Genomic DNA, 144,179 nt, shown 5'->3' on the forward strand with positions numbered 1-144,179 from the left:
ACAGAGTCCAAGCTGCCGGGCAGAGCACAATGTGTTGAGACGCTGCTGCTGCTGCTGCTGCTGCTGCACTATGATTAAAAACGACCTGCTTTATCCCTGTGAGGCTGAGAGAGAGAGAGAGAGAGAGACCTGCAGATGGTTCCTTTGCACAGCAGAGGCTTTTGGTCATAAAATATTGACAGTTTCTGGTTATTTTGTGAGGAAAACATTCCAAATGTTGCTGATTTCAAAGGGTTTGTGGTTTGTTTTATTCATTTTCTGAAACTTTGAGGGTTGTGGAGGGCTGGGTACACCCTGGACCGTTTGGACAGTCCATCACAGCGTGAACATACAGCGACAAACAACCATTCACATCTACAGTGTTCAGAGTGTCCAATTAATCTAATCTGCATATTTTTGAACTGTAGGAAGAAGTACTTCCTACAGAAAGACTCTCGGTCGAACCGGGATACAAACCGGTGACCTTCTTGCTGTGAGGCAACAGACTAATGCACAACACAAACATATTATTATAAAATACAGACTAATGCACAACACAAACATATTATTATAAAATACAGACTAATGCACAACACAAACATATTATTATAAAATACAGACTAATGCACAACAAAAACAAAACTGATGTGCACTAAACTTATGTAGAAATAGTCGTTCAAAAGAAAGTTTGATATTGTGATGAAATCTGACTTTGATCTGAATTTTGACTTTTATCTCAGAAATCTGACTTTTTTCCTTTGAATTTTGACTTTTTTCCCCCTTTGAATCTCAGAATTCAGCTGTTTTATTTAGTTTTGTTTTTTTTTACCTTTTTTTCAAAAACATGTTTTACATGTGGCCCTAATCCCCTAATTTGTATTCCATGTGTATCAATAAAGCCTGAAAATATTCTTCTGTGTCATCAAGCTCCATGGTCTTAAAAAGTATTTAAAAATACACCAGTGAATCACACTGTTGTTGCACACAGTGATATTTAATAGTTTACTATGACTCACACCCCACTGTAAACACTGAGCTATAACTGAACACAGTCCCATAGAAACACAACTTTCTGACAAATCTGAGGGGTGGAGTGGCTCAGTGGTCAAGACCAGTACCCTGTGTGTGACAGACATCATGGTCACAATGGTCGCAAGAGCAACTCCACCCCTGACTGATTGTACTCAATTCCATTGTAAGTCGCTTTGGGTAAAAGCATCTGCTAAATGACATGTAATGTGATGTAAATCAATGTATATAAACTTAAACTGTGTAACATGGTACTAATGCTACAGCTTCACTCGTTTGTTTAGATCACTGAGACGAAAAATTACAAAAATATTGGTAAAATGATTCCTCAGTCAGGAACTCTTCATCTGTGGCACACGTACGACCATATGAAACACACGTTGTGACTAAGAGATACATTTTTATCTGTATAAGATGCTGCTGAACGTATATATATATATACATATATATATATATACGTGTTTAACATCACAACCACGTTAAAAACATGGACGATTCAGAATGTTCCTCACAAGATTAAATGATAAATGATGGAGGTTTGTTTTATGATAATTTTACTTCCTTCAATGTCTGTTAGTGTTAATGTTTAAAGTGCTTTATGAATAAAGTTAAATTGGATTGGATGATCACATTTTTATATTCAAATTTTATTTTCAATTAGGGTTGACACCTTAGTTTTGGTTTTTATTTTTGAAGTTAGTTTTACTTAGTTTTTAGAATGGTTTTGCTAGTTATTATTAGTTATTTTTTTGTAAATGTTTAGTTTTAATTAGTTTAAGTGTTAGTTTCGATTGGTTTGACGCCACGACCACATTAAACACATGGAAGATTAAGAAAGATTGTCACAGGATTAAATGATGGAGGTTTGTTTTATGGACAAAATTCATTGTCAAATTTTGGACCATATACTTAAGTGTGACTTTTTTGTCAAATTTTGGACCACATACTAACCTATGACATTTTTGTCACATTTTCGACGACATACTAACCTATGACTTTTTTGTCAAATTTTGGACGACATACTAACCTATGACATTTTTGTCACATTTTGGACGACATACTAACCTATGAGTTTTTTGTCTAATTTTGGACAACATATTAAAGTATGACCTTTTTGTGACATTTTGGACGACATACTAAACTATGACTTTTTTGTCACATTTTGGACGACATACTAACCTATGACTTCTTTGTCACATTTTAGACGACATACTAACCTATGACCTTTTTGTGACATTTTGGACGACATACTAACCTATGACTTTTTTGTCTCATTTTGGACGACATACTAACCTATGACTTTTTTGTCACATTTTGGACGACATACTAACCTATGACTTTTTTGTCTCATTTTGGACGACATACTAACCTATGACTTTTTTGTCTCATTTTGGACGACATACTAACCTATGACTTTTTTGTCAAATTTTGGACGACATACTAACCTATGACTTTTTTGTCACATTTTGGACGACATACTAACCTATGACTTTGTTGTCACATTTTGGACGACATATTAAAGTATGACTTTTTTGTCAAATTTTGGGCGACATACTAACCTATGACTTTTTTGTCACATTTTGGACGACATACTAACCTATGACTTTTTTGTGATATTTTGGACTACATACTAACCTATGACTTTTTTGTCTCATTTTGGACGACATACTAACCTATGACTTTTTTGTCACATTTGGGACGACATACTAACCTATGACTTTTTTGTCTAATTTTGGACGACATGCTAACCTATGACTTTTTTGTCACATTTTGGACGACATACTAACCTATGACTTTTTTGTCAAATTTTGGACGACATACTAAAGTATGACATTTTTGTCACATTTTGGACGACCTACTAACCTATGACTTTTTTGTCACATTTTGGACCACATACTAACCTATGACTTTTACGTCAAATTTTGGACAACATGCTAACCTATGACTTTTTTGTCACATTTTGGACGACATACTAACCTATGACTTTTTTGTCAAATTTTGGACCACATACTAAAGTATGACATTTTTGTCACATTTTGGACGACATACTAACCTATGACTTTTTTTGTCACATTTTGGACTACATACTAACCTATGACTTTTTTGTCTCATTTTGGACGACATACTAACCTATGACTTTTTTGTCACATTTTGGACGACATACTAACCTATGACTTTTTTGTCTCATTTTGGACGACATACTTACCTATGACTTTTTTGTCACATTTTGGACGACATACTAACCTATGACTTTTTTGTGACATTTTGGACTACATACTAACCTATGACTTTTTTGTCTCATTTTGGACGACATACTAACCTATGACTTTTTTGTCACATTTGGGACGACATACTAACCTATGACTTTTTTGTCTAATTTTGGACGACATGCTAACCTATGACTTTTTTGTCACATTTTGGACGACATACTAACCTATGACTTTTTTGTCAAATTTTGGACGACATACTAAAGTATGACATTTTTGTCACATTTTGGACGACCTACTAACCTATGACTTTTTTGTCACATTTTGGACCACATACTAACCTATGACTTTTACGTCAAATTTTGGAGGACATGCTAACCTATGACTTTTTTGTCACATTTTGGACGACATACTAACCTATGACTTTTTTTGTCACATTTTGGACTACATACTAACCTATGACTTTTTTGTCTCATTTTGGACGACATACTAACCTATGACTTTTTTGTCACATTTTGGACGACATACTAACCTATGACTTTTTTGTCTCATTTTGGACGACATACTTACCTATGACTTTTTTGTCAAATTTAGGACCACATACTAACCTATGACTTTTTTGTCACATTTTGGACGACATACTAAAGTATGACATTTTGTCACATTTTAGACGACATACTAACCTATGACTTTTTTGTCTAATTTTGGACGACATACTAACCTATGACTTTTTTGTCACATTTTGGACGACATACTAACCTATGACTTTTTTGTCACATTTTGGATGACATACTAACCTATGACTTTTTTGTCACATTTTGGACGACATACTAACCTATGACTTTTTTGTCTAATTTTGGACCACATACACAAGGCAATCAGAGATGGCACACTTCACCCCATTCACGCTACAAGCCTCTGCTGACCTACGTGCAACAGACTCTGTGGTGCAATGGTAGTGCTTTTGACTCCAGATCAGAAGGTTGTGTGTTCAAATCCTGTCAGTTGCAGAAGTTCTTGGGCAACATACATTACACTACATGGCATTTAGCAGATGCTTTTATCCAAAGCGACCTACAATAAGTGCAATTAAACATTTGTGTACAAATAAGAGCTAGAGCTACATGTGCCTGGTTTGTGACCATCACAAGCTCTGTTGTCCTGTTGCTCATATATGCAAGTGCAGAAGCACATACACACAAAGCTGACAAAAAATACTTCACTCCCACTATGTGGGGTGAAGTAGCTTTGAATTTTTCTCAAATTTTGGACGACATACTAAAGTATGACATTTTGTCACATTTTAGACGAAATACTAATGTATGACATTTTTGTCACATTTTGGACGACATACTAACCTATGACTTTTTTGTCTCATTTTGGAAGACATACTAACCTATGACTTTTTTGTCACATTTTGGACGACATGCTAACCTATGACTTTTTTGTCACATTTTGGACGACATACTAACCTATGACTTTTTTGTCAAGTTTTGGACGACATACTAACCTATGACTTTTTTGTCTAATTTTGGACGTCATACTAACCTATGACTTTTTTGTCACATTTAAGACGACATACTAAAGTATGACTTTTTTGTCACATTTTGGACGACATACTAACCTATGACTTTTTTGTCACATTTTGGACCACATACTAACCTATGACTTTTTTGTCACATTTTGGACGACATACTAACCTATGACTTTTTTGTCAAATTTTGGACCACATACTAACCTATGACTTTTTTGTCTAATTTTGGACGACATACTAACCTATGACTTCTTTGTCACATTTTGGACGACATACTAACCTATGACTTCTTTGTCACATTTAGGACGACATACTAAAGTATGACATTTTGTCACATTTTGGACGACATACTAACCTATGACTTTTTTGTCACATTTTGGACCACATACTAACCTATGACTTTTTGTCACATTTTAGACGACATACTAACCTATGACTTTTTTGTCACATTTTGGACCACATACTAACCTATGACTTTTTTGTCAAATTTTGGACCACATACTAACCTATGACTTTTTTGTCACATTTTGGACGACATACTTACCTATGACTTTTTTGTCTCATTTTGGACGACATACTAACCTATGACTTTTTTGTCACATTTTGGACGACATACTTACCTATGACTTTTTTGTCTCATTTTGGACGACATACTAACCTATGACTTTTTTGTCTAATTTTGGACGACGTACTAAAGTATGACATTTTTGTCACATTTTGGACGACATACTAACCTATGACTTTTTTATCAAATTTTGGACGACATACTAACCTATTACTTTTTTGTCTAATTTTGGACCACATACACAAGGCAATCAGAGATGGCACACTTCACCCCATTCAAGCTACAAGCCTCTGTCGACCTACGTTCAACAGACTCTGTGGTGCAATGGTAGTGCTTTTGACTCCAGATCAGAAGGTTGTGTGTTCAAATACTGTCAGTTGCAGAAATTCTTGTCCAACATACATGTGCCTGGTTTGTGTCCATCGCAAGCACAGTTGTCCTGTTGCTCATATATGCAAGTGAAGAAGCACATACACACAAAGCTGACAAAAAAATACTTTGAACCTTTTAATTAACCTATGATTTTTTTTGTCACATTTTGGACCACATACTAAAGTATGACATTTTTGTCACATTTTGGACGACATACTAAAGTATGACATTTTGTCACATTTTAGACGACATACTAACCTATGAGTTTTTTGTCTAATTTTGATGACATACTAAAGTATGACATTTTGTCACATTTTAGACGACATACTAACCTATGACTTTTTTGTCTAATTTTGGACGACATACTAACCTATGACTTTTTTGTCACATTTTGGACGACATACTAACCTATGACTTTTTTGTCACATTTAGGACGACATACTAAAGTATGACTTTTTTGTCACATTTTGGATGACCTACTAACCTATGACTTTTTTGTCACATTTTGGACCACATACTAACCTATGACTTTTTTGTCAAATTTTGGATGACATACTAACCTATGACTTTTTTGTCACATTTTGGACCACATACACAAGGCAATCAGAGATGGCACACTTCACCCTATTCACGCTACAAGCCTCTGCTGACCTACGTATAACAGACTCTGTGGTGCAATGGTAGTGCTTTTGACTCCAGATCAGAAGGTTGTGTGTTCAAATCCTGTCAGTTGCAGAAGTTCTTGGGCAACATACATTACATTACATGTCATTTAGCAGATGCTTTTATCCAAAGCGACCTACAATAAGTGCAATTAAACATTTGGGTACAAATAAGAGCTAGAGCTACATGTGCCTGGTTTGTGACCATCACAAGCTCTGTTGTCCTGTTGCTCATATATGCAAGTGCAGAAGCACATACACACAAAGCTGACAAAAAAAATACTTCACTCCCACTATGTGGGGTGAAGTAGCTTTGAATTTTTCTCAAATTTTGGACGACATACTAAAGTATGACATTTTGTCACATTTTAGACGAAATACTAATGTATGACATTTTTGTCACATTTTGGACGACATACTAACCTATGACTTTTTTGTCTAATTTTGGACGTCATACTAACCTATGACTTTTTTGTCACATTTAAGACGACATACTAAAGTATGACTTTTTTGTCACATTTTGGACGACATACTAACCTATGACTTTTTTGTCACATTTTGGACGTCATACTAACCTATGACTTTTTTGTCACATTTAGGACGACATACTAACCTATGACTTTTTTGTCACATTTTGGACCACATACTAACCTATGACTTTTTTGTCACATTTTGGACGTCATACTAACCTATGACTTTTTTGTCACATTTTGGACCACATACTAACCTATGACTTTTTTGTCACATTTTGGACCACATACTAACCTATGACTTTTTTGTCACATTTTGGACGACATACTAACCTATGACTTTTTTGTCTCATTTTGGACGACATACTAACCTATGACTTTTTTGTCAAATTTTGGACCACATACTAACCTATGACTTTTTTGTCTAATTTTGGACGACATACTAACCTATGACTTTTTGTCACATTTTGGAAGACATACTAACCTATGACTTTTTTGTCACATTTAGGACGACATACTAAAGTATGACTTTTTTGTCACATTTTGGACGACATACTAAAGTATGACATTTTGTCACATTTTAGACGACATACTAACCTATGACTTTTTTGTCACATTTTGGACCACATACTAACCTATGACTTTTTTGTCACATTTTGGACCACATACTAACCTATGACTTTTTTGTCACATTTTAGACGACATACTAACCTATGACTTTTTTGTCACATTTAGGACGACATACTAAAGTATGACATTTTGTCACATTTTGGACGACATACTAAAGTATGACATTTTGTCACATTTTAGACGACATACTAACCTATGACTTTTTTGTCACATTTTGGACCACATACTAACCCATGACTTTTTTGTCACATTTTGGACCACATACTAACCTATGACTTTTTTGTCACATTTTGGACGACATACCAACCTATGACTTTTTTGTCACATTTTGGACGACATACTAACCTATGACTTTTTTGTCACATTCTGGACGACATACTAACCTATGACTTTTTTGTCTCATTTTGGACGACATACTAACCTATGACTTTTTTGTCACATTTTGGACCTATGACTTTTTTGTCACATTTTGGACGACGTACTAAAGTATGACATTTTTGTCACATTTTGGACGACATACTAAAGTATGACATTTTTGTCACATTTTGGACGACATACTAACCTATGACTTTTTTGTCACATTTAGGACCACATACGAAAGTATGACATTTTTGTCAAATTTTGGACGACATACTAACCTATGACTTTTTTGTCTAATTTCGGATGACGTACTAAAGTATGACTTTTTTGTCACATTTTGGACGACGTACTTAAGTATGACATTTTTGTCACATTTTGGACGACATACTAACCTATGACTTTTTTGTCACATTTTGGACCACATACTAAAGTATGACATTTTTGTCACATTTTAGACGACATACTAACCTATGACTTTTTTGTCTAATTTTGGAAGACATACTAACCTATGACTTTTTTGTCACATTTAGGACGACATACTAAAGTATGACTTTTTTGTCACATTTTGGACGACATACTGAAGTATGACATTTTGTCACATTTTAGACAACATATTAAGCTATTACTTTTTTGTCACATTTTGGACCACATACTAAAGTATGACATTTTTGTCACATTTTGGACCACATACTAACCTATGACTTTTTTGTCAAATTTTGGACCACATACTAACCTATGACTTTTTTGTCTAATTTTGGAAGACATACTAACCTATGACTTTTTTGTCACATTTTGGACCACATACTAAAGTATGACATTTTTGTCACATTTTAGACGACATACTAACCTATGACTTTTTTGTCTAATTTTGGAAGACATACTAACCTATGACTTTTTTGTCACATTTAGGACGACATACTAAAGTATGACTTTTTTGTCACATTTTGGACGACATACTGAAGTATGACATTTTGTCACATTTTAGACAACATATTAAGCTATTACTTTTTTGTCACATTTTGGACCACATACTAAAGTATGACATTTTTGTCACATTTTGGACCACATACTAACCTATGACTTTTTTGTCAAATTTTGGACCACATACTAACCTATGACTTTTTTGTCTAATTTTGGAAGACATACTAACCTATGACTTTTTTTGTCACATTTCGGACGACATACTAAAGTATGACATTTTGTCACATTTTAGACGACATACTAACCTATTACTTTTTTGTCACATTTTGGACGACATACCAACCTATGACTTTTTTGTCACATTTTGGACGACATACTAACCTATGACTTTTTTGTCACATTTTGGACGACATACTAACCTATGACTTTTTTGTCAAATTTTGGACCACATACTAACCTATGACTTTTTTGTCTAATTTTGGACGACATACTAACCTTTGACTTTTTTGTCACATTTTGGACGACATAATAAAGTATGACATTTTTGTCACATTTTGGACGACATACTAACCTATGACTTTTTTGTCACATTTTGGACGACATACTAACCTATGACTTTTTTGTCACATTTTGGACGACATACTAAAGTATGACTTTTTTGTCAAATTTTGGACCACATACTAACCTATGACTTTTTTGTCTAATTTTGGACGACATACTAACCTTTGACTTTTTTGTCACATTTTGGACGACATAATAAAGTATGACATTTTTGTCACATTTTGGACGACATACCAACCTATGATTTTTTTGTCACATTTTGGACGACATACTAACCTATGATTTTTTTGTCACATTTTGGACGACATACTAACCTATGACTTTTTTGTCACATTTTGGACGACATACTAAAGTATGACTTTTTTGTCAAATTTTGGACCACATACTAACCTATGACTTTTTTGTCTAATTTTGGACGACATACTAACCTTTGACTTTTTTGTCACATTTTGGACGACATAATAAAGTATGACATTTTTGTCACATTTTGGACGACATACTAACCTATGACTTTTTTGTCACATTTAGGACCACATACTAAAGTATGACTTTTTTGTCAAATTTTGGACCACATACTAACCTATGACTTTTTTGTCTAATTTTGGAAGACATACTAACCTATGACTTTTTTGTCAAATTTTGGACAACATATGACTTTTTTGTCACATTTTGGACGACGTACTAAAGTATGACATTTTTGTCACATTTTGGACGACATACTAAAGTATGACATTTTTGTCACATTTTGGACGACATACTAACCTATGACTTTTTTATCAAATTTTGGACGTACTAAAGTATGACATTTTTGTCACATTTTGCACCACATACTAACCTATGACTTTTTTGTCAAATTTTGGACCACATACTAACCTATGACTTTTTTGTCTAATTTTGGACGACATACTAACCTTTGACTTTTTTGTCACATTTTGGACGACATAATAAAGTATGACATTTTTGTCACATTTTGGACGACATAGTAACCTATGACTTTTTTGTCAAATTTTGGACCACATACTAACCTATGACTTTTTTGTCTAATTTTGGATGACATACTAACCTTTGACTTTTTTGTCACATTTTGGACGACATAATAAAGTATGACATTTTTGGCACATTTTGGACGACATACTAACCTATGACTTTTTTGTCACATTTAGGACCACATACTAAAGTATGACATTTTTGTCAAATTTTGGACGACATACTAACCTATGACTTTTTTGTCAAATTTTGGACCACATACTAACCTATGACTTTTTTGTCTAATTTTGGAAGACATACTAACCTATGACTTTTTTGTCAAATTTTGGACGACATACTAACCTATGACTTTTTTGTCACATTTTGGACGACGTACTAAAGTATGACATTTTTGTCACATTTTGGACCACATACTAAAGTATGACATTTTTGTCACATTTTGGACGACATACTAAAGTATGACATTTTTGTCACATTTTGGACGACATACTAAAGTATGACAGTGTTGTCACATTTTGGACGACATACTAACCTATGACTTTTTTGTCACATTTTGGACGACATACTAAAGTATGACTTTTTTGTCAAATTTTGGACGACATACTAAAGTATGACTTTTTTGTCACATTTTGGACGACATACTAACCTTTGACTTTTTTGTCACATTTTGGACGACATAATAAAGTATGACATTTTTGTCACATTTTGGACGACATACTAACCTATGATTTTTTTGTCACATTTTGGACGACATACTAACCTATGACTTTTTTGTCACATTTTGGACGACATACTAAAGTATGACTTTTTTGTCAAATTTTGGACCACATACTAAAGTATGACTTTTTTGTCAAATTTTGGACCACATACTAACCTATGACTTTTTTGTCTAATTTTGGAAGACATACTAACCTATGACTTTTTTGTCAAATTTTGGACGACATATGACTTTTTTGTCACATTTTGGACGACATACTAAAGTATGACATTTTTGTCACATTTTGGACGACATACTAACCTATGACTTTTTTATCAAATTTTGGACGTACTAAAGTATGACATTTTTGTCACATTTTGCACCACATACTAACCTATGACTTTTTTGTCAAATTTTGGACCACATACTAACCTATGACTTTTTTGTCTAATTTTGGACGACATACTAACCTTTGACTTTTTTGTCACATTTTGGACGACATAATAAAGTATGACATTTTTGTCACATTTTGGACGACATACTAACCTATGACTTTTTTGTCACATTTTGGACGACATACTTACCTATGACTTTTTTGTCTCATTTTGGACGACATACTAACCTATGACTTTTTTGTCACATTTTGGACGACATACTTACCTATGACTTTTTTGTCTCATTTTGGACGACATACTAACCTATGACTTTTTTGTCTAATTTTGGACGACGTACTAAAGTATGACATTTTTGTCACATTTTGGACGACATACTAACCTATGACTTTTTTATCAAATTTTGGACGACATACTAACCTATTACTTTTTTGTCTAATTTTGGACCACATACACAAGGCAATCAGAGATGGCACACTTCACCCCATTCAAGCTACAAGCCTCTGTCGACCTACGTTCAACAGACTCTGTGGTGCAATGGTAGTGCTTTTGACTCCAGATCAGAAGGTTGTGTGTTCAAATACTGTCAGTTGCAGAAATTCTTGTCCAACATATATGTGCCTGGTTTGTGTCCATCGCAAGCACAGTTGTCCTGTTGCTCATATATGCAAGTGAAGAAGCACATACACACAAAGCTGACAAAAAAATACTTTGAACATTTTAATTAACCTATGATTTTTTTTGTCACATTTTGGACCACATACTAAAGTATGACATTTTTGTCACATTTTGGACGACATACTAAAGTATGACATTTTGTCACATTTTAGACGACATACTAACCTATGAGTTTTTTGTCTAATTTTGATGACATACTAAAGTATGACATTTTGTCACATTTTAGACGACATACTAACCTATGACTTTTTTGTCTAATTTTGGACGACATACTAACCTATGACTTTTTTGTCACATTTTGGACGACATACTAACCTATGACTTTTTTGTCACATTTAGGACGACATACTAAAGTATGACTTTTTTGTCACATTTTGGATGACCTACTAACCTATGACTTTTTTGTCACATTTTGGACCACATACTAACCTATGACTTTTTTGTCAAATTTTGGATGACATACTAACCTATGACTTTTTTGTCACATTTTGGACCACATACACAAGGCAATCAGAGATGGCACACTTCACCCTATTCACGCTACAAGCCTCTGCTGACCTACGTATAACAGACTCTGTGGTGCAATGGTAGTGCTTTTGACTCCAGATCAGAAGGTTGTGTGTTCAAATCCTGTCAGTTGCAGAAGTTCTTGGGCAACATACATTACATTACATGTCATTTAGCAGATGCTTTTATCCAAAGCGACCTACAATAAGTGCAATTAAACATTTGGGTACAAATAAGAGCTAGAGCTACATGTGCCTGGTTTGTGACCATCACAAGCTCTGTTGTCCTGTTGCTCATATATGCAAGTGCAGAAGCACATACACACAAAGCTGACAAAAAAAATACTTCACTCCCACTATGTGGGGTGAAGTAGCTTTGAATTTTTCTCAAATTTTGGACGACATACTAAAGTATGACATTTTGTCACATTTTAGACGAAATACTAATGTATGACATTTTTGTCACATTTTGGACGACATACTAACCTATGACTTTTTTGTCTAATTTTGGACGTCATACTAACCTATGACTTTTTTGTCACATTTAAGACGACATACTAAAGTATGACTTTTTTGTCACATTTTGGACGACATACTAACCTATGACTTTTTTGTCACATTTTGGACGTCATACTAACCTATGACTTTTTTGTCACATTTAGGACGACATACTAACCTATGACTTTTTTGTCACATTTTGGACCACATACTAACCTATGACTTTTTTGTCACATTTTGGACGTCATACTAACCTATGACTTTTTTGTCACATTTTGGACCACATACTAACCTATGACTTTTTTGTCACATTTTGGACCACATACTAACCTATGACTTTTTTGTCACATTTTGGACGACATACTAACCTATGACTTTTTTGTCTCATTTTGGACGACATACTAACCTATGACTTTTTTGTCAAATTTTGGACCACATACTAACCTATGACTTTTTTGTCTAATTTTGGACGACATACTAACCTATGACTTTTTGTCACATTTTGGAAGACATACTAACCTATGACTTTTTTGTCACATTTAGGACGACATACTAAAGTATGACTTTTTTGTCACATTTTGGACGACATACTAAAGTATGACATTTTGTCACATTTTAGACGACATACTCACCTATGACTTTTTTGTCACATTTTGGACCACATACTAACCCATGACTTTTTTGTCACATTTTGGACCACATACTAACCTATGACTTTTTTGTCACATTTTGGACGACATACCAACCTATGACTTTTTTGTCACATTTTGGACGACATACTAACCTATGACTTTTTTGTCACATTCTGGACGACATACTAACCTATGACTTTTTTGTCTCATTTTGGACGACATACTAACCTATGACTTTTTTGTCACATTTTGGACCTATGACTTTTTTGTCACATTTTGGACGACGTACTAAAGTATGACATTTTTGTCACATTTTGGACGACATACTAAAGTATGACATTTTTGTCACATTTTGGACGACATACTAACCTATGACTTTTTTGTCACATTTAGGACCACATACGAAAGTATGACATTTTTGTCAAATTTTGGACGACATACTAACCTATGACTTTTTTGTCTAATTTCGGATGACGTACTAAAGTATGACTTTTTTGTCACATTTTGGACGACGTACTTAAGTATGACATTTTTGTCACATTTTGGACGACATACTAACCTATGACTTTTTTGTCACATTTTGGACCACATACTAAAGGATGACATTTTTGTCACATTTTAGACGACATACTAACCTATGACTTTTTTGTCTAATTTTGGAAGACATACTAACCTATGACTTTTTTGTCACATTTAGGACGACATACTAAAGTATGACTTTTTTGTCACATTTTGGACGACATACTGAAGTATGACATTTTGTCACATTTTAGACAACATATTAAGCTATTACTTTTTTGTCACATTTTGGACCACATACTAAAGTATGACATTTTTGTCACATTTTGGACCACATACTAACCTATGACTTTTTTGTCAAATTTTGGACCACATACTAACCTATGACTTTTTTGTCTAATTTTGGAAGACATACTAACCTATGACTTTTTTTGTCACATTTCGGACGACATACTAAAGTATGACATTTTGTCACATTTTAGACGACATACTAACCTATTACTTTTTTGTCACATTTTGGACGACATACCAACCTATGACTTTTTTGTCACATTTTGGACGACATACTAACCTATGACTTTTTTGTCACATTTTGGACGACATACTAACCTATGACTTTTTTGTCAAATTTTGGACCACATACTAACCTATGACTTTTTTGTCTAATTTTGGACGACATACTAACCTTTGACTTTTTTGTCACATTTTGGACGACATAATAAAGTATGACATTTTTGTCACATTTTGGACGACATACTAACCTATGACTTTTTTGTCACATTTTGGACGACATACTAACCTATGACTTTTTTGTCACATTTTGGACGACATACTAAAGTATGACTTTTTTGTCAAATTTTGGACCACATACTAACCTATGACTTTTTTGTCTAATTTTGGACGACATACTAACCTTTGACTTTTTTGTCACATTTTGGACGACATAATAAAGTATGACATTTTTGTCACATTTTGGACGACATACTAACCTATGATTTTTTTGTCACATTTTGGACGACATACTAACCTATGATTTTTTTGTCACATTTTGGACGACATACTAACCTATGACTTTTTTGTCACATTTTGGACGACATACTAAAGTATGACTTTTTTGTCAAATTTTGGACCACATACTAACCTATGACTTTTTTGTCTAATTTTGGACGACATACTAACCTTTGACTTTTTTGTCACATTTTGGACGACATAATAAAGTATGACATTTTTGTCACATTTTGGACGACATACTAACCTATGACTTTTTTGTCACATTTAGGACCACATACTAAAGTATGACTTTTTTGTCAAATTTTGGACCACATACTAACCTATGACTTTTTTGTCTAATTTTGGAAGACATACTAACCTATGACTTTTTTGTCAAATTTTGGACAACATATGACTTTTTTGTCACATTTTGGACGACGTACTAAAGTATGACATTTTTGTCACATTTTGGACGACATACTAAAGTATGACATTTTTGTCACATTTTGGACGACATACTAACCTATGACTTTTTTATCAAATTTTGGACGTACTAAAGTATGACATTTTTGTCACATTTTGCACCACATACTAACCTATGACTTTTTTGTCAAATTTTGGACCACATACTAACCTATGACTTTTTTGTCTAATTTTGGACGACATACTAACCTTTGACTTTTTTGTCACATTTTGGACGACATAATAAAGTATGACATTTTTGTCACATTTTGGACGACATAGTAACCTATGACTTTTTTGTCAAATTTTGGACCACATACTAACCTATGACTTTTTTGTCTAATTTTGGATGACATACTAACCTTTGACTTTTTTGTCACATTTTGGACGACATAATAAAGTATGACATTTTTGTCACATTTTGGACGACATACTAACCTATGACTTTTTTGTCACATTTAGGACCACATACTAAAGTATGACATTTTTGTCAAATTTTGGACGACATACTAACCTATGACTTTTTTGTCAAATTTTGGACCACATACTAACCTATGACTTTTTTGTCTAATTTTGGAAGACATACTAACCTATGACTTTTTTGTCTCATTTTGGACGACATACTAACCTATGACTTTTTTGTCACATTTTGGACCTATGACTTTTTTGTCACATTTTGGACGACGTACTAAAGTATGACATTTTTGTCACATTTTGGACGACATACTAAAGTATGACATTTTTGTCACATTTTGGACGACATACTAACCTATGACTTTTTTGTCACATTTAGGACCACATACGAAAGTATGACATTTTTGTCAAATTTTGGACGACATACTAACCTATGACTTTTTTGTCTAATTTCGGATGACGTACTAAAGTATGACTTTTTTGTCACATTTTGGACGACGTACTTAAGTATGACATTTTTGTCACATTTTGGACGACATACTAACCTATGACTTTTTTGTCACATTTTGGACCACATACTAAAGGATGACATTTTTGTCACATTTTAGACGACATACTAACCTATGACTTTTTTGTCTAATTTTGGAAGACATACTAACCTATGACTTTTTTGTCACATTTAGGACGACATACTAAAGTATGACTTTTTTGTCACATTTTGGACGACATACTGAAGTATGACATTTTGTCACATTTTAGACAACATATTAAGCTATTACTTTTTTGTCACATTTTGGACCACATACTAAAGTATGACATTTTTGTCACATTTTGGACCACATACTAACCTATGACTTTTTTGTCAAATTTTGGACCACATACTAACCTATGACTTTTTTGTCTAATTTTGGAAGACATACTAACCTATGACTTTTTTTGTCACATTTCGGACGACATACTAAAGTATGACATTTTGTCACATTTTAGACGACATACTAACCTATTACTTTTTTGTCACATTTTGGACGACATACCAACCTATGACTTTTTTGTCACATTTTGGACGACATACTAACCTATGACTTTTTTGTCACATTTTGGACGACATACTAACCTATGACTTTTTTGTCAAATTTTGGACCACATACTAACCTATGACTTTTTTGTCTAATTTTGGACGACATACTAACCTTTGACTTTTTTGTCACATTTTGGACGACATAATAAAGTATGACATTTTTGTCACATTTTGGACGACATACTAACCTATGACTTTTTTGTCACATTTTGGACGACATACTAACCTATGACTTTTTTGTCACATTTTGGACGACATACTAAAGTATGACTTTTTTGTCAAATTTTGGACCACATACTAACCTATGACTTTTTTGTCTAATTTTGGACGACATACTAACCTTTGACTTTTTTGTCACATTTTGGACGACATAATAAAGTATGACATTTTTGTCACATTTTGGACGACATACTAACCTATGATTTTTTTGTCACATTTTGGACGACATACTAACCTATGATTTTTTTGTCACATTTTGGACGACATACTAACCTATGACTTTTTTGTCACATTTTGGACGACATACTAAAGTATGACTTTTTTGTCAAATTTTGGACCACATACTAACCTATGACTTTTTTGTCTAATTTTGGACGACATACTAACCTTTGACTTTTTTGTCACATTTTGGACGACATAATAAAGTATGACATTTTTGTCACATTTTGGACGACATACTAACCTATGACTTTTTTGTCACATTTAGGACCACATACTAAAGTATGACTTTTTTGTCAAATTTTGGACCACATACTAACCTATGACTTTTTTGTCTAATTTTGGAAGACATACTAACCTATGACTTTTTTGTCAAATTTTGGACAACATATGACTTTTTTGTCACATTTTGGACGACGTACTAAAGTATGACATTTTTGTCACATTTTGGACGACATACTAAAGTATGACATTTTTGTCACATTTTGGACGACATACTAACCTATGACTTTTTTATCAAATTTTGGACGTACTAAAGTATGACATTTTTGTCACATTTTGCACCACATACTAACCTATGACTTTTTTGTCAAATTTTGGACCACATACTAACCTATGACTTTTTTGTCTAATTTTGGACGACATACTAACCTTTGACTTTTTTGTCACATTTTGGACGACATAATAAAGTATGACATTTTTGTCACATTTTGGACGACATAGTAACCTATGACTTTTTTGTCAAATTTTGGACCACATACTAACCTATGACTTTTTTGTCTAATTTTGGATGACATACTAACCTTTGACTTTTTTGTCACATTTTGGACGACATAATAAAGTATGACATTTTTGTCACATTTTGGACGACATACTAACCTATGACTTTTTTGTCACATTTAGGACCACATACTAAAGTATGACATTTTTGTCAAATTTTGGACGACATACTAACCTATGACTTTTTTGTCAAATTTTGGACCACATACTAACCTATGACTTTTTTGTCTAATTTTGGAAGACATACTAACCTATGACTTTTTTGTCAAATTTTGGACGACATACTAACCTATGACTTTTTTGTCACATTTTGGACGACGTACTAAAGTATGACATTTTTGTCACATTTTGGACCACATACTAAAGTATGACATTTTTGTCACATTTTGGACCACATACTAAAGTATGACATTTTTGTCACATTTTGGACGACATACTAAAGTATGACAGTGTTGTCACATTTTGGACGACATACTAACCTATGACTTTTTTGTCACATTTTGGACGACATACTAAAGTATGACTTTTTTGTCAAATTTTGGACGACATACTAAAGTATGACTTTTTTGTCACATTTTGGACGACATACTAACCTTTGACTTTTTTGTCACATTTTGGACGACATAATAAAGTATGACATTTTTGTCACATTTTGGACGACATACTAACCTATGATTTTTTTGTCACATTTTGGACAACATACTAACCTATGACTTTTTTGTCACATTTTGGACGACATACTAAAGTATGACTTTTTTGTCAAATTTTGGACCACATACTAAAGTATGACTTTTTTGTCAAATTTTGGACCACATACTAACCTATGACTTTTTTGTCTAATTTTGGAAGACATACTAACCTATGACTTTTTTGTCAAATTTTGGACGACATATGACTTTTTTGTCACATTTTGGACGACATACTAAAGTATGACATTTTTGTCACATTTTGGACGACATACTAACCTATGACTTTTTTATCAAATTTTGGACGTACTAAAGCATGACATTTTTGTCACATTTTGCACCACATACTAACCTATGACTTTTTTGTCAAATTTTGGACCACATACTAACCTATGACTTTTTTGTCTAATTTTGGACGACATACTAACCTTTGACTTTTTTGTCACATTTTGGACGACATAATAAAGTATGACATTTTTGTCACATTTTGGACGACATACTAACCTATGACTTTTTTGTCAAATTTTGGACCACATACTAACCTATGACTTTTTTGTCTAATTTTGGACGACATACTAACCTTTGACTTTTTTGTCACATTTTGGACGACATAATAAAGTATGACATTTTTGTCACATTTTGGACGACATACTAACCTATGACTTTTTTGTCACATTTAGGACCACATACTAACCTATGACTTTTTTGTCAAATTTTGGACGACATACTAACCTATGACTTTTTTGTCAAATTTTGGACCACATACTAACCTATGACTTTTTTGTCTAATTTTGGAAGACATACTAACCTATGACTTTTTTGTCAAATTTTGGACGACATACTAACCTATGACTTTTTTGTCACATTTTGGACGACGTACTAAAGTATGACATTTTTGTCACATTTTGGACGACATACTAAAGTATGACATTTTTGTCACATTTTGGACGACATACTAAAGTATGACAGTGTTGTCACATTTTGGACGACATACTAACCTATGACTTCTTTGTCACATTTTGGACGACATACTAACCTATGACTTCTTTGTCACATTTTGGACCACATACTAACCTATGACTTTTTCATAAAATTTTGGACGACATACTAACCTGCAACCTTTTTGTCAAATTTTTAATGACATACTAAAGTATCATTTTCTAACATGGAGCTGAACGTCTTCTTTATAAGTTTAAGTTTATTAAGTTTACTTCCAAGTGTGTAACGTTTATTGGCAGAAATTGAATACACATATTTTTGGCTGCCATGTTTCTACAGTGGCCCAAATGGACAACTCAGAGAGAGCTGGTGCTTACTATGCAAATGAAGAAGAATGACTTCCTTTCTGGTAAGTGCAGGCCACCATAGTTCCCTGACATGCATGGGAAATGAGTAGTCAGTGAAGTGCATTTAAAATTCAAAACCATCATGTGATGTCATCCAGATGCGTCTTACCTTCAGTGCGACTGTGACTCCATGTTTTCTTCACTGAAAATATGAGAAGAAACATAAAAAAAACCAAAAAAAACTGTGCTGTTAACTGAAATAAGAGACAAAGAGAATTTGTCCAAAAATGTATTTTTATGTGGTTTGTATAAGATAAAATAAAATAAAACAAAAAAGTCAGACAGACACCAGAGAGGAAAGGAGCAGGACGTCTTTCTGTCTTGGATTTTCTGCCACCTGCAGTGACACCAGTGAGACCTGACGTCAAACACTGCACAAGCCTCCCTTTATATATTTGTAGAAAATGTGTTTATTAAAGCGTTTGCTGTACACAAACAAAAATCAAAAGACACTGAACCAGAGCCGCATGATTGCAGAACATATACCATGTACCAAAGAATTTATAAAGAAATCACTGTAAACACTACAGTGCCTTTAAAATCACAGCATTTGCAGTGCAGTTATGTATGGTTTATATATAGAGAGAACAATGTATATATATATACATATATATATATATATATATATATATATATATGTATATATATATATATATATATATACATATACTTTTACATGTAATAAACATTTAGTAAATTTCTTTTTGGGAACATTACACAGAAAAATCAGTCAAAGGATGTTTTTCTGTGAGGTTGAGTTAGAAATGATGTGACAGCAGAATAAAAAAGTACAATCGTTCCGTTTTTAGCTCCGTGACTGGTTTTCTGTGAATAAGAGAATAAGAATTAGAAACTATTAAAAAAATAAATCAATATTCGGACTCAGAGATGCTGCGGGACGGGAGATTTCTTCTCTTCAAAATTTCAGATAAATTCGTTAAAAACATGTTTAAATCTGTGTAATTCAGACACACATCGAGTCATAATTACAACTTTATTGTCAAGATAAAACCTTTAAAATAATATGTTTTATTTAGTTGCCAAAAATATGTATTTCAATTCAAAACCTTATTTCATTTCATATCAAATTCAGATTTAAAATTGCTCTATCTAAAAGATGTAAACATCTTTATGACATCACTTGAAGGGTTTTATTCCAAAATGTGTCTTCGCCTTACGTTATTAATGTGATTTAAAGTAACACAAGCACTGTCAAAATAAAATAAACCTCTTCTTTTTTTTTGTCTAAAAATGACCTGCAGTGAACAAATAAGGCATTTTATTCCCAAACTGCAGCATTAAAGCAACACATGGTAGTTTGAGGATGACATTGTAAAGATAGCGGCTTCTCTACGGAAGAGAATTAGGGCCACAAACATTGAATTGAAAAAAATTCTGAGATCAAAGATAGAAATCAGAATTGTGAGATTAAAGTTAGAAATCAGAATTCTGAGATTAAAGTCAGAAGTCAGAATTCCGGAAAAAGTCAGTATTATGAGATTAAAAAAAAATCTGAATCTGAGAAAAAAAGTCTGAATTTTAGATTAAAGTTAGAATTCTGAGATTAAAGTCAGAAAAAAGTCAGAGATTAATCTCAGAATTCTAACTTTAATCTCAGAATGAATGCTGTTTTATTTATTTTTCTTACATGTGGCCCTAATACTCCACCGTACTTCTCCAGCACTAACACATTTCAGATTTGTTGTTTAATCCACCCTCACACTGGGAGAGAAGCGGGTGAGGGCGGAGAGACAGAAACATGGTGGAGAGTTTTTGTTGTTTTACTGGACAAAAAACATCACACATCTGCAGAAAATGTGGATTAAAGGTGGATATTTTGTTTTGCTGAGTCGTAACAGACTCACATTCTCGTCTTGTCTGTCCACTGATGGCGTAATTTTAAACAGCAGGAGTTAAACGAGTTTTTGTGCGTTAACAAGACAAATATAAATAGGGGGGCATTGTTTTTCTGTTGCGTGTCATTTAATCAGAGTTCCTGCAGCACCAAGCGTGCCGCTGAGACATCTCTAATCTAATTGCAAAATAATAACTTTGCTTTTGAGAACTTTATTTGGATACACACACACGGAGGTTATTCGGCTACATAAAACTTTATATTTGGTCTTTAATTGTTAAAAAAAACTCTCAGTTTTTGCTCAGTTTCGCTCTGCTTGTTTATGCTGTAGCAGTAACAAAGTGCACAAATGCTTTTCACTGGTGATTTTCACGCTGTTAATCTATAAATCTTGTTTACGCTGGTCAAAACAAATGTTTTCATATCACGTCATCTTTATTTTCTCTCCTCTGGTTACACAGTAGACCTTTACTGTCAGATTCGCTCATATTCTCTTTTATTTGTTTCCTCTGCTGTTGATTTTCTCCCCTCTCTACTTTTCAAAAAGACACTTTTCTGGAGGCTCTTCCACGTAATAATATATTTGCATTTATTAATTGTTAATTTAGTATTTTTTATCATTTCTAATGCAGTCAGTTATGAGTTTGTAGTTGGACTTTTAAAAGGGCCAGAAAAGGATCCTGTGAGGCAGTGCTTTTTGCCCATTTTTCTAGAACAACTTTCAATATCTGGCAGATATTTACAATTTGCTGCATGTTAAAAAACTGTTTCTACAATTTAAAATGAAGAAAAAAACAGTTGTACACGAACACCAAATTTCCCAACTCTCTCCTATCTGATTCGCCAGGTTCCTGCAACAACGTGAGTGAAATTGCCGTAATAACCACATTTGACGTACAACTTCTCAGCTTTCAGAAGTTGCTGGAATTTTTCCGACAGCACAACCCGTCGCGTAATTGCAGTAATGCAAAGTGCATTTGTCTGCGATACACTCGGTGTTAAAGGGTTAAAGCCATCTGAGGGAATTTTTTATTTTTTTTTTGCCGGCAAGAAAACAATTGTTTAAGTCGCTGTGGTTATGACCTGAATGAACAGGTTGTTGAATAAATCAAGTGGACGTAGTCAAACAGAAGCGAAGGAGCCGGTCGTGTCTCTCTCTCCACGTACAAGCTGAAAACCTCCATCAGGAGCCATGGATCCTCTGAAAGACTCGTTTACATGAATAATTTAGGACAATTGCTAATTAATGTTTACAGTCTAGAGACGAGGCTGACACTTCGCTTGTTAATATTCAGACTTCGTTGTCTCCTCTGAATTGTAAAGGTCTTCCCCGGGGGACAGTTGGACAGTTGTTGTGTGGGGGAAACAGAGCAGAGAGATGTTGTGTGTCCGTGGCCCCGTCTACGTCAGTAATTTGCTTGAATGCTCTCGAGGTTGGACTTTATGTTCCCTGCATTGCGGCACAGCGTCAAGTGTTATCGAGTGATAACAACAAACATGGCAACAGAGCAGGGGAGGGGGACGGACGGACCTCTTGGAAAATAAAGGGGGGGAAAAGCGGCCATATTGTTGTGTTTCTTACCAAGTCTCAAATCTTTCATTGAAAGTTAAATGATTTTTTCGATTCCTTCAAATACAGTGTGCTATAGTTGTTTCACTTAAACTATGGCCTTATGTCCCCCAATCATCTCCAGTGGTTTAGTCTGTATCTGCATGTACAGACAGAAGACTGTGAGTGTGTTAAACACAACAATTATAATATCAAAATTATAATCTCAGGTATTTTTTTTCACTTTTAGTTTGAGGCAGGAGGCGGTGACTTCAGGGGAACATGCCATGGTTCAAATTATTATCATTTGGCAGAATTTTAAGTTAGTATGACGGAGTATTAGGGCCAAACTGAATAGAGAAAATATTATGAGAATTAAGTTGTAATTTACGAGAATATAGTCGTAACATTACAAGAGTTTTTAAAGATAGTACGACAGAGGATGAGGGCCAAACTGAAGAGAAAAAAAGATTTAATCTTTCGAGAATAAACTTGTAATATTACGAGAAATAAGTCGTAAATCACAAACACAGCCTCGGAGGAAAGCATCTCTTTTGTGGAGGAGGAAATGACTAGATCTTTTCCCCCTCTTTGTTGTTTGGCCTTAATTCTCTGTCGTAAGATTGAAGAATTATACTTGACGTTTTTCAAGTAAAAAAATTATTTTTGTATTTTATTACCATAGAATGAACCTTTTATATTTGTATCAGGAGCCACTTCAGCTATGTTTGGAAGACCATGTTTTTACAAAAGCCCACGAGGGACAAACTTTGATGTAAACTCAAAGCTACATACGTTGGAAGGGAAGATTGAAGCGAGTGATATTCAGCTGCAACATTAACAATAAACGTGATGATTTTACACACTGTACTGTTCAGTCAAGTATGTTTGTTCTAGTAGTAAAGTAAGTGTGTGTTTATGACTCCTCTTCTTCATTTGTGTTAAGATTAATTGTGCATGAACATGCTGAAATGCCACACTGTATGTGTGATAACTGTAGATGACCATGATCATTTTCCTCACTGTAATCATCATGTGAAATCATCTCTCTGTGTGTAATTTGTTATTCTTGTTGTTTTTCTGTTGAGTCCAGATATTCAAAGCTGCAGGTGGACAACAACACTGGCCTACTTAGAAATGGTGCCACCGCATTAATCCTCAGAAAACAAGGCCACAGTTTACAATTCAAATCAGGGAAAACTGGAGAATACGAGGGCTTTAGTTATAGCTCACAGGAATATAGGCCACATGCACATGTTTCCCCGCAATTTATCTTCATTCCTCTACTTTCATGTTACTTCACAGGGAACAACCAGGGAATTCCTGCACACGCCTCCTCTGGGGTTCAGTGGGAATCTATTCTCAGAATTCAGATGAGCCATAAAGGATGTGAAAAGAACAGATGAGACGGGAGGAAAAATCAATATTCCACCTCTGAGGGGAGAGAGAGACGCGGCGTGAGCAGTCGCAGGTGCATAATTAGTGCTGACAAAGAGAAATAACCCGTGCATGTAGAGCGTTAAAGGTTCAAAATAGAGAGGTTTCTCCGACAAATGCAGTTCAAAAACATTTGTGTATCAATTTTCACACACCGGGATTTTTCATTTCTAACCACAGAGACAACATTTACTAAAGGAGAGTCATTATTTTATGCCTGTGATCAATATGTTGGTACGAGGCGTTCAGGAGCATCGCTAGTTTATCATGAGAGCACAGAAGCTGACTCTGTCGAGACTTTAACCGTCTGCAGTAAAGTAGGACCACAGAGGACACAAGGAAACATCCGGAAACTTGCAGATTATTGTGTTTTGCATTAACATTATTGTCTTAAAATGTATGTTTATTGAAAAAAGAACAGAAGAACAGAATCATTTATTTTGTAAATGTGATAAAACATTTTATTTTCTCTGTTTTTCTCATTTTTCAAAGCAATAGTGAAATTTAAATGCAGTAACACGCGTTTTCCCACTCTGACCAGGTGTACCGCAGCACTGGTACGAAGGCTTTCCTTTATTTGTAATCCCGTGGAAGCTTCGCTGTCCTTGCAGCGGTTTATAAAAAGCTCTAATGACTCCGTACATAACGCACGACAGCAGAGTCTATTGTCTGTTCTTCCCCACATCATGTGCGTAAACACAGGTTGACGCACAAACGTCTCATTTAACCGTCGTATAACTCTGAGCTACTTACCTCCTGTCTCCTCAGAGGCCTCTGCGGTTCTCACTCATCTACAGCACCTCTGGGAGGTGATCTAAGGCACATTATTCATCGCAGCAGCACTTGGAGCACATGTTACAGTCTGTTTTTCACTGTAAAAGTGCAAACACAGAGTTCCTTCCCTGCATTTTAACAACAAAACACTGAGACGAGATTTAGCGTATGAGCGTTTTCTTGGAGGCAGAACCATGTGACCACGTGTGGCACAAACGATGTGAACGCTGGTTTGAATCATTTCTGCACAGTTCTGACTCTCAAGCTAAAACTATAAAACTATAAATCAATGCAAGAACTGGTCATCAGTGAACATCAGCAGGCACTTTGTTATCTCAGGCTTTTGAGATGTTTTAAAGTTAGAGTTTGAGTTTGGAAAAACTAGCGACACTTTGGTTCAACTAAAGGCCTTTGCATGTTTTTAACATTTCCTCTGAACCTTCGTACAGTCAATGCAGCTTTCACGTTTACAGCTCAGGAAGAATTTATTATTTACATAATTATGTTGTTTGCTAATTGGTGTAAAATACACTTGGTGACATATGTTTACTGTTATGTGAATGATGTTAGGCAGTTGTATCGGTGATCTACTGAAATAGATGCCTGCGCCTTTAAGGGAGTCTCACAGTTTCTGACCGTGATTGATGTAAAAGAGTAAATGTTGGATGGAAAAGACGTTAGTGTCGGTTCTATTTCAACGTTTCAGTTTACTGTGACATATCTGCACGGATGTATTTTTCTTTTGTTTGTCAGTTTTTAAAATATATCTTTAAAAAACTTTTTTTTACATCATTTTCTGTTGTGGAGCGGTGAGCTTTGGCTGCTTTGTCTCGACCATTTTTCTGTGACTCACTCACGTGTCGCTATCATCTGTGTCGGTGGTGGTTTACACGTCCCCTGCCTGTTGTTAAGACTCAGCCTCCAGTGAATGAAGCTCCTCTGTGAGACACATACAGAGTCAGTGATGACTGGATGACTCTGAGTGTGTCTGAGTCCACGTGTGTCTCTGCTGTGAGCCTGATGTTACTGATCTGGGTTTGATTTCTGATGTTGAACGATGAAGAACATCAGAAATCAGAAAGAACAAAGAACTCACTCATCTTCTACCACTTTAACCTCCACATGAGGGTCACAGGGGTCGCTGGTGCAGATCAGAACAAAGGAAATAGATTAAAACTAAGCCGTGGACCGTGCACGACGTTTCCTCTCGTGTGTGAAAATCAATGACTTGATTTTCTCTTTGGGACATTAATGGGGGGGTTGTTTTGTTACCAGCACTTTTTGGAAACCTACTCAGACTTTGTGTCTCAATATAGGCACATTTCACAACACATTCATTTATGTGCCAGATGATTGAAGCAGAACGCCACATCTGGCTGGAGGGCTGCTGTTTGCCAGCCCCTCCTCTTCCTTGTCCTCTCTCTGCTACTGAGCCAGAAAACTGTGCTTCTCTGGCACATAGTTTTAAATCCACCAATGAGTTTTGCTCCCACAGAACTTCAAAAAACAAAAAACAATGGACCAATCTGTTCAAAATAGACAAAATAGAGTTGCTTATGATTTTGTTTACCGTGTAGAATACGTTACATTTACAAATATAGTTTTAAAAAAAGATGAACTCATGTTAAGGTGACTTTTATCTGCCTGGAGGAACCTCGTATTTGATTGTGTCTATTAAAGTGAAACCACCAGGAAACACAGTGACCTTCTTGCTGGAAGCTGGAGGAACTTCTTTAGTGGTGTATGGAGAAAGGTGGGAGGAGAGTGACAAGAGGTTGGTTCAGACCATGCTGTGAATTGTGACTCCATTTCCACAGGTGCTTTGTGACAACAGCTCAAAAAAGCCACGAGCCGCTTAGCCTGATGGCATGGACAGGGGGGCGGAGACGATGTGGCCACAGGTCGGCGGAGCTGATTGGCTGGTTTGTGGAATTATGGTGGATGCGGGCGTGCAAGTGTTTGTTGATCAGATGACTCTGGTGCACGGGGGGAGGTTGTGGGTAGATGGATATGCCAGAGAGTTGAACCCCACCCCTTCTTGATAGTGATGCCTGTCACAGGGAAAACGGTGATGTGTGAAAGTGGATCAAACCCGCCCTGATCGTCTTAAACCCTTGAACTTCTCTAACAAGGTCGGTGACCCGACTAAATCAAGCCCTCTAAAGAAAAACTCTGAGTGGGAGCACATTACCAGGTGCCATGTTGGGTTTGGAAAATCAGCCTGGTCTACCAGAAAAACATTGCTATTTTTACCTTTCTGCAAACCATGGGTAATGTTGCATTTGTGCACTCAATATAGAAAAGCTGTTTCTCATGTCACATCAACATTTCTATGTTTTTGGGACATCCTGGTTGAGAGGATGTTTTCCTGGCCCTAACCAGGCGCCTTTTATCCCTAATGCCTGAGCCACAATGGATACACGATCAGTGACTGTGTCAAGGAACGTCTTGCTTCTCGTTTCATCATCCATGTTCACACATGAGAGCGACCACAGGGGTCACGTGAGACAAGCGTCTGAGGTGGATCTCACAATGAGCTATGCTGCTCTTCCAGACACTCAGATTCTCCCCTTTTTTTTTCTCACTGAAAATGACCTTTAACCACAGTTTCAATGTCTATATCTGGTGACTTTACATATGATTTTAACACTTTCTGTATCACTCAAGCATTTCTGTTCCCTGAATCCATTCAGTTCCTTAACAATGCTTTTCCATCATGTAATAAGACACAAAGACCCACTGCATACACATCCACTGTGGCTCAGGCTTATATTAACCACCTAACCACATTCATAACCAGGACATTCATTTACACAAGTGCCACAAGCGGTTAAAACCTGATCATGTCTGTAAATGGTTTGCAGAAACATACATAATAGCAACGTGCTCCTGAAATGGTTTTTTAAAAACTTACCTCTCAACAGTGATTCTATAGCGTCTTATCCAAAGCTTTGAAACAACCCGATTGTTTTTTTTATTTTACAGACAAACGTGCGAGGGCTTACTCCTGAAGACTAAAGATGTTACTTTGCTTCAATGGTTTATTTTACCCATAACCATGTACAAATAAACAAAACCTTTACAGCTTTGTATGGTCACACATTTAGCATTCATTGGTCCATAAGCACTCCTCACGACGACATGAAAACACTTTGTGAGAACACCAACATTGATTTTTATAGCATCGGCGTCTCAACGTTGCACTGACGTCACAAATGTACCATCCATTCGAACAGTTTGTTTTTCATTGCAAATCAAAAATAGTCACATGCAATGATTGAAAAAAATTACATTACCTCATGTCACATAGAAAGTAAGCGAAAAGTTCCATCATTTAGAAATAAGTACTCTTCAGAGATTTGTCTCTTTCTCTCTCTCTCTCCCTTTTTGTTTTTGTTTCTTAAAAAAAAAAAGTCCTAGACATTCTTTCAACAGCGTTGTTGGTCTCATTTGGGTTGTAAACATTAGTTACAGTGCCTAGCTTCATTCACCTGGCTGTGTAGAGGACTGGTCAATCGATGCTATCACTCAAGTGATCGAGGGGAATTGGTCGGCGGTCAATCGATTGTACAAGGAATTTATCGTGGAAGGACGTGATGGTCTTTGGGCTGAGTTAAGGGGCAACGGGACACCTGTGAGACACTAGAGGACAGACTGAACAGTAGATCTATATAAGACACCCTGAGAATCACAACTACATCTCTTTTACTCGTCATCCCTTCTTCCTATCCTCACTCTTCCTTCTATGGAACGATCAAAGTCAGGTGGGCGTGGCCTCGGCGAGCGAGGGAAGATGGTTGGTAGGTTTTGTTGGTTGGTGGTGGCGGAAGCCGGTTGCCGTGCAACAGGCTCCTCGGTGGTTGGCATGGAGACAGGTTAAGGTGGATTCTGACCTGGTCAGGTAGTATGCAGCACGTACACTAGTATGAACAGTAGAATGTAAAATGCAGCTCTGGGGTTAAAAATAACTGGATTCAAAATGGATTTCAAGTGAAGTTTGGATTAAAGGGTTAGTTCATCCAATTTTTGAACAAAATATTTCATAACTTAGGCGGGCGGTATTTGTTGATTACAATCCAATGCAAAGTTTTTGGCTTATAATAAAGTTGGTCCCAAGAAAACCTGTGAGAAATGCTACTGATTTTTACTGCAACAAACATTTCAGGATGAACTGATCCTTGAAAATGTAGATTTAAAAAAACAAAAAAACTTGAGGTATTCTTGTTTTTCTTTGCATCTTAGGAGAAGGATTTAGGATGTATTTTTAAAAATAATCCAAGTGGTGGAAAGCACCACGTGTTAGTCGAACAAATCAAGCGCACCTCAAGTTCAAACACTTGAACGTCCATTCCAGATGCAGATTAAACCCCAGAGCTGTCAGCATGTAACAGTAGATCGTGACAGTAGTATGTTATCGATGGAGAACATCACATGGGGCTGACGTGGTGTGCAGCAAAAGGATGGCGCAGGGTAGGCGGTAGTGGTGGACAGTGATTGGTTGATTTGGTTGGTCAGGTGACTGAAGGGGTTATGGACAGTCGAGTTGAGTCAGATCACATGATGAGGGTTTGCAGCTATAACGTCAGGAGGTTCCATTGGGAAGTATGGAAGCCTGACAGGTTTTAGCTTTTGGTGAACACTGGACAAAACACCCACCCCGAGACCCCCCGCACTCACAGAGGCAGCCAACACACACACACACACACACACACGCATGCGCGCACACATACACACACACACGTAAAAGCAGACAATCATTCATTCACAGAAAAAGACAGACACAGACATTTCCTTTTTTTTTGCATAGACACATAGAAAAACACATTTGTGTAAACTCACTCACACGAGACAAACACACTTTTGTTTAAATTATTTTCCACAAACCTGCATTCAACACAAACACACACACACACACACTCTTGCCCACCCTCAGACTTGCGATGTGTTACTGTGATGATGCAGAGTGTGGTGGAAGGTGAAGAATAAGACAACGGAAGACAGGTGATGCTAAAATGAACATTTATAATGACTGCTGTTGCTGTCGCAAAATAAGAATCCTTAAAAAAAGACCTCATATATATTAGCACTAGATTGCCCACTTCACTGGTAATCCACAAGTCAAGAAACACAACTCACTAGGATTTTTTTTCTCTTTACAAACACAATGCTACAATTACATTAAATATTGAATACTCTTTAAGTCAGTTAATGAATGTTGTTAAAAGCAACCACTAAAATACTAAAAAATAAAAAGTAAAAACAAAACAATAATAATAATATTAATTCACCTTTTTCCAGTCGTTCCCTTTTTCTTGTTGCGTTGTTATTTATTAATAGTATAATAATAATAATAGTCTGAGAAATAAATAGCTCATGTGGTGTTTTCAGGGCAATGGGGCAGGCAGCATAAATCAAGAGTGGAGCTCGGAGCGATGCGATGAAATGGTGGCGTTTTGACCTCACGTCGTCACTTGTAATACTTTCAACTTGTCTCTGATGTCCGAGGCGATATATGGAGATATGCACACGTTTGGTTCTGCAGGCAGCAGAATGGCTGAGTGGCACCTGCAGAGATTCTTCATCCCTAAACTATTCTTCTATTTTATGTAAACTAGGACTGTATTGCACAAAAGTTAGCAGCTCAGCTTCCTCGTTTTGTCGCCCGGGAGGAGCTTACGTTCCTTTTTTATTTTTTTATTTCCATTTTCCTCTGCCCACCTCCCTGGGGTTTGTTTTTTTTCGTTCCTCCAACCTGGAGCCGAGCCGTTTTTTTTTCTTCTTCCACGATGATATGTCTATAACACGACCAAGCATTTGCAATAACTATGGCTTGATGATAAAAGATACTAGCGCCACTACGACTCACTGTTTTTGAGAAAACATCAACAAATGTACAAAAACAAGCCTCCGTTGAGAACGGCTCAGACTACGTCTCAAGGTTAGTACAGTTATCTAAAGAGCTTGCTAACCAACATGGAAGCTAAACAGCGAATACAGTAGGTAAATCAACACTAATAACAACAGCACAGATTAACACAGCAGAACTAGCATAGCCGATTATACAGGCAGACCTAACTATCGAATACAGAGATGAAAAGTGTAATGATCGTCTACTGCGTCCACTTGTTCCTCTTTATGCTGCCGGCCCCGTTCAGCTCAACACTTCTCTCTTTACAGCTCAGCAAAAATCTGACAAAAATATTTACAATGAGAGAGAAAAGAAATGAAATTGTGGTGAAACAGTTTGTTTAGTGTTTTTTTTTCCTTTTTTTTGTTTGTCTGCATTTCTTTTTTTGGATTTTTTTTTCTTCCTTTCGTGTTTTTTTTGTGTTATTTATTTAGTTTTTTTTTTTTAAACTTATATCTCAGAGAATTGTCCCCAATGATGAGCAACAAACAAACAAACAAAAAAATCCAATCATATCAGCTAGCATTGCACAGTCTCAGAGAGGTTTTGGGATGGAATGAAGAGTTATTGTCCAAACAGTTGGATGAACACAGAAGGGGGGTAGGAGGAGGAAGAAGGTCAATAAAGTTCATGAGGGGGGGGTGAAAGTTCAAAAAAGTTCAAGAAGACAGAAGATGGCTGCGCAGCTGACGGTGCGTAAACACTCCCCACACCACCGCACGGGGGCGGCGCGTGTGTCGGCGTGCGTGGTTTGGATGTTTAACGATAACAAAAAAAAGAAAAAGAAAAAATCATCATTAGAAAATGGAGTTTTTGAATCTTTCCCATTGAGAAAAATCAAATGGAGCAAGAGCGCGAGAGAGAGAGACTGAGAGAGAGAGAGAGAGAAAAGGTGAGGAAGGGGGGGGGTCGGGGGGGGGTGAAAAGAGTGAAAGGTGCCCCCAACACTATGGCACACAATCAATGAAGTCCCACAGGCTGAAGAGATGACAGAATTAGGAAAGCAGCTGGCATGAGCGGTAGGGCTGTTTTAGGTTGAGAGCAGGACAGTAGGTAGGTAGCCAACCTGCAGAGGGGTTAATCCTTGTCGGGTTTAGCTCTGTGGGGGGTGGTGAGGAGGAGGAGGAGGAGGAGGAGGAGGTGGTGGTGGTGGTGGGGGGCAAGGTGCTGTTCAGTTGAGGCGTCATGAGCGACATCATGTTATGAGGGCGGAGCATGCTGGCTTCATGGGTGCTTCCAGGATGGATGTCCGACACACAAGAACAACTCAAAGAAACGCTTGGAATGGTAGTTGTTGTCTTTTTTTTTTTTTTTTCCTCTCTGTTCTATTTTGGCACTCGAGAGAGAGAGAAGAGGCTTGTGGGAGGCAGAGGAGGAAGGTGTGTATGTTTGGGAGAGGAGGAGAAGTGGGCAGTGAAAGTGCAAAAAAGAGGGCATGGAAGAGTGTGTTTGTGTGTGTGTGTGTGTGTGTGTGTGGGAGAGGGAGAGAGAGAGAGAGAGAGAGAGAGAGAGGGTAAACAGGCTACACACAGAAATGGCATTTTGTTAAAACTGGTCTAGGTTAGACAGAGCATACAGTACAAATCAAAAACCAGGAAAAAAAACAACAACAGAGAACGAGAAGAAGGAACAGAAAAACAGTGATATGACAAATGCAGTCTACAGTTGCTGGTGCTTCGATGGGGCCCGAGTCAGGGGAGGGAGGGGGTGTGGTGGAAAAGTGGAGAAGAAGGGGGGGTCCCATAATATGTCTTAGAGAGTGTTTGAAGAGGTGGGAGGGTCAGTGGTGGGTGTGGGTGAAAGTGGGTTTGTGGTTTGTGGTGGTGGTGGTGGTGGTGGGGCCGTGGTGGGGGGTGAGGCAGAAGACAACATCTGAGCACAATGTCGAGGAGCCACACACCCACTGAGAAGCAATGAGGTCACCTGGCGAGCAGGTGGGGGTTCAAATCTGCATTCCTCTACGCATCAGAATTTAAAATACAAACCATAAACAAAATTTCAAAAAACAAAACCAAAAAAGAAACGCATAAAAACATGACTAGCCTGCTAACGCTGCAACACAGACACCACGAGCACGGAGCCGGCCCTGAAGCAGACAAACTCAGAGAGAGGGAGAGAGGGAGAGAGGGAGAGAGGGGAGCATGCACATCGAAAATACACCCACATCTACAGTAGTCTCGCACACTGACCCCCACCTCAGCTCGGCCTGCCATGCACAGCAACAGCAGAGGGTTTAGTGCAAACATGTCTCCAAGAGAACTCGTGAAAAAAATATCCTTTTTACATTTAAAATGATTCTTTTTTTTTGTAGGATGTGGTTTATTAACCATGACAACATCTGTCATACACCACACTGGAAATCATCTGGTTCCTTTTGGTGTAATTATGAGTAATGAGAGCGGGGAGAGAGGAGGGTGGACTTTGGCCTTTTTTGTTGTTGTTTTTGACAACGAAACCAATAAAAAGTCGAATTCATCTCGAAGTGGAAACGAAGAGATTTTCCAGAAACACACTGGCAACGTTTAGTGTTGTTTCTCTTCATAGTCTCGGAGTGACAACACAATCTGTCCTAAATTTGAGGCACCCGAGGGAGACCGGGGACAGCAGACACACGCTGGCGTGTCTGCGTTGTTTAAAAAAGAAAAAAGGGGGTTTTCTTTTGTCGATGAGGGAGGGGGTGATCTAATTTCTCCCAACCCGGTGAAAGACACTGGGAGATGCTCCATGTTGTATCTGAGGTCAGTAAGGTGCATATAAGTGACAAGACAAGCCAGAGCTCAGAGTGTGGGGGGACGGGGACGGGGACAGGGACGGGTAAAAGGACAAACAACAGCGTTATACTGAGTCTGACAGCGCGTTGAGGGTTAGTAATGTTAGAGTAGAAAAACACACAGAAACACACATGAGCCTCTACTGCACGTCAATGGTCAGAGGAGTGATATGCAGACCTTTGCAGAGGTGAGTACATTCATGGACAATCTCCTGACTTCTTTTTTGTTTCTCTTTTCTTTCCAAAGTTAGTTCACAAGTGAGGACGTTTTAGTACAAGCTCGCTCAGCCAGTAGCAAAATAGTCTTAGGTTTGTTGGGGAGTTTTTGTTCGCATTCCCCTCGGAGGACGGCTTAAAGACAACGCAACGACACAATGTAAATCGGACATTTTGTTCACCTGTGGCCCGCGGATCAGGACTCAATGTAAGCTCGTTGAAAAAACAGCTAACATTTGAACGCATGTAAAACAAATATCAAAATGCTCTATCGGCATGCAAGGATTTGTCTCCGGAAGATGAACGACACACACTGCCTAATGGTTTTTTCTTTTTTTTGTCACTTTTTTTTTCTTCAATTTTTTCCCCACTTTTTTTTAATGTCCACGCTTCACTTTTGATATCATGCAATATAGACGTGCAAAAAAGATAACATCTATTTCCACAAAATACATTTTCATTGTAACTATAAAAGGCTGTAGTTAAGAATGCTATCTAGTCACATTTTTTCTCTCCTTAGCATAATTATGCTAAACTACCGCTATATTGATTAGTCTAGCCCCAGAGTCATAGTGCTGTTGCATTCTGGGAAGGGTAGTTCCCAGAGAACTGGCTAACACTTGGCTAACATGGTTGTTCCGTCCTCTTGTGGCAGGAACAGAGAGGGCTTACACACACTGTGTTACTGTGTTTGTCTATGCAGTCCTTAAAAACGCTCACTGGGACTAATCCCCTCCTATGTGAATTATAAATATGGTTCTTTTGGCACTTTTCACATTTTCTTAATATAAAAGTATGTCTCCTCTTATCTAACTTGATTTAAATCAACACATTTACAGGTTTCATTCTGTAAAGACCTATTTTGGCACATGTTTAATGTCAGGTTAGAATGACACTATTATTAACTTATGACAAGCTTATAACAGAGCGTGTATCACACGGCCACTCGAGAATAGCCTCTCCAGCTAAAAGGACAGATTTCGATATGTTTTAACTCGGTATTTTTAGTACATCAGTTATTATTAAATAGCAGCATATTCCACAAATGAAAAAAAAGAAGATTCTTACTCGTGTAAACCTATTCAGTATCTACAGGTAAATCCAAAAAGCTCCTACAACAGACAGAGGATAAAGGACAGGACAAGACGACATGCCACTACATGTATTGCTTCCAGTAATCGTCACATTTTTATCTCCGTCACCTAAAATACAGAGAACTCAAGAGATTGGCCGCCGTGTAAAAGACAAACTGAAGATTTAACTGATGAGATGAAAAATTAACCTGTCGACTGTGAATTAAAGAAAAAAAAATGGCACCTAAATCAGGAACTGCAGTGCAGGTTTGATTCCGCCATTGTAAATGTACTGTGCTGCACCCAGGATAACACAGATTTGACTCCAGACTAAATAATCTACACCCACCACCGACTCGTCAGAGACTGTAAATTAAAACTTTTAAAACTTTGATAACAGAACCATTATTATTATTAAATCCCTGACATTGCTGGCAAATTCAAGTCTCCAAACTGTCTGACAAACTGTTTAAAGCCCAAACGCGTTCAATCCAAAGCTGCAATCAGCATTCATTCCTATGCCATTACAAACATAACAAATCAAGCAGTGATCTACCTGACTGACCCTGCACGTGAAAAATAAAACCACATGCTTCAGTGCAGCACAGTACAGGTCTACAGTGGATCAAAAACTCGCTGCCTTCAACTCAAATCAAGTCAAACCCCATCAATGACACAATCTTCCCTAAAGATAAGCGAGTGTGTTTGTGTGTTTGTTGTGTTTGTGCAGCGAGTTCTAAATGGACAACTTCTCAGTGTCATGAAGAAAAAAACATTCTGATCCAAACTACACATACTGGATGTAAGAGTGTTTGTGCACTGTGCTCCGTCGGCCTCAACAACTAACACTTCCTCTGCAGGTGTGCTCGTCTTTTCTGACGGCCTCAGTCGCCCCGAGGAGGCAAAGACGAGAGAGACTCCATCCGAGGTGTTTGCCAGGGCAAGCAGCAGACATGCATTGATCGTTAAAAAACACACCAGACATAGTCACCCATGGAGCGATGTGGTAGGAGGGGGGGGGGGGGGTGTGTCAGGATGGGAGTGCACTGGAGGACTGAGGACGGGTGTGAGGAGGGGGGTGAGGAGAGTGTGGATGGTGTTAGATGGGAGTAAAGAAGCCTCCTTACCAAGCGATGGAGAGAAACCCTCACTGGCGCTCCAACAGAGAGACACATTAGATAGCACAGTGGAGGATTGTTTTGAGTCGGATTGGTTTCGAAAGAATCAAAAAGCTTTGTTTGTTTTTCTTCTCTAATCTTACAGGAGTCCCCTCCCGTCACCAGGCCGATTGGATGGTTAAATCGAATACACCCCCACCTCCTTAATTTTTTTCCTTTTGGCATTTTACATTCCGTCACACTTTCAACTCCTGATGGACTTTTTTTTAAATATTACGTGTCCAGGGATTTGCCCATCGGATGGGCAATACTTTAGAATTCATGAAGAAGACACAGCTGTGATAGAAAAGTGAATTTAGAAATGTGTTCCAGTCTATTTACTGTGGTGGTGGACACCTCCCCCCACATCCCGCCCTCTGATTACAAAACACAACAGGTGAGTAAAATCTAGTTGATCGCAACTCTTGACCTCAATGAATTGATCCTCGTCATTGACCTAGTCTCTTCCTCCTCCTTCAATCTTCAGATATGACGTGCATTTCTGATGAAGTTCTTCATATGCATTCTACATATATTTCATATATGTGTACTTTTTTTTTTTTGTATTTTTTTTTTAATCCCTGCCATACAAAAACCATCCGATCATGATGCCATCTACAGCACAAATCCCTGACCTCATAGGCCCGGGAGGACCACTCCCTCGCTTCACAGTGCATTAAGACAAAAATTCAGTGTACTCTGATTGTAAAAAAACCAAAACAAACAGACGAAAAAAAAAAAAAAACATAACACAAACAAAATCACCAACAAAAGAAACAACAGCATCTTCAGCAGCCTCCTGGGACTACAGTGGCCAGAAAACCTGTTGCCATGGGAGACCTGCAGTTTGCCAGAGGCAGAAACAAGCTCAACTTGCTGGACTGCATGTTGAAAATCTCTCTCTCTGCCCTTTACCTCATCAGCAGTCGATCAGTTGCTTGATAAGGGCAAAGATCAGGGAGGTTATTTATCTCTTATCGGAAAACAACGTGCTGCCTTTGAATAGCAAATCTACAAGCGAGGCTCACAGATTCGGCGGCGGACCCCAGGCAAACGCCGCTCCCTTTGTCATGTTTCAGTGTTTTCTCTTACTCCGTGTTTTGCATCCCTCAGTAGTACATCGTGAGACTTAAGTGCTCTCGCTTGATCTGGTCTGTGGTTCGGGGGTTTGTTTAAAAGGGGGTTTAGGAAGACCACAGGCTTAAGCAGCAGCAAATTCATCTGAGATTCAGTCTCAGGTCCACTTGGTTACTCATTTCAGTTACACTTTTACTTCATTAGGAAAACTGTAACTGGAATTTGACTACAGGTAAAACACAGTGGGGATATTATGTGATGGAGAGAGAGCCAAGCATGAGGCATTTAAGGTTAATATAGCTGCTAAATTGCTGCACTGCAGCCTGTGGTGTAAGTAGTTTACAGATATTTCTTGTTCATCTGGAGGTCTCACTGCAGTCTGCATTGTAGTCGATATGGTGAATTCCCTTTTCTAGCACCACATATGGCATCATAGTGTTTTCAGTGTGTGTGTGTGTGTTCCCTGTTCTGCTCTGTTACTGGATATATAAAGTGATCCTTCACTGTAATGATGTTAATGCCTGGGGCGGCTTTCTTACTGGACTTAAATAAGACATATATTACACTATGTGACATTACCATTCATCTTTAAATCCGTTTTTAAATTAAAAACAAATCAAAAAATAGTCTCATTTACATTCATGTCAACCTGAATTCACATATTTAAAAAGAAAAGAAGAAAACAGCTGAGCTTTATACGTGTGAACTCATTAATAAATAATGACGATGGTGGTGATTCCTACTATCATAATAATAATAATAATAATGATAATAATTAAGAGACTGCAAATAAAAGCCATACATCCTGTGTGTTTGCCGCAGCTCGCACAGAATCGCTCTTGTCGTTTTTCGAGGTTTTGTCCGACACAAGGTCACCGGCGCGTACCTCGGCATTTGATCTCAAACACTAGAGCCGCAAATGTGAGGGGGGGAGGTACTAAGTGCGGTAACCCCCGCCCCCATGGCGCTGCACTGCTTGTGGGATACATCACAGGCTATACAAGAGTTGTGTGTAAATGAAGAAACGCCCAGCTGATGCAAGCCCTCCCCCAGTTCCACCTCTCCCTCCTGTCATGTCCCACTAAAAGAGGGGAGGAGGAGGACGGAGGTGAGACAAAAAGTGGGGGAGAGAATAAACAATGTTGGGGTGGGTAGAGGATGTTTCTTCCCTCACACACCAGCTGAAGTTTGCAGTCTTACTCATTATAAAACCCCTGTAAAAGGGCAGGGCATGGGGGGCAAGTAGTGACAAGGGCTTTTGGAGGGGGGGGGGGGGGGGCGGGGGTTGTGGAGGTGGGGGGAGGGGCTTAGGGGCAAGTCAAAACTGGAAGAAAAACAAAAACCCTACAGGAGGGTGATGCGTGTGGGCTGCAGTGGGAGGGAAGGGTAAGGGTTTCTTCCATAACAGTGTTTGGATTAAGGGGGGAGAGGATTGTACCCCGTAAATGACAACCCCCCCTCCCCCTCTGTGTGCCCCTGCCCTTCCCTCCCTCCCCCCACTTCCTGCAGCCTCTCAGGCAGGTGGCCTGTCTACATGGCATTCAGCTTTGTCCACAAAATACACAAGCAAACAAACAGACAGCTTAACTGACTAAACGGAACAAAACAAACAAAACCAACCATAAAACAAAACAAAACAAAAAAATTCCCGCAAAAGGTCAAGACGTTAAGTAATAAAACTTATTTACATTTTACACATTTTTTTTTCTTGGTTTTTCAGCGTGATAACTCACTCCTCTCCCTCCTCGTCTTCTCAGCACATTTTTGCTTCGCGTCAAAAACTTTTTTAATAAAGAATACTGAAAACACGCAGAAGAAAATAGCGTGGACGTTTCCTTTCGACATTCTTGCTCTCCTCTCCTTTTTCCGTACTCACTCTCTCTTTGTTTATACTCCTCCCCCAAGCCCCCACTCTTTTTTTTTCCTCTTTTCCTCCTCGTTTCTCATTGGCTGTCAGGTTTAGCCCACCTTCTGTGGGTTGGTGGCACGTACCCCCTGCTCGTAGGTGATCCGCTGGCTGATCAGGTACTGTGCAGCCTGTGTGGCGGCCTGGGAACCCGTGATGGTGACCTTCCTGTTCCGAGTTCCAGGGATGAACTCGCCCTTCTTGGAGATCTGAATCCTGGCACCAGTCAGCTCCTGGTACTCCACTAGCGTCTTCCCTCCTTTCCCCAAGATGGCTCCCACCAGGTTTTCTGGCACAGCAATCTCGACCACTTCCTTCGCTCCTTCTGCTAGCTTCTCTGTGGCCAGTAGAGATGACGCCACTAGAGGTGACGCAGCGCTTAAGTAGCCATTGGTGGCGCCTGTGGCGGCAGCCAAGGATCCCAGGGAGAAGCCTCCAAGACTGGCTGCTGAGTGAGCGGCGCTAGTGGATGCATCGCTGGCGTAGGATGCTAACAAATTTGCTGCAGCGGCAGCTGCTGGATTAGCGTTAGCCGCTACAGCGGCTAACACGCCTGAGGCTGCGGCGGGGTTCAGCCCAAGACCCAGGGAGTTGGTGTTGTAGCCGTAGCTGGCCAGAGTGTTGAGGGCGGAGGTGATGGTCAGCAGGTCATTACCTGAGAGGCTGGACATGGTGGTTGGGAAGGCCCCCATTCCTGTCAGGCCAGCTTGGCCGAGCAGAGAGGAGGCGGTGGCTGCCGCAGCAGCTGCTGCAGAGGGCATGACCTCGGTGGAGTTGGCGTACGGGGAACCGGTGGGGTTGGAGTTGGCGACTGGCCCTGTGATGTTGGAGTAGGAAATATTGAGGCAGGAGGAGCTCTGTGGGTCTTCCTGGATCTTCTGGACGATGATCTCGACAGCTTTGCGGTTCTGCTCGGGTTCTCCGCTGATGGTGACCACACGTTCCTGCAGGTTTATGCCCTCTGGCTTTTGGGATAGCTGCACCCATGCGCCAGACTGCTCCATCACCGCCTTAACTGTAGCTCCACCTTTTCCGATGATCAGCCCCGCCGTGCTATTGGGTACGATGAGCTTGGCCTAGAGAGAGGGGCGAGGGGTTTGATGAAAAAGAGAGAGGAAATATGTTATTGCTAAACGGAAATCTTTTTTTTTACTATACTCATAAAAAAAATTATACAGGAGACAAAGTCATGAATGAAGAAGCAGAAGTAACTGCTCCTAATGTTTTCTATGCTGTGATGTGATGCCTCTTGTGCTGGAAATATGCAGTGTAATGACAAAAATAATTATGGATTGAGGTGGTAGATGAAATATAAGCTGGGTTACATCAAGGAGACACTGAACAGGACTTTTTAGAGATGATCTCGAAAAAGACAGGAAAAGAAAAAACACCCAAAGTAAAGAGACAGAGAGTCTGAATCATTTTTGAATAAAGAGCCAGCGAGGAGGATGAGTTCCTGAGTGTGTGTGTCAGAGATAAAGTGCGAAAGTGGTGAGTGAATAGTCGACAAAAGGTAGAACAAGGTAAATATAGTGGAATGGTAGAAGGAGAGAGAGACAAAGAAAGGAGAGGGAAATGCTAAAGTGGCTACTTGTGCGAGGAAAAAAAAAATACATTGACTCCCAGGGGTCAGTGTTGCCATGGTAACACAGCTTCAGCATTCAGCACACACACACACTGTCCAAACACAGCACCATATTTTCATTTCACACAATGGCGTGAACATATGGTGTATTATATTTATTCATTGTTGTTGTTATTCTTCTTCTTTTCGTCATCACATAAAACAATAAGTCTAATATATTTATGTTTTGGTCAAGGAGAGAAGATGAAGCACTCTGTTCAGGCTATTCATCATTAAATCTGCTCCCGAGCATACAAGCGGTGTGCAACTAATGATGTTTTCTCCGTTGAAAGCTGGTATTGATCAGTGCATCAAATATCCTTACAATCAATGTGTTTAGTCCATTTAATATCAGGGAATAAGTCAAATCTTTCTCGTTTTACCAGACTAAATCAAAGATGTTTAGTTTAGTATGTAAAAAACACATCTCTGAGAAGCAGGAAAATTTGATCCATCAAATAAACATAATATTGACCTGTTTGTGTTTGGATAACATCTCCCTCTCAGTGAGGTCGACTATGATCAGTGTGGATCCTTCACTGCACACGGAAGACTGGCCTTGTTGTCAAATTAGCTCAACAAACACTGAGCAGCATGAAGATCAACTCAGTCAGAGAAACCTGCGGTTTTGTCCTGTAACAGTCGACTGAAGCGGAATCGTCATACCTGCTTTTGTATTTTAGTTGCCTTTGGTTTGGTTTTGCACCTTTTGAATGTGGTGTCTGAAGGACATTCAGTCTGGCCTGTGGCAAGTTTTTTAGATCCTTTGCACAACTCTGCCAATATCATCACAACCAAACCTCTTTAGATACCTCCAAAGTAGACATTTTGGCCGAAGGATCAGGTATGGAGTTTGTTGCTCTGTGGATGCAGACAGTGAGTTTTAACACAAACACTCCTGTGGATAATTTCCACAGGATTGGGTCCGGAAGTTCACATACGGCAAACGCAGTGGGACGTTGTGTGGGTGAGACATATTCACATCAGCGGGAGAATCTTTGGATCTTAGGATCCAGGTGATTGGAATGGCATCTGGCTTGCCAGAGACAGAACACTCGCACATTCTCTCACTGTGGAGTTTCCCCTGGTGTGCTCTCACATGAGCTCACTGGAAATTTTATTAAATTGCTGTGAGGAGAAGCTCTGGAGAATGTCTGGAGCAACCTCTGTGGACATTTGCGTTCACACGTACAGTCATCTATGACCACAGAGCATAAAAAAAAACCAGCTTGACTTGTTACAGTCTGCAGCACTGACCTTCACAAACAATTAACAACCTCATTGTGCTGAATTGAAGGTTAAAGAAATTGTGTTTCTTTGCTCATCAAGAAACGATGTCTTTCAAAAACAGCGGCTGCACATTAGCCACTTAAATGTGTGGGCACTAAAGCCATTCTTTGTCCCCATTGCATTGATTCAACTGTGCAGAGCAACTCTTTGACAAAGCTACAGCAGCTACGTGCTGCTTGTCTGTAAGAGGAATGGTCATATTGTGTGTTGTGCTGCAGAAACACTGGGAGGGATGAAGAGATAAAAAAGACCTGGCCTTGATGAAGAAAAGGAGATGATGAAATGAGAGCGGTAGAAAAAGACAGAGGCTGATTAATCTATGAAGTATTAAGAGAAAAGAATAAAGTGATGCACAATTTTGTTTTGTCTTTCCATGAAAAAGAGAGCATAAAGGAAAGAAATGAGAAATATTCAAACGTGGAAGGCATCTTTTCAGCTTAAAATAGAAAAATGTAAAGGTCAGTCCAATTAGCGTCCCTGTTTCGATGCCCTGCTTCATGCACATGCTCTCCGTCTCCATCTGTTTGCTACAGTTTTAAGGCAAACATTGTTTGCATGGCTGTGGCCCTCGATGCAGTGCCTCACTGCCACGCCAAATTATCCACTTCCTCACCTTCCTGCTTCTTCTTTTTTTTCTGTGAGGCAGGAGGTGAATTTCCATAGAAATAGAAAATGAAGTCGAAGCGGACGAAACGAGCGACTGCAGTGTCACATGTTCACACTTGTCGCAGCTTCAGGTGGAAGATTGAGGATCAGCTTTGGCCTGTGAGAGTGGTTACACGTGTGTGTCTCTCTGTGGGATTAATAGGTGTGATTTCTTTTCTCTTTCAGAACTAGTGGAAGTTTCCATGACTATCGATCTCTGGGTTGTTACTGTGAAGCGCACACGGAGATTGTGTCTGTGTCCTGCTGCTATCAGAGGCTCTGCTACTTTCTGCTGCAGATTAATGTGAAGAAAGTGCAAAGTGCTAACAAAGTGTTCTGCTGCAGAGCAACTCGGTTTTTCCTCATATGCTCCGTCCTCAAACTCACAAACACCAGATAAAACACTTTGGGGAAGGATGTCGTTAAGACCATTAGATTTCATTATATCTCAGTGTTAATAAGAATGTTTTTCCTAGTGATTCATAATCACATTCAGTTTGTGCAATCACACTAATTGTGCATAATTATGCATTTTATTAGAGCCAATTTGTAGAGTGAAATCTTTAGTAACCTATGACAGTCCTATGACAATTCATTTGGGGAAAATGTTGTAAAACAATCAATAAATTAAAAAAATAAATCCAAATCATCACTCCGAGCTCAAACAACTCCATCTTCTACTACATTTCATTTAATGACTGAAACTATGAATTACATCTAATAATAAAAAAGGCTATATCTGTCATTTATTTAAGTTTAGTGTGTAAAATGATAGATATATAGAACGAACGAACCATTCAATCAGTGCTATATTGCACAATAACTGCACTGCAGGTAGATTGCTCAATCCTTATTTTCTTCTTATATCTTTCCTACATGCATCAAACAAAAACAACACAAAATATAAATCGCCTGCTGAGCCCTGGCTCGTTTACAGACCAGAAAAACAACAACATTTTTTCACATTTCTAACACCACATATGCAACCTCACACATACGGTTTGTAAAACGTTCTCATTTCTGGGTGTAATTTGGACACAAACCTCCGACAGATGAGATAATATGTAAACACAAATTCCTCTTTTCACCATGAATTTCAGATGTAAAAAGTGTTTGCCCACAAACACATCTCGCACCGGCACTCGCCAAGGCCTTAAATGTCTTCTGGAAGTCTAATTTTGCATCCGGCAATGTTCCACCGAGTCTTTTTTTTTTTCGTTCAAGAGGCAACATTTTCAAAATGGTAGTTTTTGCGCAGTGAGGAGATGAGCGGGCGGCGGGGGGTAAAGACGGAGACAACGCATGAAAGAAGCTGGTGACAGACAGCGAGAGAGGGAGGGAGCCAAAAAGACTTTACCCATGAACCCTTTCATCCTCTGCTCTCTGCACTAAAACATTCTCTCTTTTTCCACACAAACACACACACAGTAAGAGTGTTGGTGTAAAGGTGGGAGGATAAACAGTGGCGTACAGCGCTTTCTGATCCCTCCTGGCGCTAATGATCACATCCACCATCTTTATATCCAACTGATTCTCCGCTAATGAGCTTCTCCGTTCGCCCCCACTCCTCCTCCTCCTTCTCCTCCTCCTCCTCCTTCTCCTGCTCTGCTTTCTTTCCTCTCTCTTTCCATTTCATTTTTTTCTCTCCCTTGCATTTTTGACCCTGCATTCCATATAATAGCTTATTAAAATCTATATGTAGAATGAGTTCACATTTTCATGTAATCGTCCATTGTTTTTCAGGCTCAATAAACCAAAGACGAACACACACACACACACACACACACACACACAGAACAAGGCGTTTAAATGTGACTGGTTGAATTTATCTGACATGACTGTTGGTTCAGTTCGCTCTAATGGCAACTTAACCACGCAACCTCCTGCCTTCCCACAATCCTCTGCTCTACGAACCCAAACATAAAGAAGATTATGTGACAGCTGGCAGCATCCAGACAATCGCTCCTGAAGTGACGGCTCTTTCATGTTTCCCTCAGCTTCACCCTTTAAAGTTGCTTTTTCTCCACATTCTCTTGATCTCTGGTGTCTCCATTTTTGTTTCATGTTTTTTTTTTTTTTGTCTTCTAGAAGAGCTTCATGTGTGCCGGGAGAAACTTTTCCACAAAGAGAAGAAGAGAGGCGGGTTTTGGCGTCCATCCAACTGCTGACTAAAATGTCCTGTTTCTGCAGCTGCTGGACTGAGGTCGGAGGTCAAAGCCAATCTCCTGTTCATGGAGACACTTGGAGAAACTGTGTGAGGACGGGGAGCTTCGGCCTCAGCAGGGAGAGAACGACTTAGCCGATAAAATCAAATCAAAAACCTGCCTCAGAGTTCGACCGTTTACAAAGACCAACAACGTCAAACTGCAAAAAGCTTATGCTCTGATGTAAATGTCTTTAAATATCAGAATTTCTACGTTACATCTGCATTTGCTTGGGTTTGATCTCATGCTATAGTGGGATTATTTGGAAGGAGCCTGGAACAACCTTCCAACTGAATGACCTGCAAAGCTGTGATTTCTGATTTTGTAATAAATGAAATAATGAAAAAGAGAAATTCACAGTGCACAAACAAGAGGGGAACTAGTTACAGTATATTCAACATTTGGAAATTGTTCTCAGTTGTTGTACTGTTATATTTCGAGACCAGACTGTGTTGGTGGTTCGATCTCAGCTCCTCACGTCTGTGTGAAGACACTGAATGGCAAATTGCCCTTGAAGGCTGTGCCTGTATGTGAATAATGTGAGATAGAAAAAAAGCACAGTATATATAGTAGATGCACTATATGAATGGGTGCAATTGTGTTTAAATAGCAAAACCACAGTAAAATGTCTTTTTCATTATCTGTCATCATCCCTTATTAGAGAAAGTTTAGGTGATTGCTCTTCTGTGACCTCACTACTCTTCACCTGATGATGATGATGATGATGAAACCATCCTCCAAACCTCTAAGAGTTCAATATATTCTCACACTTCATGCATGATTTGTCATAAATCACAAATCATTGCCTCCTTGTTCACTGTCATCATGTTTGAAAGCAGCAGACACAATATCAGGCTGCAAAATAAAAATAAATTCAGGAATTAATTGTTCCTGAATTAGATGTGAATCAAGCAGATGGATAATTGTTGCTCTACAGTCTCCCTGTTGCCCTGAAGTAGCTGCAGTGATGTTGCAACAGCAAATGTGTGTGTGTGTGTGTGTGTGTGTGTGTGTGTCTTCATATGTTTGTGTTGTGGATAAACAACTGGTCGTGATGTGCCAATGGGGTGAAGAGGTCAAATCTGAGAGAATAAGCTCTCTTAAACAGATAACAACCATGACCACACACACAAACTTGTTTTTCTATCTCTGTAAGGAAACCTCATGGACATAATGAATGCATTCCCAAGCTCCTTACACTAACCTTAACCATCACAACTAAGTGCCAAACCCTAAAACCATGAATCCTTAACCCTGAAAAAGCCAATTAACCAAAATGTCCCCACATAGATAGACTTTTAGGTCCCCACGAGGATGTGGTTTGTGCAGCTATCCTTTTTGGAGCTCTGCAGTCGTTTTCTATTCATTTGAACAGCTGAGACAAAGCATTAATCCCTAACCTTAACCACAATCAGTAAACTTAACCAGTTTGTCAGAAATGAGGTTCTGCCTTTATATTGTGCTTCTCTTGTCTTGATGAAGAGTCAAAGCTGCTTTACAGTAATACAGTTTTATCATTCACCCATTCACCCATTCACTCACAGCACATTTTCTATCACATATCTTTCATATTCATTTACATGCTGCCAGCACAGCTGTCAGTATCAACACAGGGTTAAACAAAGTACATACAGTACAAACACACACACACACGTTTTAACCTTGACGTTCAGGAGCATGAACACAGGTTTCAAATCATTGCCTCTCTTGTGTGTCAACTCAGTCTGACGCTGATCGGATTCAACAAAATCAAAATCTGAAACTTATACCGACATCGACATCAACAATCAGAGAAAAAAAAAGTCAAATATTCATTCAAGCAAAAGAAGTATCGTGATTGTGTTATAATTTTAAACTCAGCTTCCTGTTATTGACTTCAGCTTGTGCATCATTTCATACCACGGTGAAATGAGCGTCGCTCTGCAATAACAACCACAACTGCTGCTTCTCTCCCTCCTCTCATCTGTCCTTCATCCCTCTATCTTAACACTCCTCACTCCACTTTCTTCTTCTGTGTCTCTCACTATGTCGGCGCTGCCACCGCGGTGACGACGAGTCCTCTCGTACGAACTCTGTGTCGCGTTCCGCACGGGTCACACTGGCCACTGTCACTGAAGGCCAAACGGACAAATGCCAAGGCGAAGGTACAATACACACACATTCCCTGAGACGCACGCTCGCACACGCACACGCACAAACACACACGCACACACACACACACATACATACATAGATATAGAGCAAGTTGAGAACAGCAGACAACTGTTGAGATGGCTGGAGTTTGAACTTTGAAGTCTTAAGCGGGCGGATTCAGCTTAACCTTCCTCCTCCTGATCCACAGGCTTAGTCACCTCACTCTCTCCCTCTGTCCTCCATCACTCTGCCTGTCTCCGTCGGTCTGTGTCATCCCTATTTTCCATCTCTCTCTCCCTCTCTCTCCCTGTCTTTCAGCTTTCATTCTCTGGCTTGTCCAGGAGCAGAAATCCCCCTGCAGGTTAAATATAACTGCGGCACAGAGAAGCCAGGAGACAATGAGTGACAGTGAGGGAGCAGGGACACACAAAACAATACACAAACACACACACAGGTTCAGGGAGCTGTCATTTTAACCCTTAGTGTTCACGCGGATCCGTGCTGCAGGTGCACCCTTGGTAAATTGTCGTGGGAATAATACATAGCTCCTTATATGGACATCCTGGATGTGTGTTTATAGGTCACACATATAGTTTTTTTTTTATCTTCTTATGTTGTTGAGTCAAAGTTATGATACATTTTATCCCACTTTAAAAAAAATTAAAAATAAATAAATAAAATGGGAGGAATTGTGCAAAAGTCACAAAATAGACCGTTTGTCTTCTATATTAGTTCAAGCCGAGGAAACACTTTTTTGCTCAGGTGTGTTTATATAGTTGGTGAAAATGAAAAAATATATAATTTCATCAGAATGCCTGTAAGTTCTGCTGAAAAAAAGGATATAAGACACTAAATCAATGGAGAAAACACAGCCTAAATTATCTGTGTTCTAAGGTTTCTAAGGCAAAACATAGAATTATCCCAAACCTGAACACATCATGGATGTTCAGTTCCTCATAACTGAGGTTCTGCCTCACTGGGACCAGGGTTTGGTCTCCATGAGGTCTACTGGTCCTGACAAGGTTGGCATTTATGCCAGAAAATTTCCTAAAAGAGACGAATGCCACACTCAAAGCTTTCACCTTCCACTTTTCATGAATCTTTAACCAGTATTTTGTTGTTGCTGCATGAACAATATACACATATAGAGTAGAAAGTGTAAACACAGAGAAACACATGTTTACAATTAGGGCTGTTGTTTTTTTTCTGTCCAGTTTAAATGATCACATTTTCCTCTCTGGAGGAGATTGAGATAATTCCATCACTGTACATGGTTTTCTTGCTTTAACAGATTTAATGCTTAGAAATGAAGAAAGGGAAAAAATACACGTGTGTTGCACTCATTTTTGAACATGAATATTTGTGTTTTTATTTATCTTTAAACATCGTTTGTTTCTCCTCTGTGTCCATCATTACGAGCGCGTTGTGAAGCCAAGACTCGTTCAAGTACAAACATTTTAATGGAGGCACAGAAAAGTTTCCACAGACACCAAACGTGTGGCTGAAATGTTGGGATTATTGAAGAATGTAAATTGAAGCACAATAAATCAATGGACGGTGAAGGTTAACATTGTGTAACTGAAGAGTTTTCTCTGTTGAACAGCAGGATAATTATTGGTTCTCTCAAACACAGAATTACAGGACTATATTTTAAGTTGCTGACAAATTACAACAAGTACAATCAGCCAAAACATTTTTTTTTTTCAGACAGAATTTAAACATAAAACTACACTGTTTGTCTATTTCGCTAATTTCACAGTTGTCACAACTGTGAGTTAAAGTTAAAAATATTATAAAAAAGTAAATAATAGTAATGATAAAAGAAAAAAATACATATACAGCATATAATATAATTGTGGGTTTTAACTCTGTTATTGATATGAATAGATGAATTTTGCACCATAAATATGTTTTTTATTTTAAAAGTGTACACTGTTACATACCCAACAAATATATCATCATCATTAAAGTGATACATAAAAGAATAAATTAGTTGTACATGTAATTTCACTTTATTTATTTATTTTTACTTTTAGTCTGTGTCTCATTTTCCACCATGAGAGAGAAGAGGTTCATGACCTGTCCTGCATCCAGCCAACAGGTGGCGGTCAAGATGATTTGAGGGATGTCGTTGTCTGTTAATAATCACAACATGGATCCTAAACCTGGCTGTACATCACTCATGAGAATATTGTTATCATGTCATTTGTAAGAGACAGTGTAGAGTTCTAAAATAATGTGTAGGTGTGACACACACACACACACACACACACACACACTGAAGATGAAAACATCCACCCACACTTAGCTCTTTTTATAGGAATTCATTAGTTTTTACACGGTGTCAAATTAAAGAAAGGGAAGATAGAACATTAAAGTCTCTATAAAATGGATCAAAGTCATAATCTCTGCCTGTGTAATAAACTGTCAGATCTTTCCTTCCTTCCTTCCTTCCTTTTTCCACTTGTGTTCACCTCTTTCACCTCCTCTCTCCTCTGTCCACCGACCAGCAGGAGAAAGGTAAAATAAAAAACAACAACTTACCCTGCTTTGTTCAAATATACTTTCCATGTGGCACAAATATCTTTAATACGCACATCACACCTGCTAAAGATTACTTTTATTTTTCAGTGCACCAATCATGAAACAGATGTGATGAGTCATCACGTGTTGCTCTGCTGACTCAGCACCGAGAAACTGAGCAGGCAACAGATACAGTAGAAGAAACATTATTTTACATTTATCGCTACTGTCACATGAATTTAAAAATAAACTGAGCTCATCTTTTTATCCAACTTTCAGCAGGATTCCACAAAAACGTGGTAAGAGGGTGGGGGTCAAAGGTCAAGGAAGATCATCTGCAATAATTTGTTTCTCAACATTTTCTTTGAATTTCTCAAGAAATAATCTAGGGATCATTACGGAAAAATGAGACCTGATTATGTAGAATATCTATAAAATCTGGAGCAGCTTCGGGAACTTTCAGCTGCTTTCTGAGAAAAACTCTGAATACGGAACTTATCAGGTGGACACAACGCACTGGTTTCTGGTGCAGGTTGGTATAAATCTCTAGTGCAAACAAACAAAGGAAACCTCTAATCTTATTTTAAATAATTCAACAAACAGCAACAGATTCACTGAAACCTGTATCATGATGGCAAAATATCACATGTGCAACAATAAACTAGAAAGAAGACATAATTCTACCATTATTGATCAACAACATGCTCATCATACATCTGTTTTATCTTTGAGTTTTATTTATTTAAAGTTGGAAACTTTGTTGAAGGCACATAAGGAACATAAATATAGTACAAATATTGTAAAACAATCAGATTTGATTATTATATGCTGTTCCTCAATCACAGGGACAGAGCACTAACACTACTTACTGCAGGGCTACTGAGGCCACGCCCCCTACATGCACTGTACATTCCTCCATCACATGCACAATCATTTCTAGAATTCTAGAACAACTAAAGCTACTTGTCTATATATTATGATGGGCTTTATGTGTTTACATTTAAGTTGGCATGTGACTCAGTTTCTTAAAACTATCCCAAATTTCCAGTTAATTCTCATTAACTCACTTAAATTCCCAAAATTCCCCCCAAACAAGTTTCCAATTTGGAATATTTCAAAATTCCCAAAACTAAAGTTTCCATGGAAAGTTTCTGGAAAGTTACCAGACATTTTCCAGGAATTGTCCGCCCCTTTGCAACCCTATTTACGACTTTAATCACTTTCAGATGTTGAGACTTGAACCCTCGTGGAATTAAAAAAGTTCTTCTCCTTTATTCCTTCATTCATTGATCACTAAGTCAGAGCTGACCCGAACTGTGTGTGTGTGTGTGTGTGTGTGTGTGTTCCACTCGGACTCTTTTCTATCTCACACTCCAGGCTCTTGATCGTCTGAAACGACGCGAGCCAGACTCAATTTTCCTGACATTTATGGGCGAACTTCCTGTGCGGTAAGAAAATAACAGGAAGGAGGAAACAGGTGTTTGGGCTGGAGGTGAAAGGTCACAGGAAATGGCTTCTCTCTTCCTGCGTTGGTCAGAAAAACAACAAAAAGAAAATAAAAGCACAGTAGATGTGTCTCTGTGCGTTCACCGTTCAGGGCAGTCATCAAAGTGCTGCTGGAGATTTCATTCTGAGTAAAGGCGTGTGTGCGCGGAGCAGCCCGCGCCAAGAATAGCTCCACGATAATACCACAACAAAACCACAGGCCTTTTACAGCTGATCTCACAGGGGACGCAGCGTCTACTCTGCAGCTCACTTTCAAACACCATAATGCAACAATAGCAGTCAGGAGGCCATGTTTTACTGTCAATATGAATACAATATTGATCTAGTAAGTAGGTGATGCTTCACTACATTATACTGTACATAAACACAGTGTGGGAGGCCTCCGGAGTGCTTTGGCTTTTATGTGATGATCCCCAATGTTTACAAGCTGCTGCTTCTGCTTTCATGGGAACTTTTCCCTCTACAAATTAGAAGAGCGGCAACAACTGATCTGTTGTCCACTAATTGAATTACCAAGAGATTAATTGAGTTATGTTCTGTGGCTTCAGCTTCATAAATGTGACAGTGATCTGGTTACTTTGCTCCTCTATGAAAGTAAACTGAATACATTTGGTCTGTGAACAAACCGTTGGATTTAAAGACGTCGTTACTTTGAGGTTTGAGAAACATTTCCTGACATCTTTATTGACTGAACAATCAACTCATCGTGAAAAGAATTAACCGCTAATAAACAAGGTCATTAGTTCAAGCCCTAAAATATAGTACACAAAAAATATCTGAAAATAATTAAGTAAATAAATAAATGATGATGATATAAAAGTAGTTTGTGTTTATTGTGAAATGTAACGTATTAGAATGAATCATATTAGATGTCGTGACTGTAATAATAAATCATTGTATTTTGTATTTTTCACGTCACTTTGAAGCAAACGAGTAACTACTAGAAATATCCTACATTAATTTTAAGGACAAGCACCACAAATTCATCAGAATCAGAATATTTACATTGTAGTTCTGTATGTCGTGTCACTACTCCCATGAAAGCTGTATAATTGAATCCAACATAAACAAACTACCAAATCATATATGAGGTTTAACTCTCATAAAAGTATTTACAGCTTGTGCGCATCAGTTTCCACATTAGAGCCTACATCGTAACACTAGGGGGCACTGCAGCATGAGCATGTGTGTCATGCGCACACGACCAAAAATCAAACACTGGAATAATGAATGTCATAAAACCCCCGGTGTTGATAAATCCTCCACCGGTTTGTCGTGTCAGAGCTCATTAAAGTAATTCAGCTCTTAAATCATTTCAGTCACTGCCGTGTTGTCCTGTTGTCATGTGACGCTTCGTCTGTCGGTGTCGTTGTTGCTCTGTGTTTGTTCTTCTTCTTCTTCTATCAGCAGCAGCAGCAGCAGCAGCAGCAGCTCTCTGTCACTCTGCAGCTGTCGGCTAACAAGACTTCAGAGATGCCTCCAACTCTCAGTCATCCTTCCTCTCCCTTTTACATCTATCTATCTATCTATCTATCTATCTATCTATCTATCTATCTATCTATCTATCTATCTATCTATCTATCTATCATCTCTCAAAGTCAAACTTCCAAGCTTCTCTCTCTCTCTCTCGTCTCTCTCCACCCTGAACCCCCGACTCCCTCTCAGTCCCGGGGGGTGAACCAGTAATGCCGACGCCACATGCTACAACAGCCGTGCTCTTGACAAGAAGAAGAAGAAGCGGAGATTTTATCCACAACCTGAAATAGCAGACAATCACTGGACACCATTTCATCTGTCAGAAGCACATGTGTGATGTCAGTGTTGTTTTAGTGTTGTGGTATTCAAACCCCTCTGAGGGTCTCCTATAACTTCTTTACTGAGTAGATTAGGAGAGGACCTCTGACCTAAGAACATGTACACGAGTGGGAGGGTGTGACTGCAGTCACACATGTTTTATGTTTTAAATACTGGGAATCTGTCGGATTCACAAGTAAGAAATATATTCAAAATAAAATAAATATACTAACAAGTAAGTGATTATTTGATTTGTCATAGACTAATACATTTTACGACCTACATACCTAATGACCTGTCTGTCTAATCAGCTGAATATTTCTGCCTCTCTATACGACAATAAACTGAATATCTTTGGTTTGTGGACAGAGTGAGTGATTGAGGTTTGGAACAGACAGATTGACAGTTTTTGGACCACAGAAACTAACCGTCTGATTAGATGTTGATGGAAATCATTATTATTTACAGCCGTAGATGCAAAGCATGAAGATATGAGAGTGAGTGCTCAGCAGCACAGAGATTTGTACATTTGTAAAACAGAACAGTTTAAAGTCTGAATTACATGCAGAGTATATACATCAAATTTCATGATAAGCCATGATAAGGGTAATATTTTGTTTATTTTTCACTCAGATTTTGACAGAGACCTCCACTGTTGTTGAACAGTGGAGGTCTCTGTGTGTCCAGAATGTCTCTCTCTCTGTGTGTGTGTGTGTGTGTGTGTGTGTGTGTGTGTAAGCACGTGTGTGCATCTGTGTGTCGTCAAAAGCAGACAAACCCATTTAGTCTCCTCTCTGACGCGGTATAAATAGCCTGAAGAGCAACAGGGGATTCGCCCTCATATTATAAGTGTCTGAATATCAGCAGCTATTAGCCTGCTCATCTCCCTGCAGCTGCTCATCTCCAACCAAAACAGCTTTACACGGCTGTCAGTCAGTCAGTCAGTCACGGGCTCAGACCATCACCATGCACAGGATCTGGTCTTAATAAAAGAATAAATGATAAATGCGACACATATTGGATTCTCACATCTCTTTCCGATAAAAAACAAAAGGCTCTTCATTCTGAAAAAGTGACTTTAGGGTGTGGGGGTTTATGCACTGCAGTATTTTCAGACTCTGAGCAACAGCTTCCCTTAGTCTCTCCTTGTTGCCTGGCAACTGCAACCCAAGTTTGGTGTGGGAAAAAGTTGCTCTACCTCACACTTTGAGGGATGAACTGTGAATATGAGCCGGGCCACGTCACCCTTCATCATGAGGTCATCGGTGACTGACCTCACTGTCACTGATGAATTCATTCTCAAGATTTTAAATCAGAACATGATGGAGAAAAAAAAATCAATACAAACAATACTGTTATCTGCAGCAGCAGCAGTGTATGCGTGTGTGGGCTCAAGGACAGAGTGTGGGTGGGTAAGTGTGTGCATGTGTCCAGCAGCGATTAAATATGCATAAAACTGCACCTTTGGATTGTGCGCTCGACGAAAACAACCCTCTGAATCTCTGAGAAGCTGTAATCAGTCAAAAAAAGCTGCAGCAGACACTTTGTTTCCTGCTCGCTGTAAAGTCTGTTTATGACAGAGGATGAGAAATCGCAGCAGGGGAAAAGTACACAACTCCAATGCAACAGCAGAGCATCCGAGAAAACGCCGTTAATAATGTATCAAGATTTGACGTTAGTTTACTTTTTTTATTTCTTAGCTTTCTTTGTTGTTCCTTTAATGTTTAATTTAATTTAATAATTTTGGTGTCAAACCACTGCACTGCACTACAGTGTGTGTGTGTATTTGTTTACTCTTTTCTGGCATAAAAACTAACCTTGTCAGGAAACATAAGTAGACCAAAAACCTGGTCCTAATGAGGCAAAACATAATTTCTGATGACCTGGTTACGTTTAAGGTTTTGAAGATTTGAACTAAAGTAAGAGTTTAACATTTACTGGCATAAGGCTTTGTGTCCTAAGAAGAATAGCTGCACAAACCTGTGTGTGTGTGTGTGTGTGTGTGTGCTGCACGGTCCTTAATAGTCAATACATGGAAACAATGCCAGACCTGGCTAATCAATAGGCAACAATCATGAAGAGAGAATCATGATAACCACTTAAATAGATTGGGATCATAATCAATGGCTGCACTAATTGTCCTCAATCACACAGCTGCTGCTGCTGCTGGTGGCGCTTACACCCATGGTTCTCAAACTGAGGTACATGTTCCACCAGTGGTACGTGAGCTTCCTCTGGTGGTACTTTTTGGTGGAATTTTGAGGAAAATGACACAAATAACAAAAAACACCTAATCTCTCACTCCATCTTAATCTAATTTCACTACACCAGCAAATTATCTTATTGGGATTAAATCTGCCTCCAGTGAAAAGTGTGTAGTTGACTTTGCTTGGTCTATTTACACCTCTGTATATTAATGTTGGTGATGATGGTGTTACTGTGAGAAATACTTGGTGTAAAAAGGTAAACTTGTGATTTACTTTCACCAACCTTGACTCAACATATGGTCTAAATGTCATCATGATGATGTCGTTATGAAACGGCATGATCACAAAATAGAAAAAAGCCTCTCCGTCCCTCATCTGTTTCATGTCAATACGGTTACTCGTTATTTTCCCTTTTTTTTGGTTTTATTGGCGTCATTCAGCTCCAAACAGAAAATCCTGACTCGACCACAGCAACACACATGATTTGTTGTTCCAAACACAAACGCTTCCTTCCCTCTCTCCCTCTCCCCTCTCCTCCTCACTCAGCTGGGCAGCATAGTTTGGCACACACACACAAACACACACAAACAAAGCTAAAACTACAAGCCTCCGTTACTCAGTGCTTTCTTCCTGGAGCAGAGCAGAACAAACTGGAGGCGACACCAACCTGTTTGACGCGGTCTGGGTTGACGGTGGTCTGAGGCTGCAGGATGCTGACCGGCTCTGTCTTCTGGGTGCTCTGAGGCATCTCCCTCACTTTCTCAGCGATGAAGTCGTGGACGCCGTTCAGCGCCTCCACCGTCCCCTGGATCAGACACACTCGCTCTGTCGTCCCTGAACACACAGACACAAGTAGATATAGACATGAGTTTAAAGATGCAAATGATCCAAGAAGTGCTTGAAAAGTCTGTATGACTTTGATGAGTGAAAATATGCTGCCAAACATTCATCTCCTTCACATTTCTTTATTAATGTGCCAATGAGCTTTGAAAGAGCCATTCATTTTTCAGGTAAAGGCTGGATGTTGATGCTCCTCAATCTCAATCTGAATTTTCTATTTTCATCATTTTCATGTGCAGCTGAATTACAATGAACCCTGTGTCTTCTCAGCAAAACAAGAACTGTGTAAAAAGAAAGTGAAATGATCCCTCCTGGGAAATCGCTCTTGCTGCTGCTGCAACAGCAATGATAAAGAACAAAAAAATGACTTTAGTCATAAGACTTTCACTTCAGGAAAAATAGATTTCAACACAATGACTCAATAACTGCATGACAGAAGAATGTCTACGTTGTAAATGAAGTCGTCAAAAAGACGACGATTCTCGACCTCACATGCAGGCGACAGCACCGGAGTTCATATTTCCGCTGCATCGTTTGTCCCCTGAAGGCATCACTTTATATCTGTTTCCAGGACAGTGAAATCGATCCACTCCTCACATGCTTCTACCATTTCCAAGCCTCTGCTTCTCTTCGGGCAGAACATGTGCGTAAGCAGTGAAAGCTGCATATTTAAGATTTATATCAGCTTCAAACTAACTGGCTGAAGTCTATTACACCGAACCGAGGAGCTGCGGACGATTTACAGTCGGCTACTTCAGCAAAAGATCCTGGAATTTATGTCCAGTGAAAAAGTCACAACGTAGCAGAACACTTGCTGTTCCTCTCCCTCTCTCTGTGCACGTGAATATACTGCATGTACACACTGTATCTACAGCTTAAGCACTAAATGTGTGAGCATAGATTATGGGTTAGGATCTGTTGTCGTGTCGTGTTTTGGAAAATAGGACAAACAGTCGGTCTTTTCAATGGAAATGGCCCCAATATGTTTGCGGGACCAACACTAACTGTGAGAATTATATTATACATCATTACATAATTAACAGCACATTGGAAACATCCTAAACACGATACTTAGGTCAATTTTTAAGATGTTTTCTGTGCATTTTCTTATAGTTTCAGGCACCAAACCATTTCCACTCACTATTTTAGATATGGAAGTCAATAAACTAGAACTATAGGACTACATTACACGTCTCTGGCAAGTTTCAATAGAGTGTACTTTATTTAAACGGATGAAATCAATTACCGGCAGGAACAGTAACTAAAAGAGTCAGCGCTTCAGAGCAAAACAGTGACAGAAGTTCCTCTTTACGTGAACATGGTGATGGTAAGTCGTCGAACAGAATACATCATCACTGAGCGGTGACAGACAGACAGACACGGAAACAAACAATGGCGTAATGACAGAATCTAGGCCAAAGCAAAGCCTCTCAGTCTGACTTTATCTCAACAACACATTAAAGGTAAATCTCTCTTTCGCTCTCTTTCTCTGCAATGGTTCTCTCATTCTTCCCTTTTTCCTCTTTCCCTCTCTCTTCTCTCTCCCTCGACTGCAGCATTTTCGAGGGATCTGCTCTTATCTCAGCCCAGCAATGTGTCAGTTACAGTGCTTCTGGTCTCCTCCTGCTCCCTGCTCGGCTCAGCTTGGCCCGGCTCGGCCCTCTGTGGCTGAACTGAGGGATGAAAGCTGTGTTGTGTGTGTGTGTGTGTGTGTGTGTGTGTGTGTGTGTGTGTGACGGGGTCTGGGATGGATGCTTCATTGTAGCTTAAGGCCAAATAGAAACAACAAAAAACAATGATTTTGCAGAAGAATGAAAATTGTGGGCATTTGTGAATATTTAAACACTGAGGACTCGCATGCAGAAGCACAACAGCTGAACTCAGTGGACGGACGCACAAACAACAGAGGCTAAAAATAAAACCAACAGCACATACAGGCAGTTGGTTCTACCTGGTCCGTTCTCTATCGCCTGTCACATTTACAGTGGTATTAATTCCCATTCCTATTTTTACAGTGTGTCGACAGCAGACACACAGTCACCAACGACAGCGTCTGCGTGTTTCGGCTGACGAGGAGGAAACAAAATCGCACAGATTTCAGCCGCGCGCTGAAGCACTGAAGACAAACACTTCAAACGCAGTGTTTGTGTGCGTTTGTGTGTGTTTGTGTGTGTTTGTGTGCGTTTGTGTGTGTGACACTGAGGAAACTGGGCCTTGCCTCTCCCCGACAGCTGGTGCCCTCTGGGTAATCTAGACTCGTCCAATCAAAGGCGAGGATTAACAGGCCATTGTCTTGGCATGAGCGTGTGTTTGTCTGTGTGTGTGTGCGTGTGTGTGTGTGTGTGTGTGTGTGTGTGTGTAACTGTAGAGGGAAAAGGCCACTCTGTCATTGGAGATCACACTGAAACCTGCTTCATTTCATTACAGAATATTTACCTAAAGGTCAATTAACAATCACTGCAGCTCATGATGGTTTTTCTTCTTCTCTGTAAATCTGTCTTTTATTTATTTAACTTTAGCGTGCTCATCGTGTCACAGTGTCTGTTCCCGTGCTGCAGGGCAAACGCAGACTCACAATCACGGAGACGCACAAACCAAACTGAAGCCAACAAAACAGAATTTACTCTTTATAGTAATCAAGAGGGAGCTCTGTTGGCAGCTCTGACGGGTCCCACTGGTGCAAGACATCACTGTGTGTGTGTGTGTGTGTGTGTCAGTATTTTCTGCATTTCCTCATCATCTGACATTTCAATTGTTGGAAGCAGCTGCTGAAGCAATAATTGTTCAACGCTTTATTTAAGTAACAAGTTTATGACCCAGTCGTGTTTGTGATTAGTAGGAAATGCATCACAGTGATGATGAAAAATGACATTAACATTAAGGGAAGAAGAAGGAGAAGGACACAGATCGAAGAGAGCAAAAACCTCTAAAGTTAGAATTTTAACTTTAAGGTTTTCAGAGAAGAAACACACAAAACAGTGTCAGTAAAAACTCACACAAAGTCTGAAGTATAGATAAAAACGTGTTACATCATGATCACAGCTGTCTGTAGCTCAGTTGCCATCGTCACTGTCACACTGGACAAACCGTGACTGAGTGAATCTCTGATCTCTATGAAAGGATGATGAGGATTAAAGAGAAAAAAAAGTTTCAACTCGCAGTGACCAAAAGTGATCCCACACAACTTTGTTCAACACTTACCATCATCATCATCATCATCATCATTACCATCATAATCCAGACTGTGGACCCAAGCAGTTGTTTTTATTATAGTTTAGTGAGCATGACTCACTCCTTCCTCCTCCTCCTCCTCCTCCTCCTCCTCCTCTCTGAGGAGTGGAGAGGCACCGGAGGCAAACAGAAATCACAGTGAGCGGCATCTCCTCTGATTTGTGACTCACACTAATTCAGAAACATATGCAGGCCAAGCATGAAGATGCACACGCTGATTGTGACGAGGACGAAACTCCACAAATGAGCAGCACAGAGTTGACACATGAGAAATCATCTGCTGTGAGCATGAGAAATGTCACATACATAAAAGTCCAGACTGTGAGACAAGTCCAGAGGAGAGCAGCGTATCGGTGTGACCTCACAGTGACTGACCGCTGCAGTCACGGAGGCTCCACACTGTAGCGATAACTCACACAGCCTGTTAATTGCAGCGGAGAGAGAACAATCTGCAGCCAGCAGCCATGATTCATTCTCTCCAGCCTCCTCAAGCCGAGGGTGGAGACAGCTGGCCGCTCTGGGCCACCGTAGCCGACAACAGAGGCAGATTACACAGCTCAGAAAAGTCACCGACACTTTAAAGGTCAAATGACCATCAGCATGTGAAGCTCGGTATCTTTTCATTTCATTATTTTGCTCTATTTAAATGTATTTCTTTACTGTATGAATATTATAATACTACTTGATCGGAACAGTTTTCAGATGGTGAGACACTGGATTTTATGATTTGCACTGTGGGAAATAAAGACGCCAGCGTTTCTGGATGATGAGAAAAAAACGTTTCAACTTTTAAATCGTCATCCTTTAAATCATAACTGACACAGTCAGTGCCGTGGATGTTTAATATTTACACTTAAATGATATTGTGCTCACATATTTCTGCAGAAAACCATGACTATTTCTTGTCTGTATATCTGTAATAAAAAAGCAATTAGTTAATGCAAGATAATTTAAGTGTTATATTATCAAGTTCTTCAGAGCAGCGAAAAAACTCCTGTAGATGAAAATGAAATGAAGGCAGATATTTGTTTAATGAGCTGCAGCTACAAACGGAGCCTCTGAGGATTATTATTCTTAGTTAATATATTTATTTACACCAATTTACAACGTGTGACTTCGCTCAACAAAGCCTGAAAGCTTCTATGACCTGAAAATGTTATTTTTTCCCTTCTTGGTTTATTCATTTGAAGACGACCAGTACGGCATAAAGTGTCCTAGTGCTCGTGCAACAAATGTGAAACAGGGAGTCAGATTTATTCTGGTAAAAAGGAAAATAACAACCCCTGAGAGTCCCTTAAGCCTCACAAAGTCCCTTATCTGTGAGTTTCTCCTACTTTTTTAAAAACTATTTGAGTAATATCAGCAACGAATAACAACATAGAAGAGAAGACACGATGTGACAGCGTCGCCAGAGGTCTCATGTTCACAGGTACGCGGCGTTCATCCCCTTCTTCTTCACTCCCAACACCAGTCTAATGGAAAAAATAAAACCTCAGCAGGAGAGAGACAGACGCTTGATACAGAGTTACAGAGGTTCACACCACTTCTGTCACATCACCCCCCAAAAAACACGGCGCGAGGCGACGGGTGGAGGCAGGAGACGCCGAGAAACGGACAGAGGCTCAGAGAGGGAGAGGCAGATCGGCTTCAGAGTCACGATAATCACGTCAAAGTGGAGTGACACCAGAGAACGAGGGAGACGAGCAGAGACAGGGATGGAGAGGGAGAGAGAGACCTTTGTGAAACCTGTCACAACAAAGTACTGTCAGAAAAACAGAGAGGAAGAGACACGGGGAGACCACAGAGCGCGCGCACATGTGTGTGTGTGTACAGACTGTGAGGAGATTTGTGTATTATTTTCATAATCAATATTTTCTCAATTAACTGATGAGTTATTTGGTTCAGAAAATGTCAAGAAATGTTGTGTTTTCCCAAACCTCGAAGTGATGAATATTTTTCATGATTTCTTCATTATATGAAGCAAAGAAACAAGAAGATATTCACTTTTAAGAAGTTTTAATTGTAATTAATTGTGTTTTTTTCTTAGTAATTGTTTAAAACAAACTATTAATAAATGATTTGTTGCTGCTCTAATGCAGTTTATACAGATGTGGATTCACGGTGCTTGTCATGAATGAACAGTGAATTGATTATAATGGACTACCATAGTTTGAGTGATTTATTCTGAATAAGAACTCTGACTGCAGCTTCAAAAAAGGTGAAGATTTTCTCATTTCTTTGCTTTTCTATGACAGTAAAATTACTACTGCTGCTTTGGACAAAAACAAGACGTTTAAGGTTTTTCACATTGTTCACTATTTTCTGGTTTAATAGAGAAAATAAGTGGTAGATTCATTGACGGGCGATGAAAAATAATAATTAGCTGTCGCCATAGATAGAAGAAAAGGAAATTAAATATATAATTTAACCAAAACAGCTTTTATATAACTTCATAAAACCAAATGTAGGTTTGCTCTTTCATTTTTCTCTTTGTTGTTGTCGTTGAGGGTGAGACAGCTGCAGAACAAAGGAGTGGATGCAGCTACAGTATGAAGAGACGAAAACAGAGGACGGAGGGGAAACGCACACAGTCAACACTGTGTTACAGACAAGACAAATCCATGCAGAGAGGGGGAATACTGGGCATTAAGAGGCATTAAGTGAATAAATTAATGATTAACCCTTAGAACACAGAGCAAAGGTATATACTGAGGCTATGTGTAATATAGAGTGTCTCATATCCTTTTTTTTTCAGCACAACCTAAGCAATCTGAGCAAAAACTAGTCCACACTTTTAAAATCTCATTGAATTTCTGAAATTTGGAAATAAATCACAGTTCAAAGTTCGCTTGGCTCGTTTTTATCAACAAAAATAAAAATAAAAATGGTCTATTTTATGAACAACAATAATAATAATAATAATGTTAATGATTATTATTTCAATACAATTTCCGTATAAAAAAACTTCTGAGGCTCTGAGACTGGAAGCCTAAAGAGACGCAGCGGCTGTTTGATGTAAGCTCATTAAACAGATCTCATTAGGCCATGGATAAGCTCAGGTTAACTGGACACCTTTGATCAGATCTGATGGATTAGCCAACTGTTAGAGGCGTGGCTCGACACCTAGTGGTCGCAAAAGGGTTAAAGAGTAAATGACGGAAGATGGTGGAGATGTCACCTTCGACCGGGCTCAGATTGGACAATACTAGCTGTCAATGACATCACTGTCCACTCTTACATGCCATGCTTTATCATCTATAATTATGTCTCCTCAAAATGGGAACATCATTTACAAAACTGACAAACAACAAGCCATGAACTGTTCAGGAAAATGTTTACTGATGTTAGAAATCAAGGCAAGGCAAGTAACTCTTCAGTGTATTCTTCACAAAGTAAACGGGAACACTTTTAATGTTTTTAAATACTGCAGTCAAAAACGGACGAAAGCAACTAAAACCTGCAAAAATATGAAATTAACAGCATTTCAAATCTCATTCAAACGCTATTTATCACAAAATATCCAGCAGTCACTACCATGTGTGCCAAAGTATAACAATAATCACATTTATGATAGGTGTTTTTATTATTATTATTATTATTATTACTACTATTATTACTACTAGTATGATCCAGGATCAGGATATAAGATCAGTGATGTAAATTATGAGTAATAAAGTGATGAACTCTATCATCAACATATAATTGTGCATCTTATAAGTGCTGTTCTTATTTTAAAGTGAAAGGGAAATCTTTGAAATAAAATCATATTTTCTGTGGGACGGAGGTCAGAAGTGTCTTTCTCTATCGCCTTTTTGTTCACAATTATACTAATGTCTTTAAATAAAGACATTAGTGCTAGTGATTTATTTATTGATTTATTTCAGTGTGACCGAGCGCCGCCTCATGTCACACGATCATGAGTTCTCTTCAACACTTAAACACTGCAACTGACTCAGTCTCTGACCAATAATTGTGCCGACAGCAGCAAACCGGGTTTTTGTTGCCGAGAGACGACGAATGGATTCATTGATTGACGTGCCAATAAACCAACGGCAGCGTCCGCACACAAGCTCAGCGTCCACTTTAACAAAAAAAAAAAAAAAAAGGCTTTACAACCTCAGTGAGTGAGTGAGAGGCCAGATGTGGGGACAAAAGCAGAGACAAGTGACCATAAAGATGGAGGCATGGACGAAGGACGTTCAAATCTGTCCATTTAATTAGACAGATAGACAGACAGACAGACAGACAGACAGGCAGACAGGCAGACAGGCAGACAGGCAGACAGGCAGACAGATGTTGCATAACCTTCTCTGTTACCTTATCAACTCTCAAGCAAGTGTCACACCCTGAACTATGAGCACACACACACACACACACACACACACACTCTTTCATAGAGCCGGGCAGCTGTTGGTGATGTCATGACTTGTTATTCCAAAGGGACAGAAGTGTGTGTGTGTGTGTGTGTGTGTGTGTGTGAGTGAGAGAGAGAGCGAGAGACCATGACTGCATGTGCTGATGTAATCAGGATCAACGAGGAAAGTTGGACCTGTTCTCTGCTGCATTTGACCAAGTCTTTATTAGAGACAGGAGGAGGAGGAGGAGGAGGAAGGGGGGTGTCACAAAAGATGGGAGAAAGGAAATGGAAAAAGGAAGGATGGGAGAATAGAAGAAAGAAGTTAGAGAGGAAAGGAAAACAAACCAATGAAGCCGGGATGAAAAGGACGGAAGCAAAGGACAGCAAAAAAGTTTAAGAAATAAATTGAGCAAGAAAACAAGAAACAGAGAAAAACAACAACGTAGTTAAATGTGATTGTTGCTGTGAGAGTTGGAGCTCGTGTTCCCACGAGAGTCTGCAGGGTTGTAAAGCTCGCTCTCCCTCGTCATTTACACACAGACAAAATCATGGTCAATTAGGAAAACGTAAAAACATAATAAATCCTGGAGTCTGTGTGGTCAGAGGAGGCTGCAGCGCCGCAGACCGTCTGCAACACGACCACAACACCGACAAATGACCACAGCAGCAGCCACGACAGGAAGGATTTTCTTAGAGAGTTTAACATTAATGATGATCTTTCATCAGAGTTCCTGCCTCTTGTCTCCTACTCCACCACAGCTCTACAGTTAAAACATGGTTTTACGGTCAGACTCCCTCACTCCCTCCTCAGAGTTTCTGCTCTCTCACTCATTCACTCTCCCCCTCCACCTTCTTCTTCTTCCCCCAACCTCACCCACCACCCCCGTCCTTCACCGTCCTCCTTTATCAGTCCCGGGGTCTGGCAGTGACGGAGCACTCAGAGAGAAGAATAAGGCCGTGCTCTCTAAAGAATAACAAAAGAAAGTGGAAGAAAAGGCAGGAATTCCTCTGCTCTGATGTAACACTTTTCACTTGGAGAGAGAGAGGGAGAGAGAGAGAGAGAGAGACAGAGAGAGAGAGAGAGAGAGAGAGAGAGAGAGAGAGAGAGAGAGGAGGGAGGGAGGGAGAGAGAGATAGATAGCGAGGCCTGCTGTCCTCCATCCAGTCTCCACCTTCACTCCTCATGTGCACACAGTCCCTTCACGCTCACATCTGTATGCCTCAATGACACAAAACAAAACGCTGTTTCAAGTCAAAAACAGATACTGGAGCTTTATCGACGTGTGACCTTTGTCTTTCCATCTTCACTCACTGTTATGTTTTCATATTTTTAACACTTTTTTTAATAGGTTTAACTGTTTTTGGACAGGTTTGGTTTGTGCATGTGTTAAATATTGCGCCGCCCATCCTGGCTCTGTTCTCTGTATTTGCCTCTTGTAAAGTGTACAGTAACAGTATAATATAATGACGACGTGTTCCACGTGTTTCTGATCAGCGGGAATTTCTTTTAGTTTTCAGGTGTTGAAATAAAATAAAACACATTTACAGAAAAAAAAACGTTGCCGACACTTTTCTTTGTCTTTGTCGTTAAATAATTGAAAAAAGAGTTGGTAACTTTACTGAGGAAAAAAAGCAAAAAACAGGCTCAGTATTCTCCCCTGTTTCCCATCATCTTTCCCCACCTCACCCCTAATCTCCCCCCTCCTTCCCTCCCTCCCTCCTTACTTCCCTCCTTTTCCTTTCTTGTCTTTCTTACTTTGGCAGCAGGGTCGGTGTTGCCCAAGTGACCCAACCCATGCCAAGCAAACAGCTGAAGAGATGCCATGACTGCCTCTCCTCCCCTTCTCTCTCTTCTACTCCCACTATTTCTATAATGATAATAATAATTACAATAATATGACATTGAGTCCCATTTGTCACTTGCCCGCCTAAAACTGCAGCGTAATCACCTCACGTCGCCCTCCTTCCTTCTCCCTTTTATCTAACACTTCATTGTACCTGCTGCCATAGTCATCTGCAATAGAACAGAGGAAATAAAGCAGAGAATAAAACAAAATGTGCTGAAGAACAATTGCACAGGAAAAAACCTGCTGCAAAAAATGACATGATCTTCAAGAATCTTTCAGAACTTTTCAATGAATTACTTTAGACACATTTAAGATGCAAAGTCATTTTTTAGGTTCCTTAAAAATGGAAAAGAACCGGCTACATGGAGCCGTGTGTCCTCACAGAGTCAGTAAAACCAGCATGGATGCAGGTGAATGCAATGAGTGAGTGCAGTGATGAGAAGAGACAGCTGTAATAATATGTTCCACTGGGTCTTCCCCATGGACCTCAGACACACACATACACACACACACACACACACACACACACGTCTGATGTCATTAAATGGCGACATTACAGGAACTCCTCTACACAAGAACACACACTTATGCACTTGTGGAAAGAACATACATACATACACACACACACATACATACGCACACACAGTTCCACTATCCGGCTCTTTAGAAAGTCACACATCTCACTATTTAACCACCGACAGCTATAAATACTCACCTAATCACCCTCATACTGATCTGTCTTCTGCATGTCCACACACACACACACACAGACACACACACACACTGACGCGCACACACACACACAGCTCGTTTGTGTCCTCGCGGGGCCTGCTTGGTAACAGGACCTCGTGTGAATTCTTGGTCAACTCAAACGAGTTCATCACTGTTCTGACTTTACTCACACCCTCACACACCCTCACTCACACACACACACACTCAGGTTTGTGAAGCTGTCCTTGTTAGGATCATTTCGAGGTTTGGGAAACAACTATCAACATGTTTTTTTTTCCCATTTTCTGGACCAAACAACTCACTGATTAATGGAGAAAATTATCAACAGATTTATTGGTGATGAAAATACTCTTTAGTTGCAGCCCTGCTGTGTTTATTTCCTCTCTTTCTCCTCCTCCTTATGCTTCTCATCACTGTTTCTCTTCTTCTTCAGCGGGAACCAAATCAGGAGCTAAAATTCATTTTAGTGCACCCGTGTTTGTGTTTTCACTGCATCCAAAGAATGAGCCAGTCATTCAAACACCAATAATATGGATATTGATGAAAACCAAGTCCACGCTACACTATTATCTGAACACTGTACACAACGTTTCATGATCATTTCCAGTTTGTGTTCACTTCAGCAGCTCATTGATACCAAAAGTGGAACCAGGATTCTGCCGGAAACACAACATCTGATGTTTGGTGACTCTTTCCAGGTCACTGAACCACAGGTACATACTCTTGTTTGAAATTATTAACTAAATGATTAAACTAAAGCGTAAGGTGCCTTGCTCGAAGTCTGACCGGTGGATTTTATGCCCGATTAAGGACGAGAATAGCTATGTTTGGATTGAAAGGCTGAGGCAACTGTAGCTCACTGTATATCACACTGACCTTCTGCACATGCAGTTCTAGCTTTTTTGCTGCATCACACTAACTAACACTCACACACACAGTAACACACACTTGCGCTCCATCTCTAATGGTCTCCCTTCAACTTGTTGGGCGTTATCTCCCCTCTTCGTATCAGGTGTCGCACAACTGCCTTGATGCAGCCACACCTGTCTTCCTACGCAACACACACGCACACACACACACACACACAGACACACACACCCTACGTCTACTTGTCTACCGACGTAATTCTTCATCCCAAAGCCTCAAAGTCATCTTAACATTCCATTCCATAAACGTGTGCATTTGTTATTTCAGGGCATGAAACCAGGCTGTGTTCATTTTTGTATTTTTGTCTGCATTAGTGTGAGAGTGTGTGTGTGTGTGTGTGTCTATCTTTGGCTCTGTGTGTGTGTGTGAGATGTGGACAGTGTCAGCTGGTTTAAGCCTCCTCATCCCCTCCCTCTTACTGCCTCAAATCCCCCAAATCCATCTCTGCTGCCCATGTGACTACAACTGCCCCTTTAACCCATCAGCTGCCCCAACATTGCTGTCAGCCTCTCTCTCTTTCCCACACACACACACACACACACACACTTACTGACACCTTTCTTTCATCTGCCATGTCTTGTCCCTCTGAGACATCTCTCTCTCTCTGGGTTGAGAGAGGATCATTTACAGACTGAACTTAAAGTCTCGCTGTCAGAAAGTGGAGACTCGGTCCAGCTGCACTTTGACACAAAGACAAAATAAAGTTTACTTATGAGAGGAGCTGTGACTGCGGGTGTCGCATTCAGCCACACGTTTGGGGGAAACGGTAATAAAAACATCTTTGACTCTTAAACCTGCACTACAGAGTGCCACACCATCCCGTCATGCGACACCGGGAACCAAAACAACGCCACATTTCCAGGAAGCGGCGCTCTTAATCTCCATAGATGTATAAAACTGGCGGCAGCATACTGTACATACCAGGTAATATGAAAGTCAAGGATTTTATTTGACATGTTTTTATTGTGATGTCTCAGCGGGTAACAAAGTTTATGAGAAAGCTGAAGCTGTCGGGATACTGCACGTCTGGAATAATGTCCACTCTGGCCGTTTAGATGCTTGTAAAAAGCACCAGGGGGCAGAACAATGGTCAGATATACAGTATGCAGTCAGTAACTGGCACTGGCAACATTCATTTTTACAACATATTCTTTTACAGCACATTGAGTCACTAGCCTTGTTAGGTACAACGCTGTACATGCTTTCCAGGGTTGTTGGAAGGCATGCAACACAATATGAGGGAGCACTTAAGACCAGGAAGTCTACAGTCACATGACATAAATACTTGTTTACAAGGTTGATGACACAATGGACAATGCAACAAAAAGGGCATTTCATTTTTCAACTTTCACCAGATGATTTATCCCATTTCCTTCTGGAATTGTGTGTACACTTCCAAGTTCTACCACCAGAGGCATCATATCTGGACTGAGCAGACAGACAGATGGACCTCTGACTTCTGTCATACAACTCTGAATGTAAACATATATAATAATCACTTTTATGATTAAGTTTTGAGCAGTGACACACAATGTCTGCACTGTAGATGCTGTATATCCTAGTTAGAGACTATAGGCACAATACAAAGTTACAGCAGGTACTATACTGTATATAGCAAGGTCTTACACTATAATTATACTGTGCAAGTGTTATATATATATATATATATATATATATACATATATAGGTACGTTAGAGCTGCTGCCCATGCAATTTGAGTGTCCACGCATTTTCAATAAGACACATTCAAAATCACAAGAATACAGTATATTCCCAGAAGAGAATAAATAGGAACACTGCAGTCACACCTCACACTCTTCACATCTTTGTGTCTCTCTATCACTCCACATTCTTCTTACTTCCTCTCATTTCCCTCCACTCTCTCTCTCTCTCTCTCTCAGCTAAACACACCGTTTGTCTTCTGACTCATGCCACGCACGCACGCACGCACACACACACACACACACACACACTTGCACAGTGTCTGAGCTACTTTATAAGAAAACTCATCCGACTCGATCAGCATTTTCACAACTTCGCCGAGCACCAGGTGCTTGAACACATGTGACACCAGGCGCCATGTTGAAGTCAGTGCTCTGCTCTGCTCCATTACTTTTACTGGGCCACAAAAAGAATAAGCCGCTTTTCCGCCGAAGAAAAAAAATAAAAACAATCCCAACAACACAAGTGCCTTTAATTTACAAACTCCGCCATTCTCCAGTTTCCTCCTGCTTTTCAAACACAGCGCTGCATATAAAAACAGTCTATGCTGTGCCAAAAAAACTAGATGTAGTAATACATCATTCAATCGGCTTTTTAATGCAAAAACATCGACTCGGAAAATGTAAATACACATAGACGGAATCACATTAATTTGCCTCCGACATGTCTGTGATTAGTTAGTTACAGCATCCTAACATAAATATACAGTGAAGCGGTGGGAGCAGTTTAACTGCTTATGGCGCGTGGATCAGGGTTTGACTCCTCACATGTGTGCACAACACACACACACACACACACACACACAGGTCCATGCAGCTATCCTTGTAAGGACTCAGCAGTGTTATCCCGAAGCCTAAGCCTAACTCTAACTCTAACTCTAACTCAATTCTTAGCCCTAACCATAACCAGTTCCTCAGAATTAAGGTTCTGCCTGATCTGGACCAGCTTTTTGGTCTCCATGAGGATCACTGGTCCTGACAACGTCAATGTTTACACCAGAAAAGGTCTGAAAGAGGTCCTAAAAACAAGTACACACACACACACACAGAATTTACTCAACAAAGCTCGTCATCCATGGAGACCAGCATGCCTGTTCTTTTACATCATGCTCATCATACACAATCTGGTCTCCATTTGTTACAGCTGGGACTGCACAGTGTGTGTCTTTGTACATCTGAGATCATGTACATACACGTGTGTGTGTGTGTGCGTGTGTGTGTGTGTGTGCGTGCGTGCTGGGACTTGGCTCCACACACAGGACACGTAGCCTGAGAAATTGAAAACTGTGCGGAGCCTCACACAAAACATCTTCAACTACACTTGAACTCTGTCGACTCGCTGCTTCATGCTCCGCTTGTAAAACCGCCCGAGATGTTCACTGTTCCAACATGACATAAATCCACGCAGGAAAAGCATAACTCTCTGGTGGACGGCGGAGGACTTGTGCTTTAACTGTAATCCAGCGTTCACACTGTACGAAACTCAACCATCGACAAGAGAGCGAAGGAGTCTCGATTTCTTTTTAATCTGAATAGAAGAATCTGAGCCAAACTGTGAAGCTTCCGTGCCAAGAAAAAGTTGTTGCTTGAAGTCCTTTCAGTGTTGTCCCATGTCGGCAACAACAGCTTTGAAAGTGCAAGAGCAACATAGAAGTCATCCTGGTCCTTTGATTTGGTCTCAGTTTTTGTCAGTGAAAAAGTAAAATGAGACAAAAACAGGTCGCACCACCTGCTCCCATCCTGACAAACACGCGGCTAATGGAATAGAATCCACACCACAAATGAAAGGTGCTGGATCATGTGTAAAGGCAGAATAATGTATGGACTACCATCAGGGCATGCAGGATATTAGGGGATGCTGTGACGAAAACAGTCACAGTCACTTTAAACACAACATTTTGAATGAATCTTTTGAATTTACCTTAAAATAACTATAAATGATAGTGTATGGTATAGATCTTTACCTCATCTTTACATTCTTTAGAACAAAAGCCCCATTTTGCAATAATTGCTTTGTTCCAATTATTTTGTTTTTGTTTGGGGGCTGAGATCAATTGCACAGCCCTATGCCACAGCAGGATAAATATGCCATTTGTCATACTTTATATCACCAAGCAGGATCAATATTAACATTTCAGACACATAATAACAGCGTTTACCACAGAATTGACTCAAGAGTTTGAAGAATTTGCTTTAAGAGTCTGAGTGACAGGTGCACAGACTAGACTGAAAGAAGAATGTCTGTGTAAACTAGATAAAAACAACTTTTTTTATCAGTGACATCACAAGCAAGTGAGTGAAGAAGAGGGAGAAGAAGAGCGAGCACGAGGCAAACGCAGCTGCAGCAAAACATACATTTACAAGTCTTCTGTTGATATTAAATAACAATAAAACTGTTTTTTATGTTTGTTGTGTAACTGTAGCACAACAAATAAAAAGACCGTGGGCAGCCAGTGAGCTACAGTCTGAATAATTAAACAAAGTGATTTTGTTTCTAATGAGAATTTATTTCAACGCTCCTTTTCGGACATGAGGTGTCAGTGATACGATGACATCCTATCATGAATTTCTGTGACTAATCAGTATGGATGTGTGCCCACTTCTATGAATAGCATAACATAAATTTACACTGCACATGCCATCGGTGAGAAATCTGCAGATGACTCAGGTTGCACATAAGAAAAAAAGAGAAAAGAGAGCAACAGATTCAGCTGCCCAAAGTTGAGAATGTGAAAAAATTGGGATTTTCCAGTCTGTTCTCGTGTTGTGCACAGTTTCAGTGCAACAGTGTGTTTTTCAGGTTCGATTTTAGCTGAAAGTTTCACATAAAGATGCATTAAGATGTTTTTAAAGGGAGGAGTTAGTGACGTCGAGTGTCATTAGACGTACATGATCAGAGGATTGGATAAAAACACGAGTAAAATGTGTCCACTGCTCCCACCCCCGCCCCCTTTCTCTGTGTGTGTGTAAGTGGAAGAAAGCTGCAATTAGCAATCAGCTAAAACACTAATTAGCCCCCCTCTCTCTCCCTCTATCTATATCGCTCGCTCTCGACAAAGTACCAGTTTGGTTGTGTATGTGCACATTTGAGTGTTTGCACCATGCATGCACACTTCTCTGCATGTGTGTGTGTGTGTGTGTGCACGTGCACGTGAGTGTGGAGGGTGGGGTCTGCCTGGAAGAGTGACCTCATCTTTATTAATGACAACCATATGGAACGTGATTGTATGATTTACAGCTGAACGTAGAAAACAACAGACGGCTGCACGCTGGACCGGGATGAAAGCCCCAACTTCTGCCCGAACGAGGCGAAAGTTTATTGATGAGGCGACACATGGAAGAATTGATGACTAATGGGAAACAGGCTCCGAACAGAGTGTTAAAACAGGTGAAAAGGGTTTAAAAAAAAAAGGGGGGGAGTGAGACGGAGATGTTTGTGTTTGCAGTGCTGCATTTTCATAGTTTTCATCGTGCCAGTGCTTTTTCCTGCCACACAGGAGTGTAAAACAAAGACTGCAGGAGTCAGGGATCAAACCAGCAACCTTCTTATTAGTCTATATCCTGAGCCACATCTGCTCAAGCTTAGATTAGGTTCATATTGAACAAAAGATCCGAAAAACAACAACACAATTAAAACAACTACAAGGCCCACAAAAAGGTCTGTAACAAATAAAAACAAGCAGGAATTAAAGGTCACATGGTAGAAATATCAACTTGCCATGGCCCCCCCGCCGTCAGCCAATCAGCACCTCTTATTGGGAAGTCACATGACCAGCACTGATTCTAAAACATGTAACTACACACTCATGTATGTTCACACGCACGCACACACACACACACACACACATTAAGCTCAAAGCTTCATAATTAAAATAAGAGTCGGCGAGTCAGAGAGACGATACAACAGCTGACGGCTTTGTGGGACCACAGACTGTGTGTGTGTGTGTGTGTGTGGGGGGGGGGGTTATCATGGGGGGAGGTTGGGGGTGAAGGTGGGTACATATGTGTTGGGAATTGGGGGGAGCTTTCACTGGGGGGGGATTAAAAATAATGGAATTGGGGAGGGAAGGACTAGGGCAGCTGTGGAACCAGTGCCTTTGTGAGGGAGAGGTGTGTGTGTGTGTGTGTGTGTGTGTGTGTCACAGAGGGGTTAAGGGGTCCCGAAGGGCTACTTTTGTCCCCATGCCAGAGATTGAGGGTCTGTAAAGATGAGGGAGAAAAAAAGCTATTTTACAACTGGTTTTCTTTCTCTCTCTCTCTCTCTCTCTGTCTTTAATCTCTCTCTCTCCCTCTTTCATCAATGAAGCTCTTTGTTTGCTGCACTTACCTTTCTCCTCCTTAAAGGGAATACAACTTTTGCACAAAGCAGGAGTCTATAGTGAAGGAACCTGCACAGTTAAGAGCACACACACACACACACACACATCTGTATGCCCGAGTGCGTGAGTGTGTGTGAGAGTGGTCGTCAGAGACATTAGCAGATTTAGACCTTTTAGATCTAACCCCCTTTGTGCAACCAGAGGGCTGTTGCCATGACTACCACCAACGCTAAGTGTCATTGTTGTGGAACGGCCAATCAGGACGTAGCACACATGTGACTGTGCGTGCATGTTTGATCAGCGGCGCATTTTACTCGACTTCAAGTACAGAACAGATGTAAACAAAAGAAGCGTGACATTTTATTCTAACCCGGAAAGTTTTAGCTATTTTACTTTTATTTTGAAGTAAAAGTCTACTTGTGTGAGCATAATGTGAGCAGGCCTCTCTCAGGAAAGCTTTGCTCAGTATTCCACTGCACACACCACACAATTTATGATATTATTAAAAGCTGACACACAAATTACAGCCTCCACTTCCAACCAGCGCTGCTTATTTCAGCGACTCTCAAGGACAGAAGGCAAGAGAATCTGGAGGGCGACCAAGACGGGAAGAAAGACATCTCTCTGTCTCGCTCGCTCGCTCTCTTACACCTGCTCGGTAGGGGAGGAGGAGGAGGAGGAGGAGGAAGAGAACCAGGAGGAGGAGGTGGTGGTGGTGGGGGGGACTCCTCCTCTAGGAGAGCTGTCACTTTGATTCCCATCACCAAGGCAACGGGTGTGCAGTCCCACAATTCTCTGCTTTGTCTGATGGGGGTAGGGGTGAGCGTGTGTGTGTGTGTGTGTGTGTGTGTGTGTGTGTGTGTGTGTGTGTACACCTTCATCTCTCTCTCTCTCTCACACACACACTCACTCACATGCACACAAACACACACTCACTCACTCACTCACATGCACACACTCATCCACCAAGGTCTGTTACTATCGTCATAGCAGGTCGTGAAAGCAGTAAATCGCCATGGTGACACAGAGACAAATCTTGCTATGTCTGCTATTTATGGGGAAACAAGAGCAGGCAAATTAGGGGAAATTTGTTTGTGTGTAGGTGTGTTTACGTGCGTGTGCGCATGTGTGTGTGTTTGTGTGTGTGTGGTCTCTGCAAATGATAAAGATGTTTCATGAAGAGTGCCCCGAGATACTTTGCTTAGCCACGCTCTTCACGGAGAGACGGTTTGTCATAACAACAGACAGACACAAGGAGCTGGGTGACAGAGAGAGACAGGACGATCCATCAGTCCCTGGACTTAGACTCAGCTTGAGGTGTTTTTGTTTTGTTTTTTTGCGTGTTTAAAGTCTGTGTCATGGTTGTTTTTGAGGGGTTGCGATGCAGGTGATATGTGTTTTCTCTTGTTTGTTGTTTATCTGTCTCCCGGTGACACAACTGTCTGGCATTTCCATGACGCTTCCAAATGTTAGCGCTGCTGTTGATTAAAAACAAAGGCTTTATCAATCTGAGAGGTCTGATGCAAGTCAAGTCAAGTCGAGTATAATAATAAAGGCACAGCAACAAGGTACAAGACGTAAAATCAATAAAAACCTAAAAGTAAAAGTGTCCAGGTTGTCTATTCTTATCCTGAAGTGAAAGCCAAGGAGAAGAGGTGAGTCTTTAAAAAGTGATTCAAAAGTGACCCTCGCAGAAAAGGTCAGATCAAGCCGAGATTTTAGTTTGGATCTAAAAGCAGACTCCTGTTACTAGACATCAGAGCTCAGGATGGAGCGTGAAGAACAAGGAGTTCCCAGAGGTAAGATGGTGCCAAGCCATTAAGAGCTTCAAAAACCAACAATAACATTTTAAAACCAATCCTAAAACGGCGCCCTGGACTAGCTGGAGTCGCTGAACAGATGACGGGTCTAAGCCCACATACAGGGAATTACAGTAATCCAGCAATGAAAGCATGGATCAGAGTCTGTAAGACTCTCAAAAATGCAGGAAAAATAAACATCTACATCATGTGTCACATCATGTATGTGAGCATGTTTAAGTTATGGTTAAGTTATACTACAATACTATATTATCATCATTATTATTGTTAAGCCTAAAACTCAGAAACAGATGCAGATTTGAATAATGCAGGCAGTCGATGCGATGACGCCCAGTAATGTTTATAATTCATGGTTATATTGTAAAATACACAGTGAATCATGTTCAGACACCTTTGAGTTTTGTTTTCACACCTCACACCTGCACCGAGCTCCACTCTTTGTGTCATTAAAAAAACTAAACTGTCCTCCGAGAATCCAGAACCATCACATCGTCTCTGTGGCCAGTAAAGTTGCCAATTATGACAGAAATGATGTGGTTAAGACATAAAGTCAGAGACGTGTGACACAGCGCTGTGACAACTTTTAGACCTGTCGCACCCAACGCGTCGCCGCTGGTGATGACATCACTTCTGGAAGAGTCAGCCAAGTTTTAGAGAGAGAGAGAGTGGGGGGGGAATAACTTGAGCTTTCACAAAATACACACACACACATACACAGAGACAGAGACAGAGAGAGAGAGAGGGAGAGAGTGTGGGGGTTGCTAATCAATACTGTATATCTCTAAAGTGCATTAGCTCTATAAGGTGATTAAACACAGAAATACTCCACAGTGTGTGTGTGTGTGTGTGTGTGTCACATGCAGCTCGTGAACACAAGCACAGGTTTAACACTGACACAGTTACACAGTACAGATGCACACACACACACACTCTCTCTCTCATATGAGGCAGATGGGGACACCCTCTGTCTCCTGTCCCCTCCCCCCTCTCCTGCTCCCTCCTCCTCCTCCTCCTGCTAGCTTGACCAGGGTCAAAGAGCCTATTGTCATACAGAGCGCCTTGCCTTCACCTATTGTCTGTGACAGTTGGAAACCCTCAGAGCTCATAGAAACCTCTGCACATTCAGCTGCTTCTCCTCCTCCTGCCGCCCCTCTCCTTTCTCCTCTTTATTTCACTCTCTCTTTTTCACCCTCTCCCCTATTCTTCCTCCCTCCTTCCTCCTCCTCTGTGTGCTGACTGGGCTCCTCAATCTGTTACACACACACACACACACACACACACACTGACATAACTGGATCCTGCAACACAAACGCACATATTAAAAGAATTCACGTGCAGTTCTTTTGTTTTGTTTTTTTCACTCCGTCATGTTTGTTGCACGAACTGAAGCGGCTGCTGTTACTGATGTTACAGTCGTTCAGTCAGATGATTAGATTAGATCAAATTAATCATTAATGATCCCCGAGGGAAGGCCAGCTTGTACGGAACAGGACAGTCACCATGAAAGAAGAAAGATTAAAAGGCAGAAAATACAGTCTAATTTCCATCCATCCATTCATCTTCTACCGCTTTATCGCCCACATGAGAGTCGCGGGGGACGCTGGGCCAATCTGAGCTGCCATAGGGCGATAGGCGGGGTATAACGTGGACAGATCGCCAGTTCATCACAGGGACACATATAGAGACAAACAAACATCCACTCTCACACTTACGGTCAATCTAGAGTGTCCAGTTTACCTAATTCCTAAATCTGCATGTCTTTGGACTGTGGGAGGAAACCGGAGAACCCAGAGAAAACCCACGCACACACGGGGAGAACATGCAGAAAGAAACTTGTTCCAACTGGATCTTACGGTCTAATTTAATAATAAATAATACATGAATGAAATTCTGTTCAACTATCAAAGCTGTAACTATAAACAGTCATGATTCCAAGCTGCAGAAACCTTGACTGCAGTTTCATTCTCTTTGTGTTTGTGTCCATTAATGACTATCTGTCCTGTAAAGTGTGTATAAACACAACATCAAGGAGTCCTTAAACCTCAGACCTGCAACTTCTACATGTTTTTATTCCTAAACAGGTTGAAATATCCGGCTAAAACCAATGCGACTTGATGTCATTGTGGTTGTAAAATAAACTTGTAAATCAAACCTACTGCACAAGTTTGCACGGAAACCGATTCTGTGACAGGCTCTGAAGGTTCGCTGTCAGCAGCTCAGGATCCAGGAAAGGACTTTTCCACATTTCAAACAGAGCTGGCGGTGGACCGAGTGCACTGCCGCACAATCTCTTTAGCAGCTTCACACAGGAGCACGGCTGCCTCTGAGCGGCGAGGCCTCAGCGGCGGCTCGTGCACCCGGGGAGACGCACCTCAGCTGGGCATGACAGCGACGGGACTGAGCCTTCAGCATGACGCTGCAGTTTAAGTGGTGGCAGGACGCCATGATACTGTGAGTGACAAGTGAATGAGGCTACATGTATTTCTTTTCGCTTACATAAGCTCAATAAAAAAAAAAAAGAAAAGAAAAAAGAAGTCTCTTCTCACATCGATAAGAAAAAGAATTTCATCCATAAAGTTTGTGTGAAGGTTTTTAAACCAGAGTGAGATCCGCTGCAACATTTGTGTCACAGTCACAGCTCTGGGGATTATTGTAGCAGTGGATTTTAGCAGTAATGTAAAATAAACAAACAAACAAACTAAAAGCGAAGTCTTATAGTTATCTTTTAATGCCGTGAAGGAGGGATACTGTTTGTTAGAGGGAGAAATAAATAAATAAATAAAAGCAGGTTGACATCTGCGGTTTGTTTTGTCTTGAAGAAAATAAATGACCTCCTCCTCTGTTTGGCTGCGAGATTCAGATAAATGGAAGTGTGTGTGTGTGTGTGTGTGTGTGTATCTAATATTAAAGGATGAGGCTTATAGATAAGAATCCAAGTGAATCCCATTTATCACAACAGCAGCAGCTCTCAGCCTGGAGGAGCAGTGCAAAGATTTATGAAGTGAGAAGAAATACATTTGCAGTGTGTAATGTAATGACTCCACGACTACTGGCATAAACTCTGCACCAAATTTGACTTTAAACTCATAAACAATGTTTTTTGTAACATTAGATATTTTAAATTGATTTCTGTTGATTCAATTCAAACTTCTGCAGATTACGTCTAATCTATCAGAGCATCTTTGAAAGACTGTGTCCATGAATTTCTCTCATGCAGTACTTTTTTTTACACTTTCATAAAGTGAGGTGGGCAAGGCAGTGTTACATGACAAAACTAACTGATTAGTCCTTTAACAGTCATTATTATCAGTTTATAAGCAGGTATTTTCATCACCCGTGTGTCTTTGTAATGGCCTTGATCAGTCGATCCACTGTTCGATCCATAACTTTATTTAAGCCAGATGTGAATTGAGTGAAATACGATGTAACCAAGGCAAGAGGATCAATCACGGGTACTGTATGTATCTGCATGTGTATGTGACTTTTGTAGACATTATGTTCCACGTGGAACATCACTACGAATGTGTCTCTGCACGGCTCTGCATTTTTTAAATGCAGAGCCGTGCAGAGACACATTCATAGACCATAAATCAGGCTCAATAATAATCACGACTGCAGTTGTGACTCTGAATCTTACTCACATTATGGGGTCCTAAATCTGTTAACACCCTTTCTTTGTGGTGACTTGTCTTTATTTTCTTTCTTATAGAGGAAAAAAAAATGATGTACACACAATGTACTGTAGTTATTGATAGTTAAGGTGAAGACATGTTTTAAGGGTTAGGGTAAAGTAAGGTGTGTGCTTGTATTTGTTAAAAAAAGGACATTTGGAGACCAAAACCTGGTCCTAATTTCTGAGAAGCTGGTTGAGTTAAGTTGTGGTACGGTTAAGGTTAGGCTGGTAATGGGTTTAGGTCGGGGATAATGTTTTGTTTCGGCTGACCACATGAAGTCAGTGCAAAGTCCTGAAGAGGATAGCTGCATGAACCTGTGTGTGTGTGTGTGTATGTTTGTGCGTATCTGAGTGTGCGCACTTTGAGCTGAGAGGCTGTGGAAGTGTTTGAGTGGGTTTATGATGCTCGTATTTCACCGGCAGACTGCATTATCCTACCACTTCCCACTGACACACACTCACACTCTTACTTCAACACACACACACACACACACACAAACACATCAGCTACTCATCTGAATATGAACACTCACTCACTCACACACACACACACACACACTTCCAGACAGGCAAGTATGTAAGGGTTGATAATCTTGCACACACACACACACACACACACAGTGTGTACAGCATTGATCTGCAGGCAGGTCAGTCATATCCCTGCTGTTCTATTTACAGCTGGCCTCACTGGGACCCTCACCTCTCCCTTATTAAAAGTCTAAACACGAAAGCAGCAAATGAAGAGAGACAGAGCGAGAGAGGAGGAGGAGGCTCAGAGGTGAAGGGAAACCAATATTGATCAGTAGCTTCTTCACCTCTCATCATCCTCAGTGCTGTTTGAAAGCTGCACCATTTCTCAGAGACAGAAGCACAAACACGAGTCGGGAGGAGGAAGATGAAATGAGAAATGCGGGCTGCATTAAAGCAGACGGGTGTTTCCTGACACCCTGTCTGTCTGTCTGTCTGTCTGTCTGTCTGTCTGTCTGTCTGTCTGTCGCAGCCTCCATGCGGCAGATGTGGCACACAGATTGATTCACCATGCCTGTCTGATGTGACCCTGAGAGCTGTGAGTCACTGGATGAAGGAGGAAGGAGGTCAAGACCCTTCAGAGTGATGTTTTTCTTTCCTGTCTGACAACGATACACCTGTCTCTCCTGACACAGGTCTGTTCCCAGGTCACATTAGACATAATATCTGTGAAATTTAAGCTGAAACTAGAAGCTAAATCCTCTCAAAGTATGAACTAAGGCTACAGCCTATACAGACAAGCAATTCAGCTCTGAATCTAAAGAACTCGCCACTAAAAACGTGCATGTGCATTTAGTAAAGAGAGAAAGAGATTTCTTCTATTCTTCTACACATGACAAAATGTCTAAAACAGAGCCAGCAGAGTTTTCAAACCTCTGCACTGCAGGAGCTAAAAGCTCAGCAGGCATAAATGTAGCAGATGTTGTGCATTTTACAAGTAAAAAACATTCCTACAATGTTTTACCAGTTTTTTTTTTCTTTTCAAATGTGTGAAGAGTTTCCCTCCCTGAAGATGTTTTAAAACCACAATTAACTGGTTCCATCACCTTTAACTCGATAGCAAATAAACAGACTTTAATTATTTGGCTTCTATGGCAATAACTTAGCAAAAGTGAGCGATTTAAAAATAACATTGTTGGCTGCAGCTCTACACTGAAGTGTGCATGAATGTAAAGATTAACTCAATAAACATCTGGGCTGTTGATCTTACACTGAATATTTCGTGTTCAGTGCATTTAATAACAAACACATCCGTGAGTTTCTACTGAGTGGACACAATAAAAGGAACATCTGTGCAGTGTGATGAAATCCACTGATTGTATTACACGGACAGGTGTTGCCCGTACAGTATGAAACCTGAGGTTAGAATAAACCATCACACACCGGCACAGACGTCTTAAGTCTTTTCTCAGCGAGTGTGGCTTTGACGTGTGTGATGGAGCCGTGTGTTAACGCCACTCAGGTGACGGGGCCTCATTCTGCATGACTTCATGTTGGGGAACATGAGTGACCTCGCCGGCGGGTTTAAGGTTCAGCTCCCAGCAGAGCCTGTGAACACGAGAACCCACTCAGAGGAAGCACTTCAGAGGGAAGCAACAAGCCTCGGCCACTTTCACACTGACCTTTTCGACTTTTTCAACTACAACGAGCTTCTCTTCAACAAACTTTGCAAAATAAAAAGTAAAAAAATTAAATAAAATCTAGCAGATGGATTATTAAAATATAACACTTTTGAAACAATACTAGGATTAAAACTAGAGATGGATCGAGTGTCTCTGCTGTTGTGTTGGCATGGTGTGTGTTTGTTTTGTTTAATGTTTGTTTACTTGAGCTGTAGTAAAAGGGAAAATGAATAAACATATTAGGAAACTAAATATATAAGACATTTAAAGTCTGGTTTTGATTGTATGGAACTTTCATTATTGTATTTCAGTGTTATCATGAATGAAGATTGAATAAAAGATCTCAAAAACTATATTTGGTAACTTCTGCAGACATCCAAAACTGTACTACTGCTAAATCTTAGAAACACGTGGACTTAACCCAGCCAATTTTGTGAAACTTGTGTAGTTCCGGAAGGCAAAAAGTATGGTCAACAGCTCGGTCTTCTCCTGCATCTATTGTGATATCTCAAAAACTAGTGATGGTAAGTTTATAAAATCAAATCAGGGAAACATCTAAAACATGCAGGGGTCTCTGAGGACCAGGATTGTTCTAAAATGTTCTAAAGTAAGGTTCCTTTCACTTTGGGTTATCCTTACGTATATACAGTAGATTAAAAGCAAGAAACCTGATATGGTACCTTCATGGACCTTGATTTTCTACATTTTGAAAGATGTCCTCCGATAACACTGTAGGATTGAAATTATTAAGAGTGCCATGTAAAGGGTTAATGCGCCTGCTTGTTTTTAGTATCTTATAAAAGCTGTTGTTGTCATTTTCAGAGGTACAGGACCTCAGTTGATCGGATTCCCTGCCGTACAAACACAAACAGCAGTTCTACGTCTCTGTGAAAAGCGTGGAGAAGTTGTAGCTGCAGTGATATGGCTGCGTGTGTCCGTCTGCCTGCCCGACACCGACTGGTACCGAGGCTTTACCCAGCGTGTCTGCCCGCTGATGTCACACACACACACACACACACAAAACAAACACAGTGAAGTTGTTATCAGTGACTTGACATGAACTCAAGAGAATTCAGGACGTCAGGGAGACGCTGGGGTTGGGTCTGATTGACCAGAAACGGTGATCAAAACTCAAATTCACGTCCAGTAAACATGATCACAATAATAAAATATAACAAAAATGCACCAAATCCGTGAAGAAAATCACCCAGTCCCTGATTTACTGACAATTTTCTGACAATAATCACTATAATTCTAACTTTATTTATCCGGGACATTAACATCAGTATCTGTAACTGATTGAGGAAAGAGAAAAATACTGCATATATTATACAGAACAAAACAAACTCATCACAAACTTTGACTCATGATTAATTCTGAAAGGTCAAGCATGTGTCCTCCATGTAAACACCATATAACGTAATTGTCACCATGTCTTTCCTAACGTTAGACACCATAAATGAAGCAATAACACGCTGACACAGGGGCAGGTTTTAATTTAGGCTGCGCTCAGATCAGCTGCGACACGCGGGCTCAGACAGACACACAAACAGACAGACACTTGTGTGACTGGCGTGGATATACCGCCATGAATTGACAGATTTAGACGGAACCGGAGCAGGAATCTAATTTAATGGAAATCATCTGGTTATAAGTGACCAACGGCAGACGTTTGTAATGAACGAGTCGCTTAATGAAGAGGGGGAAATGGCTGACAAACAGGAAATTCATTACGGTTGCATATGCATGAGTGTGTGTGTGGGAGAGATACGTAATACGTAATTTTCTGTCTCTCAGTTTGAGCTTGTGTAAGAGGCTTAGTGCACTGGAATCAGGAAATGTTGATAAAGGACGAAGGGCAGAGTGTGTGTGTGTGTGTGTGTGTGCGAGTGAGAGTCAGGTGTGTATTAGTATGTTAGTTCCTGTGGCCTTTTGGGACAGATGTGTGCCGGTTGTGTGTGTGTGTGTGTGTGGGATATAAAATACTGAAAACTGCAGTCACAGTGTGGGATTTACGACAAAGCTCTAAAATGGTGGCACACAGTGACAGAGGACAGACAGAGAGACAGACGGACAAAAAAAAAAAAACAAGAGAAAGAAAATGGCCGACTCCAACACAACTCAAGAGTCCGTTTTCACTCCAGATTATTCTCATTATTTCTACATGTGACCGAGCGAAGCTGCAGCTCCGTCTCTGACCAGAACATGTGGCTTTCGTCTCAATAAAATTCTGATTTAGTTTAGATTGGACTCATTGAAATGGGTCATGTGTGGCGGTGAAGTCACCTCTGCAGGAACACATCCCAGTGTGGGAGGGGTGCACCGAGAGACACTGTACACACGCACACACACACACACACACACACACACACACACACACACACACAGGGACGAGAAAACACTGCTCCACTTATGATGACCTCATGTTCTTTTGGTTCAGATCAGAGTGGAAAACTTTTCTTTTCGGTGCATTTCTGTTTGTTCACTTTAATTGCAGTTCGAGTTACAAACGATGTGAAGTTTGCGAGAACACACGGCTTTCACCGCTGACACTTTTATTGGATGTTCTGGTAACTTGTCGTCCAATGAGCTCAGAGGCTTTGGCAGTAAAGTCGTTGAAACAAACAAATCTCCATCTTCACTTCACTTCAGCTGCTCGGCAGAAGTTTTCCAGCTTCAGCGCTTTGGGTTTTTATAGATTTTCATTGGAAAAGACGTGTTCACATTAATTGTTGCAGAGCAAATTGCATTTGGGAAAATTCAATTTTAAAATGCAAATCTGATTTTTGCTGTAAAATACAATCATTAAAATAAGGTTAATGTACGATTTTGAAACTATGTTGAATCTGCTTGTCAAAGTATTTTCTAACTTAAGTCCAATAAGCTCATAAAAAAGTTTATGGCTCAATTCTCTTGTGATGCTATCACATGAGCCTATTCCCAACAAAAAACATTTGTTAGACTATTTGTTACATTGCTTTGACATTATAACCCAAAAATTGCCTGTAATCAATAGACGTCCTGGCGGATTACACTATAAACTTCAAACACTTCTTGGGCCAAAAATCTGATTATTCAGTCAAAAAATCTGTTTTAAAAAAAATCTGTATTATAGTATTTATTTACTTTACCAGACGACATCGATAATAATTCATTTCCTGCGTTTAGTTCGTCTCTGTGGCCTCGCCCCCCGTGGTGTCCGAGCGGAGATCGATATCTGAGCGCCGAGCGGAGGACGCGGGTCAATTCTAATTATAAAACAGGTGTCGCGAATGAATATTTTATGCAGCCGTCGTTTGTTCCCCGCACTAAATGATGAACTGGGAGATGAGACCGCCGCAGCTTTAGAGATTCTCTCTCTCTCTGACTCTGCAAATATAAACTGATCGTTCAGAGAATTTTATAAAATATGTAATTTTGTATGTAAAATCCTTTTGTCTTTCAGGAAGTTGTTGCCTGCAAGGATTTATCAAATTATAAAAGTTAATGAAGCAAATGTAGAGAAGCAGAGTGAAACTCTGTGGAGAATAAAGTTAAGAGCTTGACGGTGTCTGACTCTAAAGCTACGAAAGTAACGAATTACAAATATATAAAGAAACTTTGCATTTTTGTTGGCATAAAGTTTGAATTTAAGTGTGACTGAGAGTTCATTTTTACATATTTCAACAGCAAAATCTAGCAATTACATTTGCACTAAAATGAAACAACCACACAAATAAATAAATAAATAAATAAATAAATAAATAAATAAGAACACCAAAAATGTATTGGAGTGCAACCCTAGTGTAGCCTACATGACCACAGATATTGTTCGCTGCTACTGGTTAAAGAAATAGTTCCAAATATGTGTAAGTTACATGTAAATAAACATTCTGCAGATAAAATATCCATCGCACAGGCAGCAAGTGCTGATTCATACACAAGATACAGCTTTTCTAACACGGCAACATTTGGTCTCTGGTCGTTTTTTTTCTACGATACCTAAGTGGACATAAAGGTTGATTCTTATACTTAAAAAAAAAATCTTATACTTTCAAGTGTTGGAAACATTTTGGCTTATAAAGGTACAAGTGCTGCATAATATTTTCTTCTTTTTTTTTTTCAAACTTAATACAGAAGTACAACATGTTATAGCTTTAAATGGCTTTAAATCTGTTTTCTTTTTCACACCGTCCCCACAATATTGTTGTCAATTTGTCAATAAAGCACCTATGAATTTGAATTGCAGTGTGTGTGTGTGTGTGTGTGTGAGAGAGAAACATAGAGACAGAGAGAGAGAGGGGCTATATTTGGACATGGTACCGCCTTGTACTGTACAAGTATGTAATAAATCTGTTGTGTCATAATGGTGAATGGTGGGTTGCATAGTGCTGTGTGTGTGTGTGGATGAATAGTGGCCTGTCTCGTCCCTCAGTAGTGCTGCTCCTTACTAATTGGTCGTCGGCCTAAGTGCTGCTGCTGCACTATTCTTCAGATAGATGGAAGGAGGGAAGGAGGGAGGGGAAGAGAAGGAAGCAAAGGGAGGGAGAGAGGGGAAGACGGCAAAGGAACAGGGTGAGGGGAGTGAGGGAAGGATTGATAGATGAGATGGAGCTGGATCGAAGAATAAATTAATAAATGGGAAGGAGGGAGGAGGGAGGAGGGAAGGATGAACAGTGGAGGAATGTAGACGGTGGAGCAGAGGAGACAAGGTCGTGTGTTTAAATCCGACTGAATAAAACATGGAAGGGTGAATAGATTTTCTGTGAATGTGATGGAAAAGCTTGTTTTGTTTCCGTCCTGTTACGTTGATGTTTATCGCCTCCGCTGCACAATGAATGTTCTATTTTTAGTCGAACATTGAGTCCGTCTTTTGTTTCACTGAGTTGCTTCTGCACTATGCTGCCGCAGCTACTGCGCTTCACCCTGGGGGACAATTATGGAGGTAATTTTCTAAAATGCTACATCTACATATTCATGACATTTCCTATAAAAATACAAAACAGCAGATTTTTTAAGTCTTGACTTCATCTCTCCACACATCTACTTTGCAGGATCCAGCCGGAGTGTTTTTTTTGCCAACTTTCTGTGCGTAGAAATTCAGCTCACATTTGGTGATAAAGAGCCGAAGATGCTTAGTTTCCGTTTGAGACGATGATCTCACTCTAAAGACTAACTCACATTATATTTCATTTCTTGTTGCTCGCTGCTTTCAGTCTGTGTGCAAACTCAGGGTATTGTTATGTCATCTACACTGAGCGGCACACACCAAACTCATGAGTGACATTTATTTTGAAAGGTGGAAGACAGGAGTGTTAAAATATGACGGTGAACGAGGAAGCTGCAGCGACAAAGATAAACTTTTCCTCCGTATTTTTTCCCATAAATAATTAAATTCCCAAAACGTCAGTATTGTCTGCCAGGTTTTCTTTGACAGCTGGGATGAGTATCCGTGTGTGTGTGTGTGTGTGTGTGTGTGGAGGAAGGGGGAAGAAAAGGAGGGCGACTAATGTCTTCCGAGGAGTGAAAGGAGAGGAATGAGACTGAGACGAGGCCAAGACACAGCAGTAACTCTCTACACTGCTCATTAGACTGGCTCTGTTATTCCCCAAACACACACACACACACACACACACACACAGACACACACACACACACACAGGCCCCTGCAGCAGGTGGGCCTTTTGATTTGTCACCCAGGAAGAACCGTGTCTCATTTGCATACAGATGCCCCCTTCAGCGCAAAGGAAGAGTGTGCATGTGCATGTGTGCAAGTGTGCATGTGTGCACATGCACACACACAGACTCCTATAGTCCTCCCCTTCAGACTGGGGCGCTTACAAACCCTCTCTTTCTGTATTTTCTCCTTCATACTATCCTTCACTTTTCTCCTTTCCTCGCCCTCTTCTCTTTATGTCTTTGCAGTCATTTTAGAAAATTGAGCTCAGAAGAATGAAAACTATGTGTGTGTGTGTGAGTACATGTGTGTAAATGTGTGTGCGTGTAAGTGTGTGTGTCAGGCACTTCCTCTGTGCAAATGTGCAAAGCGTATTTGGATTTATTTATTTATTGTTATTAACCTTATTTATAGGTTGTATATTTGTCAGTGGATTTTACAGGCATATGAATGTGTATGTGCATTTGTGTGGGTGTGTCCTTATGTGTGCATGTGTATGTGTGTGTCCTTATGTGTGCATGTGTGTGTGTGTGTCCTTATGTGTGCATGTGTGTGTGTCTGTCCTTATGTGTGCCTGTGTGTGTGTGTGTCCTTATGTGTGCATGTGTGTGTGTGTGTCCTTATGTGTGCATGTGTGTGTGTCTGTCCTTATGTGTGCCTGTGTGTGTGTGTGTGTGTCTTTGAGGCTTTTGGACCTTACATCTGTTCTCGCTGGCAGAGATTTCAGGAGTCGTGTGTGATGGTGTTTAACAACGGTGGCTTGTTTGCAGACGCCAACACTGAGCTGATGCACACATTCACTAACTCTTCAACACACACACACACACACACAGACACACACATACACACATAAAGACCATGGTTTGAGTTTTTGAAAGTGACTAGTGAAAAAAAACTAGCAGAAGAAATGACTTGAAGCTTGACTGGAAATGTTTTCCCAGCGTTCACAACGGTTCCAAATATGTATTACACTGACACGAATGTTCCTGTTTCTGCCAAAATCAAACAAAGTTTAATTGAACTCAAAGTAGAAGCAGCATGTCAGGACGCTATTTCTTGAGTTTCCGACAGTGTTGCAGGAAAAGTTTCCTTTTTTCTTTAGCTGCAACTTACTGAAAATTGAATCTTTGAAAACCATAAGAAAAGTTAAGGATGTATGTACGCTTGTTTTTTTAAACACATTCTAATTGCTGGAAAGTAAGTTCCTTTTTAAAGGTTTGTTTAAACATTGTTGCACAAACCAACACATTTTAGATGAGTTGACTGAATTTGTTCAGTCACAGAAAACTGTGGATTCTCCTCAACAGTGACTTGACTGTAAAAACAGTTTTTGGTCTTGTTTCACACTTACTGTTGATTCAGTGCTGCTGCAGCAGCAGCAGCAGCAGCAGCAGTGCGTGCATGTGTGTGTCCCTTTATGGGGCACACATTTCCAACATAAATTCCAGGCTGAAGCTCTAAAACATATTTAAGAGCGGCGCCCCGTGTGTCCAACACGTCTCTAACAGAGCAGGAGAAAGCGCATGCTGTGATTGGCTGGGAGGCAGCCATTACATCAGAGACTCTGCGGGCGCTTCCACGACGCCGGGAAGTTTAAGTGGAGGTAGGGATGGTTCGTTGTGACCGCTGACGCTTTGTTTCACTGTCAGCGTGTTACTGTGATTTCACCTGCGGGGGCTCGTTTACGTCTTGTGGGATTCTGGGAGGTTGTGAATATGATTATTTTTTACAGAGAAAGGATTTGGGTCACATGCAGTACAGTATATATACAGTATATATTATATATACACTGCAGGCCGAACATTTGGAAGCAATTTCAAGTTTCTGTTTACAATTCTATGGATTTTGGGATGTATTTACTGCATGGTCAGACTTTGCTGAGACAAATGCCTCGTTACTTTGAAGAAAAACCCAAATACCTGATTAATTATAGTAAAACTTTAAACTTTAAACTTGAAAGCCTAAATGACGACCAAAGTATGACTAATGACGTCGTGGCTGTTAGATTGTGTGAAATAGCCCAGTCTCAGAGCTGCTTTACACTACAGTTTTTGCCATTCCCTCATTCATTCCCTCACAGCGCATTTTCTATCACTCATCTTTCACGCCCAGTCACGCTGCCGCCACAGACGTCAGGAGCAACGTGGGGTTCAGCGTCTTGCCCAAGGACACATTGACATGTAGACTGGCGCAGACAGGAACCGAAACCCACAACCCGAACCCTCCAACTAAAAGACTTCTCACTCAACCCCTGTATCTCTTTGTCGAATAATAAAACAACAGAAAGCATTCTGTGCTTCATTTTCTTAATAACAACTCTAAAGACACTGCTAAGCGAGAAAGTACTCAATCACACGCACTGCCGGTGCATGTTCTTGTGACAAACTGCTTTTTCTCAAACACAACTGTTTTACATTTACATTGTTATTTTAATTGACGGGGGTAGATACTTTCTTCATTGTTTTGTGCTGTAAATTGAGTCATACTGTCCCCCCCCCCCCCATCACCCATCCCAGTGTTTTTCTATTACAATTACACTGTGCAAACATGAGCACCATAAAGTCTAGTTTAAGAAGAACAAAAGTGTCTAATTCAGTTTTAAAGTCCAAGTGTCTCCTTCCTGCTCACTCAGTTTAAAGGGTTTTTTCACATGGAATCAGCTGACACTGAAGAAGATGTTTTCTCTACAAACACATTGAGCAAAGTGTGTTTACGAGTTGTTTTAAGCAAACACATTTGCATTTGCAGCAGTTAAAGGCACGCGTTTCATTCGAGACGACATAGATACAGCTGTGTTGCATCTCAAACAAACAACGCACACAAGTAGCAAAGCCTTTTCCTGACTCCTCCAGTCACATGTCACATCAGGGCAGAATTAAGGACAAAAATAATTTCACCTTTGATCCTGAAAACCTCATCCCGGCTGTGAGTGTGTGCGTGTGATACAACATGAACTCAGATCCCTGCGCCCCCGAGGACTCAGTGATTAACAACACACACACACACACACAGACACACACACACGGTCATCTATAAATCCATACATCTGTTCCACAGCATCAAAACAGGCTCTTGTTTGTCCACAGAAGCCTGAAAACACTGAAACTCCAAACAGCAATAAACATTTCACTGTGTTGATTTACAATGCATGTGTATGTCTGTCTGCCTCTTTTGTGTGTGTGTGTGTTTGTGTGCGATTTAACATTATGAAAAATTGATGGATGAAGACTGAGCTAATGAAATGCCTCCTTAATGGGTCGAAACACTTTGCACTGATCCATCTGTTCATCCTGATTCAATCCCTCCATCCTTCACTACTTCATGACGATAAACAGACACGGGCAGCTGTTGCTCTCTATGTTTCTGTATATGATATGATGATAAATGAACAGAAAACTAAGGGGTAAACTAACAACTATTTGCATAATGGACTAATGTGTCCATTATTTTCCCAGTTAATCGAGTCCTTTAACATTAAATGAACATTTTCCTTTACTTTCTCAAAGCCATTCTCAGTCCAGACATCTATAATAACACATTATGATGCATATTTAATGATTTTGTGCTTCTGCGATTTGGCGAATACACAGAAAACTCATAATAATAAAGTTTTCCTTAACTCTCCATCCATGCATGCATCCATCAGAAGCATCATCATTATCAGCAGCAGCAGTGGTGATGGTGTTGGTGTTGGAGTCTTACCAGGGTAGAAGTCTTTGGATTTGGACAGTTTGATGGTGGCTCCAGTCTCTTTCTGCAGCTGGACGATGGTCTGACCTCCTTTCCCGATGATTGAACCCGCCGCATAGCTGGGAATCAAAACCTTCAGGAAGTACTCGCCTTCCTCTGCAGCAGGAAACAAGAAACAGGAAGTCAGCGAAAGAGACACAGAGAAAGTTACTGACTTCAAATAAAGCTGGAGGAGAAAGATCTGAGTTATACATTGTCAATCCTTTGTCCTCATGCCTGCCCCTTTGTTGATATATGATGGGTTTTGTGCATTTTTCTTTATTTTATTAAAAGTCCTGTTTGAGTGAGTAGATGGATAAATGAGGCCTCATCTGGTTTTGAAGAAGTGTGAACTGTGAAGTGGAAGTAAAGTGTTTATCACTAATCACAGCCTGGCAGAACAGATGTGAGCTGGTGCTGCATCACCATCACAAAGCAGAATAATTTGTCTCCCCCGTCCTCACCCTCTCTACTCTCCTCTATCTCAACTGACCATCCAAGGCCTCCAGAAGCCGCACGAATCCACGCACATCACATCAAAAGCTGACTGATATCCATGACAACTAATTATTTCCATAATCTGATGATTTCATGTCGGCGTTATCTTTCCTTCGGGTCCATTTACGTGAGCTCTAAACACTCTCTCCCAGACTGGTCTGATCTAATTTCAGCGATGGGGCCGAAGAATGTGGTCATCTTCATCGCCCTGGCACCAGAGAGCGGAGGAACACGCTGCTTTTTGGGGATTCGTTGTTAATGCCAATAAGATTCAACCGTGGATGCAACAACATGTGAATGCATAACACCGCATGCTCACCATGACACACACAAACAAACTCAGATGGAGCTACACCAGCAGTAAGAGGACAACCGTACGAACTCAGAATATTGAAGGAATACATAGTCTGCACCATTTAATCTCGTATTGGCAGTTTCCTGCTCTGATTTAAACGCAGAGATAAAGCTGTAGTCAGTTTTTTACAAAAATAGTAAAGTAGAGGCCATGCTAATGATCTTGAAAATGATCTTTGGGAGAAATGAACACATCTCATGCTTTGGTTTCATCAGATCTCAGCTCTTAACTGGACAAATAAAGAAATAACAGTAATGATGCAGAATTATGAATCATTTCTATACACATCCATGATTTTCAAACTAAAAATAACAAATGCTCTGCACAGAATTTCTAACATGGCTTCACAGCGTTAAGTCTCAGTGACTGATTCTATACGTCTCAGCCTCCCGCCCCCACACAGCTTTCTTGATATTTGATAATCCAGGACATGTAACCCCGGGAGGGAGATTAAAATAGGATTATTATTACTGGGGCACAGTTTCACACAAAGGCGAGGCACCTTGAAACAGCAGCTTTCTCCGGCTGCTACCAAAGCAAAACAACTGGGGACGACGAGCAGTGGAAACGCATAATGAAGGCGTAACAGAAAAAATCCTGCTTCAGCTGCGACGTGAGGAGAGACCAGGTACGAGCAGATGGAGAATTGCAACACTGATATTAATTGACTTTTAATAGATCTCTCAGTAAATCCCTTTCACACTTAGTTTGCAAAGAAAACAACAGAGGATCGGAGGTGTTTGTGACACCTTGTTATACATAAATGTACGTTTATTTAAAGAAAGGCCGTCGACACAGGGGTTTTCGGTTATTCTGGTTTATCAGCTCAGGCCTCAGAAGTTCATGAATATTGATTGATAACATTATGCCAAAATATGTTGCATATCATACAATTGTTCGAGCAGCAATAACAAAGGCTTATATGTTGAATAAAAGTCACAAATTGCAGGAATCTGAGCAGGTCTGAAGCTTTTTAATGATCTATATTCCAAATAAAACTTCAAATATGTGTGAGGGGAAACTTGCTGTGAAAGATTAGTCGTGCGTGTCTATAAACACAGTGGTTGTGTGGTGTTGGGAGTGTAGTGTACTGGGTGGCCTCTGCTCTCATCTCATCTCTGATTGTTGAGCCAAGTCAAGGCACAGCACACAGACAGGAAACCCGACACTCCCCTGCCCTTCCTCAGTTCTGCTGCTGATGAAATACAAATTGCACGGAGCTCAAACATGGATGCAGAGGAAAGCAGCAATAAAAACATGTCCTTGGTTTGCTCATTTTTCTTTTTTTTAATTTGTTAAATAAGTTCCAGTCTTATTAGTACACGTGTTAATCTGAATTCTCTGGTGTGCATTTGCAGACAAAGTGATTTAGTAGTGTCGAATTAAAAGGCTCCATCCTCTGGACACCAGGAGTTTATTTATTCAAAATGAAAATAACTCAATTATAATCATTTAATATTCAACCCTTTCCTCTTCTGCCTCCTTCACCGCTTCCTGAAGCTGAGAGGAAACATCTTCAGTCATTAGTGGCCATTCGTGAAAATGCAGAGTCAGCAACCTGACAAACTAACCTGTAGCTGTAACCGTAAGCTAATGCTGTTTGATAAGTTAGAGAACTGAATCCTGAGCCTCCTCTAGACTCTGTTTCAAATCTGCCGCATGACAGGAGACTTTGACCAATCACAAGCCAGTTCAGACAGAGAGGGCGCCTCCTATTGGCTGTTCTACTAAGCAGCTGCATAAACACGACCCTTTGATGAAAATGTCGCAATTTCAGCACTGGCAACACCTGTTCAGGCAGCAAAGAAACCTTAAAATGACAAAGTTGTCTAAAAGACAATAAATACAATAACAAGTGTTAATATGAACAGAGCATTTCAGAGATGGAGAGTTTGACTCAGTTCATCTATCTCATACGACTGAACAATTGATTGTTCTCTAACTGAAATCGCAATTTGAAACAAGGCAATCAGTAAACTGCAGAGCTGGCGACTTGTAAATGGAGAAGCTGAAAGAAAAATAATCTTAAAAACTGGTATTTAAAGGGTTAAAATCCTCAAAATGATTGAATGTTTATAGTTTTGAGCACGGCAAGATTTATGCAAAAAACAAAATTAATCTGTGAAGTTTTTATAGCAGTTTTTTGGAAGCGGACATTTCTGTCCTTAATGACTTAAGAGGGTAGTAAACTAAACTGAAGCCTGGACACAGTTCATTAATAAAAGTAATGAACTTTTATTAATGTTTTAAAGTACTTTTATTATGTATTTATTTATTTATTATTTTGATAGTGTCATGTGGAAATCCTCTCTCGTGGTTCAGATTTATTACAGTTAACATTTAACTGGACTAATACTGTAAATAAATGGAATGTTGCAAATCATATCACAATATCCGCCAGAAATAACAAAATTTGACATTTTCCCCAAATCGTTCATACCTACAGTCTCAGAAAGACCTGAAGACGAGAGTCAACAATCAACTGTAAGTGTAATAGGTAAGTAACTGTCTGTCGATTATTTATTTTCCCACAAACCTTGTGGTCTGAATTTTCCTTCAGTTGCACTGTAACGTGTCACCAAACCTTTTCATTTTCTGTTGAAACTTTCAGGTTTTACAACAACTATGCCAGATGAAGTTTTCGTTTTAATAACATCCACCATATCTCCAGGTTTAACTTTTAATAGTAACTGTTGTTACTTTGTGCTTAAATAAAGCAGCACCTTGTTGTTGTGCTCTCACAGTTGTGGCCTAAAACTGTCCATCTTCTCCTCTTCTTGTCCTTCCTCTCCCCTCCTCATCTCATCTCCTTTCCTTTCCCATTCCTCTCCTCTCCTCTCCTCCTCCTGCCTCCTTTCCTCTCTGTGCTGCAGTGACCCACTTTAAGTGCAAAGCCGTGGACTGACCTGCTTTTGATAGAGGCTAGCTAATTATAACCAGCCCGTATTAATAAGGCAGGGGAATTGGTAAATACGAGACACACACACACACAGAGAGAAACATATGCACACACAAGCATGTCCACAGCACAAAAACAGACTCACTCACAAACACCTCCTCCATCAACAGACCATTTCCGACGTCTTATAAAGACGGTAACATGACTCATCAAGTACATGAAAGGATGTAATGAGTGACTCACGTTCATCACTTGTATCTGTTGCATGGTAACACTTGCACAGGTTACCATGGGAAGCATTAAAACATATATTGTGACAGTAATGATCTTATGCAGTGCTCACAGCTGCACAGATACTGTAATTCTTCTGCTTAGATATGAACAACCTTGCAATATGTGCACTAAAAACAGACCAGTTTTGCTATATTTAAGTATTTTTAGTTAAGTAATAGTTGTCAGTAGGGCTGCACAATTCTGGAATAAATGAGAATCACATTTTTTTGCTTAGAATTGAGATCACGATTCTCCGGCATGATTTTTTTCACAAATCGAAATGTTTATTGCACTCATGAACAAAAGAATAGAAACATTCAATTCAAGTAAAGTGCTTATTGTTGTTATTATTGTAATGGCTTAAGTCACATGTGGCGTGGTTCCACTAGCTCGACTCGTGACGTCACAACCGGGGGAAAATGTGTGACGTCGTCACAGGAAGAGGCACAAGAATCAAATCAAACAATGCTGAACTGTGGATCAGTTAAAAAGACTCAACAATCCTGAAAATGTGGGTTAATCTCCAACATTTAGCAAAGGAAATGTCTAAAATCTCATCATTTAACAGAGAAGTCTGGTGTATGTAGCGACAGCACTGCTGAAAGCCTGCGATTGCGAGTGGCGAGCCGAGTGCAAACCTTTCTGGAACTCGTTCCCTAAGTTTTCCTCATCCACATCCGACAAAATAATTGTAAGTATCTAACGTTTATAACCTGACGAACGTTAGATACTTACAATTATTTGTTTCAGCTGGACAGCAACTCCAAGCCTGTGACTACTTTCCGGTCCATTGAGCTGTTGCTCTAAAACGTTATTTGCTTCTTAAAAAGTGCTGTTTGCTTGGTGAAAAGCGTTGTTTGAAAATATTGACACAAATCGAATTCTATAGCCTGTGAGAGATTCTCTATCATTTAATAGAGCTGCAGCACTCCAGTGCTGAGTTTGCTGTCACGGTTGTGTAACACACATTCAATTACACTTCAGAAATGAGGCTTTTAGTGGGTTTGATAACTGCTATGACTCACTTTTCGTACACTAACTTCTAGATGTTTTTGGTTTTTTTTAAAGGAAGAAAAAGGCTTAAAAAACTGCTGCACTGTGTGAACCTCATCCTCCTACATGGCACCGTCCTGAAAGACACTGTCTACCCAGAAGTTTTATCAACATTTCTCATGTTTTATTAAGTCAATGTGAGAAGCTTTTTCCACACAGAAGACGGTGCAGAAGTTTGCAGAGGAAAAAGTTGTTGATGTACGACATTAAAAAACCTCTTCCTCCCCTGAACTGTTCTAATGGATGTGATGCTCTGACTTTGCATGATGTGATAAAGAGTTTAGGTGCAAATGAAATTAACAGAGAAACATGACTGCATAAGTGCAATGTGGTTTTTAATACTTAAAATGCTTTTCCTTGTGTTATAGCAGCCTGATATTTTACTAGTAAAATACATTTGTATTTTTCTTTTAGCAGTTGGTGTTGGCTTCCACCCACAAGGGCGGACGGTGCAGTGGGAGTTCACCTATTGATTTGTGGTGGTTTTATTCAAGGGTTATTGTGGCACTCATAGTATTGGAAGTGGGGATTTATTTTGGTTAAACAGTATAAACTGTAGTAAACTGTACTTTGAGTGCATCGGCCTATTGACTGCAGCAAAACGTGTAGTTATTTCATCAAGTTATTTCATAGATGTTGGTGACTCTGGTTTTAATAAAACTTGTCTTAAGGTTAGCCCAATAATCTTAATATTTAACAGTCTATAGCAGAAATAGCAGTGATCAGATTTTATACAGCATTTTTGCATTTTTCTACATACGATTATGCACACACGTTTTATATAGCTGTTTTGGAGTTTCCAGAGTCCAGGGTTTGAATCCCGGCATTGACAGCATGCATTCACCAACTGCTTGGAAACTTCACATTATCAGTCTCCACAGGATCATGGCCATATGCAGCAAATGTTCTTTAAATATGAATATATAATTACAGAGCTTATTCATTTGAGATCACATGTTCACAATTTCAGCGCAGTTAGAGCCCTATTTCTAATTTTCGATTGTATTTTTTTACCTCTGTTTCACAAAAGCTATGTTCCATTTCACCCACCTGCCTGTCAAAGCCGTAAATTTGATTTACGGCTTTCACAATCTGATTGTGAGTAATTATACACCACAAGCATGTCGTCCCACCTCCTGAGGTGCAGGTGAAACTCACGTGTGCCGATTTATCCATGTATAACAAGAAGCCTGAGGCTCTGCTAACCTCATCTGACCCGTCAGTCCACGCTAACCCTGATATAAAGGTCACATATGATTCCCTCTCACTGTTAAGCAAATTAAAAAGTGATAGGCGTAGGTTAAGTTCACGTTCAAACTGTAAAGTAGCTCTCCCTAGAGTCCAACATAGGGAACATGTAAGGTTTCCTAAAAGACTCCTCTCTCTGCAAACAGCAAACAAACCCCCTGATTTGTGTCTCCTATTGTAAATAATATTATATTACTGTAAATAATAAAAGATGATCAGATTGCCAGATTTGTGTCTCTGGCAAATAATAGAAACGTTTGTTGTAACTATCAGTTCTATGTTTTATCTACATTATAACATTTGAATTAAAAAGCTGTCGGCGCTTCCTCCTGTTGTCAGTGTTTTCTCGGTCGGGAAGCGTTTAGTCCATCCTACTAATTAGCTGCACTCTCAGTAAGGTAACGTTTATTAAAATTGTTAGTAAAGTAATAAAAACTGTGACGTTTGTAGTTGATGGTGTGAGAAATCAATCGGTTAATCGCTGTCAAAAACAACACAAATTTAAAACGCTTCGTGTTGATGAGACGTGAAGTCCCAGAGTGACGACGTGAGACTCGTTCTGTTCTCTGCACTTGTTGGTATGACGCATCGTCAAGGATGCAGCGCCTCTACCTCCCTGTGTGCTGCGCCTCGTTCATACTGACAACATAATGAGCACTAAAACTTGCAGTCCAAATAAGAACAAGAAAAACACCATAATTATAGATGTGGTGACTGTTGCTGATTAGTTCTTAACAGTATGGAGGGAGTTTGTGGAGCTCCCAAAAGGATGCAAGACACTTAAGGATACAGCGATCACCTCAGAGTAACTGAGGCCACGGTGCGAGATATGAGGACGTTCAAACCACGGCTTGTTTTAGATTAAATGCTCCTGTAAGCTTAAACTGTGTCAGTCCGCAAAGCTAATTATTAAACAGCTGATGTTGTTAGTGTTTGCACAGAAGAAGATTATGGTTTGGTTTTGACATTTCAGTGACTTATGCTCCCACTCATCTATCTTTGCCGTTTCTTTGACGCTATTTCAGGAAGGAGTGAGGAACAGCTCAAGTCCTAACTTTCAGACCCACATTCAGCTGCTCGCTGTCACAGAAGAGCCGAGGACGACCTCCAAAATGGCCACCACGCGTAACTCTGTGTTACAGAAGAACCATAACCTGATTTATCAAAGCAAGCCGGACTTCATGTGCTCCAGTTCCAACACTGTATTTACTCCCATCCATCCTCACTTATCCAGCTCATGTCCTTAGTCAAAGCTGCTGGATGATAATGATTATTTAACAATGTTTTGTGGGTTTATTTTGTGTTTATATGCAAAGTTCTGCACTGAAACTGCTTTTAGCATCTTGGTCTTTTGTGCCGATGGAAACTGGCGAGCTTCCAAATATCTTACAATACTCAAACAACAAATGTCTTTAAAAAAAAAAAGACATTCTGGATGTTTCGCAAGTTCAAACTACCAACTACTGAGCAGGTAATGGAGTGTGTGTGTGTGTGTGTACGTGCGTGTGTGAGTCTACAGCTGAGTAAGTACAGGGCTCCCCACAGTTTGCTGTGGTGAGGGTCTTTGTTTTCACTCCTTCACTCGCTGACAAATCCCTGCAGTCGCACACACAGGATGTACACACACATTTCCTTTCAAAGCTGCTCTTCTGTGTGTTTGTGACTCCGTGTTATTAGAGCTAATGTTTTCACAAGTTTACCAAACTGTGTGTGATCGTCTTCGCGTCTCCGCGGTTATTGGAGACACATAAGAAGTCGTTTGCGATAAATAATATATCGTCCTCCGCAACATAACTGGAAGAGTAAACACTCCAATCTGTTGCTAAGGCCCCTGTGGACCCGCCAGGCCCAGAATAGGCTCTCCATGCTGGGGGATTGGAGGCTCAAATCCTGAGATCTGGTGTCCATGGGCCTGCAGGGGTTGGAGGGTGGTGGTGGGGGTTTGTAGGGACGGAAGATCACAAATCCCTTCTCATGTTCTGTTACTTTAAATCACGCACACACACATGACTCTTAGAACTAACTCTTCACAGCAGGTGGATTCTGGACCCTTCTCTCGTCTACACTACCCAAAAATGTCTGACATTTCATTGTACTGCAGAGTACACGGCACTGTCACTGATTAGTCCATGCAAGCGCTTTTAATACAGAATTCATACAAGTGCCAAAGTTCTAATTCATCAGCATTTCTGAGGATTGTTTTACATGTTTTTCAATTACACTACACATTTAAGTTATCCCATGGAGCAACACGGACAAAAACATTATCAAGTAATACTTTTACCCTTTTTTTTTTATCTGTCCAGATGATTAAAGATTGATTTCTGCTCCTAAATGTGATTATGAATAGAAAACCGGGAATCATTTCAACATATAAAGCAATTATTGTTAACTCTGAGGTTATGTTTGCACAATTTATACACATTATAGTACCACATTTGGTTTTACTGATACTGAAGAAAAAGATATTGTGATAGTAATTAATGCCCGGCCATAATGCATTATGCATTTATGCATATGGGTCAAATGTTGACCAGCTTTGTCTAGAAACCTAGGATCTAAGACCCAACATGACAGAATTGTATCAGTGTGAACTCAACCTCAGCTGATGGTGTGTGTGTGTGTGTGTGTGTGTGTGTAGTGGGGGCTGGAGGGCTCTGGTATGAGCTCAGGGACCTTGGAAAATATTCATCTCCCCTAAGCAGGGAGAGTTAAGGGGGGCGGCTTTGTCCAACACACGCCCTCCAGTCCTCTGCTCTTTTGTTGAGGGGTGGTATACGCGCACACACACACACACACAGAGACAGACACACACATGTAAAGCTCTCCAGCAGTGAGGCTCTGACCAGCTGTCTTGGGTCTGAAAGACGGTCGTCGTCACTCATAAACAGAGAGCTCACAGGGGAAGGAGAGCCTCGCTCTCTTTAACGCTCTCATCTCCACGTCTCTGCCCGTGTGAACCTTTCACTTTTTTCCCCCCGTGTCGCTCATTCAATTTGGGCCTGACATTTTAGCTGATGAACATGGATGTGCGGAGGGAGCTCTAGTTTCTCGATCCCTAGATTTAGATGCTGCCACGAGGCCCTTAAAATCCCGCCGCTCCTTTTGGTGGACATGTTCGGAGAATTTCAAGTTTAGATTTTACTTTTTCATCTCAACTTTTAAGACGTGCATGACATGTTTTTCCTTTCAAGGAATCACAGTGACTCACAACACAAGACGCATCCAATCTCAATCATCCCAATCCCAAATCTTATTCTGTTTCAATTGAAAATAATCGATTTATTTAGACATATGCACACGGTCGCTATCATCAATCTGATAGCGGCGACTTCGCTAACAAAGATAACTGAAGCAGCCGGCTCGTTTCGCTCTCGTCTACGTGCATGTGTTTGAAAAAATGGTGTGTATTGTTCATGGTCCAAGGCTATTTCAGAGGAAGGGGGGTGGGTTTTCACTCCTCCTCACTGCATCGGCCCTTTCATCACTCGCTCATCCATATTCATCGCCGCCCTGCTCTCCTCACCTATCAGTGACCAGTTAGCTGTGACTGGCGTCTCGCTTCACCAATCACACGCCGCCCTTTGTAGGAGTATTCCCACCTCTCCGCGCCGTCACCCCACCCTATACAACGGCTTCTTTCTTTTTTTTTCTTTGACGCAGTGGCATGAAAAAAAAAAAGGAAGTATAGGAGAGGGTGGAGGAGGAGAACGATAGTCGCAGCTACTGTTGGCAGAGTCCCACGGACGGTGGCTGCGAATCGATCGTCAGCCTCGGAAAACAGTTTTGCGGAGAGCGAGCATTGTCAATGACAACCTGCGACTGATGGAGGAGGGGACGGGGAAGAAGGAATGATGGGAGGACAAGGGTGAAAGAGGACAAGGAGGAGGAGGAGGGTGAAGTCGTGATGTTCTGAAGTAGAGCATGATTAGTATGGGCGAGGAGGAAGATGGAGAGGGAATGAAAGAGGGAGCAGCGGAGGAAAGCTCAATCTCACGAGTAAAGAAAACAGGCGTGTCGCAGAGAGAACGCAATGTTCTGTGGGATACCGAGGCTGGACACGTGCAAGCTGACTCAATGAACAATCAAAACAACTACGTACAGCAAGCGTTTCAATCATGTAAGAAGCTAAGAAGTTATTTGCACAGTGCTGGGCTGATATTTCTGCTGTTTTAGTTCATTTCACGAGCGCAGAGCTAAATAAGTGGCTTCCTCCAATCCATGATGAAGGTCCCAGAAAAAGATGCTCCTCAGAAAGAGATCAATAACATCGAAGGCCACAGGGCACACGGCCAAGGCTCAATACACGGCAAACACGCATGACTGCTAGTGTGTGTGTGCAGCGCTGTGCATCTACACACACCTTCATCACTCATTTAACTTCATCTCCACAAAGACACAAACACACACACACACACTACTGCATCCACCTAATGTCGCTTGGCAAGGGCATTTCAAGGCCCCACCTCCTCCTCCTCCTCCTCCTCCTCCTCCCCCTTTCCTCCCAACACTGACTTGCCAGTCAATCCATTTACTAAATGAATGTATTATATCTTGTAGACAGAAGAGGAGAGGAGAGGAGAGTCTCTAGTCATCTAGAACAGGTCTCTACGTCCAGGTCAGCAAACTCTTCTCCAACTGTTAAACCTGGAGGTGTTCCTACTAGGTCCGCCCTGATTATTAATCAATTCCTAAATAATTTTGTCGATTAATCAATAAAATAATTGATGGATTCATTGATTTTGAAAATAATCCTTAGTTGCAGCTTTGGCTCCTTCACATATTTTTTTACTACCTCACCACCTACTTTTAAAAGTAAAACAAAAAAACAGTCTTTTATTTTGTTAGGTCTTACATAAGACTGCTTTACAGCTTACACAAGCAGGTTTTTACCCTGAAAGCAGCTTTTAGTTTGAATGAAGTGAATCCGAGTCATTTCTATCGACCGGTGGAAGATAGTGCAGTTATTAGCAACGGTTATGAAACCCATTTTTACTGAGCAATCATTTTAGTGACCTACAATACGGGTGTCATTTACTTAAAGTCAGACTTTAATGTGCCACCCGTGGGCTGTTATTATGATTCACAGTCACACTTTAAAGTCTGCATTAATTATGCAAGAGCGGAGACAAGTCAGGTGATGTCACTTAACATCATAGTCTATCGGTGCGTTCCGGTCAGAGTCAGAAGTGGGGATTTCAGAGCTCCTAGTCGGAGGTTTCAACTGGAACACCCCCCCTCGTGTGACCTCACAAAGATGGCCGCCACTCACATCAATAGTAAAAACACTCTACCTTGACTGTTAAAGGACTTTAATTGGGTTATTTCTCATTTTTCTGTCTTATTTGTTTCACATAAACTCAGTTTTATAGATAATAGTGTTGAATTTTTATCCATGAACATGTTGCTACACTGTTTGTGTGCGCCAATGACTGTGCAGAGCCAACCTCTCAACTTGGACTAATGATATAAATGGAACGCATGGATGGACGGGTCAAGAAAACTCCTGCTGTCCATGAATACTTTAAAACCATGAAAACGCTATGACGACGATGAAGGATTGTCCGGTATTAGGGCCCAAACGACTACAAAAACAAAAAAATCAAATCAAATCAAAACAGGGGCTTTTATTCTGAAATAACGTGTCTGACTTCCTGTCCCACTCGTCATCCGGCAGCAAAAATAGCACACATACATTCAGTGGAAGAGTAAACATATTCAATTATTTATAGTTATTTTAAAGTAAATTCAAAAGGCTCATTCAAAATTTCCCATTTGAAATTATCACGATTTAAATTTTGACCCAAATAATCCTGATGATTATTTCCATATCCAGTTTGGGTTGGGTCATGTGACCTTTATGGTCATAAAGTTGTTGGACTTGTAACTAAAGCTCAAAAAAACACGAGGGGGAAAATCTTAATCCAAACTGTATTTTAAAAGTTTCTCCTCAGCAAAGTAATGTTTGGAGATTTCTCCTCTGTTATGAATTCAGTAATATCACGGCATATTTCAGGTGATTTAATCGTTTTATTTTTAGCTGGTCTTCAGCAGCCTCATATATACCATGACTCATTTTTGCTGCTTGATTCTGTTCGAGGCATCAGCTCAGAACATGTGCTATTCCTGTAAATGCTATTCTGATTTCATTATTTTCTTTGCTGGATGTCCCACATATTTTTTTTAATCTATGTTTAAATGAGCAAAGACACTGATCCCTGAACGGTTGAACGCAGCAAATCTGTAAATTACAACATTTCTGGAGGATTTTTAACTCATTTAGTCGTGATCCAGTCCGGCTTTGAAGAGGATCCAAGTTTAAACATCTGAAACTGAGACTCAAACGTTGACAATGAGCTCATTAAAGGCCTCTGATCGTATATGTGCATGATTAGAAAAGGATCTGAATTCCACTAATGCCACGGAGAACCCTGCTGGGCTTGGCTGAAGGAATAAGGAAAGGGGTGCAGAGATAAGAATGGGTTAGGGTTGGCGGATTAGAGGGGTGGGTGGTGTTGGGTGGGGGGGTTGAACAGCAGCTACTCATTGATCTTATTGTCTTTAAAACCTTCAGCTTTCTATTTGACGTAGATGTGATTTATGACCAGCGGGGTTACTGTGGTCTTGTGTCGATCCACAGCTACCATCTGACAGCTGACCAGCTCTCTTATGTTTTTTCTCATTTTCCACACAAACACACACATTTGGATGAATCCTGGACACAAACCAGCCGGAAGCTTGGTGGAAAAAAGAAAATCTAAGTCCCTCTTTTCCTGTCGAATTAAACGACTACTCTCATTCACAGATCTGATCGACCAGAGCGGAAAACACTTGGCCCACGCATCGCTCCTTACATCTGGATATACTTCTAAGCTGCAGCTGTTGGGTCAAACAAAAAAAGAGAAAGAAAAAAAACACGTGGCCGAAAAAACGATCCAGAAAGAGAAATATTTCTGAAATGAGCTTGAGCTATACCTGTGAAAGGAAACACGATAAACAACAACAGTCATGTGGCTCCTATAGCTGCACACATCATCACATTTTCAACACAATACACAGAGAATCGACAGTCCATCAGCAGTCATAAACCCAAATGCTTTGATGGTATGGCTGGCATGAGGACAGAGGTCATCGAGTGAGCAGTAATGCTAGGCATAATGACAAAAGAAACATTGAAGTTTGCATAAAAAAGCATGAAAATGGATGTTATGGGACTAAAAAACATAGAATATAAACAACATCAGCATGCATTATTATCTGAGTCATGAGTAGAATATGAAGGTGTTACAGGTCATTTTTACATCCTAGTTACGCGTCAGGCCCCGCAGCGGTCAGACGACCTGCGCGAGAGACGCAGATGTTTAGATTTGGCTCTGCAGAATTTGGCCCTTTAAGAGCATGTTTGTGTTATCACTGCTGACTCAGAAGGTTACAGTAAAGATTATATATTATATAGATATAGATATATATGTATAGGAAGAAAAAAACAGGAAGAAGATCAAAATCAAAGTCTCTCTTACCATGAGTCTCAGATTCTTGGTGAGGGAATACAATGCCTTCAGTTTCAAATAGGGGCTGCAGGAAAGCCACTACAGAGAGAGGAAGCACAGGGGGTGGGGGGTGGGGTTGGAGTGTGTGGCGTAAACTAATTATACAAAAATAAAAAAACAACCATCATGATCTCTTAGCAGAACTTTGACCTCTATTCATTTAGGTTAAAAAGCAAAAAAGCAGACACACTTATTCTGTAATCAAAGGCCATAAATATCAACAATGTGTGCATCTGATTAGTAAAATACGAGTCATTTAGGCTCATCTCATGTGTCGTCGGATTCATTTAACAGATGTTAAGCAAATGTTTGATCATATTGAAGTTTACACTCACTTCTTTTTTTTTTTTTTACCAAGAACCCAAAAAAACAAGATCTGATTCCTCCTCACTGTTTATTTTAAGGGGGTGTGGTCACGTGTGTGTGTCTGCCTGATGTTGACCTGGTGGCAGCGGTGACCATCCTCTGTCTGAGTCTCATCATCCTCCTCCTCCTCCTCCTCCTCACAACCATTTAATTTATCTAAATGGACGAGCTGCCTCACTGTTACGCAGGCAGGCGGGGGGGAGGAGGAGGATGGGGGGAGGGTCGTGTGTTTTCACTGCACTGATGTGCAGTTAAACAACGCCGGCTAACCTATGGCTCCCCCCTCCTCCTCGGCCCGACACGGTCTCTGTCCTGTGATTACACTCCTGAGCACGTCTGTACTGTTTCCTGCTGGAAACTGTTTATTTTTAGTATTTATGTCAAAATTAATAAAAAATTAATAAATAATAATTCATATTATTGATTCCTCTTGTCATTTCAGTGCGAGTTGACTAATAAATCAAAGGCGATAAAGACACGCCAGTGTTCCAGTCACATAACTATCAGTCACATGATTGACGATCACCTCTGCAGAAAACCTGACACTGAAAACAGACTTGATTTGCATATTTATACTGCAATCAATCACTTTTTTATTATTATTTTAGAATTTACCTCTAATTCTCTGACACAGCTGACTTGAAGAATATTGTGCAAAAACAGACTTCACCAACATGTGGGGAGTTTAAAACATCTCACATTTTCTGCCCTTGAAAAGTAAAATTTAACCAAATTCATAACGTTTGTTTGTCTGTTTTTAAATATACGTCCATTTTGTTGCATTAAAGACACAGGTCAAATGAAATAACGTCTGTTCTAAATGAAGGTTTGATCCGAGGACATTTGTCACTGAATGTACATTTAAAGGTGTATTATGTGTCCAGAATGGTGGTGCATGGCCAGGAGAGGCTACACTGATGGTTGTAATGCTGGGTGATGGGGATGCTTGGCGCATGACAGCATGTAAACATAAACCAAATATGGTGATTGCCATGGAGACATATCCAAATTTCGTCCAACTAATGAATAAACATGATTGGAGGTAAATAAATCAAATAAAAAAACAGCATTTTTCCCCCCACCACGTGTGTGTTTCTAAGTACAGGTTATTATTGTTAAAAGCAGGAGAGCACAACATCTACATAAACACATGATAAAATAACACAGAGAGAAAGAGAGACAGACGTGAAGTGAGACTGTCGCAGTCTGAGCTGAACTGGATTCCCCCTGTTCTCTCTCTGCTCTCAGACACAGGCCTGATGCTGCTGCTGCTGCTGCTGCTTATGCCTCTGCTGCTGCTCATGTGCTTGTTTATCCGCCAGTAACTGCACACAAAGCGGCGATGGTGGCTGATGTGTGAGATTATCACAAGGTCATCCGTCGACGGGATGAGAGCGAGACTGCGATCACGCAGCAGCAGCCAGTCAGATCTGGCGTTCACTTGTTTACATCCCTATTTCTGGCTCGTGCATGGCCGCTCAGCCTGCGCGTAAATGTCAAAGGCGCATTTCTTTTCCTTTTTTTCTCTTTTTTCTTTATTACAGGCAGAGGATAAAGATGAGATTTCGCGCTGTCGTAGAGGAGCAGGATATGCGGCTTCCCTCCAAATCCCCGCTAACTCCCTCTCATGGTTTCCTTCCATCAGAAGCGAAGGCCTGTGCTTATTTTAACGCTGATGGAAAAACGACCGTGGCGAATTAAAAATATCTTTATTCCGTTGTTAGCAGCGAAAACGTGCGGATGCGCGGTTGTAAGATGCCGCCGCCGCCGCCGCTTCGTGCACAATCACATCAACCTGCTCTGCTTTCTCTCTGCTGCCTTCAGGAGCAACATTCACCCAAACCCCGCACACGCTGCCCCGCATCCCCATCGCTGTTCTTACCTCCCGTGTTTGTGCGTTTTGTGCTGCTGGCCTCCGTGGGAGTCTCCAGTGGTCTTTTACGCGAGTCCGGGGGATCGGACTCCATGTGTGGTTGCTGATTGTGATGGTGAGGATTTGAGAAAATCCCGTTTTGCTGTACTGCTCCGCCGGCCATCATTTTCGAGCCTGCTCTTGGATGCTTGGGCTGCGTTTGCGCTTAAATCCTCCTTTCTTCCGTTATCTTTACGCAGCGTAGCCGTGCTAGACGAGTCCTCGGAGGAAGCGAAAGTGGGTTTAGGAATCGGAAAGTACGCCTGTTTCTTGACGGAGGGCTTATCTGCGCGTTTCTCTGTGGTGCGCCGTGCGTACAGAGAGATGCTGCGCAGGGTCAGAAAGCGGCGGATGATCGGCTCAAAGTGTAGAATAAAAAATAAAAAAGAAGAAATCAGAAACCTGTGCAGATGCAGAATCTTCTAGGCTACTAAAAAAAATGTGCAAATAGAGCGTCAATCTTCCATCAACCTTGCAGGATATGCGGCTTAGGATATGTGTGTCATTCCGCTGCAACCAAATAAAAGAGCGTACTCATGTCAGGCGCTGAAGGATGGTGGCGCTCCTCTGCAACAGCAGCGACGCGGAACAAAACAATTCAAACAAAAACAAAAAAAAATCACAAAGCGAAAGACAAAGAGGTGGAAACAGCAGAAGAGAAGGAAAAGCTCGGTGAAGCAACAACAAAAGCCTGAGGGGGGGAGAAAAAAAATCCTATGCGTAAATGTCAGGTTTGTAATGTGTTAGTTATCCGGTCCTGGGTGGGTTCATGAAGACACGCTGCTGCAGGAATCACGCGCTGTGGGTGAACACGCACGAACACGCAGAGAGACGGTCTTTGCTGCTCGCTGTGTCGCTGGTGAAGATGCTGCTGCTGCTGCAGTCGTTACGTTCAGAGCATCACTTCTGTGACTGGCTGCTGCTGCTGCTGGAGGAGCGCAGGGGAGCGGCTGACGTCACAGGGCCTAACGGTGCCTTCAGGGCCTCCGTTCAGACTCGGATTTTCCCCACGTTTGTGGAAAAAGTGCGACTTGATTCAGTGAGTGACGATGTGGATCAATTTAAACGCGAGGAAGAAGAAAACGAGTAGTGTTTTACAATTCTATTCTCGATGAATTTTATTTTTTATTAATTGTTCACTAGATATGAATTTTTTTTATTGTTACCAATCTAAAATATATTTAATTTTTATTAAAATTCCAGCTGATCATCTTTTATTATACTAGATTTGATTGAAAATGTTCATATTAATCATTTGAATGTTTCATTGTTACCTATCCCAAAAGATATAATTGTTTATTTAAAGTCTACAGTTGATCATCTTTATTGGATTTGATTTTGAAAAAAAAATCATATTGATAGTTTTAAATTGTTACCTATCCCAAAATATTTAATTGTTTTATTAAAAATCTACCGATCACCTTAATTATAAATGTTTTTAAATGATACATGTTAATTAAAACATTTGTAAGTTGTATTTGATGTCAGGAAATACTGCATTTATATTCATAATCATATTTGTTGTATACAAGTGGTGAAATACTGTTTTTAAGTAGTTTGTTATTGTTGAATATGTTACTATATGTTGTATACAGCTACACATACATGTAATGTCTTCCTCACCATGCATTCAGTTTATATAAAAAGTTATGAATAAAGGCACTCCAGCTATATCTGGAATAACTGAAACTCAGAAAATAAAGTCTGAGGTTTCTGCTTTGAGGTATACCTTCTCAAAATCTAAGTGCACTATTTAAATTTAAGGGATCATGTAGAAAAATATAAAATATCACATATTTTGTCCTTGGCAATTTCGTGAAAATGCAAAATGTAGGTATAATAATTCAAGTTAAACTAAACATGATTTTGTATAATTTGAATAAAAGAGAATCCCATATTTCCGATGACACGTAAAGGCGTCACGAGAGAGAAGCTGAAAGTGAGAGGGAGAGAGCGACGCCTCCGTCTCGAAGCGATTGGCCGAGGACGCATTTTTCCCTGCAAAAATCAAAGAGAAACTAATATATTCAACCGGCGGTGGAGTCACGTGACGAAGAGGGTAGGACGTAGAGGTGCCGACGGTTTGTGCTCCATTAAAGCCCCCGTCAAAATGCACTAATGGCTGAAGGAGATGCTGAAGGTACCGCTGCGTGTCTGTGTGGACTCTGTGGAGGATCTGCGTGAAGAACCTGATGAGCTCCAGTGACACGTGCAGGAGCACAGTGCTCACCTTTACATCACTCTGTCTCACAGTCTAAAACAACAGAAACCAAACTGAGGGATGTTTATTTTTGTAGTCTATGCACCCTAATATTCAAATTTGACAGGTTTTGTTTTGTTTCCCAAGCACCTGACCAACTGTGATGACCCCGAGGTCAGACTTCATACCTGTGTAGCCTCTACCTGCGTCTACAGAAACACTGAGTATGAGCACAATGTCATCACAAACAGACACTAAAAACAGAGGAAACATGAACACCCCCCCCCCCCCCCCCCCACGGGCATCCGGCTCATCTCACCTGTCCCCATTGCCGCTGTGTGTGGTGTGTGACTCACCTGTGTGTGCTGCGCCTGACATCTCTGCGCTGCTCTGCGTGGATGTGAACAGAGATCCTCCACAACTGTGCTGTCTCAGTCAGAGAGCTGTACCCGCCTCAGTCTCCCTCGCTCTCCCTCTCTCTCACACACACACACACACACAGGGCATATTCTCACACACTCTCGCAGAGAGACACACAATTACCTTCTGCTCCCTCTCTCCTCCTCCATACAGTGGCGTACAGATGTAGCGCGCCCTCAGTGCTTTTTGTAGATTGTAGTCAAGGTGACATTGGTCTGCGTGTACACACACACACGCACACACACACGCACACACACACGCACACACACACGCACACACACGCACAGAGAAGCTATCTCACACAGTTTCACACCGGCATGAGAAACGCTCCAGTGAGCCAGTCTCCTACTCAGGGAAAAATCGTGGCTGATCCAAAGCAGGTGGATCCAAGGCAGCAGAGTGAGACAGACTCTGCAGCTCAGACAGCAGCAGCCGCTCACAGGAGCAAAGGCCCGAGAGCCCCCAACTCGTTGCATTCGCTGCTTTATGCAGTCTGCAGAGTGTCGCACACTTTCAGGTGGACACACACACACACACGCGCGGTCTTACACATTTGGAGCAGAGACAAAAATCTGCTGGAGGCAGAACTGCAAGGGTCTCTCACAGCCTGTGACTACACTGCAGCAGCAGCAGCAGCAGCAGCAGCATATGGAAAAAGTGAAGTGGCCCCATAAGCAGTAAAACTCACCCCAACTAGCAGCATTCTTGTGTTTTTTATTAGCCCGGTCCTGTGAGCAGATGTCAGTGGGACGGTTCAAAGAGATGTGGATCTGCAGACGTATGTTCAGCTTTCAACAGTGACCCCAAACACTTTAAGTGATAGTTCAGGTGTTGTGAAGTACAGGTGAGTTTGCGTGAGTGAGTGTCATCAGTGCAGACGCTCGGTGGAAACACGTTTTAGCAACTTAATAAGCCAAGACAAGAAAAGGTTTTGCTGCTTGTGTCACCATCAAGCAGGTTCTCTGAATGGAAATCAAGTAAATGTCACTTTGTAGGTGGCAAACTCTCCTATGACCAAGTTCATTCAGAAAATCAGCAATTTTATTTCATGGTACACAGGAATTAATTATAACTCCATCATCAAATCCATCACAGCAACTGCTGCTGGTCTTTGAAACAGGGGATGCTCATTTCAGACTCAGTTATATACTTAAATTCTGCAAATGAACAACTAAAACAAAGAAAATGCAATAATTATGTAAAACTGAAATGCTATAATAGTGTTTTTATTTACAGTGTATATGTACAAATAAAAAAATGTCTATCACGGAACAAATTACAAACAACAACCAGCTGTTTGTCTACAGACTTCCCTCACAAAATCCACACAGGACTGAGGCCGAAAAGGCCCCGCTGTCAATCAAAAACTGGCTCTGCCTTTCAGACAGTTCCTCCAATCATCACACAGAAGTCCACTACTGCCCACTGCTCAATTGACTCCTAGAGAAGCTGAGCTTACGTGGAAGTGAAAAACCTGTTCTGTGCCGTCCCATAGAGGACAGTTGAAGCTGAGCTTCAAGTGGTTTTAATGCAGAGGCTGCTATGAGAATACGAAAACCACGTAAAACGATCCATCATCCGTGATAAACAGCTGATTCTGAACAAACTAGTGACACGTTCTAGCGCACGTTTACCATTGTAATGTAAATACAACACTTTCTTTGTCGACAAGCCTTGCCACCTTAGAACAATCACCACTGCTCCATCCAGTGACTTCATATTTGTCATTTTGTGACTCCAGTGTTTGTAAACCTGCGTTTCGATGTAGCCAATGGCACAAACCACGCAAACAAGGCAGCAGTAGGCCAGCAGCTACTGTGTCCTCACAAGCTAAAAACACACTTTCACTTACTTCAGTTTGTACTAACGCAGAGATAAAGTACTGAACATATTCTTAAAATAGTCTGGACTTGTGGACCAATTGACACCAAGTGAGTGTCAATTTTAATACAATCTGTTAAGTAGCATCTATGATTTCACTGAGCTTGACCTCTGCTGCTTCTTGGCACAGGGACACAGGGACCCGCAGAGCACTGACACCCACATGTGAGAAACTGACCATGTTTAAATACCTCATGCAACAACTCTTGAAAAAAATTCAAACTCTCCCTTTAAAGCAACTTCCAGAGTCACCACATGCTCTCCAAAAGCATCATGGTTACAGTAAGAATGCTCAGTTTTTCCCTCAGTTTATGCAGCAGCAAATGTTCTGTTTCACATTAGTTAGGAAAAGGACATTTTTCCGGTCACAGATCTTTGATTATGGAATTCCCAGGTCTCTGACGAGAAATGTTTTTGGTCGCGACTCAAAGGCAAAGAGGAAAAGGAAGAAGTGCGGCAACACAAGCCAGCTGGAGCATCTAGTCTCAAACCACTCCGATTGTAAAAGGATGTTTTTAAATTCAGAAAAATGAGCCGCGAGATTAACATTTATGTGAACCTTTCCATTCTGCGGTGGCATTGGCAGTCATGTAATTAGAAAAGCGTTTGGTTTGATTTCTGCTTCCTCCAATAACTCACATGAAGACTGTGGGAAGTTTGCTTTTCAGCAGGTGTGGAACGTTTGTGTGACTGTATGTAAAGTATTCAGGGAGTTTCTCCCTCACTGGGTCAAACCTGACTGTAGATAAATGAACAGCTTGAAACAGCTGTTGTCAACAAATGTTCAGCCTCTGCTGCCACCTGCTGGACGCCTGTAGAAGAGCAGTCACTTCAGTTTTTTATTCTTGCTCAATTTTGATAACAGTAAAATCATTGTGTGTATAAAGAATTTTAATATGTTGATATTGTAGAATGTTATCTTGTAATCATTCCCATAGTTATCATGTTATTATTTATATTCTTATGGTTTTGACTGGTGGAACTTACTTTTTTTTTTTACATAGATTATTTAGATAATTAATAATACATTACTAGACAAGACTGGTAACCTCATCATCATCATCACCTATTATCACAAATACAAACATATGTTTCAACCTTTATTGCAGGGCAATAATATTTTTATACATAATCAAATGTTATTATAGCTTGACTGCAATGTTAACTTTATTCATATTTACAATATTATTTCTATTGTTCTTTAGGAATCATTAAAAAAAGCAGAAATTCTTCAGTTGGGTATTAAAGACGAGAAACCCTTTTACAATTGCTGTGCATTTACTGTAAAATGGTCTATAATAAAAAATCTTACTCTTACTAAAAAATTATCAGCTGCCAACACAATCCTTCACTGAACGTTTGAGGGACAAATTATGGTATTTTATGTTGTTTGGTTTGATTGTTTGACTTTATTTTTTATTTATTAATGTATTTCCTTTTTCTCATTTTAAAGATGTTAGATGAACACACATCACACATAAACACAGACGTGTATATGGAGTAAAATGTGCAGGAGAATATGGTAAAACAGATGATTAAAAGGGTTAAAGTATTTATAACAGATGAAAATAATCTATTGTATTCTATGTTAAACTCCTAATACTGAACCTGCAGGATATACTGCATGTTTTGAGAAACATCTCTATGCTTAGATCATTTTGATCATCCTCATTGTCCTCCCACCCAACAATCGTTCAGCTCTGTCCTAAAGATCAATAGTGAAGTCGATGAAGAGGCGGAGTCTGGGCCACTCTGTGAGATTGAAAAGAGACAAATGTGACGTGTTCTTTATTCCTCCAGTCGCAGATGTCACTCGTGCCTGATTGAAATCAACCTGATCCAACAGCAACGGAGGAAAATGGACTGTCAGTCTACATGACTACAGTCCATTCATGTAATGATACTGATAACATGTGTAATTTTAGAAACTACAGTCTCAGAGTAACAGCTGCCTTATTCATTTAAAAACATGTCACCTTTACTGGCCAAAATGGTGTTCATATCATATTTATATAATATAGGATTTAGTTAAACTATGGATATATGTGAACATTTGCTTTTAAGAAGCCAACTTTACACATGGTCAGTGACAATAAATGAAAATTTACCAACTCCACTGTCCCTGAAATAAATTGAAAAAAAAAATAAAAATACAAATAATGCAGAGATTTCAGTGGCTTCTATATCTATTAAGTGTAAGTTGGTTTATGAGCTTTCTCATACATGTACACCATTCCATGTGAGCCGTTCTTAAAGTGCGTGTAAATGAAATGCAGAATTTCTTCTCTTCTCACGTTAAATATGTTTGAGTGCTGAGAACAGTTTTAATGATTTCTTTGTTATTTGGAGCAAAGAAATCAGAAAACTTGCTTTAATTCCTTAAAAACACTCACACTTAATCGATTATAAAATTGGTTGGCGATTCATTTTGTAATCGATTAATCGTGTAATTGTTTCAGTCCTAACTGTAACATTATTTTTAAAAAAACCACTCCGTGATCATCTATTTGAAAGGGATACATCTTTCAGATAGTTCCGCTGCTTTGGTAGAAGCTTACATGTATATGAGTATGTGTAATTGGGCAGAGAATATAACATGATTTAAAACCTATTTTTGAAGGTGATTTGTAACATATTTTCTTATGGGGTGACAAAGTCAGAAGAGATTTTTTACATCACTTTAAGCGTAACCAAACCTGTAAACCAGCCAATCAATTCATGTGATCTGACTGAGATTAAATGAATGGTTGTGTTTATTAGTATATTTATTAGTATTGTGAAGGCTAGAGATGCTGGCTTTTCTGTTCTTATTCCAGACAACTCAATCCATTGATGCTACCAGGACATGAATATGTTTCAATAAATAGGATAAAACCTGTTTTTGATAAAAAAAAATAAAATCTCACAACCTTGAGTATTTGCCAATAAACACATCTCTCTTTTGTCTCTTATACATTTGTGCAGATGCATTTTCCACCAGAAATACAATACAGATAAGAAGATTCCAACTGTGTGGCAGACATCTGCAGCTCACACTCACATACTTGTCACATACTGTAACAGTGGTGGCACACATCCCTCTGTACAGCATGTTGTCTGCGTTAACTGAAGCATTTACTCCATATTTAGCATTTATGGATGGCGACAATTGTTTTTCTTATTCTTAATCTGGTTGTCTAAAAAAAACTGCATTATCGTTCATTTAAAAGGAGGAAGAATAAGGATGAAAACAGATAAATCAGCTTCTAAATGGGACACAATCATGACTTTTTGCCATTTTCTCATTTTCAGAGGAGGGGCTCATGCCTGTGGCCAGCTGCCATCACAGTCCTGGTTCTACTGCAAGTAAAAACAAAAACACATCTGGTTGAGAGAGCCTCTGTACTTCTGCTATAAATCCCTTTGCTCAGTTACATCTGTCAAATCATGAGGACATTTTAGAGGCGATGCGTGGATCAGATCAGATCTCTATAGACGTAATATAGTTGCATCATAATAGTTGTAAATCTCTACTGCAGCCACATCTGTGCAGCATCTTCAGGATCCACAAGAGACTTTCATACATGTGTGAAATAGCAAACAGATTTTAAAAGTATTCCGTGTGAAGTTGAGCACATCCAAAGAGCTGGTTTCATTAACACAGAACTTACCATTAATAAATAACGGCTACAACAATCAATCAATTTGTCAACCAATCAACTACTAAATTAATTGCTCACTATTTTGATATTCAATTCATCAGTTTCAGTGAGATGTTTAAGGTGAATGTGTTCTGGATTATTTGTTCATCTCTCGTAGTTAGTGGACAAAACAAGGTGTTTGAGGAGGTTCATTTTGAGGTTTGATCAACATTTTTACACACATACTGATTTTTCAGAAACTAGTCAGCAGATCAATCAGATTGATTATCGCACAATCACAGTGAACTGCTCCTGTCAGTGATTTCCTCTTCTTCTAAAGTCTTAAAAAGTATGAAGTTTTAAAACACTGTTTTCATGAAGTTGAAAAGTCTGGAATTTTGAGTGAAAGACTTGAAAAAGTGTGGAAAAAAGTTTAGCTCATAGTAGAATTTTAGAGTCTGCAGAGTCTTGTTTTTAAAATGTTACGTCAGTACAACATCATTTAGTGTGAATTCTGCATTCATTCATACCATCATTCATTCATTCATGCTTTTATTAAAATGTGCTTTTCCAAGTCAATGTCTTGAAAAACATGTTTTCTGTTTCAAAACATTTTGGACTTTTTGTTTGGGAAAAGGGAAAAGCACCCTGTCTCACAGCGTCAAGATGAGCATCTCCAGAGCTTAAGATGATCATGAAAAGGTCGAAGCAATATTGAGTGGTATTTTACTTTCCTACACTGGGTGGTGCTATTGTCCACAGCACACCATGTGTAGAAATGACTACACTACAACAAAGCAAAGCTGAAAAAATGAAGACCCTGACCTGTGATCACTGCACAGCATCACACACTTATCATGTCCTGATCGTAAGATAAGAGGTGCCACGAAGTAGCCACACTAATTCCAATATCCCACATGCTCGGTCCTTACTCTGCTGTTTCCGTACTTTCTCCATCTTTCCACTATTTTTCATAGCTGTAGGTCTGTTGCTGTGACACCACACATTTCCTCCATGGTAGAACAAAATAAAGGATTATCAAATCTTACAATAAGAGAAGGAAAAGCAACTAAAGCACAAGATACAATCTCAAAAGTTAGAATTTGCCATAGACAACATTCAAACTCTAATGCAGCTGCTTTACAACCACATTAAACTTATCTGTGTTGATCCAATTATATAATGTACGTGCAATCCCCAAACAGCTGCAGGCTGTTCATAAATACAGCGTATGGGATTACACCGTCACCACTGTGGAGTCACGAAGAAAGGTTTCACTGTATGATCTGTCAATGCTACTTTTCTCCTGTGTAATATTGTAAATAAATAGCGTTATTGTGCTAAATCATATGTGTAATTTAACAGAGTATTCAGATTACAACCATCAGTCTGTTACTCCTATAATGTCCTATGTCTGGTGCCGTGCACTAATATCGTCCATCAGCCATTTTAGGAAGGAGGGTAAACACGATGGTCACGTACACGATATTCTTTTACAACACCAGTTTGTTTGTTCAGCATCCGTCCAGTCTGGTTACCGTGAGAAAGTCTTCTGAGAAAATACAACGCACACATTTGCCCAAAGTAGAATCTCCTGCCTCCGAAACGCCATAACTAGTATTTGCTGGACTGCTGACTTTCAAAAATTTACAAAAACAGTATTCCTTAAAGTACATGGTTAAGAATGGGCCACCATTTGGGGGATTTATTTTTTTAAATTAATAATTTGATTTGGGATTAACGTCCATAAAGGTCAAACATTTTATGAAAGAACAGAAATCTTGAGAGAGGTAACAGAAAGGGCAGAGCTGAACGAGGGAGGACAAAAATAAGAGCAGGACAAATGAGCTTTTGGACTCAGCTACGATATCACTTAATAAGTCTGGTTATTGCTTTAGTGATTTGTTCATTCAGAATAGAAAATAAACCAAACAGAGAATCACTGATCAGCAAATAACTGAGGCTCTGAAATAGCAGAAGAAAAGGGAAACTTTGTAAACAGCGAATGGGATGAACTCCTTGCCCGACTCGGTTGTGGAAGTTTGTTTTCTTGAGCTGGTGCCGTTTACTCTGGACATTCTGCTCCATGTCAACTCAATTAACTCTGAACCAGTCTGAGGACATCATGACTGAAGATCTCTAAAACATCCAGAAGATTCCCTCCACTCCCACCTGGAATTAAAACAGGCTCAAATCACAACTTAAAGGCTGCATTTAAACTTGATCTGTTTGAAACTGACCCATGGCCCTCATGTTGTGAATACATTTTTCTAAAGACGGACCAACAGCCTGTCAAATGAAATCCAAACAAACTATATGATGCTTAGAGCCTGATAAAACCTGGATTACTGTTTCTCTGTCTCTGACTTTAAATTAATCCTAAAATAATTTTACCAGACATGAGCAAACAACGGTGACGGGAAACCTTTGAATAGTATTATTATTAGTCAAGATGATTATTATTATTAGGGTAAACACCACAAATCCATTGAATGAAATTACATTACATGTCATTTAGCAGACGCTTTTATCCAAAGCGATTTACGAGGAAATTAGTACAACCTGCCAGGGGTGGAGTTGAACTTGCGACCATGAAGTCTTTTGCACACAGGGTGCCGGTCTAAACCACTGAGCTACCCCAACCCTAGCTCCATAGAAATGACACACAGAAAAATTCTAGGAAAAATCCTAATCTCACACCCTGCTCCTAATTTTAAAACATAGTAGATTTAATCCCAATCTGCAGAAAGAGTCTTGGATCTAAACCTCAGTTCCAATTGTCAGATCTCATACGATTACCAAACCCAGTCAGAGTCACCCCAGACCCGTCATAATGTGCCTACTTTCATTTTCAACCACTATATTAAAAGTTTCAGTCCCTCTAGCAGCAGTTTCTAATTTTAGCCTTTATCTGAATTTCACTTTTTGTTCCCATTTTCAGTCCGAGGCCACAGAATTCAGTCCTCAGCCGTGTTTGACCAACATTCACAGACCCTGCACCGATGCAGCTGAACTCAACCACCGTGGGGACCATCTGTTAACAGGAAGTAAGATGCTGTTATGCTCCAAGGCTCCTTTTCTTATTTCCTCTTTTGGTTGACCAATCAGAACAAGATTCACATGCGAGAACAGACCACCAGCTGAGTGGACAGTCGGGAACTTCTGCAGGGGTTAACCAGGATGTCGGGCACATTTAAAGCAAAACCAAGACAACTGAGGCTGCTGAACCACAAGTGCTAGTGTTCTGACCTTCTGGCTGAAGAGGGACACATGAGCAACATGTACAGGAGTAAAACTCAACTCCCTCAAAACCCCCTCCATCCATCCATACATCACACCCGTCTAACAGCAGCTCCACTGGCTCCCCATCACACTTTCAAAGCCACACACAACCTTGCACCTCCATACCTCCTCCAGATTTCCACTCCTGCCCGCACCCTTAGATCCTTCTCCTCCATCAACCTCACTGTTATTCCGTACCTCTTCATCATTTCAAATCCAAACTAAAAAAAAAAAAACAGAATGGCAAACTTCCAATGACCACACTGAACTCAACTTTTATATGTATATGTTTGTATTTTATGTAAGGTGACCTTGAGTGTTGAGAAAAGCGGTGACAAATAAAATACATTATCGTTGTTATTATTTTGATGATTGGATGTGAGCAAATAGGTCAGAAGTAAAAAACTATGTTTTGATTGGAAATAACAGTTCATTAAATTGTAGTTGTGTAACCACAAACACAATGACACACAACAACAACAACAACACTATTTGTACAGATTAACAAACAGCTCAATTAAACTTTTTTTTTTAAACTTAAACTGTAGGTTACAGTAATTCAAACATTTCACCTCTGCTTTGTGAAAACAAACAATTAATTGTCAGTTAAAAGTCTTGTGTGAAGTTCCCAGGGTTTACCTTGTCGCAGTTCGTGTGTTGTTGGTCCGTGGGTTCGACCTTCAGTGGGTTTTGTGGAGAGAAGTGTGGCCGGAAAATGTAAAAAAAAAAAAAACACACAAAAACGTTATCCGCCATTTTGAGACGAACGCGTAGGTAATCGCGCGCGATTTCACATTTGAATTTGAAAGAGACGTGAGTGGGCGGGGCTTAACCTGGAGATTTAAAGTGGTACACCACCACAACAACATGTGAGGTTGTTTTCTGAGGCGTCAACTCAGTAACAGGCACAACTTTCTCAGTTTTAACCTCTGGTTATGACAATTTAAATATTATTGTCAATAAATATTGTTGTAGAAAAGCATGATATAGTAGCCAGTGAGTTGTTTCTCCACACCGTGTACATTTTCTGCTTGCTAGTTTGCTAACAGGTGAAACATAGAATACAAAATAAAGAGTATAATACCGTAACAAGGCCAGTTTCTGGGTATAAGCCAATTAATCTCATTCTCACCTTTAACAGAGAGACAGAGTGAATGTGGCAGTGGCACAGTCATGTGACGTTTAATAGAATTTCCAGGTCATGAGATAATGACATGACTGTGTCACAAGAAACCACTTCACAAATATTAAGAGACAATGATTTTCATTCTTACGCACACACAGAAACAGGTTTGTTTGTTTGTTTTCTTTCCCTTCACTGATTTAAGGCACGTTGTAAAACTAAGGTGTTTTATAAAATATATACTAAAAAACATTGTGAAGTATTTGAACTCTTTTTAAGATTATTTTCCAAGAAAATGAATTTAGTTATATGTAAATATGGAATATTGTTAATTTAGTTGAATGTTTATTGCTTACTTTGAAAATATTCACACATTTAAAATAAAGATATGATAACATAATAACTTTATTGGGGGGAAAACACAGATTTTTATCTAAATTTAAACTGAAAAAACAACAACATTTGACTCCAATGTATTGTTTGTTGATATAAATATATTTAAATGAAAGTATCATGGATCAGTGGTAGAGTGGGATATCGTCTAATCAGAAGGTTTGGAGCTTGATCCTCACTGTTCTACATGCCAAAGTTTCCCTAAGGAAGACCCTTAACCCCAAATTACACCTGACAGCATGTGAACGGTTATGATAGAAAAAACAGTATGTATAAATGCTTCAGACTTCTTCCATAATTTTTCATGATTTTATACATTTATTTTAATTTTTTTATTGCTTAAAATCCATAGGAAAATATTATGTTGTTTCGTATGGTTAAATTCAGATTACATCCTCTCCCTTTGATATTAATCATACTGTATGATGTGTCCTCTACATTACCTACAAACACTCAAACACCTCTGACACAACCTCCTGTGAATCTTGACGACCGCGGCCATTCGGTGACTCACCGCTCGATAATCAAACTGAAAACTGTATATCACTGAAGCAATTTCACTTCCAGGTGCTCGCAGATTTGTTTATAGCGGCAATCAGCAGGAATATACTGTACATGTGGAGGCTTTGGTGCTTTCTGCTGCAGCATCCACTCTTTCAATGAAATCAATTTACTCTACAGTGTAATTTCATATTGGTCAAATTGTGGTCGATTTATCTGTCAAGTATTTTGTTGATTAATCGATCACTTGTTTGGTTCATAAAAAGTCATAAAATCACATGTGAGACACACGTGTTAATGGATTCATTCAGGGCTGTTTATAGCTTTGTGGGGGCCCCCGTGCAAGATGATGTTTGGGGACTAGGGGCCCTAACATTTTACATCATGCCACAGTCTATTATACTTCACAGTCATGATAACCTCTCATATTAAAATTCAGGAACTCAAGTTGAGCCACTGAAGTTAGTTACACTGATAAAAAAATGATTATACAAGGAAAACAACAATCCTCTATATATCAATCAATAAATAAATAAAAAGTTAACTTTAAAAGCAAGAACACAACTCAGGTTCTCACAGCAACACAAATGGTCACAACCCAAAACAATAAAATAGGTTTACTTTTAGTAAAAAATCACAACGAGCCAGTATCAATATCAATGTGCAGACAATAAAAACAAAATAAAAACTTGAAAGAATAAGAATTCTCCTGAGATGAGGCAGGACATGTAGCTTTGGTGCCCCCTGGTGGCCTCGGGGCCTGACATTTGCATAGTCCACTTATAGCAAGGAACAGCTTTTCCTGTAGATTCCCACATTCCAAGTTGAGGAGAACAACAATGTGTCTCGTTCTTTCTCTGATCTCACATTTGCAATGAATTTGTGTTTTCAAATCATTAGCGACACTGGATAATGAGGAAACATGGAAGACCATGGTTTTTATTGGTTTGGGTTAGAAGTGACTGCTGCAGTATATCGCAGATTGTGCGATTCCATCTCGCCATTTGACCGGCTCGCTGTTAGTTTGTCTGTCTTTGGACATACAGTAACGCTGGCTCGCTCTTCTCCCCATTTTGATTTTGAGATTAAAGGTTATATTAAATTCTGTGAACAAGACTCCAGAAACAGGGACTTGTTTGCCTCACCATATAACCCTATACTCCACTCCTGATGTTCTAAAACAAAACTGATATGGTCCAAACGCCTCCTCAGACATGAAATCAGGGCTTTTTTTGAAGCCTCCTCCTCAGCTCACAATTCATGGTTTGCATCCAAACAGCAGCCAGAATCTGGTTTCTCTGTGCATTTGTCTGAGCAGATCAGAAGCCTGATGTCCTGCTTCCTCTGCCAGGATCAGGATGGAAATACAGCTGAATGGTTTACTTATTAGATTATAAAAAATGCGTCTTAAAAAAAAGATTCTGGGTCACATTGTTCACAGTTGTAGGAGGAATAAGCAGCTCACCCTGGGCTACTATTAACATATGACTGAAATCATCAGCATCTTGTAGGAAAGAAGGGATTTATGTAAGAATATTTTATGTTTGAATAGCAGGTAAATCTTCATAATGGACGTGAGTTTTGTTATATGAATAGTGGCTCTGGCGTTACATTGTTCTTCATTTTAAATCAGATCAGCATCCTCAAATATCTAGTTGTGTAAGTTTCTGTTAAGGATGCACATGAATATGAATACACTATGTATTTATTCCTCTGTATATACATATATATTATGATATTATTGTCTTCAAATATCATGTTTTGTCCAACTGTCCAGAAGACTTTTGATATTCAGCAATAAATGGAAGACACATTTTCACATTCAAGTTCTCCCATGGAAGTGGTTTGGTATTTTTATTTCTAAAATGAAGGCATTTAGTAAGAAATCATTTGATTTTTCAATTAATTCAATCAAATAAAGGATTGACTGAGTAATAGTTGTTGCAGCACCCATTTGCCTATGGTGTGATTGTGCTTCATTAAAGGTTTTTGACTTGCAGCTAAGTCTTCAGTGCATAATTCCATTTTAATTCAAATGTATTTGCTCGGGGGGGTAATCTTCTGTAAATCCTATTTGTAGTATCTTCTCCAAACACTGTCAAAGTCAGCGCTGCTCACAAAGTCACCTGCCAGATAGCCAGTGCACTCCGCTCCCTCCGTTCCCTCGAAATAAATCTGAATATCTGATGAAAATCACAACCCTTTTTTTTTGTCTGGAGGTGTTTCTCCATCCGCACCTTGTAATAAATCAGTTTCAAAATCAGGTGAGCTGCTGGTAATGACAGTGTGGCCTCTGGTGAGCGTCTATATATAGACCTACAGCCGAGGTGCATGGCCAGTGAAGCATAGAGGACGAGAGGCAATGTTCTCTCAGAGACAGAGAGAGAGAGAGAGAGGCAGAACGATGTCCTCTCAAGAACACAGAGGCATGTGCTCATGTTTCTTTCCACACACACACACATGCAGTTTAACACACAAATGAACACAAACACACAAACAGTACACCACTCATCCATACGTTAGCACAGTTTTCTATTTCTTCTCTCACACACCCACACTTTCTGTCTTGTATAACACAGTGTGAATGTGTCCACCCCCGTGACAGTGGGTCGTAAATACAGGGTTCCTTCTGATGTGCAGGGTAATAATGGAAAGGACACGCCAGCCCACACTGTCAGAGATAAGCACACACACACACTCACAGACACGGCCATGAATGAAAAAGGTGACTAAATTTAATTGGGAAATCAAAAATAATTTATATTTTGGTGCATCTCGCCGCCTCTGCAACCTTTGATCACAGACTGTATACAAAAATGGACGTTGTCTCCAAGTCTGGAAGGTGAAGTGAATTCAGAAGCATCTGTTTTCTGTTTAAAGCCATCAGGGGGAGACCACACTGACTTCTATTCAAGTCTGTGAGAAAGGGAACCTCACTTGATTTACAACATCAGTGAGCACTTTCGAACAGAGTCCGTTTTATGGACTCATTCTCTCGTGTGGGGTCTTCTTTGATAGAGCGTGACGTCCATTTTTATGATGAGTCAAACATAATGAAAGACAGCGTAGATGACACATTACTGTCCTGTAGGTGGAAGAGCAGTGTGTGTGCAAACCTGCAAACACGATTACTTCTGGTTTTAAAAAAAACATCATAGTGGTGTCCTATAATAATAACAAACAGATAAGTGACGTTAAAGAGTTACCGCTTGCCGGTTTGATATTTCTCAGTCACTTAAAACATTGTGAAAGTTCACAACTTCGCTAATAATTAGTTACAACATGTGTGGTTTTCTTGCTGCACAATGCTTCAGGTGCATAGAATAATAAAATGATATAGAATAATAACAAAAACTCTTCTCATTTGTCAGGATCTTTCATTTCTTTACATTTCTTCCAATCACCTGGTTGTTTACTCTAATCTGGAGATTTGATTCATTCATGAGAGAGAAGTGTAGACATTTAGCTTGAGAGCAAATGAGAACATGAAAGGGACCACAAAAACAACAAAGGCTACTTTGTAAAGGTTTTTCTTTGTTGGAATAAAATTAAAAGGCTAAAGTCTAATATTTGTCTTTTAAGTCATAAAGCAGCAGCAATTGTATCCACATGAAAAACAGCCCTCACACACATCAAACTAATGTCCACTTCATTGACTTTTTTAATCTCGACATTTCGTCTCGACAATCAGAGAGAGATTCCGGACAGTGGCTGTATTGTGAGCTTTTGACTTGCTGAAAGCAGCAAAATATCAATAACGTGAAGTCTCTCTCTTCAGCACAGCACTCAAGTCGTAAACCTGGACACCCAGCACCTGTCCTAATCCACGAGATATTCCAACTTTATTCTCTAAATTCTGTTTCTTTCATGCAGCTTTAGATTCTAAACAAACACACACAGGTGGATGCTGCGTTTTGTATCCATAATTTATTATCTCACTGACACTAGCAATGAACTAATACACATGATGAAGCCTGGCTCCTCCTCTCAGAGACGGACACACAGGTGCACAACAACAGCATGGAGCAGCAGTACCTCAACACAGTAACGCTTTCATGCCAAGACAACACAAATAAAACATTTTCCATCTTTCAAATGAAACAGTTGGCAGGTGGAACTGTGAAAAAGACGCTCTGAATGTGAAAAAGACAATCTGTCATCTTTAAATTGCTGTTTTGGCCTGTAGATGTCTGAGCCGTGCTGTATATTCACTTGTAAAAGCTGCTAAAAGGTCCAGTGCATAGAATTTAGGGACATCTATCAGCATATGGAATTTTTTTTATTCACAATTCATTGTAAATCAAAAATCAAAATGGTCTGGTTTTCTTTGCCTTCGTAGGAGTGATTATGTCTCGAGTGTGTGAGCCCTTTGGCACAAAGTCTGCCATGTTGCACCAACAAGTTTTGACAGAAGCCTTCCATGATGCTCTCTCCTACAGGTTTAGAAAGACCAGTTGCTTGCAACTTCACCTGGAGATGCCACTAAATCTCACACTTAACCTTAATTGCTCTTTGGTTGCTTTTGTTGGCTGTCACCTTGGAAGGGAAATTCATAATAGTGTAGTGACACACATTGTAAAATAAACACAGCATGTGATTTGTTTCTCAATCTTTTATTCGTTTTATTCATATAGTTCCCCAGTCCCATGGCAGGCTATGGCAATTTCTTATTTATATTCACATAAAGAACGAGATAACCTGACACACAAACAGTGGGACATTCTTGCTTTGATTTGATTTGTTTTTGTTAAAAACAAACGGGCAATTCACATTCCAAAAGCATCATCTATATCTAATAATTTATGATTTAATATAGGTCACGACAGTAACCTTAATATTCATCCTAACCCTAACCTCATTCCTTGTCTAGGCCCTAACCTTAATCTCATATTCTGAATCGTATTTTACTGCATCTCTGCTCTGAGCATTTCAATTCTCCAGGTTTACATTGGGGTCAAGTGAAAGCCCGCTGCGTCTCTTTCAGACATGGAACAAGACCTTGTAAGTCTGTCAGGCCATGTCGAGGGACGTGACAGAGCCGAGGTATACGAGGCTCTCGGGATGGGAAGGGCTCAAAACAACAGATGTTACTTTGAATACTGCCAAAGCTACTGCTTTTCTTATATGATATTACTTAGCAGCCAACAGCAGTGTTGACTGAATCAAGCAGGACTGTTCAAATTGTCAGAGTTCAGATTGATTATTTTTTTTATTTTCCGTCATAATAAGAAAGACAAAAAAACATGGCTCACAATAAAAAAAAGAAACACACTTGCAGTATTAGCTTTCTTTCTGTCACAGTTTATAAGCTGAGGTACTTCATACGGCTTCACTGTTTCCTTTAAAAATTAACAAAATGGTAAAGACATTTTCAACAAGCAATAAAAATGTTTTGGACCAGCGACGTACTTTTATTTATTTTTTCACTTCCCCTCGACTTTACTTTCATATTTCAAAGTGGCACTTTTGGGGTTTCAAGCCTCTGTAACCTGCACTTTGCATGTTGTCCAAAATGTCTGAATCCAAAGGTGTCTTCACACTCACCCACACAGAGGGCGTCTGTTTAAATAACTCCATTTAAATATCCATGTGGCCTAAATGGCTCCTGGCATGGCAATAAATAGTCCAAATATCCAAGTGTGTTGACTATCAGTGGGATTATCAGCTCATTAGTCGCTCTGCTACTCCAGCACAACACGAGTTCAGCATCTAAATGGAGTGGTTTAAAAAACGTGGCCACAGAATCCTGAATCCTAAGGACTTTGGTGTAACCTTTCGTGTTAACATCACCACCCGATGAAAACCCTCTTTGAGTCTGACACTGTGTGAGTCTTATTTCTCGTCAGCTACTCTGGAATTAATGATGACATAGAGTAGTATGTTGACACGATAACATGAGCACACAGACCAGTCGTGCACAATATGGCACGAGTTGCTCAGTATGACAGAATTTAAACCAAATCAGCGGCAAATCAATCCGGGATAAAAACCCTCCGATTGTCCGTAGGTGACACCTGCACACCTTTTTGCTCCTCTAGTGGTAAAGATATCCAATTGCAATGCTTATGCATAGCGCCATACACCAGCCTCTCTGTTGTTTTCATGTCTGTCAAATTCTGTGATCATTGGCATTTGGATTGGAATGATGTGACTGAAAGTTGGACTTTATATATTATCACGCTGTGAATGACATTAACTCACACAACATTTGTATGTAATGATCAAGCATGTCTTGATTAAACCTGGTGTAATAGATATTTTTCACAGCAAATATTTGTTGTACGGTCATTATAGCACGGACAGATCTAATGGTGGCCTAAGACCTTTGCACAGTACTGGCCTTGGTCAATGCATCTGATTTTAGTCAGAACAAAAGCATCCGATGTGTTAGGACGTGCTGCTGCTGGTTCCAGCGTGGAAGTCACTTCCTCACACTGAGAATGGTCATCTGTAGACACTCCTCCTTCAGAGCCACCAGCTCGGTCTTGTAGCTGCTTGTCTTGCCACCATCGACGTACACACAAGGCTGCCTCTTTGTCGAAAGAGGCGTTTCCATGGTGACCGAACCAGCGTTCAGCATGTCAGCGTGCGAAGGCGAAGAGGAGCCCTTCTGACAGGCCACGGGCAGCAGCGCCGAGAGGGCTCGGCCGACGTCGTTCCGTGCCCCCTCGTTGACGAAACAGTACAAGATGGGGTCGGCGACACAGTTGAGGCTGGTCATTGCCAATGACACGTGGTACGCCGCAAACAAACTCTCCTCAGAGCCACAGTCACACGGCTTGTTTAGAAACATGACACTCCGTACGAGGAGGAGGACGTGGTACGGTCCAAAGCAGAACAAAACAATTAGGATCAAACTCAAAGCCAGCCGCTGAATTTTGGCCTTTTCGCGACGCTCAGTTGAGACATTGCAGCGCACTGCCGCTAGGATTCCACGGTAGGCGACCAGCATGGCTGTCCAGGGAGCAAGGAAGCCGAGAAATGTCCGGTAGAGGTTCATCCCTGCCACCCAGTCCTGCATGGGATACTTCTCAAAGCAGAAGGTGTGGTTGAAGCGATCCTGGAAGAGCTCATCGTGGAAGAGAGGAGCAGAGTTGGCGATGATCTCAATGAGCCACACCACGGTGCTGACCAAGATGGCTGTAGGTAGTTCAGGAGGGGAAAGAGAAATGTTATTCTTTGAGGTAACGTTCATACCGTTAACTTCGACACCATAAACCTGAAGAGAGAAACTGATTTTAAGAAAACCTGGAGCGCTAAGTTGTTGTAGTTGATCTTATCTCTGCACAAAGTTGATTTCCTGTTCTAACAGATTTAACAGCTGTGAAGACTCATACGTCCCCTCCAGGCTTGGCAGTAGCACAGAGACAAATCATCAAATGTAATATCTTAATCCTATAAAAACAGGATGAGCTGCTGTTTACCATGAGTCTGTTCCCAGCGAACATTTCATTCAAAAAAACACGGTTTCCTTTACGTACCCGTTTTGATTCGTCTGACCTTGGTGAAGCGTAAGGGGTACGCCACGGCCAGGTATCTGTCGAGCGATATACAGCAGAGGAAGGCGATGCTGACGTAGATGTTCGTGTAGAAGATGAAGCCAAACAGCTTGCAGCTCTCCTGACCGTGGATCCAGTCGTCGTGCTGCAGGAAGTAGTCGATCCACAGAGGAAGAGTGGTGATGTAGAGGAGGTCAGCCACCGACAAGTTGATCAGGTAGATGCCGAGCTCATTGCGTTGGCGCACCTGGACGGATGAGCGTGATGGAGGGGAAGGAGAGGGTGAAAAGATGAGATTGGGGGCAGGGTGGGAGGTGGTGGACGGATAAGTGCAACATTTTTCAAGTCAAACGGTAATTAAATCATTAGGATGCAAATGCTGAGGACACAGGAAACAACTAGTGTGTATCCTTTTTAATCTCAAGGCTTAAAATGTGGGAGAAAATAAAATACAAACTATATTCTTCATCTTTAAAGGATTGAATAGGTTTGGTTTGTATGTAGATGTGTGTCAATATCTTAAGATCATTCACAGTGAATGAAGAAGAAGAGGCTCCACTTCACTGCCTCCATTAAGCTTTTCTGAGACTGGATTTAAGATGCAGTATTGATAGTTATTTGAAACCACCCTGGAAAATAACCAGCACAGCAGTTATGCACATGTTTTGTCAGATGATGTCATCAGTGACTAAAATAGGGGTGACATAGAGGACGTCTGATATAATAACTACAGTGCTTTTTTTACTGTATTTGTTTTGGAACAAGCTGAATGTTCAAGATTAAAAACCTGGCACTGATGCAGAGGAGATGGAAGCCAAACAATAATCACATTTTAAAATGTTACAACCTTGTAATGATGTACAAGAAAAAAACACAAGTTTGTGAACTCAGTTGGAATGGAAAGTGAAACTGACAGTCGGTGGAAATGATGTCCCCAGTGTTCTACTGACTGTATAGACGTAACAAGGAAAATGAACACAATTACTTTGCAACTGTAATTTTTTACTCAACTTACATGATCTTTTTTTGTACTTGATTTCCTGAAAACATGTTTATAAACAGTAAGTCAAAGCTTTTTACTGTACGTCTCCTTTTCTTCCGTCTGTACAAAAACAAAGATACAGTATCTTGTATCTTGTACATCAGAGACTGTGCAGTAGTGATCTTAAGAGTCAGTCTTAGCTGTCGCTGTTTTTTCCAGTATACATAACTAATTATAGCTGGAGTCTATTAACACTTTTTATGTTATTTTGTTGGAATCCACTTCACTTCACTGGATAGTAAATAAAATCCGTCGAGAGGAAAGAAAGAAAGAAAACAAATCTGGTGTAGTACAATTTTGGAAAAGCTGTCAACAGCAGGCTGCACTGCAACAAATGTAAGTGATACGCCCGACTCCCTCCTCCTTTCTGCTGCTCTCTCATCAAAGCTCCGCCCTAAAGACAGAAAAACACAGACTTCTCCACAAATAACAGAACGTACTGTAGGAGGAGGAGAAAGTACCTGTTACAATGACAAATAAAGATATTCTATTTTATTCTATTCTATTCTATTCTATTCTTCTAAGAGCTTTGAGGACAGCTTCTTTGATACTGACTATGTCGTAGAAGAAATGTAAACAATTTTAATAAAATAAAACTACTTGACGCAAATTCTAAGACAGACAGACATACAGATAGATAGATAGATGTACTGTACTATCCGTGAATTTCTATGTGAGATGAATAAAGTATCTATCTATCTATCTATCTACTCTTAAATATAAGAAATAGAAAAATAGGACATAATATCACATACATGTGAGTAAAATATAATAATAATTAGGGATGCTCCGATACGATATTTGTATTGGGTATCGGTTCCGATATTGAAGAAAATTCGAGATCTATGACAATGGGCCGATCCATAGCGGCCGATCTATTCAGTCTAATTCTATGCAACAACACACTGTGCAGAAGCCCACACTGTTTTCAAAATGAAGTGAGCGAAAGGATCAATTATCTTTTTCACATGACCTCAGCCAACAAAATGGAAAAACATTACAATACAATATGAAATATTCTATTGTATATAAAGTATTAAGAGTGAGGTCATACACCACAGCTGTACAAGAAACACTTTAGTACACTACACTATAGTCAGACACTGGTGATTGACTGTAGTGTTTGTGTGTGTGTGTGTGTGTGTGTGTGTGTGTGTGTGTGTGTGTGTGTGTGTGTGTCCTCCTCACCTGCATGTAGGCAGCCCACAGGGCCATGCAGTTAGTGGGCAGCCCCAGAACGATGACTATGATGTAGAGCGTGGGCTGGAAGAACTGGTCCACCTTACTGTCCACATTACAGAACGAGATGTTGCACATGTTCCTGCGTGGGACACTCCAAGTGTGCGACTGTGTGTGTGCAGGTGTGTTTTGTGTGTTCAGCTGCTCTCAGCTCTGAGCGTCTCTCTGTAGCCTCATTATGCTCCAGCTCCACAGGTTTGACAGTGACATGCCGGTGCTGGCATCCTGCTCAGCGACCGCGCGGCTGAGGCCGAGTGACAGAAGAAAACACAGCTGTCACTTCCAAAACATCTCATGGTTTCTGTTTCTTAAGAGACTGTCCTTCTTGCCTGGAGGCCTTGGCGCGTCATGGTCCCTCCTCGTAGTGTTGAAAGCAGCGAGCGCGGAGTGAGGGATAAAATGTGCTGAAATGAAAGCTGCCTTATCAAGGCTGTGCCAGGCCTCCTGCGCCTGAACAGGACCTCATCAATCTTTTAGAGATTAGAGGTCTGCCAGGTCTAAAGTGAGAGGGGGTGGCTGAACATCATGTGTGTGTGCGTGGGTGTGCCTCAAGGTCCCGATGACACACAAAACTCCTCGGGGATGCTCGCGCTAAAACGCAGGAATGACTCTCCAGAGCCGCAGGGGACCACGGCACACAGGTCGTCCATTTACACTCCAAACACCTGAAAGACAGAGAGAGAGAATCACGTTTCAGTAAGAAAATAGGTTTGCTGTGACCATGATCATTATTTACACACATTTTCAAGAAAGCAGTAAGATCAAGAAAGAAAATCTAATGGCGACAACAAGTATTACTGCTGGTAAGGGAGGGAGTTTTGGTGTCCACTCTTTGTTTGAGTCATAAAACATTTGCTTGTTCAAGAGGATGTGCCGAACTTGAAGGATTCTCTTGAGGCATTCTTAAGATAATGGATTTACAAGGCATTGTGACGGTTTAGTATCTTTGCCTTCATTTGAATAGAGACAGTAAACAAGGTGAGAGATATGCAGTAAATGACCATCCAGTGTTTGTGAGACAGCAGAGTCTAAAGGGGAAAAAAAAGTGCTTTGTGAGCTCACAGAGAAGTAGACTTTTGGTCTTAACAGTTTATCCTTGAATCCAAGTGAGCGTTTGTGTCAAATGTAAGGAAATCTGTGAAGGTCTTCTTGAGATAGCTCGCTCACAATCACTGGGTTGGACAGAAAACAATGCTGCTAAGTACAGAGGCATAAAAATACACACACAAGAAATTAGCTATTTGATACGATCCTCTTCAGCCCTGTCATTTTTCCGTCATATTGTTTGACAACGTTGTAAACAGTTTATCCTGCATGAGCTGCGTGGTTTTCAGCCACAGAGGCTAAAATGATCCAAAACTAAATTAAAGTATGGTACATGTTGTGCAATAGCAACTTAAAACTAGAATTAAAAATCAATGTTCTTTATTTTCGGGTTCAACATCACAAGTAAATGTGGGTCAAAATATCTATATATATATATATATATATGTAAGTCCCTGCCAGTTACTTTATGTCTCCTCATGGGGGCGCTGCTCAAATGAATGAGAGAAACTTGGGTGGAAGTTACCTGGCCAAAGAAGAGGGAGATAATGGTGGAGAAAGCTACGTCAAGAGATGCTCCATCCACGTTCAATACATAGCCTTTATGCACTTTGTTCTCTATATTGTGAATAAATAGAGAAATCCTGCACTTTTAACTTTTCATGGACATTTTCTTTTCTGTAGTTAGACGATTGTTTTTCAATGTCTTGATTATCACAGAATCGTTGTATGTGACGTTATTGGTATCGTGGACTACGTGTTGTGTATCGTGTCGTGAGCTACCCTGTGATTCCCAGCCTTAATCATGAGTTCTGTAATGACTGAACATGATGCTCTTTGTGCAGTAATTCACATTCTCCACTGCTCCTAATGCAGGAATGCAGGAACATGCACCAGGAATGCTTCCTAACCCTACAGCCATTAAAGCTCAGGTTCTTTTCCTGTATTTATTTACATTTACTCCACATACGTGTTGAAAGCATTTTCTGGTCCAAAGACTCAGAAGAGCACGAGTTTCAAGGCCTTTTGGTTTGGTTTATTTTAAGTGAGCCGATGAATTCCGCTGCCTCAAACATCCAGATTGTGTTCAGAAAAGACACGATGATGGAAAGGAATGAAAGAAAATCATTTGATAATTATATCGTAAGTCCTCACGTCAACAGGACCTGAGTCCACTCCTCAAACGCTCACGTTCACACCGAGTTCAGACCTTGTTTACACATCTTGGGCTGCCTGGATATTTTTGCATGTGGCTGATGTGAGTCCACACATGTTTTCAATTACTTTACTTAAACATGTTTCTCATCCCAAGTCACATGTCACATCCCTCGACGGCGCCTTACAGACACACATGGTACTCATGCGTGTAAAAAGACACACGCAGCTGCCCTGAGTGTCCATCCACACTTTAAAGGTGCTCTGTGAGCCGCCAGTGAGTTTACATTGGAGTCAACCGCTGTGTGTCGATCAGACATGGAAGGTCAGATTGTGCATCTGTCAGGCGACGCTGGGGGACGTGACCGCGTCTTGTCATTCCTCTAAAGTCAGATCGTGACCGTTTTCCAGCACATTATCCAAATGGTGTGCCTTTCTGCATGGATAAATCACAGGTAAACCTGATGGTCCAAAATGACGAGCATGAAACTACAAGACATCAGGCAAATGATCACATCACATGACCCAGCAGACGCCGAGTGCAGGCAGCTGGAGGAGGCCTGGGAAGCGCCCATGACTAAAACACGGTATTGCTTATGGCCAAAAAAAGAATCAACGTTCACTTCCTTGTTACTAATCCAGGGTGGAGGCGCCTGTCACCACACGACAATAAAGATCTGTGAAGGAAACAGCTTCGGCTGGTGATAACCTCACAGTTGCTGGTGTGGAACACTGAGTCTTGGTTGAGCCAACACCCCCCCCACACACACATACACACACTTAATCTAACATTAATCATCACAACTAAATGCCTAACCCTAAAACCCAGCCCTTTATAGTTGTGAGGACCGGCCAAAATGTCCTCACTCCCTATGGTTTATGCATCTTTTGGTCCTCACAAAGCTACACATACAAGAACACACACACACACACACATTGGACAACCTAAACTTGAATTCTATCACAAACCTTAATCACAAGCACAGTTCAAATCTCAGCCCGTTCCTCATCATCATCAACAATCACTCTGTGTCACCACAGACACGAAGAACAAACACCATGGAACTGACACATACACAGAGTGTGATAGTCTTTATCAGCGTTGTGTAAACTTATTTGACAGAAACTAAACTTATCTTGAAAAGTTACATACTACAGCTTTAAGATAACGCATTAACAAGACAAAAAAAAAACCGGTTCATGAGGTCACAGTGACCTTTGAACATCAACATGTTAAATTAAATTGAAAAGAAATCCCTCAGGATGTATTTGAGACATTTTATTCACAAGAATGTGATGTGACAGATGGACTGACTATAACTGTAGGAGGGATAAGGTAAAGTACTTCAGGACCTGTTTGTGCAATCTTACAGGATGGATGAAGGTACAAAAGGTCTCTGCAAACAATGCACTTTGACCTTCTTAGAGAGAGATTGATGGCAGCACAATAGTTATTATGGTCACACAGGCCAAAGTTTGGATATAATTATCCAACAGGAAAGCTCCATATTTAATCTAATGATACACAACCACCTTGACTTTGCTTCCCTTTTGGAAGAGCAGCTCAGGTTCAGCGATGACACAGTCCAACAGACTTCCTAATGCATCTGTATTAACTTTCAACACATCTACTGAGAACAGTAGACACTTCATCCCACACTCAAGGTTTCCAAAACCTTTCAGCCTTTGACTTATTGAACACCACAATGTTTCCTTCAATTTTAACCAGCATTTTTAAGAGTTATGGCTGAAATACTGTACAATAAGTTAAAGTTTACATCAGTTCCACCATCAAAGAAATGTTCAAAGTAGAGTCTGAGATACTTGGCAACAAAACGTGCATGTGACACACACTCATTTTATCTTTAGATAATCTGTGATTATATTCATACAGGTGGTTTGTTAAATAATTTCACACATATTATTTATTTTGGGATAAGCTGACCGAGATCATACTCTGAGATAGTGTAACAATGTTAATTTCTTCTTTGACTATTCGTTGCACTATAAAGCAGAGTCATAAGTTAAAAAGCCTGATGTAAATCTTTGTTTTGAATACATTTGTCTTCACACTGTTTTTTTTTTGTTTGTTTTTTTACCTTTGTCACAAATAGTCCATCCATATATATATATATAATATAATACAAATATAATATATAATAATATATATATAAAAATATAATAAAAGTTAGAAGTAGCTTGTTTTAAATAATAAAAAAGGAAATAAATCAATCTTTTTCAATACAGGGTCACATGTATTAAAGACCATACATATTCTGTATTTATATAAAAACAACACCAGTATGGATTATATTAGACAATTCTACAGGATTGTAGTGTGAAAGCTTTTGACAAAAGGTTACACCTGGAGATTCAATGTACAGTATGTACAATAGAGTGCAGCACAGTGGTGTTTGATCTGCTGCCAGGGTAGATTACACACACACACAATCACATGGACACAATCACATGCACTTTCTCCAACTATGTAATTTTCTTTTTTTCACCTCCCCTATTGTTCACACTTTTAGCTCTAACCCGGACCCTCAGGCTTGTTGTCCAGGTAACCAGCCTCTAAATTGTACAACTCAACTGATGCACGATTACTATTACACACCTGGTACACAATCAACAATGACGCCGCTGTCATAATCCTGAGGTTTGATGACACTGAAGTCATTTGACTATGTTATCGCCGGATGACACTGTATCTTTAACAAGAAAACAAACATGCCTTTTGATAAACTGTGCTGCATATCAACACATGACGTCACTGTCATGACTACGAGGTTCAGTTCGCAGACGTTAATCTGTGACGTGACAAACCTGGAAGTAGAAACATTCATTTTTATTATAATTCATTTTCCAAAAACATTAAAAAAAACATATCTGCTCACGCCTATTAGATCACTGTGTAACTTCTACTTTTTCCTCTATGTCTGTATAAACAAATGAACTGTTCAAAGAATAGATGATGATAATCCTTCATTAATCCCACAATAGGGATTATGGTTTTACAGCAGTACATGTAAAAGGTGGAAAATATTGAATTGCCAGCAATTAATATAATCACCAGGAAATATAGTATATGAAAATAAAATAATAGAATATGTTCACACTAAACAATGTGAATATACACCATTTACAGGTTTTGTAAACTGGTTTTGTGTTTTTTCACAGAATGACCCTTTAATCTTGTTCTTCAGAAAGAGACGACATAAACAAAAACTCACAGTACTCTGTGCGTGTACTTTGTTACGTCTTTAGGACATGTCATAAACACTGACCTTGTCAGGGCCAGTTATCCTCATAGAGCCCAAAACCTGGTCCTAATGAGGCAGAACCTCATTTCTGGGGGGGGGGCTGATTAAGGTTTAGGTCTAAGATTTGACTTGTGGTTAGGTTAAGTTAAGGTAAGGGTTAGGCATTGTCTAGTTAAGGATAGTGCTTTGTTTAGGTCGTCCAAATGATTGGAAGTCAATGCAGTGTCCTCAGAAGAATAGCAGAGCAAACCTGTGTGTGGCTGTTTGCCAAACATTCCTGTTGACAGTCAGAGGATGGAAGCAGGAAACCTGTTACACCTCTTACACACACACACACACACGCACACGCACACACACACACACACACACACACACACACCAGCAACTAGATTCTTATTTTGCTTGTTATTAAGGAAATGGAAACTCACAAAAGAAGTATTTCTATTTCACTTTACTGGAACACATCCAGAAAATATGTATGCAGTTTTTTGTTGTTTTAAAAAAAAAAAAAAAAAAAATGACGCCAGGTTTATTCAAGACATGCTTGAGCATTACATACACATGTTGCATGTGTATGTATACGGTCATGTTGCATGACAGTATAAGACCAGCTTTAAGTCGCATCCCTTCATTCCAAATTCCAATGATCACAGAATTTGACGGACAGAAGAAACAACAGAGCTGGTGGTGCCTGAAAGCTTTGCACAGTACTGTATATATATATATATGTATATTATTATTATTTTACTAAATTTGTGTTCAGTAAATTTTTTCCAGGAGAGAAAGTTCTCTCTGGAGATCAGGAGAGAATTTGTTTTATTGTATGAATAGTAAAAAGAAAACGTTTCCACTGGGATTTCATGCCAGAAGAAACCAGAATGCAGTTTTGATGACGACACCCATGGGGGATTGATTCTCAGATATCACTGATGTGCCTAATTAAGTCTGACACTGAACTATAAAAATAAACCTTACTAAATAAATAATATCTACCAGTTTCAGACGTCAAAGATCCAAAGAAATAATGGCTATGTATGAAAATAATGGGGAAAAACCCACGGTGTGAGAGGACGTTTTGGGCCCATATAAGTTCATACAAACACCATCATACTTTCCCACATACAATACTATACACTCGTATAGTATGATTGTGTCTGTATTAAGTTCATCCATCTTTTACTGCTGTATCCTCCACATGAGGGTCACTGGTGTCAATCTCAGCTGACAGATCGCCAGTCCACTCTCACACTCGTACCTATGGTCCATTTCAGATCATAATTCCTAAATCTGCATGTTTTTTTTGAGTGTGGAAGGAAAATGGAGAACCTGGAGAACCTGGAGAACCCCCCCCCCCACACACACACACACACACTGGGAGAACATGCAAACTCCATGCAGAAAGAGCGTTGTTCTGACTGGGTCACACAGGCAAGAGTGCTTACTACTACACCAACCGTGTAGCTTGTTTGTATTAAGTTATACTAACAAAATGTGTGAGGCGGTATAAATGACGGCCTAAGCAGCCTCTCATATATTAACACACACAAGCTGGTTTTTATGTCTTAGTGAGGACACATCTGTTCATACTACTGTATGTTTCCTCATTTCCCAACTCCTCTTTACGATAAATGAGTAGGATTCCAAAAGTCTTAGGAAACAAAGGGAAAACATTTGAGAAACAAAGATACCAGGGTGAGATCCGCTCCCACACAATTACATTCAACCCAAAAACCCTCCTGTGTGACGTTTATTATTGGAATGAAAAGAAAGAGGAAGTGAAAATCCAGTCTCCAGGTTTTGACATGAGACAGAAATATGGCATAATAACTTTTAAAGTGAGCAGTGCTACGGTCAAACAGTAATTTCAGAAAGCTGAAAGCTACAATTTATTCTGTTTATTTCACTGTGTGTGTCACTGATTATTGCTTTTCATGAAACCCTGAGAGCAGATTTTAAATCTGGGTCACAACTTTCATTCTCTTGAGACACGTTTTCCATAAAAGAGGCATATTTAGTGTGTGTGTGTGTGTGTGTGTGTGTGTGTGTGTGTGTGCTGACAGAGACAATAAATACAGTGCTGTTTGCTTTCACCGTCCCCTATCATTAACTCGATCAATGTCCGCAGAATCACTTAAGCACTAGGTGATATTGAATTATCTTTCTGAGATCATGTTTTAAAGATAAGTTTGCAAGTTTTCGTTTTAAAAACTCATCCAAAACTCAAACAAATTCAAAGTTTGACTTAGTTTCTCCATTTGAAAATGATGTACGGTTATCAGTTTAAGCTGAATTCATGTTGCACGACATTCAAAGTCACATGATCACTCCACACTCCACGCTCTCATTGGCGAGACCATGTAGAAGGTCCACCTGACAATCTGACAGGAACTGCGTCAGCACGCCTCTCTAATACCGTCTTTGACGAATGAAAATAATGTGGCAGCAAAAATTGTCAGTTTCAGCACGGCTCACCTTTGCATGGCGTGACTCTGCACATTTTTTTTTTTTGCTTTTTCATTAGCAATAGTACCTGGTACTTTTTTTAGGACCTGCTCTTGTGAGGTTCCAAGGGAGCTGAGCCGATACTATACGTGACGTCGTCACTGGAAGATGCATTAGCGCAAACAATGCCGAACTGAATAAAGGCTTAAAAGTCCTGAAAACATTAATCTCCAACATTTAACACGGCGATCGCGAGCGTCGAACCGCATCACAACCCCTTCTGCCCTTGAATGTGAAACTGCACACTCATACACTGATGGGCTCAGTGCAGCGGCTGCAACCAGACACTTTCCCGACATGTCAGTCTGGCCCATGAAATCTGAGCGGAGTGTTTTTCCAATAACTAGTGTCGCGCAGAGTTTTGGCTGCTGCTATTTTTGTACGTAGCGAGTAACCTGAATTAAATAAGGAACGATCGATGTCGGTTGAAATTCAAGTGGTCCTGACCCATCACCCCACCCACGCCCACAATAAGACCCACATCTATTTTTGTGTATGTGGCCAACCTACACAACTATATTGTTAATACGAACACTGGCGAAAGGTCGGATGCAACTCAACAACAACAACAACAACAACAACAACAACACATAAAGATCAATGCACGTTAACAAGGCACCTGTAACAACGTCCTCTGACAAGGTAAAGTAGTCCCTTATTTAATTGTATGCTATATGGTACATCTATCATCTTGTGTGCAGCACTGTAGAAGAATAAAATCACCCAAGTCGCCCATCAGATAGAGCCGCTCATCTTAGCCACTCCTGTGTGTTTAACTATAATTTTCCACACAGTCAGTCCATTCTCCAGTGAACCTTATTCTATTGATGCCACACTTTCCTGCAAATAGATTTATGTAACAACTGCCACATAGAAAAGCACCAGGTGCAGTGGTTTATGGGAAATATCCACATGGCTAACTACAGCCTCATCTATAATCTTTATAAAACACAAGCTTTTCACATTTACTGACATTCATAACAGATAAGATGGTTTAACAACTTCTCACATAGCCGTGTCCAACACAGTAATAAAGATAAAAGAGGAGATTAGATTAGATAAGATTATCCTGAAGCCGGTGGGACGCAAACACCAACGTATACCTGTGCATTTCAGTATGAAAGATGCTCTCAAGGGACTTTAAAGTCAGAGGTGCAGCAGCTCGACGACATGTCCTGTCTTCATGGCTCACAGTTTTTAGCAGGCGACCTAAAGGAGCCGGACTTTCATAATCAGCAGTAAACAAGAGGGAGGATGACTTGGTATCAGCTCCAATAAATGCAGTGGGAAAAGCCTCAACACCGTCTGGCTGAACACAACAACAATAAACACAGCATGTGAGGCGAGGATGGAGGTTTTTCTTTTCACATTTTTCCCAGTTGACATTTCTTTTATTGGATGGACATTTGCTCCTCATTTTGGGAAATATCCTCCGTCTGAAGACGCATTTCCTGTTTAGCCACAAATACTATATGTTCTACATGTTTGCAGAGTTTTTCAAACAGACAACAGAATCCAGACTTTTGAAAAACATAGCGACACAAAATGGTGGAGGTTGTGGTTACGTCTGATATCACAGCAGAAAAGGTGTTCGCTGCTCCATCACAGATCAAATCAACAAAGCCGTACTGTTGCATTTACCCTTTAACATCTAAGCCTCAAAATGTTTGTCTGGACCATAACAATGACCAGAAAATGATCCTGTGAATAAGGGCTTTTGCCATTTTTCAATATCTGGCAGTTATTTACAATTTACTGTATGTTAAAATTGTGTATTAACAATTTAAAATTGAGGGGGAAAAAAAGTTTATTAAGAAAAAAACACTAGTTGTACATGAACACCGGATTTTGCGTGTTAAATTGGAAATTTGATCAGTATAACACATATTTAAAATAACATTAGTTTGAGTCTTTGGCTCAATGTCCAAAAACAGGCCAAAAAATGGAAACTATGTACAGGGTTCTTTCCAACTCTCTCCTCTCTGGTGACAAAGACTCATTGGTTTTGATTTTATTCTCGGCTTTCAGAAACAGTTGGAATTATTCCGATAGCACAAACCGTCGCATAATTACAGTAATGCAAACTGCGCTTGCCCAAATGTGGCGTCTGCGATACGCTCTGTGTTACAGGGTTCATTTCTAAGGATGTTCACAACAGACACAGTCATTATGCAAAGGCATATGCGTATTTAAAAGCAAGACGATCCCCAGCAGTAGTCACCGACTCGCAGGAGAGTTGGGTTACATGATAGATCTCGTATTTAAAGTGCGGGCACTCGAGGAAAGGATCACTTCACTGGCACATCTCTGTCTTTAGAGCTCCTCGCCAGTGCAGAATCAACGTACTGTAAACAAGGCACGGGTCGACCAAAGCAGGACATCACATCATTCATCTCTTCCTTCCATATTTCCCCGAGAGGAAATACAGCGGATGAGCTGAGACGTCTGATTGAAGTCTACATTAAACTATAAAACTACACAGTCTGGACTTCACCGAGTGATGATGATAAGAGGAGCAGGAGGGAAAAGAAGTCGTAAAAGTAAAGTGGGACGTGAGATCTTAAAAAGGAAGTGCTCTTCCGTTTGTTTTTATTAACCAGAGAAGATGAAGCAAATGTGGGATGTCAATAGAGTATGGAATAGATAGAAGAAAACGATGAAAGGGAATGACATGGCGATGATAAGAGGTGGAAAAGAGGATGAGAAGAAAAAACCAAGTGTTCGGCTATCTCATATTGACTGTCTTTTCAGTGCAGGGAATCTACTGTCCACTGAAAAGTCATCATTGACATGTGACTGATGAATTTACAGGAAGAAAATGAAGTGGAGCAAAAAGCCTAAGAGGTCAGATGATGATAAACTGTTTCTGGTTGAGACGATGCCGATGAACAGTGAAGTTACCCATCGTGCTCCCGCTAAAAATGTTATTATAGAACACTGTTGTCAAAAAATATGAAAGAAACTGTTTTGTGAATGTTATCTGATGGCATATGAGTCTTAATCTGTAAAAGAGCTTAGTTAAAAGAAACCAAAAGACATTAAATAACCAGTATCACTGTGTGGCTCCTCCAAACAGATCCATGGTGACATTGTGCCGATTCTAATCGTCAGCCAAGGCCTTTCAAAAGACAAAAAAAAGCAATAGTGTTGGCCCATTTGCTGCCATTATCGCAGCATCTGTGGTGAGTGCAGATATATCAGCTGTGTCATATGGAGGCAGGTGGTACACAGAGACAAACAGCGTGGAGCAGAGGCGAAACTGACAACGTCCGTGGCTGCAGTCCAAACCTAAACCAGCCGTACGACATCATACAAACCTGGTGCAGAGATGTAAGGGCAGTTATGTTATAAGTTACTTATTGTAAGTCGCTTTGGATAAAAGCGTCTGCTAAATGACATGTAATGTAATGTAATAAGAAAGTTTTAAAAAAAACATATTGGAGGGACAGCTCAGGTTGAGATGGTTTGGTCACGTGCAGAGGAGGGACAGTGATTATATTGGACAAAGGATGCTGAAGATGGAGCTGCCGGACAGGAGGAAATGAGGAAGACCTCAGACAAGGTTAATGGATGTTGTGAAGGAGGACATGAGGACAGTTGGTGTAACAGAAGAGGACACGGGGGACAGAGCAAGATGGAGGCAGATGATCTGCTGTGGTGACAAGCCAAAAGAAGAAGAAGACGCAGTAAAACATTTACAAGCATTCTAAAACGGGTCCAAACCAACTGCTGTTTTGAAGCCTTGATTTTGGCAGTGACTTCATTTTCAACTACAATGGATCATATTTTGATGAGAGGGTGAGCAGGAAAAGAATCCACAAATAAAAATCTACAAAAGCTTCAATTAAATATCCCAAGAATACACTTGTCACTTTATTCTCATCTTTTTTTCCATTGGAAGTTTCTGTCTCTTTGTAGACCACTCACTGTCCTGCACCAAACGTGTTATTTTAGTGGACTTTGGTGTTTGAAATCCTTTGTTTGGATGAACCAACGTGACACAATCTTAACAACTGAGGCAGCAGAAGACCAGCAGTTCCCTGCCCGCTAGAGCTAAAAGTGCTGATTGTGTCTATTGACCGTGGTGCAGTGATGCTGCAAGGACAAGCACATCATGTGTGGAACAGCAGTCATGATGTGGATCTGCAATCACACTTCACTTCAGCTCAGCTGTGTCAGAGAAGTGTAATAAGAAGAAAAGAGATGAGTCTAACAATCAATCTGTAAACCTAATAAAGATGAGGTTGAAAGTGGATGAGAGGAAGATTTACTGTCGAGTCTGAGTTGGATTCAGATTATTTGGTTTGATGAATAATAGATGAACAATAAAATGAGTTTATGTTTCCATTTGCTCCGACACTAAATAGGAAACAGACAGCTATTGTATTTATTTAGCGGTTCCATTTGTAATATTGTTTGGTCACTGTCATAAAAAAGGCAAAGAAGTATCAGGATGACGGTCCAGACACAAGTAAGTAGAGAGGCGGTGTTTTGTCATAATAACTCCCCTGCAGTGAAAAACAGGCTTTTCTCTCTCTCTCCTGCTCCGTCTCCTCTTGGAAACTGAAAACCACAGTTCTTCTCTCCCAGTCTCCCCAGTATCAAAAAGGAAAAACGTCATTAAATCAAGATTTTATTGGGGCCGAATAGAAGCACAGATGGTGTCATTTTACTATCACCGTGACACTTTGCTCTCAGATTAAACATCGTAAGGACAAAAACATGTCGGTTTCATCTTTACAAGTTCAATAGGCAGGATTATTTTTGTTACTATTGATCAATAATTACATAATAGCCTTTCAGCATAATGTTAATGGAACAATCCTAGACGGGACAGTACACAGAGGGAGAGACAGAGGCTGTTCTGATACAACAATATTCTACTACAACCCCAGTGTTGAATAACTAGTTCTTCCAGTGCCTGCTAAAACTGTCTGTGCTGCAAGGAAACTGAAAAAAGAGAAAGAATTTTGGACAATTAACATAATAAAACAACTTCCGCTGTGAACACAGCGCCAGTATTTTAGTGACCTGTGATAAGATTTTTTGGGCGATGCAGACTGTGGCAGCTTTACTGATTCTTGTTTGTATGTAATAAATGATCCCTGATTTACTTGTTTTCTAACAATGGAAAATCATGTCGGGCAGGTTTGAGTTCAGCGCTTCAGTGTTATAATCACAACACCGTGCTAATGTTTAATGCTTCTTTTTAATCTCAGTGTTGGTGGAAACGCTGACAGACATTTGTCACCAGCGGCGCGGCGTGGCGTCCGCCCAGGGTCGCGGTCATCACGGCGATCCATCAAGGACCTAATCCTGTTACAGGTGAGTCACAGCAGATGATGACTTCAGATTAGGTTACAGTGAAGATGATTGGTTATATCTAGACCAAACATCCAGACTGTGTTATTACAAAGGCTCAGACTCCAGCGAGGTAATCAGTTTCTCTAATATCTATGGAGTAAAATGCACAACCGTGGCATCTGACTTCAGCCTCCTGCAGGGAGTGAGTCAGCGGTCGGTGGATGTCACCGTCACTGAGACGAGAACATTGCTCATGCGCTCGTCTCACAAAGCTCAGCAGGAAAACGTCGCACAGTCTGTGTCGCATCGACACCAGTTTGTCCCGTTTGTCACACTGATGTGTAAAATGTCAGCTTAAATCTAAACATACGCTTAAAAACTCCTGTCACCCTCCCCACCCCATAATACTACACATGTTGAAGTGAGGATTTGTTATCGATAGTTATCGATATCGTGTTCCCATGTACAGAGACCCAGACATGACATGGGGGGGAAAAACCTCTAATTTGTGGCA

The 144,179-nt window shown here is 40.0% G+C and overlaps 2 protein-coding genes across 4 annotated transcripts in view; both read right to left on the reverse strand.

Moving 5' to 3' along the window:
• Positions 1-31,010: 31,010 nt before the first annotated feature.
• nova2 (NOVA alternative splicing regulator 2) lies at positions 31,011-110,067 on the reverse strand. Of its 3 annotated transcripts, XM_058634514.1 has the most exons (5): positions 107,168-108,241; positions 104,890-104,958; positions 91,017-91,160; positions 56,709-56,875; positions 31,011-41,191 (listed from the first exon to the last, which is right to left on the reverse strand). In XM_058634514.1, exons 1-5 carry the CDS (start codon positions 107,322-107,324, stop codon positions 40,169-40,171), a joined length of 1,560 nt encoding a protein of 519 aa, XP_058490497.1. In that variant the 5' UTR covers positions 107,325-108,241; the 3' UTR covers positions 31,011-40,168. The 3 variants fall into 3 exon arrangements, with proteins under 3 accessions (XP_058490497.1, XP_058490499.1, XP_058490498.1); XM_058634516.1 differs by lacking the exons at positions 104,890-104,958; positions 107,168-108,241 and adding an exon at positions 109,754-110,067; XM_058634515.1 differs by lacking the exon at positions 104,890-104,958 and having other exon boundaries at positions 107,168-108,242.
• A 14,509-nt stretch (positions 110,068-124,576) lies between these two features.
• gpr4 (G protein-coupled receptor 4) overlaps positions 124,577-144,179 on the reverse strand; it is a 32,360-nt gene continuing 12,757 nt past the window's right edge. The window contains exons 2-4 of the mRNA XM_058633245.1: positions 130,347-131,062; positions 128,099-128,363; positions 124,577-127,757 (exon numbers count right to left, since the gene is read on the reverse strand). Of these exons, the coding sequence (XP_058489228.1) occupies positions 127,039-127,757; positions 128,099-128,363; positions 130,347-130,475 (1,113 nt within the window). The 5' untranslated portion in view covers positions 130,476-131,062 and the 3' untranslated portion in view covers positions 124,577-127,038. The remainder of the gene's footprint in view (positions 127,758-128,098; positions 128,364-130,346; positions 131,063-144,179) is intronic.

This window comes from Solea solea, chromosome 7, assembly GCF_958295425.1.
Source record: "Solea solea chromosome 7, fSolSol10.1, whole genome shotgun sequence".
Classification (NCBI taxonomy): domain Eukaryota; kingdom Metazoa; phylum Chordata; class Actinopteri; order Pleuronectiformes; family Soleidae; genus Solea; species Solea solea.

Bases quoted from the DNA above. Each gene is read 5' to 3' on its own strand.
- nova2 (XM_058634514.1), bottom strand. From the start codon at position 107,324: ATGATGGCCGGCGGAGCAGTACAGCAAAACGGGATTTTCTCAAATCCT. The intron at 56,876-91,016 runs GTAAGACTCCAA...CTGTGTGTTCAG, and splicing joins ATCCAAAGACTTCTACCCTG to GGACGACAGAGCGAGTGTGT. The intron at 41,192-56,708 runs GTTGGTGTCGCC...CCCTCTCTCTAG, and splicing joins ACCCAGACCGCGTCAAACAG to GCCAAGCTCATCGTACCCAA.